Source organism: Oncorhynchus gorbuscha, linkage group LG08 (genome assembly GCF_021184085.1).
Source record: "Oncorhynchus gorbuscha isolate QuinsamMale2020 ecotype Even-year linkage group LG08, OgorEven_v1.0, whole genome shotgun sequence".
NCBI lineage: Eukaryota > Metazoa > Chordata > Actinopteri > Salmoniformes > Salmonidae > Oncorhynchus > Oncorhynchus gorbuscha.
Genome location: NC_060180.1, coordinates 30,371,308 through 30,488,700, shown reverse-complemented (window position 1 = coordinate 30,488,700; position 117,393 = coordinate 30,371,308). Strand labels below are relative to the sequence as shown.

The window sequence follows — 117,393 nt, the reverse complement described above, 5'->3', positions numbered from 1 at the left end:
ACAATAGAAGTGCCCAGCCAAGAAGGCTCAAGGTCATTGGCCACAGATAAAATGACGTCAAATCACATTATATGTACAGTAGCTTTGATTGGACTGATCGTGTAAACGTAATACTTTCACAATCTTAGCTAGCAGTCATCATCATGAATAAAGTCAACAATCTACTGGTAAATCCTTTTTAATCCATGTCATAATGAAGAGAAATTATAGATAAAATGTATCGATGCTCATCGGCCATTAGACATAAACACATTACACAACAATCTGGAAATCTTGCAACTTCAACAATGAGAGGTTTGGAAGGAATCAGTGACAGTGGCTGTGTGGTCCCAAATCTGGAATTAAGGGTCTATTTTACAAGTTTAAAATGCCATGCTGTCAATGAAGCTCAAAACTGTTAACTTGGAACTGTGAAAACTTGACTTCAGTGAGTTCAAGTGAACTGGGAAGTCAGAAATAAACAAGCTCCGACTGGGAAAATACGCTTTGGACGGTCATCCAACTCAGAATTTGTAAATCCGTCCTCTTTCTAGAGCTACGACCTGAAGACCAATGACGTAATCATGATTCAACCTTGCTTTTTTCCAGAGTTCCCGGTTGTTTTGAAAGTATCATAAATCCAGAGAATGCCAGACTTGATGACAACATTTTCCCACGAAGGACCACAGCACAAGGTGAGTCCAAAAATGTATTATATGCTGCTGCATAAATTATGTAATATGTCGGGAAATGTATATTCTGTAGCTAAGAATGTGATACTACGTGTATGTTGGGCAGTAAAATGTTAGTAGCCCATGTGCCTCACCCTAATGCTTTGGTCTATTTACCCCTATTATTTTGCCTACTGTTCTGACTTGGTGGTGCACATGTAGCCTATAACCAGTTTTAGAGAAATGTAATCATCGAATATTGTAAGAGATTTCATTGTCTGCTTATATGCCACTTTTATTTATCCTACGGTTCTGACTTGGTGTACAGGGAGAACACTGTAAAAACGTCCATGTCATGAATTCTGTCGCTGTGCATTTCAAAAGTGCTAAACAAATAGTTATATTGACTACGTCCGTCCTAGCTCGCTCATTAACGGTTTAATCAAAATGACAGATTGCCTCATATTTGCTTGTCGTCCCCTTTATGTCATAGTTTGTACATCTCAATTGGCATTAGAAACCACATTTGTTTAAGAAAGTCAGCCATACCAACTATGTTTTTTTTAAAGGCAGTAAATGAGGCTAAATGAACTGTTTTGCTGCCAGACAAGGCTCCACTGATAGCCAGATGTAGCAGTGGTAAGATGTTGGCACTGCTGTTGGGACAGCTTTATGTAGGCCCTAAAAGTTTGTGGGCACCGTTTGTCACCGTTACAGTGCAATTAATATACTGTTTAGTGTTGTGTTGTGTATGACATGCATCCCACATAATTGTTTTTTGTTGCCCCACCAGATTTACATGCTAAAATCGCCAATGGAAGGGAGAGACTCTTCATCAAAGAACAGTAGGATGGATGAAGTGAACTTCTTTTCTCCATCCACCATACAGGTCAATCGACGTGCACCAACCACTCCATCGATGTCTTCAGTTACATCCTCTACCTTTATTTATTGCGCCACCCCAGAAATAACATTCCACTCCGATATCTTTTTCAGTCTTAACACACAATTATTCTTCTCTGCAGACACAAAAACACATCTAAATAAGACCACTTTGTGACTCTCACCGACTCCACACTTTCTTCCAACACATTCCAGATTTTCATGGAGACATTAAACGGATTTCCCAAGTAGCATTTATCCAAAACCCTAACCTTCCTATTTTCCAACATAGCTTTACTTCTCGTTTCCCTTTTTCCTCGCCACTGTAACCCACTCATTCTCACATTCTGTATGATTAGCTTCACTCGACTCACTAGCAGTTTCAAACAAAACCTCAGTTTACGTCATCTTCCACATCCATTACAGCTACTCTCTACTCGATCTAGCAGTACAGCTATCTGGCAGAAGAGCTTCCTAAGAGGGTTGTTGCTTCTTCTTCGGTGGGGCTGTTGGCATCCAACGTTATGATACATTACCGCCATCTACTGTACTGGGGTGTGGGTCAGAGACAAGGAGAAACTAAATCCTACCTGCCAGCCCCTATTCTCTAAAAAAGACAACTAAATGTTTGAGGCTGTATCTAATTACGTTCTACTCAGTATACTCTTAAAACTCATTTCCTGTATCCCCTTCTCCCTCATACTGGATCTCAGCCTCTCTCCTTCCCTCTCATACTACCCACACTGTTTCAGTACATGCTCCACTGTCTCGGTTTCCTGACAATAATCCCCCTTTCCTGTTGGATGCTTTTCCTTTCACATTTAAAGTCTTATTCAACTGGCTGTGTCCCACCCTTAATCTTGTAAAAAAACAAAAAATAGCCTCCTCTCTTCTGTCTCTTCCTTCTGTCCTCCCTGTCCCAACTTTCCTCTTTACTTAGAATAAATGTCAGCCCTTTTTGTTTCTGTCAAATCAAATTTTATTTGTCACATGCGCCGAATACAACAGGTGCAGATCTTACCGTGAAATGCTTACTTACAAGCCCTTAACCAATAATGCAGTTCAATAAATTGAGTTAAGAAAATATTTACTCAATAAACTAAAGTAAAAAATAAAATAAAAAGTAACAATAAAATAACAATAATGAGGTGATATACAGGGGGTACCGGTACTGAGTCAATGTGTGGGGGTACAGGTTAGTAGAGGTAATTTGTACATGTAGGTAGGGGTAAAGTGACTATGCATAGATAATAAACGGGTGGCCATTTGATTAATTGTTCAGCAGTCTTATCGCTTGGGGGTAGAAGCTGTTAAAGAGGCTTTTGGACTTAGACTTGGCGCTCCGGTACTGCTTGCCGTGCGGTAGCAGAGAGAACAGTCTTTGACTTGGGTGACTGGAGTCTTTGACAGTTTTTTGGGCCATCCTCTGACACCGCCTAGTATATAGGTTCTGGATGGCAGGAAGCTTGGCCCCAGTGATGTACTGGGACATACGCACTACCCTCTGTAAGCGCATTACGGTCAGATGCAGAGAAGTTGCCATACCAGGCGGCGATGCAACCGGTCAGGATGTTCGATGGTGCAGCTGTTGAACTTCTTGAGGACCCATGCCAAATCTTTTCAGTCTCTCGAGGGGGAAAAGGTGTTGTCGTGCCCTCTTCACAACTGTCTTGGTGTGTTTGGACCATGATAGTTTGTTGGTAATGTGGACCCCAAGGAACTTGAAACTCTTGACCCGCTCCACTACAGCCCGGTCGACGTTAAAACCTGTTGCGACTCTTTGTCATAATCACGTTGGGGGAGAGGTTGTTGTCCTGGCACCACACGGCCAGGTCTCTGACCTCCTCCCTATAGGCTGTCTCATTGTTGTCAGTGATCAGGCCTATCACTGTTGTGTCTTCAGCAAACTTAATGATGGTTGTTGGGTCGTGCTTGGCCATGCAGTCATGGGTGAGCAGGGAGTACAGGACGGGACTAAGCACCCACCCCTGAGGGGCACCCGTGTTGAGGATCAGCGTGGCAGATGCATTGTTGCCTACCCTTACCACTTGGGGGCGGCCCGTCAGGAAGTCAAGGCACTATAGTGTTGAACGCTGGGCTGTAGTCAATGAACAGCATTCTCACATAGGTATTTCCCTTTGTCCAGATGGGAAAGGGCAGTGTGGAGTGCGAGTGAGATTGCATCATATGTGGATCTGTTGGGGCGGTATGATGATGATGATGATGATGATGTTGTTGATGTAAGTCATGACCAGCATTCCAAAGCACTTCATGGCTACCAACATGAGTGCTATTCTAGTCTGTGCTAACTGTGCTAGCAAAACAGTGCTGTAGCGTAGCATCTGCGTCGTCTGACCACTTCCGCATTGAGCGAGTCACTGGTATTTCTTGCTTTAGTTTTTGCTTGTAAGCAGGAATCAAGAGGGTAGAATTATGGTCAGATTTGCCAAATGGATGACGAGGGAGAGATTTGTATGCGTCTCTGTGTGGAGTAAAGGTGGTCTAGATTTTTTTCTTCCTCTGGTTGCACGTGGCATGCTGGTAGAAATGAGGTCAAAGTTTTTAAATTTGCCTGCATTTAAATTTACCTGCATTAAAGTCCACTAGGAGTGCCTCTTCTGGATGAGCATTTTCTTGTTTGCTTATGGCATTATAAAGCTTGTTGAGTGTGGTCTTAGTGCCAGCATCGGTTTGTGGTTGTAAAAACTTCAAATATAGATGAAAACTCTTGGTAGATAGTGTGGTCTACAGCTTATCATGACATACTCTACCTCAGGCGAGCAATACCTCGAGACTTCCTTAATATTAGACACGCACCAGCTGTTGTTGTGAAATATACACCCTCATCCCTCGACAGGAGATCAAATGTAAGTTAATCAATTCCTGGTGTTGTGAAACTGAAAGTCGCAAGGAGGTAGTGACATGAGTGACAAGTCCAGATCCCAAAGGGCTTCCATCCAATGTAGTAACCCTCATGGGGTCACTTAGAGGTTCAGAGGGAACGCCATTCTCCTTCGCCCAGACACCATCCATGAAGTTACCTGCGGCTCCAGAGTCTACCAAGGCTTGAACGTGAAGCTTGTGGTTGTCCCAGGAAAGGGTGACTGGAATGAGCAGACGGGAGTTGGATGGATGGGAGGAGGTTATGTTTCCCGTTACAGTTCCCCCCGGTCTGTACGGGACAGAGCGTTTCCCTGGAGCCCGGGACACATGGAACGGAAATGGCCCGGTTTGCCGCAATATAGACAGCGTCGCTCCCTCATCCGGCGGTCTCTCTCAGCCTGGGAGATGCGTCCAATCTGCATGGGTTCCGGTGGAGCCAGCGAGGATAAAGGTGGGGACTCGGAGCTGGGACTGATAGGGGCTAGAGGTCTACGGTTGAGCTCTCTCTCTCTCTCAGACGCTGGTCAATGCGTGAGGCCAACTTGATCAGGGACTCGAGATTGTCCGGTGGTTCCCGAGTGGCCAGTTCATCTTGGATAGTGTCGGAAAGGCCTTTCAGAAAGCACACCGTGAGCGCCTCGTTGTTCCAGCCACTCGCTGCTGCCACCAGGCGGAACTGGATGGCATAGTCCGTCACGCTGCGCCGACCTTGGTGGAGAGTCAGGAGCTGTTTGGCTGAGTCAGGACCACTGCTTGGGCCTTGAAACACTCGTTTGAATTCCTCAGCAAAGGCAGAGTAGCTGGCACAGCAGGAACTATGGGCATCCCACACAGCAGTAGCCCAGGCCAGGGCTTTTTCCGACAGCAGGGTGATGATATATGCGATCTTAGACCGGTCGGTGGGGAACGACGAGGGTTGCAGCTCGAAGGAGAGAGAACATTGGGTGAGAAACCCTTTACAAGCACTTGGATCACCTGAGAACCATTGGGGAGGTGGAAGACGAGGTTCAGCCAGAGGGTTAACTGCCATAGGTACGTGAATCTGAGGTACTGGGACGGGAACTGTTGCCGGGGTAAGTCGATCAGATATCTGCTTTATGGAAGTCAGCATCTCCGACAGAAGATGAGAATGTCTAGCCATTAAGGCCTCTTGCTGAACCAGGGCGGCTTCGTGGCGTTGGACAGTCTCCTGGTGGTGGGACAGCATGGCAACAAGGTCCTGGGAACTGGGAACTGGCTGCCTCTGGGTTCATTTTTGGCTCTGTGTTTCTGTCAGGACCCGGTTACGAACCCGGGTCTCCGGAGTGAGAAACAGTCACTTAACCAACTGAGCCACGAATAGTCGGCAGAACCCAGAAGATGAGGCAGACACAGCAGTACTTGAGACGGTGTATTTAATGAAGTAAAAAGTGAAGTTCTTCAGGAAAACATGTAACTCCACAACCTCAAAAGGAATCCTACAAGAACAAAGGTAATCCTCCAAGACAAAAAAGGTAAATCCACAAGGTGGAAGGTAAAGCACAAAAAGCCTCAAAAGATACTCAAAAAACAAACAAACAAGAACAAAAAACAGAATTCCACAAGAGAGTCCACCGGGATCAACAAGAGTTCTCAGAGTACTAGGGCTGGGTGTCATGTTTTGTCTTATTTTGTCTTGTCATTTTGCTTTTCCCTCTGTTCGTTTTCCCCCTGCTGGTCTTTTTAGGTTCGTTCCCCTCTTTCTCTCTTCCTCCCTCTCTCTCTTCTCTCTATCGCTCCGTTCCTGCTCCCAGCTGTTCCTATTCCCCTAATCAATCATTTAGTCTTCCCACACCTGTTCCCTATCTTTCCCCCTGATTAGAGTCCCTATTTCTCCCCTTGTTTTCCGTTTCTGCCCTGTCGGATCCTTGTCTATTGTTCACCGTGCTGTGTCTGTGTATCGCCCTGTCGTGTCGTGTTTCCCTCAGATGCTGCGTGGTGAGCAGGTGTCTGAGTCTGCTACGTTCAAGTGCCTTCCCGAGGCAACCTGCAGTTCTTGATCGAGTCTCCAGTCTGTTCTCGTCATTACGAGTGGAATTATGTCTTATGATTGTAGATTTACTTTACTGGATTAAAGACTCTGTTTTCGCCAAGTCGCTTTTGGGTCCTCATTCACCTGCATGACAGAAGGATCCGACCAAGAATGGACCCAGCGACTATGGATTCTCTCTACTCTACTCTCGAGTTCCAGGGAGCGATGCTCGGCAGACACGAGCAGGAATTGTCTGCTGCTCGGCATGCCGTTGAGACCCTGGCCGCTCAGGTCTCCGACCTCTCAGGACAGTATCAGAGTCTTCGTCTCGTGTCACCAGCTACTTCCGGTTCTTCCGAGCCTCCGGAACCTAGGGTTAATAACCCACCATGTTATTCTGGGCAGCCCACTGAGTGCCGCTCCTTTCTCACCCAGTGTGATATAGTGTTCTCTCTCCAACCCAACACATACTCAAGAGAGAGAGCTCGGATTGCCTACGTCATATCACTCCTTACTGGTCGGGCTCGGCAGTGGGGCACAGCTATCTGGGAGGCAAGCGCTGAGTGTACTAACAATTATCTGAGCTTTAAAGAGGAGATGATAAGGGTTTTTGATCGCTCAGTTTTTGGGAAAGAAGCTTCCTGGTCCCTGTCTTCCCTATGTCAAGGTAATCGATCCATAACGGATTACTCTATAGAGTTTCGCACTCTTGCTGCCTCCAGTAACTGGAACGAGCAGGCGTTGCTCGCTCGTTTTCTGGAGGGACTCCACGCTAAGGTTAAGGATGAGATTCTCTCTCGGGAGGTTCCATCCAGCGTGGATTCTTTGATTGAACTCGCTATTCGCATTGAACGACGGGTAGATCTTCGTCACCGAGCTCATAGAAGAGAGCTCGCGTTAACTGTGTCTCCCCTCTCTCCGACACTACCGTCTTTCCCCACTGACTCAGGTGTTGAGCCCATGCAGCTGGGGGTATTCGCATCTCGACTAAGGAGAGGGAACGGAGAATCACCAACCGCCTCTGTCTCTATTGCGGTTCCGCTGGTCATTTTGTCATTTCATGTCCAGTTAAAGGCCAGAGCTCATCAGTAAGCGGAGGGCGACTGATAAGCGCTACTAGACGGTCCTCTCCGTCAAGTACATGTACTACCTTACCGGTCCATCTACGCTGGACCGGATCGGCAGCTTCCTGCAGTGCATTAATAGACTCTGGGGCAGAGGGCTGTTTTATGGACGAAGCCTGGGCGCGGGAACATGACATTCCTCTCAGACAGTTAGGGAGCCCACGGTCATGTTTGCCTTGGATGGTAGTCCTCTCCCCAGTATATTATATGAAACACTACCTTTAACCCTCACTGTATCTGGTAACCATAGTGAGACCATTTCTTTTTGATTTTTTGTTCACCTTTTACACCTGTTGTTTTGGGTCATCCCTGGCTAGTGTGTCATAATCCTTCTTTTGATTGGTCTAGTAATTCTATCCTTTCCTGGAACGTTTCTTGTCATGTGACGTGTTTAATGTCTGCTATTTCTCCTGTTTGTTCTGTCCCCTCTTCTCAGGAGGAACCTGGTGATTTGACAGGAGTGCCGGAGGAATATCATGGTCTGCGCACGGTCTTCAGTCGGTCCAGAACCAACTCCCTTCCTCCTCACCGGTCGTATGATTGTTGTTCTGATCTCTTCAAGAAGCGTTTTGCATCCGCTTCTATCCTTGTTGCACCTGACGTCACTAAACAGTTTATTGTTGAGGTTGACCCGTCGGGGTGGGCGGGGGAGCCATTCTGTCCCAGCGCTCCGATACTGACGATGGGGTCCACCCTTGTGCATATTTTTCTCATCGCCTGTCACCGTCGGAACGTAACTATGATGTGGCTAACAGCGAACTGCTCGCCATCCGTTTAGCCCTAGGCAAATGGCGACAGTGGTTGGAGGGGGCGACCGTTCCTTTGTCGTTTGGACTGACCAAAAGAACCTTGAGTACATCCGTTATGCCAAACGACTGAATGCGCGTCATGCTCGTTGGGCGTTGTTTTTCGCTCGTTTCAGGAGTTCGTTATTTCTTATTGCCCGGGTACTAAGAACACCAAGCCTCATGCTTTATCCCGTCTCTTTAGTTCTTCTGTGGTTTCTACCGATCCCGAGGGGATCCTTCCTGTTGGGTGTGTTGTCGGGTTGACTGTCTGGGGAATTGAGAGACAGGTTAAGCAAGCACTCACGCACACTGCGTCGCCGCGCGCTTGTCCTAGTAACCTTCTTTTCGTTCCTGTTTCTACTCGTCTGGCTGTTCTTCAGTGGGCTCACTCTGCCAAGTTAGCTGGCCATCCCGGCGTTCGGGGTACGCTTGCTTCTATTCGCCAGCGGTTTTGGTGGCCTACTCAGGAGCGTGACACGCGCCTTTCGTGGCTGCGTGTTCAGACTGCGCGCAGAAGAAGTCTGGTAATTTTTTTTTCTGCTTCTGCTCCTGGTCTTGCTGGGTCTCAGTCTGTTCCCTGCCATCGCATCTCTCCTGTTCTTGTTCCTGCCCTTGCTGTGTCTCAGTCTGTCCCTAGTTGTTACTCTCCTGGCCTGTTTGGTCCTGTTTGCTCTAAAGCTTTCAGTTCTCTACCCGTGTCTCATTTTTTTTTTTTTAGAGTAGTACCCTAGTTTCCCTTTTTATCGTTTTTCGTTACGGTCCTGAGGAGAGGAGTTGGGTTCTTTCTCGGGACGTGCTGGACCGTTTGATCTATGATTTCCTCCGTTGCCGCCAGTGTTCCTCCTCGAGAGCGCCAGGAGGCGCTCGGTGAGTGGGGGGGTACTGTCATGTTTTGTCTTATTTTGTCTTGTCATTTTGCTTTTCCTCTGTTCGTTTTCCCCCTGCTGGTCTTTTTAGGTTCGTTCCCCTCTTTCTCTCTTCCTCCCTCTCTCTCTTCTCTCTATCACCCGTTCCTGCTCCCAGCTGTTCCTATTCCCTAATCAATCATTTAGTCTTCCCACACCTGTTCCCTATCTTTCCCCCTGATTAGAGTCCCTATTTCTCCCCTTGTTTTCCGTTTCTGCCCTGTCGGATCCTTGTCTATTGTTCACCGTGCTGTGTCTGTGTATCGCCCTGTCGTGTCGTGTTTCCCTCAGATGCTGCGTGGTGAGCAGGTGTCTGAGTCTGCTACGTTCAAGTGCCTTCCCGAGGCAACCTGCAGTTCTTGATCGAGTCTCCAGTCTGTTCTCGTCATTACGAGTGGAATTATGTCTTATGATTGTAGATTTACTTTACTGGATTAAAGACTCTGTTTTCGCCAAGTCGCTTTTGGGTCCTCATTCACCTGCATGACACTGGGTGCTAACATACAAACACAGAGCAAAGAACAGAGGAAAACAAAGGGTTTAAATACAATCAGGGGAAACGAGGTACAGGTGCAAATAATAATGGGGATCAAGGGAAAACAAAAGGTCAAAAGGCACAATAGGGGCATCTAGTGACCAAAAACCGGAACAACCCTGGCCAAATCCTGACAACATGTGTAGGTATTTGCTCTTAATCAAACAACGACAGGACCGACAGACTTTCTTATTTTTCTCCATTCACCCAGCGGGTCAGAGGCCGGGTACCAACTACACCAGGTATTCTCTTCAGGTATTTAACCTGAACATACGTCATCACCCTGAGATGACTCCTTTGACAGGTGCTCTATTCCGAAGTTCAAAACACAAAACTTCTGTTGTCCGGATTCTTTTGAGGCCCACTGAAATCTTCCTCTGTTCTTCAGAAATTAAGTTAATCAAATCGCTGCTTGATTCGAACTCAGCATCCACTTACACCATCTTATTGCTTTCTTCTTCGGTGGAGTTTAACACCGGTTAACATCCTATAAGGTTTCATTAACTCCTCAAACTGAACTATAGTATAAATACATTACAGTTTGTGATACAAAATTGGAAAATGGGCAACGGGAAAAATAAATTTAAATTATATTTTGAATTGCCCTATCAACTAACTCTAAACTCATTAAAACTCACCTTTTGTCAAATGTACATAAAAAGTATGTTTTGGGATTTTAGCAAACAGGGAAATGGTTACAACCCCTTTTCCACCATACATTTTTCCTATAGGGGATTTTATTAACACTTAAAATAAGGTCTGTGTTTCGTGTAGGCTTACCCTGGCATGACGTTTTGATAACTGTGTAAATCTCTCTAGGACAAGGCGACTTTTAGTCATCCTAATGGATCCGATAGCATTCTCTCAATCCTATAAAATTGTGTCACCTCTATCAGAATCCTATTTGACTACTTTTTTTTACTAATGGAATTCAAAAGTCATCCTATTGGATCCTATTCTTGTAGGATTTTGTCACCCCAATCAGAATCCTAATTTTTAGAAATGTATTCAGTTATAATTTGTTCTCATTTGTTTTAGTACAAACATTAATTATCACATTTTTGTTGATCGGAAATATTGATTTATGATTTTACCACTACCACAATATGGGAGTGATTCAAGTTTTTCCCCTTTATATTGCTTATATGCAAATACAAATTAGAAGGAATAGACATTTTTAGGTATAGTTTTACAAAGATATTAGTATTTCTTTAATTTCATATACACTGCTCAAAAAAATAAAGGGAACACTAAAATAACACATCCTAGATCTGAATGAATGAAATAACTTTTTCTTTACATAGTTGAATGTGCTGACAACAAAATCACACAAAAAGTATCAATGGAAATCAAATTTATCAACCCATGGAGGTCTGGATTTGGAGTCACACTCAAAATTAAAGTGGAAAACCACACTATAGGCTGATCCAACTTTGATGTAATGTCCTTAAAACAAGTCAAAATTAGGCTCAGTAGTGTGTGTGGCCTCCACGTGCCTGTATGACCTCCCTACAACGCCTGGGGATGCTCCTGATGAGGTGGCGGATGGTCTCCTGAGGGATCTCCTCCCAGACCTGGACTAAAGCATCCGCCAACTCCTGGACAGTCTGTGGTGCAATGTGGCGTTCGTGGATGGAGCGAGACATGATGTCCCAGATGTGCTCAATTGGATTCAGGTCTGGGGAATGGGTGGGCCAGTCCATAGCATCAATGCCTTCCTCTTGCAGGAACTGCTGACACACTCCAGCCACATGAGGTCTAGCATTGACTTGCATTAGGAGGAACCCAGGGCCAACCGCACCAGCATATGGTCTCACAAGGGGTCTGAGGATCTCATCTCGGTACCTAATGGCAGTCAGGCTACCTCTGGCGAGCACATGGAGGGCTGTAAGGCCCTCCAAAGAAATGCCACCCGACACCATGACTGACCCACCGCCAAACCGGTCATGCTGGAGGATGTTGCAGGCAGCAGAACGTTCTCCACGGCGTCTCCAGACTCTGTCACGTCTGTCACATGTGCTCAGTGTGAACCTGCTTTCATCTGTGAAGAGCACAGGGCGCCAGTTGCGAATTTGCCAATCTTGGTGTTCTCTGGCAAATGCCAAACGTCCTGCACGGTGTTGGGCTGTAAGCACAACCCCCACCTGTGGACGTCGGACCCTCATGGAGTCTGTTTCTGACCGTTTGAGCAGACACATGCACATTTGTGGCCTGCTGGAGGTCATTTTGCAGGGCTCTGGCAGTGCTCCTCCAGCTAATTCTTGCACAAAGGCGGAGGTAGCGGTCCTGCTGCTGGGTTGTTGCCCTCCTACGGCCTCCTCCACGTCTCCTGATGTACTGGCCTGTCTCCTGGTAGCCCCTCCATGCTCTGGACACTACGCTGACAGACACAGCAAACCTTCTTGCCACGGCTCGCATTGATGTGCCATCCTGGATGAGCTGCACTACCTGAGCCACTTGTGTGGGTTGTAGACTCCGTCTCATGCTACCACTAGAGTGAAAGAAACCGCCAGCTTTCAAAACTGACCAAAACATCAGCCAGGAAGCATAGGAACTGAGAAGTGGTCTGTGGTCATCACCTGCAGAACCACTCCTTTATTGGGGGTGTCTTGCTAATTGCCTATCATTTCCACCTGTTGTCTATTCCGTTTGCACAACAGCATGTGAAATGTATTGTCAATCAGTGTTGCTTCCTAAGTGGACAGTTTGATTTCACAGAAGTGTGATGGACTTGGAGTTACATTGTGTTGTTTCAGTCTTCCCTTTATTTATTTGAGCAGTGTATAATATTCAGCTATGCCTACAAAAAAATGGAATGTTCCCTTTACCCTCTTTATGTTGGGACAAGGTGAGGAAAATGTAACCCTGTACCACCCGTGTGTGCCGTTAACCACTTTCTGTACCCCTCTCTATATCGGTCTCCTGATCTGTACTTACATCTGCCCAGTCAAAACAACTCCAATCTCCATACTTTTAAATATTTTTTACCCTAGTCCAAAAATCCTATGGGATTCCAATTAAAACATCTTATTAGTATCCAAAAGAAATCAGATTTCGGAACCAGTCCTATTCTAGATACAATTGTATAGGGTAGGTTCTATCCTATAGGATAGGATCAAATCCTATAGGAAAGGTTCCAAAATCTGATAGGATTTTAAAAATTATAATCCTATAGGATTTTTTGACTATGTCATAGAGATAGATAGACTCATCTTTGTCGCTGTGCCATTATAGAACCTGTGACAGAATGGGAAGCGCCATTGAGGCTATCTGTCACGAGTCCGACCGAGGGTGGCTTCCCTTCCCGGTCGGGTGGCGCTCGGTGGTCGTCGTCACTGGCCTATTAGCTGCCACTGATTGTCTTTCCTCCCCTTCCTTGTATGTTTATTGGTAGCACCTGTTTGTAAATGATTAGTTGGGCTTTATTAGACAGCCGGCCAGCCTGTTTGTTGTGCGGGATTAATTATTGTGACCTTCGGCTCTGTAGTAGAGGAACGTGTTTGTTCGTGTGTTTCAGTTGTACATTTTTCATTCCCCGTGTATGGGGCCGTTATTATTGTGAGCACCCTGTGGTGCGTTGGTGCATTAAAGAGCACAGCATTGCACTCTCTGTCTCCTGCGTCTGACTCCACACCCACGACACCCGGAGCATTACACTATCTCCATTTTAAAGAAAGACTTAACTTCTTCTTCATTCTTCTTCTTCTTCTTCATTTACTGATTGCTCCCAACTCTTAGGAATCCCACCCAGTTGACAACTTTAAAATGGCGGAAGCCCTCAATGGCAATGTCCATGTTGAAACTGGTTAAATCCACGATGAGTCATCTATCTCTATGATAAACAGGCACAATTCCTGCATGTGGGAATTTCTGCATCTGCAGGAACACCTCTTTATACTTCTTTTGTTCCATTTTTAAGCTAGGAGTCGGGGGCCACTCCAGTACAGTAGGTTGCAGTAATGCACCATAACGTTGGATGTTAACCGCCGATAAATCCGACAGAAGAAGAAGAGGCGGTGGCAATGACAGTAACACAGATAGAACAAGGAGCAGTTAAGGTTAGTTATAAATATCTTTGATGGTAGCTAGGAGAGGAGCGAAGGTCCGATTTAGGGCCTAGTAAAACCTTGTGGACAGATTTATTCCTCTCTCAGACTGTCAATGGGGTCAGGATAATTCCAATATGTCAGACCTATCATGCAGTCATCAATAATTTAATGTGTCTGGTTGATTTCTGACTACTCTACTTTCCCCAAAACACTGAATATGGTGACTGTATGTGGATACTTCTATTCACTATATTCAATTATATTTTTCAAATACAACGTTAATTTGGCACCAAACCACAGTACTGTTTAATACTAAATGCAGAAAATTTGCATAATAACAATATGGAGCGTAATAATACATTACTGTCATTTTCAGTGAAGTGCTTTTTCACCAGATCCGCTATAACAGGGGGGCCGTGTGAAATCTGCAACAGAATGTGATCTCACAAGATAAGGATGGTTGAACATAGGTGCTGGTCATCTACACTGGAGTTAACCCTGCAGCTTCCTTGAGCTGCCGCTGCTAAATATGACAACACTTTTTTATTTTCTGTCTTTCACACCTGTCTCCATTGTGTGATGAACCATTGAAAAGGGAATCCAAACGGTCATATTTTTTCAACTGTATATAATTTCAAACTAAAACTCTGTCTTTTTTTTACATACAATGAAATGCTTTGTGTTTGTGTGTGTGGTAATATTTATTATCCCCACACCCCGGCTGTATAACCCTGATGGGCTAGCCAATACTTTCTCTCTAACACACACACACACACACACACACACACACACACACACACACACACACACACACACACACACACACACACACACACACACACACACACACACACACACACACACACACACACACACACACACACACACACACACAGGTTGGCAGGAGTCCAAGTCCTATTAGAGTTACAGTATTTATTAGAACAGAATGGAACAAAACCTCTAACCTCTCTGATGAGAGAGACATACATCCTGTAAACAGTCTGTTCTGATTCAACTACTGTAACAGAATAAAGGACTGGCGTGACCAACTCTCTCACACACACACACACACACACACACACACACACAGGTTGGCAGGAGTCCAAGTCCTATTAGAGTTACAGTATTTATTAGAACAGAATGGAACAAAACCTCTAACCTCTCTGATGAGAGAGACATACATCCTGTAAACAGTCTGTTCTGATTCAACTACTGTAACAGAATAAAGGACTGGCGTGACCAACTCTCTCACACACACACACACACGCACGCACGCACGCACGCACACACACACACACACACACACACACACACACACACACACACACACACACACACACACACACACACACACACACACACACACACACACACACACACACACACACACACACACACACACACACACACACACACACACACACACACAGGTGGAGAGGGTCACTCACTCTCTGAACAATACTAACTCTGCTTCAGTCACCCTGGAAACAACTCTACCCCTTTCTGTTGGAGAACAATGAGGTGTGTGTGTGTTTTATCTGTGTGGTAATCTGTGTGGGCCTTACAGGTCTGCTAACCCTGCAGAAACCTGTAGCATAGTTATGTGAACACAAGTTTAGGTCAGGGTTTCCAACTCTGGTGCTGGAGATGTGTGTTAGACGTGCAGAGCTGGGGAAAAAAGCCTGCAAGCCCTGTAGCTCTCTTATAATCTGTTACAGTGGCTAAATTAGAAATTTGGCCTTGACAGAAATGTTGCCTTTCCAGGAAAGCTCAGTTTTAGAAGACCTTGACATTTAAGACACACAGGAATCAGTATTTTACCAATGATAGTAAACAACAAGATTAATGGAAAGTATTCAATCAGACAATACAGTAGCAAAAAAGTTACAAATTCTATGAATACAGTTAATTTGCGAAGTGACAAACATTGATGCAAGATGTGGCAGTATTGCATTCTTATTGCTGTTTACATTACATTCACTACGGTAGAAAGCTTTCAACATGTCTGTAGTTTTCATTACTAGAAAAAGCTATACATGCTATGGTTCAACTGTAGTTGTACATGAAGAAAGGTCTCAGTGCTCAAACAATCTGCTTGACTTCCTCTCACTGTAACAGTGTAATGGTCCTTTGAACACGCACGCACACGCACGCACGCACACACACACACACACACACACACACACACACACACACACACACACACACACACACACACACACACACACACACACACACATACACACACACTCAGACAGTAGTGTCAGTGATGCCCTCCAGCTGCTGTAGAATCATGGACTTCAGTGCGCTGTACCTATGGACACACACACGGTATGGTGGTGAATGGTAGTGGCCTTATTACACATGGACAAAAACTGATTACATGTTTATATTCTCCTAAAGGCATCTACAAATAAAAGCTTATTGGTTGCGTACAGAGTTTAGCAGATGTCATAGCGGGTGCAGCGAAATGCATGTGTTACTAGTTCCTGTGTTACAGTTCAGTAAACATTTTTAAAAAGTACACAAATAATAATCAAAAACCTAGAATCAAGAAATAACAAATGTCAGGACAAATCCAGTTGAAAACCCAAATAACACTGTACCAGTTATCCAAAATGCAATCTATGCGAATATACACCAAAACTACCTACTAAGATTGATATGTACAGCAGTATAAATATTACAGTGAGCTATGTCAAGAATCCAGTATATAAATACACGGTGTGTATAAACAGTGTAACAAAAATGCAATTATGTACAGTGGTAGAATATTAGAATGAGCTACGTGAAGAATACAGTATATTAATAAGAATCCGGTATATAATCCAGTATATAATTAAGAATCCAGAATATAAATATGGGACTCTGAGTGGCACAGCGGTTAAAGGCACTGCATCTCAGTGCTCGTGGCGTCACTACAGACACCCTGGTTCAATTCCAGGCTGTATCACAACAGGCCGTGATTGGGAGTCCCATAGGGCGACAGACACTATTGGCCCAGCGTCACCCGGATTTGGCCGGTGTAGGCCGCCATTGTAAATAAGAATTTGTTCTTAACTGACTTGCTTCGTTAATAAATAAAGGTTCAATACATTTTTTATAATAATAATAATAATAAATATGCAGTGTGTATAAACAAACAAAAATGTAATTATGTAAAGTAGTGAAATATATTTGAATAATGTCTCATACATGGTACAGCAGCATTGGCTGTGTGTGTTTGTGTATTGGCGTAAGCGTGTGTGTCTTCGGAGACTGCATGTGTACAAGGTGTCTGTGTGTGTTTTGTGTAAGTGAGTCTATCTTTGTCTCATACTACTTACTACTCTCACTAACTACATGATGGCTGTTCAGCAGTCTGATGGCCGGACTCTCTCCCTCTTTGGCTCTCTTTACCACACCTGCTGTCTGAACCTCTGAATGCTCAGCTATGAAAAGCCAGCTGACATTTACTCCTGAGGTGCTGACCTGTTGCACCCTCAACAACCACTAATTATTAGTTGACCATGTTCGTCATCTATGAATGTTTGAACATCTTTTTTAAAATGTTTTATTGTATTTCTTTATTTCACCTTTATTTAACCAGGTAGGCCAGTTGAGAACAAGTTCTCATTTACAACTGCGACCTGGCCAAGATAAAGCAAAGCAGTGCGACAAAAACAACACAGAGTTACACATGGGATAAACAAACATACAGTCAATAACACAATAGAAAAATCTGTATACAGTGTGTGCAAATGAAGTAAGGAGGTAAGGCAATAAATAGTAATTACAATTTATCAATTTACACTGGAGTGATACGTATATGCGCAGATGAGGATGTGAAAGTAGAAATAATTGTGTGCAAAAGAGCAGAAAAACAAAAACAAATATGGGGATTAAGTAGGTAGTTGGTTGGATGGGCTATTTACAGATGGGCTGTGTACAGCTGCATCGATCGGTTTGCTTCTCTGACAGCTGATGCTTAAAGTTAGCGAAGGAGATATAAGTCAGCAACTTCAGTGATTTTTGCAATATGTTCCAGTCATTGGCAGCAGAGAACTGGAAGGAAAGGCAGCCAAAGAGGTGTTGGCTTTGGGGATGACCAGTGAAATATACCTGCTGTAGTGCGTGCTACGGGTGGGTGCTATGGTGACCAGTGAGCTGAGATAAGGCGGAGCTCTACCTAGCAAAGACTTATAAATGACCTGGAGCCAGTGGGTTTGGCGACGAATATGTAGCGAGTACCAGCCAACGAGAGCGTAGAGGTCACAGTGGTGGGTAGAATATGGGACTTTAGTAACTAAACGGACGGCACGGTGATAGACTGCATCCAATTTGATGAGTAGAGTGTTGGAGGCTATTTTGTAAATGACATCGCTGAAGTCAAGTAGGATAGTCAGTTTTACGAGGGTAAGTTTGGCAGCATGAGTGAAGGAGGCTGTGTTGTGAAATAGGAAGCCAATTCTAGATTGAACTTTGGATTGGAGATGCTTAATGTGAGTCTGGAAGGAGAGTTTACAGTCTCACCAGTCACCAAGGTATTTATAGTTGTCCACATATTCTAAGTCTGAACCGTCCAGAGTAGTCATACTAGTCGGGCGGGCAGGTGCGGGCAGCGATCGTTTGAAGAGCATGCATTTCCTTTTACTTGCATTTAAGAGCAGTTTGAGGCCAGGGAAGGAGTGTTGTATTATGCTTGTTTGGAGGTTTGTTAACACAGTGTGCAAAGAAGGGCCAGATGTATACAGAATGGTGTCGTCTGTGTAGAGGTGGATCATAGAATCATCAGCAGCAAGAGCGACATCATTGATATATACAGAAAAAGAGTCGTCCCGAGAATTGAACCCTGTGGCACCCCCATAGAGACTGCCAGAGGTCCGGACAACAGGCCCTCCGATTTGACACACTGAACTATCTGTGAAATAGTTAATGAACCAGGCGAGGCAGTCATTAGAGAAACCAAGGCTGTTGAGTCTGCCGATAAGAATACAGTGATTGACAGAGTCGAAAGCCTTGGCCAGGTCGATGAAGACGGCTCCACAGTACTGTCTTTTATCGATGGCGGTTATGATATTGTTTAGGACCTTGAGCGTGGCTGAGCTGCACCCATGACCAGCTCGGAAACCAGATTGCATAGCGGAGAAGGTATGGTGGGATTCGAAATGGTTGGTGATCTGTTTGTTCACTTGACTTTTGAAGATGTTAGAAAGGCAGGGCAGGATGGATATAGATCTGTAACAGTTTGGGTCTAGACTGTCTCCCCCTTTGAAGAGGGGGGTGACCGCGGCCACTTTCCAATCTTTAGGAACCTCAGACGATACGAAAGAGAGGTTAAACAGACTAGTAATAGGGGTTGCAACAATGGCAGCAGATCATTTTAGGAAGAGAGTGTCCAGATTGTCTTGCCCAGCTGATTTGAAGGGATCCAGATTTTGCAGCTCTTTCAGAACATCAGCTGTCTGGATTTGGGTGAAGGAGATGCCGGTGGGGCTTGGGCCAGTTGCTGTGGGGTGTGCAGAACTGTTGGCCGGGGTTGAGGTAGCCAGGTGGCAAGCATGGCCAGCCGTAGAGAAATGCTAATTGAAATATTGTGGATTAATCAGTGGTGACAGTGTTTCCTAGTGCTGAAGGGGATGCACATTTCTGTTTAAAAAAAGCTAGCCTTTGCTTTCCTGACTGTGTGTATTCGTTCCTGACTTTCTGTTAGTGCAGTTCGCCACAGGGTGTTTTTTTGCTGGTCAAGGGCAGTTAAGTCTGGAATGAAGGGCTATATCTGTTCTTAGTTCTACATTTTTTAAAAGGGGCATGCTTATTTAAATTGATGAGGAAAGCACTTTTAAAGAACAACCAGGCATCCTTCCAGGATACCCGGGCCAGGTCGATTAAAAAGGCCTGCCCGCAGAAGTGTCTTGAAGAACGATCTTGCCTTAATGGCTATGTACTCTTATAATCTCCACCGGCACAGTCAGAAGAAGACTGGCCACCCCTCAGAGCCGGGTTCCTCTCTAGGTTTCTTCCTATGTTCCAACCTAGCTTGCTCTTTGGGGTTTTAAGCTGGGTTTCTGTATAAGCACTTTGTGACATCTGCTGATTTTAAAAGGGCTTTATAAATAACTTGTATTGATTGGCTTTATAAATACATTTGATTGACTGAAGCTACAGACAGGATTACATAAGCATTTAAATAATTTAGCAGATGCTCTTCTCCAAAGCCACCTACATTAGTGAGTGGAGACATTTTTCATACTGGTCTCCCTCGGGAAACGAACCCACAACAACCCTGCATTGCAAGTGCCATGCCCTACCAACTGAACCACAGATATGGTGTGTGTGTGTGTGTGTGTGTGTGTGTGTGTGTGTGTGTGTGTGTGTGTGTGTGTGTGTGTGTGTGTGTGTGTGTGTGTGTGTGTGTGTGTGTGTGTGTGTGTGTGTGTGTGTGTGTGTGTGTGTGTGTGTGTGTGTGTGTGTTTTGTAGTTTATATCCTCCTTAAGGTGTCCTGTCAACACAGAGTAATGCTGTTCAGTAGGACATTACATTTTGTTGGTGGGTGAAAGTCATTCTATTCAGCACAATGTTTACAGAAATAACACACTAACAACACACTAAAAGACAAACCATAGACAGACCATAGAAACAATATACAGCAGTACAATAATGACAAGATGAACATTCAACTCTTACAAGACATCTTCCTCTCACCAAACTAACTGTATCAATGGCACAGCACATTATCCAAGGCAAGTTCTGAATACTGCAGCTAGCCATTTGTGTCACGTTCTGCAATGTTTACTTCCTTTGAATGAAAGTTAAAACATAAATTGAGCTGTACAGTACTTTTTGCACAGCTCAGAATTGTTTTGCGAGAGGAAATGTTGCTCAAGAACACTAAAAACACATAAAACACATAAAAACCACCCAAACCCTTAAGTAAATTTGTTTGTTGTGAAGAGTGACATACTTACTTTCTTGTCAGTTTCGAAATCTCTCTCTCCTCTTCCTCTTTCAGTTTCTCTACAAAGCTATCCAGGACTGGCATCTCAAAATTAATGTACTGAGCCACCTGGGGAGAAACAGAAGTATTGTCATATTACACCTGCAATATTTTCTCATAACATGAAGTAGGCCTATCATTTATTTTTACACGTGAGTAGAAGAAGCCAAAACGAGAGTAGAATGGTTGGACTCTTGCACACTATGTACTTGCAAATAAACATTTATCAAATATGTTTATATGACGACAGATCTGTCAGATATAGAGTTAAAATGTATTACATTGAGTTCGCATCCCAAAATTACACTTTATATAAACTAAGCAGGACCCTGTCTTTCAAAGATAATTAATAAAAATCCAAATAACTTCACAGATTTTCATTGTAAAGGGTTGAAACACTGTTTCCCATGCTTGTTCAATGACCCATAAATTAATTAACATGCACCTGTGGAACGGTCGTTAAGACACTAATAGCTTACAGACAGTAGGCAATTAAGGTCACAGTTATGAAAACTTAGGACACTAAAGAGGCCTTTCTACTGACTCTGAAAAACACCAAAATAAATTGCAATGTCCGTACTGTGAGACGCCTAAGACAGCGCTACTGGGAGACGGGACGGACAGCTGATAGTCCTCGCAGTGGCAGACCACATGTAACAACAGCTGCACAGGATCGGTACATCCGAACATCACACCTGAGGGACAGGTACAGGATGGTAACAACAACTGCCCGAGTTACACCGGGAATGCACAATCACTCCATCAGTGCTCAGACTGTCCGTAATAGGCTGAGAGAGGCTGGAAGAATCGTCAAAAGAATGAGCGTTACACCAAGGCCTGTACTCTGGAGCGGGATCGATTTGAAGGTGGAGGGTCCGTCATGGTCTGGGGCGGTGTGTCACAGCATCATCGGACTGAGTGTGTTGTCATTGCAGGCAATCTCAAAGCTGTGCGTTACAGGGAAGACATCCTCCTCTCTCATGTGGTACCCTTCCTGCAGGCTCATCCTGAAATGACCCTCAAGCATGACAATGCCATCAGTCATACTGCTCGTTCTGTGCGTGATTTCCTGCAAGACAGGAATGTCAGTGTTCCGCCATGGCCAGCGAAGAGCCCGGATCTCAATCTTATTGAGCACATCTGGGACCTGTTGGATCGGAGGGTGAGGGCTAAGGCCTTCCCCCCATAGAAATGTCAGGGTTGCAGGTGCCTTGGTGGAAGAGTGGGGTAACATCTCACAGCAAGAACTGTGAGATGTTAAAAATCTTGTGCAGTCCATGAGGAGGAGATGCACTGTAGTACTTAATGCAGCTGGTGGCCACACCAGATACTGACTACTACTTTTGATTTTGACCCCCCCCCCTTTGTTCAGGGACACATTAGTGACTGTTAGTCACATGTCTGTGGAACTTGTTCAGTTGTCGTCTCAGTTTTTGAATCTTGTTATGTTCATACAAATATTTACACATATTACGTTTGTTGAAAATAAATGCAGTTGACAGTGAGAAGACGCTTCTTTTTTTTGCTGAGTTTACATCACAGAAGACTGAAATATAACAAAACTGCTTGACATAGAAACACCAGAGTTTCTGAAATAATAACAACAGACTTTCTGGTTTTTGAAATAAGGTTGATTAATTATCAAATTATGAAAAATATGAATAACATTCCACCTATGAGGCCACTAGGGCATTTGATTGCAGGAAAGAGCTACTACATGTTTATTTGCAAGTCTACACAGTGCACCAGAGTCCCATTAAGCTGAAGATAAATACAACGCACCCACATAACTATGATGACACAGCTGTATTGGAAAAACAACAATAAAAGTATTTCAATTTGAGCCTAACATTACACTGAACAGAAGGATATATTCACTGTCAACAATAATGTAGCAGCTGCAATTACAGTCTGCAATTAAACAGCCACTGCCCCAATTGTTAATACAGTCCTAACAGGGAAGTCTATCATCAGCATTCCATTAGATCAAATACCACTGATTATGTCACTGGGATATCGCTAAGGGTCTGTATTTGGAGGGGCACCACAACATAGAGGTCCAACCTCTTAGAATACACATACAGTATGAAAGAAAGAAAGAAAGAAAGAAAGAGAGTGCAGGCTCACGTCATGTGTGACCTCCTCCCCAAGATCCGTCTCCATAATAAAGATTTTGGAGATCTTCTCACAGGGTCCATGAAGCACACGGTACACCAGAGGATACGCACTGTCCTTCAATGGGGTTCTTTCTGCAACACACACACACACACACACACACACACACACACACACACACACACACACACACACACACACACACACACACACACACACACACACACACACACACACACACACACACACACACACACACACACACACACACACACACACACACACACACACACACACACACACACACACATAAATATACTATTCCATACATACCCAAGCATAAACACACACACACGGCACAAAGGAAAGAGATGTGGTCACTTACCACCAGACTCATGGACCATGTAGAGAACAAACTCATCTGATTTATTCTCCACCTGGAGACACAGAGAGTCAGAAACATGACAATCACATCTGAGAAACTAGTGTGTGTGTATTGTGTGAGTGTGTGATAAAATGTGTGTGTATAACTCACTCTGAACTTTTGTAGCAGCAGGTTGAGGACCTGTAGTGTTGTCATGGAGCTGTTGACTCGGACGTTAGTGACTGACCCGAACGCTGGAGTAAATACTGATGTCTGGCGAGAACACATGCACGAGTACACACACACACACACACACACACACACACACACACACACACACACACACACACACACACACACACACACACACACACACACACACACACACACACACACACACACACACACACACACACACACACACACACACAGTGAAAAGGGCAGTGGGCCCAAAACGGATCTTTGAGGAACAATATAATTTACATTTACATTTCAGTAATTTAGCAGCCTCTTATCCAGAGAGAAGTGTGTGCAGTTAGTGCATTCATCTAAAGGCAACTAGGTGAGATCTCCACGTATCACAGTCATAGTAAGTTAAAAAAAATATGCATAAATAAAGCAAAGTAAAGTCAGTGCTATGTTAAGTAAAGACTAGTGCGAGTGTTAGTGGGATTAATCAAGATACTTTTTGAAGAGGTAGGTTTTCAGATATTTTCTGAAAAAGGGCATATAAAACTTTGGAGTCACCAGTAAGCACAGCTATGTGTGTGTCTGTGTGTGTGTGTGTGTGTGTACATACTGTATGCATGTGTTACCTTGTGGTTATAGAAGTGTCCATTGATGGAGAATCTGTGTGAGCGTAAGTGCTGCAGGTCGGAGTGTGCGTGTGTCTTTGACCTTCTGGTGACCCCCATGAAGGAGGCATCACTCCTGGTTCGCAGCAGCTGGGGGACCTCCTCATCATCCTCCTCCAGACCACCTGAGGGAGAGAACAAAGAATTAGAACTTCCTCTTCCTTCTGCTCCTCCTCCTTACCCTCATCACCCCCCCCTCATACTCCAACTCAAAAGTAATGCTTATACAGTGTCTGTACAGGCCATAATACTTTTAGTGTATTTATAGATATGTACAGGACCTTCGGAAAGTATCCCCGACCCCTTGACTATTTCCACATTTTGTTACGTTACAGCCTTATTCTAAAATTGATTAAATAAATGTTTTTCCACAACAATCTACACACAATACCCTATAATGACAAAGCAAAACAGGTTTTTAGAAATGTTTGCAACATTTTATTTTTTTAAATAACAGAAATACCGTATTTACATAAGTATTCAGACCCTTTGCTATGAGACTCCAAATTGAGATCAGGTGCTGCCTATTTACCTATACAGTATAAAGTCCCACAGTTGACAGCCCATGTCCGAGGAAAACCCAAGCCATGAGGTTGAAGGAATTGTCCGTAGAGCTCTGGGACAGAGCTGGGCAAGGGTAACAAAACGTCTCTGCAGGTCCCCAAGAACACAGTGGACGCCATCATTCTTAAATGGAAGAAGTTTGGAACCACCACGACTCTTCCTAGACCTGGCCGCCCGTCCAAACTGAGCAATTTGGGGAGAAGGGCCTTGGTTATGGAGGTGACCAAGAACCCAATGGTCACTCTGACAGAGCTCTAGAGTTCCTCTGTGGAGATGGGAGAAACTTTCAGAAGGACTATCATCTCTGCAGCCCTCCACCAATCATGCCTTTATGGTAGAGTGGTCAGACGGAAGCCACTCCTCAGTAAAAGGCACATGCCAGCACACTTGGAGTTTGCCAAAAGCCACCTATGACTCTCAGACCATGAGAAACAATATTCTCTGGTCTGATGAAACCAAGATTAAACTCTTTTGCCTGAATGCCAAGCGTCACGTCTGAAAGAAACCTGGCACCATCCCTACGGTGAAGCATGGTGGTGGCGGCACCATGCTTTGGGGATGTTTTTCAGCGGTAGGGACTGGGAGACTAGTCAGGATCGAGGGAAAGATGAACGGAGCAAAGTACAGAGAGTACAGAGAGATCCTTGAGGAAAGGCTACTCCAGATCTCTCAGGATCCCAGACTGGGGTGAAGTTTCACCATCCAACAGGACAATCACTAAGCACACAACCAAAATAATGCAGCAGTGGCTTCAGGACAAGTGTTCAACCTTCCAAAGTTCTCCCATGTCACACACACCTCCGCACATTCCACTGGCTTCCAGTCAAAGCTCGCATCCCCTACAAGACCATGATACTTGCCTATGGTGCGGCAAGAGGAGCTGTCCCTCCCTACCATCAGGCTATGCTTAAAACCTACACCCCAACCCGATCACTCTGTTCTGCCACCTCTGGTCTCTATGACTGTGATATGTGGACACCTGCTAGTCAAATTCTCATTCCAAAATCATGGGCATTAATATGGAGTTGGTCCTTCTTTGCTGCTATAACAGCCTCCACTCTTCTGGGAAGGCTTTCCACTAGATGTTGGAACATTGCTGCGGGGACTTGCTTCCATTCAGCCACAAGAGCACCACCAAGGCCGGGAACTGATGTTGGGCAATTAGGCCTGGCTCGCAGACAGTGTTCCAATTCATCCCAAAGGTGTTCCATGGGGTTGAAGTTAGGGCTCTGTGCAGGCCAGTCAAGTTCTTCAACACTGATCTCAACAAACCTTTTCTGTATGGACCTCACTTTGTGCATGGGGGCATTGTCATGCTGAAACAGGAAAGGGCCTTCTCCAAACTGTTGCCACAAAGTTGGAAGCACAGAAGCATCTAGAATGTAATTGTATGCTGTAGCATTGAGATTCCCCATCACTTGGAGGGGCCTAAGGGGCCTAGCCCGAACCATGAAAAACAGCCCCAGACCATTATTCGTCCTCCACCAAACTTTACAGTTGGCACTATGCATTTGGGCAGGTAGCATTCTCCTGGCATCCGCCAAACCCAGATTCGTTCGTTGGACTGCCAGATGGTGATGAGTGATTCATCACTCCAGAGCGGAATCCACTCATTTGAAGCGGTGTCCACATACTTTTGTATAAAGTGTATCTTAAGATGAATGCACTAACTGTAAGTCGCTCTGAATAAGAGTGTCTGCTAAATTACTAAAATGTAAATGTCTGTGTGTGTGTACTTACTGGTCAAGGCAGGGTCAGTAGTTCTGTCGAGTATGTTGTTGTTAGATTCTGTCTGCTTTTGAAGAACCTGGGTTCTCTCATTCCTACAAACACAAATTATTGACATAACTGATTGGCACTCACATAGGCTTAGTGCATTTGTGTGTGTGTGTGTACCTGTTGACTCCTCCATAGTGGAGTCTCTCGTTGTCGTCGTGCATCTGCAGTCTGATTGGTCGCCGCAGACCCCAGTAGATATTCAACAACCCCTCGACGACCAGTGCTTGCTCCTCCTACACACACACACACACACACACACACACACACACACACACACACACACACACACACACACACACACACACACACACACACACACACACACACACACACACACACACACACACACACACACACACACACACACACACACACACACACACACACACACACGGTGTGTCTGTATAAAACGTGCTGCCTTATGCTCTACTCATTCTCTCACTCAATCACACACGGTCGTGTGGCCGGTCACACACTTACTCTTCGGACCAGCTACAGGTCTGTCAGTCTCAGAGAAAATTCACCATAGAAAATTCCATAGATCCTACTATCCATGTAGGTTTTCCAACATACGTAGATGTTGGAATATAGAGTGATAATGGTAGTGGTAATAGTAAGGAAAAAGACACGTGAGTCCTCGCGACTCATTGATACTATCATTCCTCTAATTTAGTAATTGTCTTACAAACACAACACACAGATCTCTAACCCTCCTGTCTCTCCTCTCTCTCCTCTGTAATATGAAGCATAGATGGCTGCTTCTGCCCCTACCTCCCCACCATCACTGAGACCTTGGAGGTCCCGGCCCACCAAGCACAGTAATTCTCTCAGTCTCCATCCCAGTGCATCATTACTTTCAGACATGAAGGTCAGTCAACATGGACATTTTCAAGAACTTTGAAAGTTTCTTCAATTGCAGTTTCAAAAACCATCAAGCGCTATGATGAAACTGGCTCTCATGAGGACCGTGTTATGACTTTCCCTCTTGAGTGAGGATCATAGATGCCAGATCAGCTCCCCCATCTCTCCCACCAGAGTTTTATGACTTAACTGCCGGGTAGTTTAATACCTTGCAGGAACTCTCTCCCACTCTGCAGAAATGGAAGTTGAAAATCCCTTTGTTACAACAGAGAGATTTTGGAGTACAGTAACATCCAAGACTGGATAATGAAACAATATTTCTCTAATCTAAACATTTGGAATGGTTTGTGGCTATTTACAAAATAATCATGTCCAACATTTATTGTTTTGTGATATCATGAAAGACATTGTAATGTAAACATTGTAACTTTAAGAGCTTTCACAATATATATGTCAGAGTTATATCTAAATGTTGTAAAACTTATATGATTAAATATGAAACTATTTGTGAGAAGATAAAATGTGATTTTAGTATAAACCTGGGCCTAGTCAAGTAAAAAAAACCTTGTGATGAAATTCACATCAGACCAAGTAGGATGACGGTAAACCTGACGTCACGAATGGTTAGACAATAGAGACCATAAAAACGCGGAGTGTTAGCTGCACGTTGAAATGGTAGGAATTTAAAGCGGTGGCTACGCGGCTGAGAAATGGTTTACAGGTTTAAGTAGACAATAGACATGAACTTCACATTTACATTACATTTAAGTCATTTAGCAGACGCTCTTATCAGAGCGACTTACAAAGCGCGGCGTGGTGCATTCACCTTATGACATCCAGTGGAACAACCACTTTACAATAGTGCATCTAAATATTTTAAAGGGGGGGGTGAGAAATTACTTTATCCTATCCTAGGTATTCCTTAAAGAGGTGGGGTTTCAGGTGTCTCCGGAAGGTGGTGATTGACTCCGCTGTCCTGGCGTCGAGGCTGCAGTCTGTGGCCGCTTCTCCAGTGTTTCCCCTCTACAGAGCATTCCCTGTTTGGTGTTTCTGTTGTCTACTCACGGCATGACAGAAGGAACCGACCGGGTCTGTCGACCTGCAGTCTGTGGCCGCTTCTCCAGTTCCAGAGTTTGTTCCACCATTGGGGAGCCAGAGCAGCGAACAGTTTTGACTGAGCTGAGCGGGAACTGTACTTCCTCAGTGGTAGGGAGGCAGTTCCAGAGCAGGCCAGAGGTGGATGAGAACGCAGTGCCCTTGTTTGGGTGTAGGGCCTGATCAGAGCCTGGAGGTACTGAGGTGCCGTTCCCCTCACAGCTCCGTGGAGGGGCAAGCACCATGGTCTTGTAGAAGCGGATGCGCATCAAGCTTCAACTGGAAGCCAGTGGAGAGGATCACCAAGCGGAGGAGCGGGGTGGCTCATCGTGAGAGTCTCTCCATCAAACTTGGGAAGGTTGAACACTAGTTGTTTCGGGCTGCGGCGTTCTGGATGAGTTGTAGGGTATCTTTAATGGCACAGGCAGGGAGCCCAGCCAGTAATTCTATCCTATCCAGCGAGTTGCAGTAATCCAGACGGGAGATGACAAGTGCCTGGATTAGGACCTGCGCCGCTTCCTGTGTGAGGCAGGGTCGTACTCTGCGGAAGAGCATGAACCTACAGGAACGGGCCACCGCCTTGATGTTAGTTGACCAACCACGCCAGCTGCAGGCATTAGAGATGTTCTGAGGGACTGGAAAATCGGAAGGTTCTACAGCGCCTTTTAGCTACACAGTTTGTTGTCAGGATCACGCCAAGGTTCTTAGCGCTCTGGGAGGAGGACACAATGGAGTTGTCACTTCACATTTCATGTTTGCATATTTAATGCATCAAGATCTATATATAATATATTTTAGGAATACTTGTCACGGCCGTCGAAAGAAGTGGACCAAAGCGCGGCGTTGTGAGCGTACATTTCCCTTTTAATTTAAAATGTCGCCAACAAACAAAAACAACCATGAAGCGTACAGTGCTATAGTGCCACTAACAAAAATAACTACCCACACTGAAAGGAGGGGAAAAAAAGGGCTACCTAAGTATGATTCCCAATCAGAGACAACGATAGACAGCTGTCCCTGATTGAGAACCATACCCGGCCAAAAAATAGAAATAAAGAAACATAGAAAACAAAACATAGAATGCCCACCCAAATCACACCCTGACCAAACCAAAATAGAGACATAAAAAGGCTCTCTCAGGTCAGGGCATGACAATACTAAAGATACCAAACTGAGAGCAAGATAAATCTAAATGTGATACAAGTCCCTGATTTGGGCCGGAACACACCGGTACTGAGTACTGGCACCTTAAATTATCTACCGCTTGATTATCGGCAGATAAGAAATATTGGCACAGTACCGGCACCCAAAACCAGTGCCGGCATCCATTTCAGTCCACTTCAACCACTGTCTGAAATAAATTTTACTTCTGAGATTCTGTTCTCTGTGCCGCTGATAAATAGTGCTGAGCGACTAGTGCTCTTTGAGGCCTGTTCGCTGTCAGTTTGATTGAACTAAATTTAGACCGTTATCAACTTCAGTAAAAAACAACAACATTAAATACACTTTGCATTATGTGGGTTGAATGCTGTAACAACACAGAATAACACAATAAAGTCCCATGATTGTAGTAACTGCCCATTTTACTCCTTATCACTTATTAACCATCATTTATTCACATTTCTTTACTTCAATAAAATATGTGAGTTGTTGTATATTTAATTTGTTTTATTTGATGACTATTATTTCATTCCAAGTCATCATCTCATCTCTATAGAACTGCTGCCTATGCTGTCTGACAAAATCACTATTTTGTAGTTCTTCAAAGTAAATAATGCATACTTTTATGAACGCTAAATACCAACTATCAATCACTTAGATTGTGTATTTTCAGGTAGAGATACCTCGGGAAGCAACCGCTGCTTTCTGTATCACCTCACGATAGCGCATTCTTCTCTGTTCCATAGCAGTAATAAAAGAAACACATACAGGTAAAGTAGATGCGCAATGGATTATGCTCATTGTAGTTAATTACCACGTTTTATGAGCTAAACTATGTCGAATATTAGCCTGTTAGAAACTACAACTCCCTATAACATCGCACAGTTCAGGCTTGATCCGATTTATCTCTAGAGAAACTGTGCGATGTGCGCATTGAACTCACAGAAGAAAAAATAACAACATGGAAATCAAATGATTGAACTGAAGTTGGTAAAATAGTTGTATAAAAAGAGAAAAATTACAGAAATTTCAGTTAAATGTCTAAGCACTATTGATAAGTCATCCTGACAGAGTAGCCAGTGAATCTAAGTAGCTCTCTCTCCCCCTCTGGTGGTGGTCTATGGAAACTGCAATAACGTAGGGGACAACAATCGGATAAGAGGCAATCTGTAATTTCGATTAAGATATTAATGAGCGAGCTAGGACGGACGTTGTCAATATAACTATTTGTTTAGCACTTTTGAAATGTCCAGCGACAGAATTCAGAACATTGGCCATTCTTACAGTGTTCTCCCTGTACACCAAGTCAGGACCGTAGGATAAATAAAGGGGGCATTTAAGCAGACAATGAAAGCTCTTAAAATATTTGATGATTACATTTCTCTAAGGTTATAGGTTATAGGCTGCATGTGCACCACCAAATCAGAACAGTAAGCGAAATTGAGGAGTAAACAGACCAAATTATTAGGGTGAGGCACATGGGCTACTAACATCTTACTACACAACATACATTTAGTATTACTTTCTTAGCTACAGTATACATATCTCCCTGGGATATTACATCATTTATGCAGCAGCATAGAATACATTTTTGGACTCTATCTTGTTGTGCTGTGCTCACTTGAACAGGAAGGTGGCACGGCGGTCCTTCGTGGGGCAAATTCAAAGTCTGGAATTCTCTGGATTTATGGTGCTTTTAAAACAACCGAGAACTCAGAAAAAAAACGTCATTGGTCATTGGTCTTCAGGTCGTAGCTCTAAAAAGAGGCCAGATTTACAATTCCGAGTTGCATTATCGTTCAAAACGTACCTTGAACTCACTGAAGTCAAGTTTTCACGAGCGGGCACAAATCGTGCTCCATTGACAGCATGGCCAATGTTAAAATGTTTATAATTTTAAAATTGTAAAAGAGCCCCTTAATCCCAGATCTGGGACCACACAGCCATTCCACTGAATAGCAGGCTAGTGATTGTTTTGCAATGCTTGCAGTTAGCCACTGTCACAGATTCCTTCCAAACCACTCATTGTTGAATTTGCGATTTGTCGTGTAATGTTTAAGTCCAATTGCCGATGAGCACCTGTACATTTTATCTGTAATTTCTCTTCATTATTTCTCTTCATATGACAAGGATTAAAAATGATTTGCCAGTAGATTGTTGACTTGATTCATGATGACTGCTAGCTAAAATTGTGAAAGTATGATGTTTACATGATCAGTCCAATCAAAGCTACTGTACATATAACGTGATTTGACATAATTTTATCTGTGGCCAATGACCTTGAGCCTTCTTGGATGGGCACTTCTCGTGTAACTCTATGGCAGCACGCAAGGGGCAAGAATTTTCTAGCTCTAAACTTAGACTTGACAGTGACATAGTGTCCCCATGAGTGACAGAACACTGAGCCAATCACGGCGCAACGCTCCATATTTTCTGCTGGCAAGCCCCACCACCACAGAAAACACTGAGCTAGGCTGAAACACCTGCATTTTGGAGCTGCCTTACTCAAGAAAACAAAAAAGAGACCATGTTTGTACGTGGCTTTATTAAATCAATGATATATATACATATATATGGCCCTTAGCTGTGGTATATTGGCCATATGTAACAAACCCCCGAGGTGTCTTATTGATATTATAAACTGGTTACCAATGTAATTAGCAGTAAAAATAAATGTTTTGTCATACCCGTGGTATACGGTCTGATATTCCACAGTTGTCAGCCAATAATCATCCAAGCTGGAATCACCCAGTTTATAATTCCCATTATAACCTGGGTCGTTTGAGCCCTCAATTCTGATTGGCCGATAGCCGGGGTATATCACGGGTATGACAAAACATGTATTTTTATGTTGCATACCAGTTATATGACGCATTGCATCGTGCCTAAGAACAGCCCTTAACACACATGCACATGACGCATGCACACACACACACACACACACACACACACACACACACACACACACACACACACACACACACACACACACACACACACACACACACACACACACACACACACACACACACACACACACACACACACACACACACACACACACACACACACACACACACACACAACCGGTTTACCTGGCAAGGAATCCAACTACAGGTCCTTACAAAAATGATTTCAGTGTTTGAGACTGTGGCGAACCATGACTATTGGATGTACAGTGCCTTGAGAAAGTGTTCTTATACCCTTATTCCACTTTTTTGTTGTGTTACAGCCTGAATTCAAAGTTCTGGCTTCAGACCAAGAAGTCCTTGAGTGCCCCAGCCAAAGCCTAGACTCGAGTCCCATGGAAAATCTGTGGAAATACTTTCTGTTCACTGCCACTCCCTGGCGTGGCAGGTAGCCTAGTGGTTAGAGCATTGGGCCAGCAACCGATTGAATCCCTGAGCTGACAAGGTAAAAATCTGTCGTTCTGCCCCTGAACAAGGCAATTCACCCACTATTCCCTGGTAGGCTGTCAATGTAAATAATAATTTGTTCTTAACTGACTTGCCTAGTTAAATAAAGGTTAAATAAAAATATCAAACTCAACAGAGCTTGAAGAAATTTGCATGGGAGAAAATCCCCAAATCCAGACATGCAAAGAGGATACAGGCATACATAAAATGACTCAAAGCTGTAATCACTGCCAAAGGTGCAAAGTATTTCATTTTTAATACATTTGCAAAACTGTCTAAAAACATGTTTTCACTTTGTTATTAAGGGGTATTGCGTGTAGATGGGTGAGAAAAAAAATCAGTTTAATCAATTTTGAATTCAGGCTGTAACACAACAAAATTTGGAATAAGTCAAGAGGTACTTTCTGGTATATCCAATTTTTTAATCAAGAAAAAAACAAACAGAGCATCACTTAATGCACACAACATTATATTGTGTAGTTGGACCGTTCTAGTGTAGACTCTTTTGCAGGAGAAGCAATGCTTTTTGATGACAACATCAAACAGGCTTGAGCCGTGCTTCAGGCTGCAACTCACACAGAGACAGCACAGCTGCCCCCACCCCAGATATAATTTGTGCCCCCCCAGTTTTGCTTCTCCATAAACATAAGAAATAGTAGACAAATTAACTTGCCTGTTTTTTGCCAATGTAGCGCTGCCAGTCCTGCCAGGAGGCGCAGAATGGGACAGAGGCTATGTCTCTGCCTATCCCAGTCTGCTGTCCCCACATGCTTCAAGATGGCCACTATTGTTCCTGTACCCATGAAAGCAAAGGTAACTGAACTAAATTACTATCGCATGTAGCACTCCCTTTTGTCATCATGAAGGGCTCTGAGAGACTAGTCAAGGATCATATCACCTTTACCAGACCTGTCACCCTAGGCCCACTTCAATTTGCTTATCGCCCCAACAGATCCACAGATAATGCAAACACCATCGCTCTGCACACTGCCCTATCCAATCTGGAAAAGAGGAATACCCAGGTAAGAATGGTGTTCATTGACTATAGCGCAGTATTCAACACCATAGTACCCTCCAAGCTCATCATTAAGCTTGAGGTCCTGGGTCTGAACCCTGCCCTTTGCAACTGGGTCCTGGACTTCCTGACGGGCCGCCCCCAGGTGGTGAAGGTAGGAAACAACACCTCCACTTCGCTGATCCTCAACACTTGGGCCCCACAAGGGTGTGTGCTCAGCCCCCTCCTGTACTCCCTTTTTACCCATGACTGCGTGGCCATGCACGCCTCCAACTCAATCATCAAGTTTGCAGATGACACTAGAGTGGTAGGCTTGATTACCAACAACGACGAGACAACCTACAGGGAGGAGGTGAGGGCCCTCGGAGTGTGGTGTCAGGAAAATAACCTCACACTCAACGTCAATAAAACAAAGGAGATGATCGTGGACTTCAGGAAACAGCAGAGGGAGCAGCCCCCTATCCACATCGACGGGACATTAGTGGAGAAGGTGGAAAGTTTTAAGTTCATTGGCCTACACATCACAGACAAACTGAAATGGTCCACCCACACAGACAGCATGGTGAAGAAGGCGCAGCAGCGCCTCTTCAACCTCAGGAGGCTAAAGAAATTCATCTTGTCACCAAAAACACTCAAACTTGTACAGATGCACAATCGAGAGTATCCTGTCGGGCTGTATCACCGCCTGGTATGGCAACTGCTCCGCCCACAACCGTAAAGCTCTCCAGAGGGTAGTGAGGTCTCCACAACACATCACCGGGGGCAAACTACCTGCCCTCCAGGACACCTACACCACCCGATGTCACAGCAAGGTCAAAAAACGATCATCAAGGACAAAAGCCACCCGAGCCACTGCCTGTTCACCTCACTATCATCCAGAAGGCGAGGTCAGTACAGGTGCATCAAAGCGGGAACCGAGAGACTGAAAAACAGCTTCTATCTCAAGGCCATCAGACTGTTAAACAACCATCACTAACATTGAGTGGCTGCTGCCAACATACTGACTCATCTCTAGCCACTTTAATAATGGGAATTGATGGGAATTGATGTAAAATATTTAATCTACTGCATCTTTATGTAATACATGTATCACTAGCCACTTTAAACTATGCCACTCATCTCATATGTATATACTGTACTCGATACCATCTACTGCATCTTGCCTATGCCGCTCTGTACCATCACTCATTCATATATCTTTATGTACATATTCTTTATCCCTTTACACTTGTGTGTATAAGGTAGTAGTTTTGGAATTGTTAGTTAAATTATTCGTTGGTTATTACTGCATTGTCAGAACTAGAAGCACAAGCATTTCGCTACACTCGCATTAACATCTGCTAACCATGTGTATGTGACAAATACATTTGATTTGATTTGAATGTGTGAACGTTTCATCCCAAAATAAACTGGTCACATTATTGATCCTTTATTTAACTAAGTCAGTTAAGAACAAATTATTATTTTCAATGACGACCTAGGAACAGTGGATTACCTGCCTTGTTCAGGGGCAGAACAACAGATTTGTACCTTGACAGTTCAGGGATTTGAACGTGCAACCTTCTGGTGACTAGTCCAACGCTCTAACCACTAGGCTACCCTGCCACCCCAACATAACTTTCTAAGGACTGTTTGAGCAAAATGTTTCTGTGAAAAAACAGTGTGGCTAGCTCAAATGCTGACTGTTGCGTCAATCAAAACTGGACGTTCTAAATAACTGTTCTAATCACACGGATTTGAGCGTACTCTGCATAGATCACTGTAGAATGATCACACCCGTTTGTTGGTATGTGTGAAAAGGTTAATGGAAAATGTCTAATGTCAAACATGTAAAGTTTGGTGTACAGCAGGGGAGGTCTCTAGGCCCTCTACCCTTTTCTATTTTTCCCAATGACCTGCCACTGGTATTAAACAAAGCATGTGTGTCCATGTATGCTGATGATTCAACAATATACGCATCAGCCACCACAGCTAATGAAGTCACTGAAACCCTTAACAAAGAGTTGCAGTTTGTTTTGGATTAAGCGGGCAGTAATAAACTGATCCCGAATAGGGCTGTTGGGGTGACCATATTACCGTCACACCGGCGGTCATGAGTCATGAAGGCAGTCAAATTCCATATGACCATGTTGTCACGGGAATTAGGCTTCTCCAAGCTCTGATGCTGCTGGTCATTAGTAGCCTACCAAACATGCTAACTGCCTGGTACACAGCACTCTAGTGTCCATCTAATCACTCTGACATCAATGCAAATCTATTTAAAAATCTAATGAAACACTTCATGAGAGCCCATGAGCTCATGTTGTGCATTATTTCTATAGGCTATGCAATTGCAGGAGAAAACAGAGTGATGGTCGCTAATAAAAAGAGGAGGATCCCATCAGCTTTCTATCGGCTAGGCCTACTATATGTATTTCTCAACTTTCCTAGTATTAAGCACTTTGGTTATATTTACAACAGAAGTATAGCCTACTCGGCTGGCATCAAGAAAGGGAAAATGTCCTCCATTCGCTATTTAAATGCAAAGATACATTTTTTAGATGTCTTTTTTCCCGCTGTCCCTGTTTCGAGACAGGTGCATGATAATGGTCCATTCTAAATCAAAACACATGTCACACATATATTGTTCAGTATATGTAAAGACTAGATTAAATCAAGAATAGTCTGATGGGTGACAATATTAGCTTATCACTTGTGAATTATATGTTATCATGATTATCATGAATGATGCCCAGCATAAGAATCAATGCGACTTGTTCGAATCATAGTCCCACACATCATGTAGCCTAGCGCATAGGCTTATATGTTTTAATAAGATTCGTATCACTAAAGTGGCCAAATAACTTTTTAAAATTAATCACATTAATCCGCTTTACAAGGGGTGTAGAGCCTAACTGGCATATATAAGCAGCGCGTGAGTTTCAAGTTTGGGGAAGATCATTTTCACCATAAAAATGCATCTTTATGATAAAAGCATCACATGCATAATTGCATTTGCGGTCACTTTTGATCATGATGTTTTCCGCTAATGGAACATTTGCTCTTATAGCCTACTACCATGTGTGCATTGCTGCACTTATAATGTTAAGAAATAGCCTAATAATTTCTCAACATTTAAAAATAAAAATAAAAAAATAAATAAATAATAATAAATAAACACAGAATATCTAACTATAATGCAGGGTTAATAATACTACTAATAATAATCATTGGATAACAGATCTGCTCTCGGAACTCAATATAATAATTATTTCAGAATGTTAAACCCATAGGTTTTTAGGTCTGTAGTAGGTTATAATAAACTGAAAATTGCGTATCAATTCATAAACCATGTGCCATGAAATCGGGACATCGAAAATCTCTTCCCAACCTTTTTTCAATCCATATGGCAGCGCTGTCAATTTTTTGGTCCTCAAATGAAACTGGTATATATTTTTTATTTATCACAATTTTCTTTAACCAATTGTGTTCTTTATCGCAGGGCCGACAGACAAGTTCCTTACTTTTCCCCCCTTCCACTTGATAAAGGTTCCAATTGAGGAAGATTATTTTATTATTAATTACTATATTTAGTTTAACCACAGTATTTGAGGTATTATTTGTTTAGACTTTTCTGGTGGATTAAACTGAAATTGCAACCAACTTTCTATGGCTTGTTTAAAAACATTACGATATTTTTTTGGTCCTTCTGAGCTCAGTTTATTTTCAGTGGGTTTTCAAATGTATGCACACATGACTGTAAGTCGCTTTGGATAAAAGCGTCTGCTAAATGGCATATATTATATATATATATATATTTTCATTTTCAAATAACCGAAAGTGAGCGGTTGTAATCTGAATAATGGGAAAAAGGCCATTCTTGAACATGCGGTGAGACATTCTTACTAATTTGTAAATAAAGCCAGTTTGTTATCTAGAATTATTTATTTTCTGTGTTTATAGGCGGAGAAACCAAAAGCCCACCGTGGCTATTTTTAGAAAATTGTCAGTCCACATGTCAAGTGTAAATCCCCCATTGTATTTACCCATGTTCTCTCTTAACTCCAGGACCACTGACATTTTTTGTTTGTTGTTGCCTGATGCAGGACTCTAGTGCCAGAGAAGAGAGACTCTCAGACTGAAAACAGCTCCATTAATTTACGAAAAGATAGTCAATTTGTGCCACAGTTTAGACAACCCATAGATCAGCTTTCTAACTCCCCCTTGTGATCGTGTGGTGCAATGACAGAATGCCACCATCTACCACTAGCGGCCACGGCATAAGCTCGTAACTTTCAAAGGAAGAACCCCTGTACCTAGTCAGTTGCAAAACTGAATGCATTCAACCAAAATGTGTCTTTCGCATTTAACCCAGCCCCTCTGAATCAGAGACACTCATGGTTCATCCATCCATTGATCTATTAATTCACAGGAACTTCCTCCCGTCACTTCTCACACTACATACATGACTTTAGCACATAGCTTCACTGCATCAGTTGGCTACACCACAAAAACACAAACATTTACAGTATAACTGCTTTGCTAAGCACCTCATCAAGACGTAATTTGTAAAAACAAAAAAGCCTTTGTACATGTGTACTGCAAAGTTGTGGTGAATAGGTTTCTAACTATTGCATTGTACATCAGTACAGCTGGCAGTGAGTGTTTGTGTGTGTGGAGAAGCAATAGATAAACTGGTTCCAGTTCAGTTGGATGTCTTCATACATTAATCTGACCCCTTTAAGACGTTGTTATACCTGAACCGCCAAACTGACAGGCAGGCAGGCAGGCAGGCAGGCAGGCAGGCAGGCAGGCAGGCAGGCAGGCAGGCAGGCAGGCAGGCAGGCAGGCAGGCAGGCAGGCAGGCAGGCACAGGCAGGCAGGCAGGCAGGCAGGCAGGCAGGCAGGCAGGCAGGCAGGCAGGCAGGCAGGCAGGCAGGCAGGCAGGCAGGCAGGCAGGCAGGCAGGCAGGCAGGCAGGCAGGCAGGCAGGCAGGCAGGCAGGCAGGCAGGCAGGCAGGCAGGCAGGCAGGCAGGCAGGCAGGCAGGCAGGCAGGCAGGCACGCGCACACACACACGCACGCACACACACGCACACACACACACACACACACACACACACACACACACACACACACACACACACAGATCTACTGATTTACAATGCAATAGTTAGAAACCTATTCAGCATAACACATGAACAAAGTATTTTATTTGTTGCCTTTAGTCAGTCCTTATCAGCATGGGAGTGTAGATGAGACCTGCTGATTACCTACCGCAAGGTGAGTAAACTACTCCAGATACAAGTGAAAGAGTTCCCACGACTATAGGTGACTGATGGACAGAGTAATTTAATGTACCAGGCCAGTTTACGAAGGGCTCCTACCTCTCTGTGTCTGAGTTGGAAGCTCTTCCCCTCATGGTAACAGTTGTAGGTCCTGAGCATAGACAAGATGTCTGACCTGAATATCAACACAACACCAGAGAGACAGACAGGGTTAATGTAGGTATTGATGCATTCCACTCGTGGTACATTAACATTGGATAAGTAAGAAGCTCTGTATACGTTAGTTCATTAAAAAAAAAAAATTACACATGACTACATACATGTGGTACTACGTAATCTGAGGTCATATGCAGGACAGACACACAGCTGGACTCACTTTGGGATAAACTTCTCCTCATCCAGCTTCACATAGTCAGCCATTCTGAGATTCTCTCTCCTAGCTGTGAGAGAGAGAGAGAGATTTATGTTAACAAAACAACGCAATAATTTGTGTTGGGACGTAACCAGAGCTTTCTGTTCTATAGAGAGATGCTGTAGGGGGAAAAGTATACACGCTGTACAATATACACACTGTAATAACATGAATGAAGTTACTAACATTTTCAGAAACATAGACTCAATTTCAGAGCACATACAGTAGTAACGTGTTGAATATGAATTACACTAATACTTTCATCTGTACAATCTACAGACTAAAAGTGTATTACAGGAGACCGGAGGCAACACTCCTTCCACTTTTCGTGCTACATTTCAAGATGGTCATGGTATGGAATTTAGGAACTTATCTTTCTATTTTCCCAGGGAAGTACCTGGCTATCAATGGGGAAAAATAGGGAATAGTTGCATGTAAATACCTGTCTGGACTAAAGCATGTATGGTGTGGGGGTGTGTGTTTGTGTGCGTGTGTGCGTGAGCGAGAGCGAGAGCATGAGAAAGAGAGCCGAGCTAGCACATTTGGTTCCTTGGCAGTTGTTGAACTTTGGTAAAATGGAACGTTTTTTAAACGTTCTCAGAATGTAAATTTTTAGGTTGCAGGGAGTTTCTGAGAACGTGTTACTATGGTTTCCTGAACATATAGAAATGAATTTGCTTAGGCATTAGTCATGCAAACACATTTCCTTTTAATTGTGTGTCATGTCGTGTGTGTAGGTGGCAGAGAAGTCAGGTGCAGGAAAATCAAACTTGGTATAATGGAGTAGTTTAATAACGTAAAAACAAAACTCCAAAACCAAAGTACATAATAAAAATAGACGTGGGTACAAGAACCCGTCGCACACCAATCATTAAAACACGAGCATAACAATAAACATTCTCTGACAAGGACATGAGGGGAAACAGAGGGTTAAATACACAACATATAATGAATGGGATTGGAACCAGGTGTGTAGGAAGACAAGACAAAACCAACGGAAAATGAAACATGGATCAATGATGGCTAGAAGACCGGTGACGTCGACCGCCGAGCACTGCCCGAACAAGGAGAGGCTTAGACTTCAGCAGAAGTCATGACAGTACCCCCCCCCCCGACTCTAGCCGCGCGTCTGCACCGGCCTTTGGGACGACCCGGAGGACAAGGCGCAGGGTGATCCGAATGGAAACGGTGGAACTCTCGCAGCAGGGAAGGATCTAACATGTCTAACACGTCCTCCACCGGAACCCTGAATCTCTCCTCCGGACCGTATTCCTTCCAGTCCACGAGGTACTGAAGGCCCCTCGCCCGACGTCTTGAATTCAGGATGGATCGAACGGAGTACGCCGGGACCCCCTCGATGTCCAGAGGAACCTCCCGTACTTCAGCCTCCTGGAGCGGGCCAGCCACCACCGGCCTGAGGAGAGACACATGGAACGAAGGCTTAATACGGGAAACGGGGGGAAGCTGTAATCTATAACACTCTCCTCAGGACTTTAAATGGCCCCACAAACTGTGGACCCAGCTTCCGGAAGGGCAGGCGGAGGGGCAGGTTTAGGGTTGAGAGCCAGACACTATACCCCGGTGCGAACACCGGGGCCTCACTACGGTGACGGTCTGCGCCAACTTTCTGGCGCAGTACGACACGCTGAAAGTGGACGTGGGCGGCGTCCCATGTTTCCTCTGCACGACGGAACCAGTCGTCCACCGCAGGAGCCTCTGTCTGACACTGATGCCAAGGAGCCAGAACCGGCTGATACCCCGATACACACTGAAATGGAGAAAGGTTAGTGGAGGAGTGGCGTAGTGAGTTCTGGGCCATTTCTGCCCAGGGCCCACTCCCACGGCTGGTCCTGGCAATAAGACCTCAGAAACCTACCCACATCCTGGTTAACTCTCTCTACCTGCCAGTTACTCTCGGGGTGAAAACCTGCAGTAAGGCTGACCGAGGCCCCCAAACGTTCCATAAATGCCTTCCAAACCCTTGACGTGAATTGTAGCTTGTCGTCACCCCAATCAGACACTATATCCTCAGGCACCCTGTAGTGCTGGAAGACGTGTGTAAACAGGGCCTCCGAAGTTTGTAGGGCTGTAGGGAGACCGGGCAAAGGGAGGAGACGACAGGACTTAGAAAAACATTCCACAATGACCAGGATCGTGGTGTTACCCTGTGAAGGTGGAAGATCGGTTATAAAATCCACCGACAGGTGTGACCACGGCCGTTGTGGAACAGATAAGGGTTGTAACTTACCTCTGGGCAGGTATCTAGGAGCCTTGCACTGAGCGCACACTGAGCAGGAGGAAACATAAACCCTCACATCCTTAGCTAAAGTGGGCCACCAGTACCTCCCATTAAGACAGCGCACCGTCCGACCGATCCCAGGATGACCAGAGGAGGGTGACGTGTGGGCCCAATAGATCAGCCGATCGCGGACAGCAAACGAAACGTACAGACACCCAGCTGGACACTGAGGGGGAATGGGCTCTGTACGTGACACCCGCTCAATGTCCGCGTCCAGCTCCCACACTACCGGTGCCACCAAACAAGAGGCTGGGAGTATGGGAGTGGTATCCATGGACCGCTCCTCTATGTCATACAGCCGAGACAGTGCGTCTGCCTTAACGTTCTGGGAGCCTGCTCTGTAAGAGAGGGTAAACACAAAACGGGTGAAAAACATGGCCCACCTTGCCTGGCGAGGATTAATTCTCCTCGCCGCCCGGATGTACTCCAGATTGCGGTGGTCAGTCCAGATGAGAAAGGGGTGTTTAGCCCCCTCAAGCCAATGTCTCCACACCTTCAAAGCCTTAATGACAGCCAACAGCTCCCGGTCCCCCACATCATAGTTTTGCTCTGCTGGGCTGAGCTTCTTAGAGAAGGCACAGGGGCGGAGTTTCGGTGGCGAAGCCGAGCGCTGAGAGAGCACAGTTCCTATCCCAGCCTTGGAAGCATCCACCTCCACTATGAACGCCAAAGAGGGATCCGGATGGGCCAACACAGGAGCCGAGGTAAACAGAGCCTTCAGGTGCCTAAAAGCTCCGTCCGCCTCAGCTGACCACTGCAAGCGCACCGGCTCCCCCTTCAGCAGTGAGGTAATGGGAGCAGCTACCTGACCAAAACCCCGGATAAACCTCCAGTAGCAGTTGGCAAACCCTAAGAATCGCTGCACCTCCTTCACCATGGTGGGAGTCGGCCAATTACGCACGGCTGTAATGCGGTCACTCTCCATCTCTACTCCTGATGTGGAAATGCGATGCCCTAGGAAGGAGACGGACTGTTGGAAGAATAGGCATTTCTCAGCCTCAACGTGCAGGTCATGCTCCAACAGGCGACCAAGCACTTTGCGCACCAGGGACACATGCTCGGTGCGTGTAGCGGAGTATATCAGAATGTCATCAATATACACCACTCACCATGCAGGTCCCTGAAAATATTGTCTACAAAGGATTGGAAGACTGATGGAGCATTCATCAACCCATACGGCATGACTAGGTACTCATAATGCCCTGAGGTGATACTAAATGCCGTCTTCCACTCGTCTCCCTCTCAGATACGCAGCAGGTTGTACGCACTCCTGAGATCCAGTTTAGTGAAGAAGCGCGCCCGTGCATTGACTCAATTGCCGTGGCAATAAGAGGTAGCGGGGTAACTGTACCTCACCGTGATTTGATTTAGACCTCGATAATCAATGCACGGGCGCAGAGCTCCATCCCACTTTTTCACAAAAAAGACGAAGCCATTTGTGAAAATTCGAAAGCAATATAGAGTGGAAGAGCGACTGTGCGTTTGGACAATTAATAGACACTGCAGTAAATAAAACTGAATAAAAACATCTGTCTTGTACGAGACCGGAGTCTACACAGACCAGTGCACTATAGCCAATCAGAACTACAGTAGGCCTTTAGTCACGACTTCCGCCGAAGTTGGCGCCTCTCCTTGTTCGGGCAGCGTTCTGTGCTTGTTGTCACCGGCTTGCTAGCTGCCACCGATCCATGTTTCTGTTTTCCATTTGCTATATCTTGAGTGTACACACCTGGTTCCCATTTAGTTATTATTATTTCCCTATTTAACCCTCTGGTTCCCATGATGTGTTGTGCATGATTGTTCCTGTTATGTGTTAGTCTTGTGTGTTAGGGTTTGTATTTCCCTACGTGGATACTTTGTACTGTTTATTTTTTGCTGTTGAGCAAAGTACGTTATTTTCACTCAGTTCTGTTTCCTGCGCTTGACTCCGTCCTCACCTATACACCACTGACGCTGACAGAATCACGCACCTCATTATGGAGTCAGCAGGTACACCCAGTCCTCCAGTACCAGTGTAGGAACAAGTCCAGCAGCATGGAACGATGAGAAAGAGGGGGTTTTCCTATAACCTTATCAACTTCTCTCCAACTAATACCACAACCCACACCGCATGGTCACCCCATGGGATTCGGCTCTCGCTCCTGAGGGCATATGATGGGACAGCTGCCGGGTGCCAGGGTTTCCTTTGCCAGTTGGAACTCTACCTGGCGACCATTCACTCGGCTCCCTCGGGATACAAGAGTGTGTCCGCCCTCATCTCCTGTCTGTCTGGGAAGGAGCTTGAGTGGGACAACGCTGAATGGGGAAGTATCGATGCAGCGTCGTTCGGCTGAGGATGAGGATTTCAAGCTTGTTCCATATCAGACAAGGGATGGGGAGCGCACAGGAATTCTCACTGGACTTCAAGAGGGCCCTGATCGACCATTACAGATGTAGTCTACGTGTGGATGTTCGTGGGGAGCTGGCCTGCATGGATATCACCCTTACCCTCGACCAGCTGGTGGATTTATCCATCTGGCTGGATAACCTGTTGGCCACCCGCGGATGTCCATCCCACAACACCTCCGTAGATACACCCATGGAGCTCGGAGGTGCTGCTCTAAGGGTGACTGGAGGGGGGGCTGTCTCCTGCACTATCTGTGGCCGCAGAGGACACACTGCTGGTCGGTGCTGGAGAGGTTTCCCAGGAAGTCGAGACGGCAGGCAGGGCACTCTGTCATGTTTTGTCTTATATTGTCTTGTCATTTTGCTTTTCCCTCTGTTCGTTTTCCCCCTGCTGGTCTTTTTAGGTTCGTTCCCCTTTTTCTCTCTCCCTTCCTCTCTCTCTTCTCTCTATCGTTCCGTTCCTGCTCCCAGCTGTTCCTATTCCCCTAATCAATCATTTAGTCTTCCCACACCTGTTCCCTATCTTTTTCCCTGATTAGAGTCCCTATTTCTCCCCTTGTTTTCCGTTTCTGCCCTGTCGGATCCTTGTCTATTGTTCACCGTGCTGTGTCTGTGTATCGCCCTGTCGTGTCGTGTTTCCCTCAGATGCTGCGTGGTGAGCAGGTGTCTGAGTCTGCTACGTTCAAGTGCCTTCCCGAGGCAACCTGCAGTTCATGATCGAGTCTCCAGTCTGTTCTCGTCATTACGAGTGGAATTGTGCTTTATGATTGTATATTTACTTTACTGGATTAAAGACTCTGTTTTCGCCAAGTCGCTTTTGGGTCCTCACTCACCTGCATAACAGAAGGATCCGACCAAAGAATGGACCCAGCGACTACAGACGCTCGTAACACTGCCGTCGAGATCCAAGGAGCCATGCTCGGCAGACACGAGCAGGAATTGTCTGCTGCTCGCCATGCCGTGGAGAACCTGGCCGCTCAGGTTTCCGACCTCTCTGGACAGTTCCAGAGTCTTCGTCTCGTGCCACCTGTTACTTCCTGGCCTGCCGAGCCTCCGGAACCTAGGGTTAATAACCCACCTTGCTACTCCGGGCAGCCCACGGAGTGCCGCTCCTTTCTCACCCAGTGTGATATTGTGTTCTCTCTCCAACCCAACACATACTCTAGAGAGAGAGCTCGGGTTGCTTACGTCATTTCACTCCTTACTGGCCGGGCTCGAGAGTGGGGCACAGCTATCTGGGAGGCAAGGGCTGATTGCTCTAACAATTACCAGAACTTTAAAGAGGAGATGATTCGGGTTTTTGACCGTTCAGTTTTTGGTAGGGAGGCTTCTAGGGCCCTGGCTTCCCTATGCCAAGGTGATCGATCCATAACGGATTATTCTATTGAGTTTCGCACTCTTGCTGCCTCTAGTGAGTGGAACGAGCCGGCGCTGCTCGCTCGTTTTCTGGAGGGACTCCACGCAGTGGTTAAAGATGAGATTCTCTCCCGGGAGGTTCCTTCAAGTGTGGACTCTTTGATTGCTCTCGCCATCCGCATAGAACGACGGGTAGATCTTCGTCACCAGGCTCGTGGTAGAGAGCTCGCGTCAACGGTGTTTCCCTGCTCCGCATCGCAACCATCTCCCTCCTCTGGCTCAGAGACTGAGCCCATGCAGCTGGGAGGTATTCGCATCTCGACTAAGGAGAGGGAACGGAGGATCACCAACCGCCTGTGCCTCTATTGCGGACTTGCTGGACATTTTGTTAATTCATGTCCAGTAAAAGCCAGAGCTCATCAGTAAGCGGAGGGCTACTGGTGAGCGCTACTACTCAGGTCTCTCCATCTAGATCCTGTACTACTTTGTCGGTCCATCTACGCTGGACCGGTTCGGGTGCTACATGCAGTGCCTTGATAGACTCTGGGGCTGAGGGTTGTTTCATGGACGAAGCATGGGCTCGGAAACATGACATTCCTTTCAGAGAGTTAGACAAGCCTACGCCCATGTTCGCCTTAGATGGTAGTCATCTTCCCAGTATCAGATTTGAGACACTACCTTTAACCCTCACAGTATCTGGTAACCACAGTGAGACTATTTCTTTTTTGATTTTTCGTTCACCTTTTACACCTGTTGTTTTGGGTCATCCCTGGCTAGTATGTCATAATCCTTCTATTAATTGGTCTAGTAATTCTATCCTATCCTGGAACGTTTCTTGTCATGTGAAGTGTTTAATGTCTGCCATCCCTCCCGTTTCTTCTGTCCCCACTTCTCAGGAGGAACCTGGCGATTTGACAGGAGTGCCGGAGGAATATCATGATCTGCGCACGGTCTTCAGTCGGTCCCGAGCCAACTCCCTTCCTCCTCACCGGTCGTATGATTGTAGTATTGATCTCCTTCCGGGGACCACTCCTCCTCGGGGTAGACTATACTCTCTGTCGGCTCCCGAACGTAAGGCTCTCGAGGATTATTTGTCTGTGTCTCTTGACGCCGGTACCATAGTGCCTTCTTCCTCTCCGGCCGGGGCGGGTTTTTTTTTGTTAAGAAGAAGGACGGTACTCTGCGCCCCTGCGTGGATTATCGAGGGCTGAATGACATAACGGTTAAGAATCGTTATCCGCTTCCCCTTATGTCATCAGCCTTCGAGATTCTGCAGGGAGCCAGGTGCTTTACTAAGTTGGACCTTCGTAACGCTTACCATCTCGTGCGCATCAGAGAGGGAGACGAGTGGAAAACGGCGTTTAACACTCCGTTAGGGCATTTTGAGTACCGGGTTCTGCCGTTTGGTCTCGCCAATGCGCCAGCTGTTTTTCAGGCATTAGTTAATGATGTTCTGAGAGACATGCTGAACATCTTTGTTTTTGTCTATCTTGACGATATCCTGATTTTTTCACCGTCACTCGAGATTCATGTTCAGCACGTTCGACGTGTTCTACAGCGCCTTTTAGAGAATTGTCTCTACGTGAAGGCTGAGAAGTGTTCTTTTCATGTCTCCTCCGTTACTTTTCTCGGTTCCGTTATTTCCGCTGAAGGCATTCAGATGGATTCCGCTAAGGTCCAAGCTGTCACTGATTGGCCCGTTCCAAGGTCACGTGTCGAGTTGCAGCGCTTTCTAGGTTTCGCTAATTTCTATCGGCGTTTCATTCGTAAATTCGGTCAAGTTGCTGCCCCTCTCACAGCTCTTACTTCTGTCAAGACGTGTTTTAAGTGGTCCGGTTCCGCCCAGGGAGCTTTTGATCTTCTAAAAGAACGTTTTACGTCCGCTCCTATCCTCGTTACTCCTGACGTCACTAGACAATTCATTGTCGAGGTTGACGCTTCAGAGGTAGGTGTGGGAGCCATTCTATCCCAGCGCTTCCAGTCTGACGATAAAGTTCATCTTTGCGCTTATTTTTCTCATCGCCTGTCGCCATCTGAACGCAACTATGATGTGGGTAACCGCGAACTGCTCGCCATCCGCTTAGCCCTAGGCGAATGGCGACAGTGGTTGGAGGGGGCGACCGTTCCTTTTGTCGTTTGGACAGACCATAAGAACCTTGAGTACATCCGTTCTGCCAAACGACTTAATGCTCGTCAAGCTCGTTGGGCGTTGTTTTTCGCTCGTTTCGAGTTTGTGATTTCTTACCGTCCGGGTAGCAAGAACACCAAGCCTGATGCCTTATCCCGTCTTTTTAGTTCTTCTGTGGCTTCTACTGATCCCGAGGGGATTCTTCCTTATGGGCGTGTTGTCGGGTTGACAGTCTGGGGAATTGAAAGACAGGTTAAGCAAGCACTCACGCACACTGCGTCGCCGCGCGCTTGTCCTAGTAACCTTCTTTTCGTTCCTGTTTCCACTCGTTTGGCTGTTCTTCAGTGGGCTCACTCTGCCAAGTTAGCTGGTCATCCCGGTGTTCGAGGCACTCTTGCGTCTATTCGCCAGCGCTTTTGGTGGCCGACTCAGGAGTGTGACACGCGCCGTTTCGTGGCTGCTTGTTCGGACTGCGCGCAGACTAAGTCAGGTAACTCTCCTCCTGCCGGTCGTCTCAGACCGCTCCCCATTCCTTCTCGACCATGGTCTCACATCGCCCTAGACTTCATTACCGGTCTGCCTTTGTCTGCGGGGAAGACTGTGATTCTTACGGTTGTCGATAGGTTCTCTAAGGCGGCACATTTCATTCCCCTCGCTAAACTTCCTTCCGCTAAGGAGACGGCACAAATCATCATCGAGAATGTGTTCAGAATTCATGGCCTCCCGTTAGACGCCGTTTCAGACAGAGGCCCGCAATTCACGTCACAGTTTTGGAGGGAGTTCTGTCGTTTGATTGGTGCGTCCGTCAGTCTCTCTTCCGGGTTTCATCCCCAGTCTAACGGTCAAGCAGAGAGGGCCAATCAGACGATTGGTCGCATACTACGCAGCCTTTCTTTCAGAAACCCTGCGTCTTGGGCAGAACAGCTCCCCTGGGCAGAATACGCTCACAACTCGCTTCCTTCGTCTGCTACCGGGTTATCTCCGTTTCAGAGTAGTCTGGGTTACCAGCCTCCCCTGTTCTCATCCCAGCTTGCCGAGTCCAGCGTTCCCTCCGCTCAAGCGTTTGTCCAACGTTGTGAGCGCACCTGGAGGAGGGTGAGGTCTGCACTTTGCCGTTACAGGGCACAGACTGTGAGAGCCGCCAATAAACGTAGGATTAAGAGTCCAAGGTATTGTTGCGGCCAGAGAGTATGGCTTTCCACTCGCAACCTTCCTCTTACGACAGCTTCTCGTAAGTTGACTCCGCGGTTCATTGGTCCGTTCCGTGTCTCCCAGGTCGTCAATCCTGTCGCTGTGCGACTGCTTCTTCCGCGACATCTTCGTCGCGTCCATCCTGTCTTCCATGTCTCCTGTGTCAAGCCCTTTCTTCGCACCCCCGTTCGTCTTCCCTCCCCCCCTCCCGTCCTTGTCGAGAGCGCACCTATTTACAAGGTACGTAGGATCATGGACATGCGTTCTCGGGGACGGGGTCACCGATACTTAGTGGATTGGGAGGGTTACGGTCCTGAGGAGAGGAGTTGGGTTCCGTCTCGGGACGTGCTGGACCGTTCACTTATTGATGATTTCCTCCGTTGCCGCCAGGATTCCTCCTCGAGTGCGCCAGGAGGCGCTCGGTGAGTGGGGGGGTACTGTCATGTTTTGTCTTATATTGTCTTGTCATTTTGCTTTTCCCTCTGTTCGTTTTCCCCCTGCTGGTCTTTTTAGGTTCGTTCCCCTTTTTCTCTCTCCCTTCCTCTCTCTCTTCTCTCTATCGTTCCGTTCCTGCTCCCAGCTGTTCCTATTCCCCTAATCAATCATTTAGTCTTCCCACACCTGTTCCCTATCTTTTTCCCTGATTAGAGTCCCTATTTCTCCCCTTGTTTTCCGTTTCTGCCCTGTCGGATCCTTGTCTATTGTTCACCGTGCTGTGTCTGTGTATCGCCCTGTCGTGTCGTGTTTCCCTCAGATGCTGCGTGGTGAGCAGGTGTCTGAGTCTGCTACGTTCAAGTGCCTTCCCGAGGCAACCTGCAGTTCATGATCGAGTCTCCAGTCTGTTCTCGTCATTACGAGTGGAATTGTGCTTTATGATTGTATATTTACTTTACTGGATTAAAGACTCTGTTTTCGCCAAGTCGCTTTTGGGTCCTCATTCACCTGCATAACACACTCACCCAACCCACCCAGAGCCTCCTGTTGTGCACATGTTTATATCTATAGAATTTCCTGAGTGTTCCCCGCATTCCCAGCATAAGGCACTAGTAGATTCAGGTGCAGCTGGGAACTTTATTGACCATTCATTTGCACTTAGTTTAGTGATCCCTATTGTTCCTGTTGATGTACCTTTCCCTGTACATGCCTTAGATAGTCGTCATTTAGGGTTGGGTCTGATTAGGGAGGTCACGGCTCCACTATGTATGATAACACAGGGGGGGTCATGGGGAAGGGATTAGTCTATTCCTGATAGATTCTCCTGCGTTTCCTGTCATGTTGAGGTTTCCCTGGTTGGCCCACCATGACCCCACTATTTCGTGGCAACAGAGGGCTCTCAAGGGATGGTCACATCAGACTTCAGGGAGGTGTATAGGTGTTTCCATATTTGCAACTACGGTGGAAAGTCCAAACCAGGTCTCCACCATGCACATCCCCCCTGAATATGCCGATTTGGCTCTCACGACTCAACTACCACCAAAATCGACGGGGGGATTGTGCGATAAATCTCCAGGTAGACGCAGCACTTCCCAGGAGTCACGTGTATCGTGTGTCACAGGAGGACACGGCGGCTATGGAAACATATGTCACTGAATCTCTGGAACAGGGATACAATCAGGCCTTCCACTTCACCTGCCTCCTCGAGTCTCTTTTTTGTGAAGAAGAAGGATGGTGGTTTACGCCCGTGCATTGACTATAGGGGTTTAAATCAGATCACAGTGAAGTATAGTTAAAGTGAAGTAAATGTTTACTTGCACAGTGGAGTCTTTGTTTAGACATATAGTTAGCTTAACTTGAAGTGAAAATGACTTTCTGACAAAATTAGAAATGTGTAATATCTGTAAATATAGCTAGCTAGACTATCTTACATGGATGGACGCTTCTACTTCTGTCACGGATGCTATGGTTGCCCTTAGTTTGAAGATGTAATCCAGAGCCTTCTGTGTGTTCTCTTTTTGACTCCCTCTGCACATTTCCAATCAAAACGCCAGATTTTTCTCCATCTCCTTAATTATCATACTCTAATTCCATTTCGCATTCCACTGAATTCCAAACTCGGTCCTCCAGAAAGTGGAGAGCAACAGTTTTGCAGTTGAACTATGTGATATCTTTCAAAAAAGCTGCATTAGAAAGGATGATCTACACGTACTGACCAGCTCATGTTATAGAGTGCTACATGGCAGACCAATCCAAACTCATCTCTAGGCTTGTCCAGCCCATCCATTATCTCAGAAAATCATGGCTAGCGGGAAGGTTGCTGACTTTTTCCGTGGCTATACCAACTAGGCTCTTAAATTAACAATTGTATTTGTACTTACAGATGGTATACACGTTTGTTATGAAGGCACATGAACATTCACATGTTTCAGAAGACATTTCTGCAAATTGAGAAATCGAGAAATCATGTTACTAAACTGAATAAAAATAAGAAATTACACTATGAAACAAAGATAAATGACAAAGAATGACAGGCAAACTCAGATCCACCATTCAATGAATCAGATTGGATCATTCAGAGATCCTCACTGAATTTCTGGAGAGAGTTTGCTGCACTGAAAGTAAAGGGGCTGAATAATTTTGCACGCACAATTTTTCAGTTTTTGATTTGTTAAAAAAAGTTTGAAATATCCAATAAATGTCGTTCCACTTCACGATTGTGTCCCACTTTTTGTTGATTCTTAACAAAAAAATACAGTTTTATATCTTTATGTTTGAAGCCTGAAATGTGGCAAAAGGTCGCAAAGTTCAAGGGGGCCGAATACTTTCGCAAGGCACTGTATGAATACAATATTAGCTAAGATGGGGAGAAGTCTGCTCTGCCTTCTTAACAGCGCCATCAACAAGGCAGGTCCTACAGGCCATAGTTTTGTCGCACCCGGACTACTGTTCAGTCGTGGGGTCAGGTGCCACAAAGAGGGACTTAGGGAAATTGCAATTGGCTCAGAACAGGGCAACACGGCTAACCCTTGGATGTACACAGAGAGCTAACATTAATAATATGCATGTCAATCTCTCCTGGCTCAAAGTTGAGAAGAGATTGACTTCACCACAGAGGTATTGACATGTTGAATGCACCGAGCTGTCTCTTGCTACTGGCACACAGCTCGGATACCCATGCATGTCCCACAAGACATGCCACCAGAGGTGTCTTCACAGTCCCCAAGTCCAGAACAGACTCTGGGAGGTGCACAGTACTACTGCGAGCCATGACTACATGAAACTCTATTCCACATCAAGTAACTCATGCAAGCAGTGAAATTTGATCAAATAAACAGATTAAAAAATACACTTTATGGAACAGTGGGGACTGTGACGAGACACAAACACAGGCACAGACACATGCATCGTTGAGAAGCTAAGTTATTGAAATGACATGGAGCTGTAGGCCTAACAGTCCTGCTTGCTGTAGCTTTTTTAACAGAAGTTACTTATTAGCATAAAGGCTTACTTCAATATACAGTATATCAATCAATCATTCATTTGTGCATGTCATCACACAGCATACAAGTCATCCATGTCTTTAAATACAGTCAAGCATTTTAGTTATAAAACTAAATAACAAAGGGAGCCTTGAATAATTAAACAATGAATAAACCTAAATATGTCGGCTAAAGTGATTGAATTCACAAATGCATTTGACTGTTTTTAATATTGGCTGTACTTGAGACTTTAAAACCTTTTTTACATTTTTTATAACAGACTATATGGGATTGATTATAATTTGTTTGTAAATTATTATTGTATTTCTTGTGCTGTTTACACTGTTAGAAATGTAGCTTAATTCAAATGATTAATATTATGGTGTTTCTATTCCAAGGAAAACAAAAATGCATATTACAGTAGCCTATGTAGGCCCAAAGGTTTCCGTGAGGAAAATATTTGCACTGTACAACGTGACCGGTCGGGAGTAGGCCTAATCGACTGCGGGTGAAGAGCAAAATAATCCTAACATTTCCATATCCTAATTGTAGGCTAACCAATACCCAAACAGAGATTCAGTGAATATACAATCAGATTGATTTATGAAGACCAGTCAACATTGCTGGTCTCAAAGCAGAGCGAAACGGTGCTGAAATCATTAACCACACGTGGGTAGTCTATTGCTTCAAATCCTATTTCAACAATTGGATGACTTTGGGTGTTTTCAGTAAGCAACAATTGTCTTCAATTGCATTAGCCTACTTTTATTTCAAATGTTTCTGTCATTCAGTGATATTTATTCCCATAGTAATTTGTTATGGATCCATCAAGATGTGGTTAGACAACAGTGCATATGGTAGGCTATGCAAAGAGATGAGAGAAGTAGCATGCCTTGCAAACATCTGTTTTTCTTCATCCTCATCATTCAGTTCATTTAAATTCAATTGTAATACATTTTGACACTCCTGTTCAACAACTACAAATCCCTTTTGCATGTGCTCCAAAGGTATAACTTGAAATAACATGATATAGGTTAATTAAATAATCGAACGGACTATTTTCATTATTTACTAGTCTAGTGGACAATTATTTTTAGCATATAATGTGAATTAGGCCCCATGTACAATCATTGACAAAACCGCGAGAGATACTATTTTCATGACCAACAGGTGCTGTTAGATTACAATATAATTGATCTGCTAGTTTGGAAAAGTGTAAACAAAACTACAAAAGTAGAATTAATACCAGAAAGTCTGTTCTAATGAATAAAAATGATAAAGCCTTTAGTACAGCATAGGAAAGTTTAAAAACAGCTGGATTGCCGAATTTGCTTTGTCCAACATTTTGCGGTGGCATGAGGCTTGGTGATCATAGAATCAGTATGATATTATTAAACAAACAGTCAAATAGGCCACAGAAGCGGGAATAGCATAGGGCTGAGTGACTCACTCATTCCTGGCTTTCGTTCAAAGTTATAATGCAGGGTTCAAGACATATTCTGATAGTCTTTATGTAACAGTATAACTTTAGACTGTCCCCTCGCCCATACCCGGGCGCGTACCAGGGACCCTCTGCACACATCAACAACAGTCACCCCTCGAAGCATCGTTACCCATCGCTCTATAAAAGCCGCGGCCCTTGCAGAGCAAGGGGAACTACTACTTCAAGGTCTCAGAGCAAGTGACGTCACCGATTGAAACGCTATTTAGCGCGCGCCACCGCTAACTAAGCTAGCCGTTTCACATCCGTTACATTTAGCATGCAGTCTCTCCTCTCGCTACAGCCAATTTTGTTTGAATTATTATGTGGATTATAATACATTTTAGGGGTTGATGCATTTTTCGTCACAGCAAATATGGTCTGTGATATTGAGTTAGAAATGTAAAACTTTAGAGTAGTTAAGCATCGAATACATTGCAAGTTCACCCTTTTTTGGCTATTAGGCTACATTCCACAATATGACTGAACTCTGATTGACCGCAGCATCTATCCGTAGTCTAAACTGTGGCACAAATTGGGGGATTTTTCACACCTAGCCGAGCTATTAGACTATCATCTTGTAAATGAATGGAGGTTTGAATGTTTCAGTCAGTCTCTCTCCTATCGCAGTAGAGTCCTGCATCAGGCAAAATAAATCAGCTGGTCGTCCCGGAGTTGAGAAAGAACTTGGGTAAATACAAACACCCATCCTCAACCCAAATGAGATGGTTTGGGATGAGTTGGACCACAGAGTGAAGGAAAAGCAGCCAACAAGTGCTCAACATTTGTGGGAATTCCTTCAAGTCTGTTGGAAAAGCATTCCAGGTGAAACTGGTTGAGAGAATGCCAAGAGTGTGCAACGCTGTCATCAAGGCAAAGGGTGGCTACTTTGAAGAATCTAAAATCTAAAATCTATTTGGATTTGTTTAACTCTTTTTTGCTTCCTACATGAGTCCATAAAATGTACAAAAAATATTTATATATATTTTCCTTCAATATTTTCCCCTAACCCTACTACCCCTCCCCTCATTGGAGTTAACCATTGGACAACAACACTTAGGATTCATCTTTCAGCTTATACATACTCATATTTACTTTCGCTGAAAGGGAGAAAGGGAAATTCCCAGTAAGGGGGTGGAGTGTGTGGATACATAACAGAGGCTCAGGCAGCTCTACTGTTCACTTCAGTTCTCAGTTGAAATATGAACTCTGTCCTGTCTGTCTACCTGCTGGCGAGTCTGTCACTTTACTGCCTACTGCTTACAGGTAATAACCATACACACACAGGTTGGGTTAAAGTTTGTATAAGCAACGTTGTGATTGTGAGTCAGTCTGTCGGTCTGTTTTTCTGGAATATTATTTTCCCACGTGGTGTAATGAGAGTTAAACTGTGTGTGACATGATGACATGAGGAATTTCACCTGAATCACCATTTGCTGTTTCCGTGCCCGTCTCTACAGTGGGTAAAGGTGAGGGGCAGTTTGTTCCAGGGAGGTGTGAGTGTTATGACACAAAGATAACTGTCAGCGGACCACTGTCTGACCTCAAAGTCACATTCAAAGGTCTCACCTGCAACACTGACCAAATCATGTAAGTATCAGACCACACATGCACACAGAACGGCCCACACCCAGACATGTGCACACACACAGACAAGCTATAGCATAATAAAATGTTTAACTTCAAAGCTATTTTATTTATTTATTTTACCTGTATTTAACCAGGCAAGTCAGTTAAGAACAAATTCTTATTTTCAATGACGGCCTAGGAACAGTGGGTTAACTGCCTGTTCAGGGGCAGAACGACAGATTTGTACCTTGTCAGCTCGGGGGTTTGAACTTGCAACCTTCCAGTTACTAGTCCAACGCTCTAGCCACTAGGCTACACTGCCGTAACTACCTACTAGGCACACACTGGTTGAATCAACATTGTCAACATTGTTTCCACAGTATTTCATTGAAATTACCTTGAACGAACGTGGAATAGATGTTGAATTGATGTCTGTACCCAGTGGGTATGAGTGTATGTGTGTGATAAAGCATGTGTTTCCTCCTCGTGTTGTGTCATGTCAGTGTGTGTGTAATGATTATGTGTAATGATTATCTGTGTCCCTGTGTTTGTGTGTGTGTTCACTGCGTCTCTCTCTGTGTGTTGTAGAGTGGTAATGAAGAGGACCAGTGAGCCTGTGTGTGTGAATCCAATGGGACAACTGGGAAAACAGCTACTGCGCTGCTGGAAGAAGTAAGAGGCATTTTAACATCCAGTACTTAATTTACTTCACTTTACTTCCCAGTTAGCACATTTGGTTCCTTGGAAGTTGTGGGAACGTAAGCTTTTGGTTTCCCATTGTTTCTGGGAAAAAAAGCCATACAGTACGTTTCCTGACCGGTAAAACTGAAACGTTCTGAGAACGTAACAGAAAATGTTACCTGTTCTGGTAACTTACATTTTAAGGTTGCAGGAAGGTTCTGAGAACGTTTTACTATGTTTCCCTGGCCGTTTTCCTGAGAGGTTTTATTAACATTCAGAGAACATAAATGATAGGTTATTTGAAGGATTTTGAATAACTTCCTTAACATTTTTATTGAATGTTTCAATAAGACTTTTACTAACACTTGACAGTTTTGTTGACGCTGAGAAAAGAATGGATATGTTTTTAAATAACATTCTTTGAACGCTACTAATGCGTTCTTGTGTTTTTTTTTACGGAAAGTTTTCTTAATGTTCTGAGAACATGACTTTAAATAGAACAGTGAGGAAACCCTGCAGAAAACATCATGCTGAACTACTGAAATTCCCACAGAAGCACGTAGTCTCTTAACATTCTCTGAACTATGAGAACATTCCATATGTCAAACCAGTTGGAGATCCTAGAACATTACCCAAAATTGTAAATGTAACCATGTTTGAACTTTTTGTTCTGTTAAAGTAATGAAATGCCAATAAAATAATGTGCTGAGAATGTTACAAAGCCAAGCAAGTATCCTGCACCATTCCCAGAAAGGTGTGGGAAGTATGTATGGAAAATAACCACAGGCAACAACGCGCTCAGTCTCACCAAGACCTAAGAAACATATGGTTTTCAGAACGTTATGTGCTAGCTGGGTTCACTTCAGCATTTGTTACTATTCTTTTCAGTACTTTACTGTAAGTGGGTAGTTATATGGCATACTTCCGAAAGACAATCTAGAATGTCTAACCAATTTGGCAACACAATGTAGCAAAGGTTGTTGAACGCAAGGCTGGTTTGCGATTTTAGTTGACTGTAGACGAAAATATGCATGTATGCAGTATGCTGCAGAGTAAATACTGACATGTGGGTTTGATAAAATTGAGTCGTTAGTTTCAGTTTGACTGTGATTCAGATCATAAAATCCTGTCAACATGTTGTGATACAAAGAGCCGTTCAGCTAGTTTCTCTCTCTCTCTATCATTTATCTGTCTTCATTTACCCTCTCTTTTTCGCTCTCTACCTTCCTCTACCTCCCAACAGCTGTACTAAACATATCCACGTACTCTCTCTCTCTCTCTCTCTCTCTCTCTCTCTCTCTCTCTCTCTCTCTCTCTCTCTCTCTCTCTCTCTCTCTCTCTCTCTCTCTCTCTCTCTCTCTCTCTCTCTCTCTCTCTCTCTCTCTCTCTCTCTCTCTCTCTCTCTCTCTCCCAGAACCAGCGGATTGGATAAGAAGAGGTGTCTGAGAAGGAGGAGAGGGCAGGGGAAACGAGGACAGAAACAGAGGAAACTCAGGGGACAATCTAAAGAGAGCAAAAGAAGGGCAACACCAATCCCTAACTTAGGGTGACCACAGAGCCAGTACCCGTCCATTCTCCTGACCAGTACTGTAGTGTTCTAGCTAGTTTACACTGTAACCCCAGACCAGACCAATACACTAGAGGCACTACCGACACCAGAGGCACCGATACCAGAGGTACTACCAATTATAGACACCAGATGACAACTACAGACACCAGAGGCACTACAGACACCGAACCAAAATGTGGGTTTACAGGAGATGTTGAATATGGCGATTGTCCTTTAAGCCTAGGAAGTAGCCATTCAACTTGCCATTCACCAGCTTTTCAAGCTTAATAATGACAAAATACATACTTACCAAAAAAATGGAGTTTCGCTGAGCAACTATCACCATTACTGCCGTTATGGACTAACTAGACGATAGGCTATAAAGGCCTGGGGAAAGATGTACTGTACATCAAACATACCCTATAAGGTCTACATAATTGACTTGCATGAAATATTATTGCATTCTGTGTAGCGCGGGTGAAACAACAGATTGTTATGACGTTCTTACAATGTTGTCAATCAATTACCTTTCCTGTTTCTGGATCAGCCGACCTGTGCGTGGCAGTAATGGGGGATTTTATTGAAGGTGCAGGAGAAGTGGATTTAGCGCATGCACGCTTGGTCAAAAACAATACTTAGATTCAGACAACACATTTTTGGGGGTTGCATGTAACTTTCTATTTAGACTTTTTTTGGAAGTACATACCGACCATGAGCCCCGATTCTTGTTCATTCAGACACCAGAGAAACTATGGACAGAGGTTCTACAGACACCACATACAAATGTGTTGTGTTGAATGGCTATCATTAATGTATCATTATGTTCGGTTACAGACATTGTCGTTTCTAACTGTTTATCGTAAACACTGTTGGTATCTATGTTGCTATTTGTAATACTTTTATACTTTTTCAAGGTGTTTTGTAATAAATATTAAAACTGATTCAGTGACTGACTGTTGTTCAATATGTTCTTGTTTTCTACAGCCATTATAACATTCTGTTATTATCAGTCCCTCTCTTTTTCTCTCACTCCAAAAACTCCCTCTCTTTCTCCAACCCCCCTCTCTTTCTCTCAGTGTCACACCCTGATCTGTTTCACCTGTCTAGAGCTTGTCTCCACCCCCCACCAGGTGTCTCCCATTTTCCACTGTGTATTTACACCTGCGTTTTCTGTTTGTCTGTTCCCAGTTCGTCTTCTATTGTAAGGTCGTCCCAGCATGTTTCCTGGTTTTCCCTGCGCTCTATCTTTTTGGTTTTGTACTTTTCCGGTTCAAAACTTTCTGCCTGCCCTGAGCCTGCCTGATTCTGAACTGGTTTATGAACTGCTGCCTGCCCTGCCCCTGTCTGCCGTCCAGTACCTGTCGGACTCTGGTCTGGTTACAAACCTCTGCCTGTCCTCGACCTGCCCTTTGCCTGCTCCTCGTATTATAATAAATTATCTGAGAACTGAACCATCCGCCTCCTGTGTCGGCATCTGGGTCATATCCTGAGTCTGGATACAATGAAGAATTATGTAATAGACTATCTGTTTCCATGAAGGAACCGACTTCTTTTGTTAATCAACTATAATCTCATATCAGCTACAGCAGGAAAGTAAATACTACACATCAAACATCATTACTAATGCTAAATATTTTACAACACACATATCCACAACCAAACATCTTCTATAAATGATTCTGGTTTTATTGTCCTGAATAAGTGAATGTCACGCGCATATATGATTAGACCTGTTATCTCCCCAAGCTAATGCCCAAACTTGACTTTTTGTGAGGTGCTGAAGACCTTGGTTCAAACCCAGTTGGTCACATCCACACCATGGCACATGACAGCAGGTGTTTTAGTGTTTCTATCTGTCTCTGAAAGAGTTAACATAGAATCAAGGCAGAACAGATAAAGTTACACTGGCTGAGCTATGGAAAAACACAGGAGACTTTTTATTGAGCCTTTATTTCGACAGGGAGTTATGCTGAGACCTAGCTCTCTTCCACAGGTGAACCTTGTAAACACACAAATACACTACACACATCACTGTTCACACAACTATTCACATCAATACACGAAAAGAAAAACACAATTATAGAAACCAACATTTTTCAGGAAAAAGGTCCTCAAATCAGCCTTTTGATTTGCCCTAGAGGCACCAATTCCTTCAACTTTAGAGAGCCTGGAGACCATTACACAAGCAAGGTGCAAAACAAACTAAAATATAAGTAAACCTTACTTAACTCAGTGGAGATTGAATTAGCCATCCCTGCGACCTGGTCTGGTGTCTAATACATCTATAAGGTAGCCCTTTACACAAGTTGAAAATGACTGATTTAGACCTAAGTGCCTAAATATGGAACGCGGTGGCTGTACAGTGTCATGCTATACATGAGGTCAGAGGTCAGGGTCTCTGCATCACAGCTCTGTATGAGTATTAACTGAGAGGCGTTCTGAACTTGAGCACTGCGTGTGACAAGAAGTTGCCCCCATCCCTCCTGCTAAATGGGCAACTATTGCCAAACAAACTGGTTGTCTGAGTGAGGGAAATGCTGTCAATTATGAGGACTCAATGTATTTTGAAAAATTAGATATTGAGGATTATAATAAATACAGCTTTGATGTCATACAAGCAGGCTAAACACTTGTGAGTCCAAATGTGCACTTCACATTTCCATGTCATAAAACTCATGTGTTAATGTTTATCATCACTATGTTTGATGTACAGTTACAAGATGACATGGCGTTATACCCTGGGGTGTCCTGAACAGAATGAGCCTGTTTGTTGTATTGTGAATAACATTTGCTGTGGACCACGCCTCTGAATGCACTCATGACCCCCTTCTACGCACACCAACATTACGATCTGCTTCTCTGAATTGCCTTGTGAAAGCCTAACAGTGTAGGACCGTATTTGATCATTTAACTAGTCATGTTGGCCACAGAACAAGCTTTGAAACGATACCCATCTGACTCAGATTGCGATTTGGATTGTGCAAACAACAATAGTAAGTGTGATAGCAGGGATGCAGGACTGTGTTCAAAACAACTACAACTGAACTTGCTGTAGTTCCTCAATGGCAAAGTTAGGAGAGCTCAAAAAAAAGTACCTTATAGTTGAAGACTCTTCTTTGAGTCATAAAAGTACATTGAAATTACTTAGGAACTGTGCATGCTTTGGAGAGGTATGTAGCCACTTGAAGACACCAGGTAGACCTTTCACTTAAACCCGTTTTTTTTTGTTGTCTTATCAGTGCATTCAGAAAGTATTCAGACCCCTTCCCCTTTTCCCAATTTTGTTTCGTTACAGCCTCATTCAAAAATCTATTAAATATGTTTTTTTTGTCAATCTACAAAGCGAAAACAAGTTATTAGACATTTTTGGAAATGTATACAAAATAAAAACTGAAATACCTTATTTACAAAAGTATTCAGACCCTTTGCTATGAGACTCGAAATTGAGCTCAGGTGCATCCTGTTTCCATTGATCATCCTTGAGATGTTTCTACAACTTGATTGGAGTCCACCTGTGATAAGTTCAATTGACTGGACATGATTTGGAAAGGCACACACGTCTATCGATATAAGGTCCCACAGTTGACAGTGCATGTCAGAGCAAAAACCAAGCCATGAGGTTGAAGGAATTGTTCGTAGAGCTCCGAGACAGGATTGTGTTGAGGCACAGATCTGAGCAAGGGTGCAAAAACATTTCTGCAGCATTGACGGTCCCCAAGAACACAGTGGTCTCCATCATTCTTAAATGGAAGATGTTTAGAACCACCAAGACACTTCCTAGACCTGGCCGCCCGGCCAAGCTGAGCAATCAGAGAAGGGCCTTGGTCAGGGAGGTGACCAAGAACCCGATGGTCACTGTTACGGATACAGTTATCCTGTGTGTGTGTGTATCCTGTGTGTGTTTCTTTTCTCTCCTTCTCCCCTCACAGGTGAAAACCATCACTCCCCAATCAGTCAACAATCAATCATCAATCAGAAGACACACCTCCTCCTATTTCCTGACCTATCACAGTTCCTTCCCCATGGTTTAAAAACCCCATCATTTGTTTGTTCTAAAGCTCAGCTCAGCTCAGCTCAATCTCTCTGTAAATGTCATGTCTGTAGGTCTCTGTGTTTCACTCTCGCTTTATGTCTTAACTTCTCTTTTGTTTAAAGCACCTCCATAGCACTTTGTCATCACCTGTGAGTATTGTTTTTGGTTATGGTGTTTGTTTGTTTGCTGGTGGGAAAAGGGGAAACCAAGACAAGTCGCCCATGGGCATACACTACCCGTAGGTGAACTTTTAAATACACTAGGTAGAACTGGGCGGACCACCCACTGTATTTTTTTGTTAGTTAGTTAGTTGTTGTTAAAGTAGGCTAGTCTAGCTTAGGGGTGTGTTTTTGTATATGTATTGTTTCTTTCCTTGGGTCCAGCTCAGCCCCTTTTCCTGCTCCCCCCATTACCGTGTGTTTATAAATAAACCTAGAGTTTGACGGTAGATTTCTGTTGTCGTAGTTATTTCGTGCACACTTTTACTTTGTCACAATAATAATTTGCATGAGTTATGTTACGGGTCTCATTACCATCCTCCCTAGACTGTCGGGCCAAAAGGGATTCGTAACATAAGTGGGGGCTCATCCGGGATCTGTCATAACTGACACCCATGCCGCTCATGTAGATTGTTGTAGTGGTATAGTTCAGTGTTGAGCGTCATAGCTGAAGTAGCATTAGTGTTTGCTATTTTCTTTGGCACTTGTGAAGTAGTGTAAAATGAATACTTTTGATTTGAGATCCTTTTTGGATAACCCTTCGTGGGAGGTTTTTGACAAATGTCGTAGAGTTGATTTAATGACCTTGGCTGACCATTATTCAGTATCGATTCCGCAGAGTTTAGTTAAGGCGGAGGTTAAACGGCTAGTATTAAATGTATTGTTGGAAGAGCAGGTGCTTGTGTTACCGCTGCCTGAGCCTACTACCCCTGTAGGGGATGTTGCTGCTCCTGTGAGCCCATTGGTGTCTGACAATGAGGGAGAGGCTAAAACACCAGCCACATTGTCCCATTTTGATCCACTCTCCCCACTGTCAAATGGTGATGCCAGGAGGGATGTCCGTTTAGCACAGTTCCAACTGGAGGTGGAAGAGAGAGCCCAAATTAGGCGAGAGACTCTCCAGTTGGAGATGTGTAAAATAGAGGCAGAAAAAGAACGAGAACAACGGCATTTGGAGATGTGTAAAATTGAGGCAGACAGAGAACAAAGGCAGTTGGAGTTCAAAATGCGCCAGATGGAACTGGAGGCAGAGACAGCGAGGCTAGCCTCCGGTCCTACTGTGCCTGTTTGTGAGCCGTCCTCACCTACTGTGTCCTCAAACACGTTTGACATTAGTAGGCAGATTGCCTTAGTACCTTTGTTCAGAGAGTCAGAGGTTGACTCCTATTTTTGTGTATTTGAGCGTATAGCCATAGCATTGAAATGGCCTGAAGAGGTATGGTGCCTATTACTTCAGTGTAAATTAACTGGTAAAGCCCAAGAGGTTTTGTCAGCGTTACCTCTGGAGGACAGTTTGAATTACATTTACATTTACATTTAAGTCATTTAGCAGACGCTCTTATCCAGAGCGACTTACAAATTACGAAGTGGTCAAAGCTACTGTTCTTCGTGCCTATGAGCTTGTGCCTGAGGCATACCGACAGAGATTTAGGTCTCATAGAAAGTCTTCTAGTAAGACTTATGTGGAATTTGCTAGAGACAAGGGAAATCTGTTTGATAAATGGCATGCTGCTAGTAAGGTAATTGATTTCAACTCTCTCCGGGAGTTAATCTTGTTGGAAGAGTTTAAAAATTGCTTACCCGAACGCATTGTAGTTTACCTAAACGAACAGAAAGTATCCTGTCTGGCAGAAGCGTCTGAGTTTGTGTTGACGCACAAGAGTGTGTTTTCGGCTCAAACCGAGAGTAGAGCCACTGAGTTTCCTACCTTTAGCCCTAGTCGGCCAGCAGTAGTATATCAAGCACGCCAGAAGAATGAGCGTCCCTGTTTCTATTGTCATAAAGTAGGACATATGATTAATGATTGCTTCCTGCTTAAACGCAAACAAGGGATGCCTCTTCGTGCCAAGCCACCAACAGGTGTTGCTCTAATTCGTACGGTTAAGAGGTCGGCAACAAAACAGGTGCCTCAGGGTAACTGTAGTTTGAAAGTCTCAGTCCCCGACCGCCGTTATGAACCATTCATTTTCGAGGGGTTTGTGTCCCTAACGAATGACGAAGCGTCTCAACGACCGGTTAAAATCCTTAGAGATACTGGTGCGGCGCAGTCGTTTATATTGTCTGATGTGTTGCCCTTATCTGACGATACATACTGTGGTTCCAGTGTGTTAGTGCAGGGTATTGAAATGGGTTTTGTCCCAGTACCATTGCACTTTGTAAATGTACACTCTGAGTTAATCAGTGGAATATTCAGAGTGGGGGTACGTCCTATGTTGCCAGTGAAAGGTGTGACCTTTATAATGGGTAACAATATTGCCGGAGGAAAGGTAGTACCCGTATTGGAAGTATTGGATAAAAGTGACCACTCTCTCTCGAATGAGCTGGCACAGAGTTATCCACATGTGTTCCCCGCTTGTGCTGTCACTCGTGCCCAGGCACGACAAGAGGGTGACGAGATAGATTTGTCGAACTCTGTTCTGTTCAAAGAGGTTGATCAAGAGGATGGATTGTGTGATATCTCTGAGAAGCTGATCACCTCTGACAAACAGCCCAGGAAAGAATCAAAGAACGTTGAACTTATTGCTGATGCAATACAGTTACCAGTCACTCGTGAGCAGCTGATTGCTAACCAAAAGGTTGACAACAAGCTTGCTAAATGTTTTTCTAGTGTTGTCTCATTGGAAGATGTGAAGAAGAAGAAGAACGTGGCTTACTTCATTGATGGTAATCTCCTCATGCGTAAATGGAAATCCCATGTTGACGCGGATGGAGATTGGAATGCTGTTTACCAAATAGTGATTCCTACAGCCTTTCGACAAAATGTGTTATCCCTTGCTCATGATCACCAGTGGTCTGGTCATTTAGGAATCACAAAAACTTATGATCGGATCCTTCGACATTTCTTTTGGCCGGGTTTAAAACAAGATGTGGCTCAGTTCTGTCGGACATGCCACACATGTCAGATAACAGGAAAACCAAATCAGGTTATTCCTCCCGCTCCTTTTTGTCCCATACCTGTCATAGGTGAACCATTCGAGCATGTGGTGGTTGATTGTGTCGGACCGTTACCGAAGACAAAATCGGGTAACCAGTTTTTGTTCTGATAATGTGTTGGCAGATGCATTGTCTCGTGTGTGAAAATGATTTCTGAATGTTTTGCAAGGTTGTTGCTTTGTTGTAAGTATTCATTGAAATACTGTAGTCGCAACCCCTAGGGTTGCTCTTTTAAGGGTGGGAGTGTTACGGATACAGTTATCCTGTGTGTGTGTGTATCCTGTGTGTGTTTCTTTTCTCTCCTTCTCCCCTCACAGGTGAAAACCATCACTCCCCAATCAGTCAACAATCAATCATCAATCAGAAGACACACCTCCTCCTATTTCCTGACCTATCACAGTTCCTTCCCCATGGTTTAAAAACCCCATCATTTGTTTGTTCTAAAGCTCAGTTCAGCTCAGCTCAATCTCTCTGTAAATGCCATGTCTGTAGGTCTCTGTGTTTCACTCTCGCTTTATGTCTTAACCTCTCTTTTGTTTAAAGCACCTCCATAGCACTTTGTCATCACCTGTGAGTATTGTTTTTGGTTATGGTGTTTGTTTGTTTGCTGGTGGGAAAAGGGGAAACCAAGACAAGTCGCCCATGGGCATACACTACCCGTAGGTGAACTTTGTTAAATACACTAGGTAGAACCGGGCGGACCACCCACTGTATTTTTTTGTTAGTTAGTTAGTTGTTGTTAAAGTAGGCTAGTCTAGCTTAGGGGTGTGTTTTTGTATATTTATTGTTTCTTTCCTTGGGTCCAGCTCAGCCCCTTTTCCTGCTCCCCCCATTACCGTGTGTTTATAAATAAACCTAGAGTTTGACGGTAGATTTCTGTTGTCGTAGTTATTTCGTGCACACTTTTACTTTGTCACAATAATAATTTGCATGAGTTATGTTACGGGTCTTATTACCATCCCCCCTAGACTGTCGGGCCAAAAGGGATTCGTAACAGTCACTCTGACAGAGCTCAAGCGTTCCTCTGTGTGGGAGAACCTTCCAGAAGGACAACCATCTCTGCAGCACTCCACCAATCAGGACTTTATCGTAGAGTGGCCGAGAGACAGAAGCCACTCCTCAGTAAAAGGAACATGACAGCCCGCTTGGAGTTTGCCAAAAGGCACCTAAAGACTGTCAGACCAAGATAAACAAGATTCTCTGGTCTGATGAAACCAAGATTGAACTATTTGGCCTGAATGCCAAGCATCCCATCTGGAGGAAACCTGGCACCATGCCTATGGTGAAGCATGGTGGTGACAGCATTCTGCTGTGGGGATGTTTTTCAGCAGTAGGGACTGGGAGATGCAAAGGATCATTAGGGATCATTCAATATTCCACTTATTTTGTTGTTCAGTGAAATCATCCCATGTGAAGAGTCAACTCATTTAATTCAAGTTCAATTCGTAAATAAATTGTTTAAAAAAATGTATATTGGAAAGACTTAATAATTTGTAATTATGTCTACTTATGATAAGGTAAAAGGTTTATGTGTCTGTCTCCATACAATATGGTAAATTTATCCAACTAAAAAAACTCTACAAATCTATATTTAAATGGTAACAATATTAATTTGCATATATTTCTGGTAATTCCCATATACTCCCTTTAATTGCCACAGAAAGGTCTCTGAATATTCCCCAAAATGTGCAACCCTACATCAAACACATATCTTACAAGTAATTCTATTTTTGTTTGGTTAGCCATATAACTTTCCCTGACATCACATTGTAATTTTCAATTGACCTGATATCGTCGGATGGCTAGTATTCAATGTCTGCGGATGCGTTGTCTTCTACCCAAGATATAAAATGCTATCATAATTGACCGTAGTGCATATAAAGCACACACAACACCTCCTGGTGGTTTCATGATGACTGAAAACATAACTTTATGACGAACGAGTGACAAATTTCTGGGCAAGGGTGGTCCATTTAAAATTAACACATTCTCTCGCCCATTGCCCAGCAAGTCTCAACTCCTCATACGTCATCAGAAGTGTCCACTTAATTTCAGGACTGAGGGGAGAGGGTGTGTCTTTTGCGTGTTTGGAATGCAGAGAGAGTGAGCTAGCCATATTTAGTATTATTTTCACTTTCAGTTACTTAGCTAGCAAATACAGCCGACTCAAACACCCAGCTCAAACAGAGAGATGCTATCTTAGCTAGCTGGCTATGGCTATCCATCACTGGAACTCTTCCAAGTCAAGGTAAGCTTTTGATTTTATAAATGTTTTGCCACTGATGCCCCTCAGGGGTGCATGCTTAGTCCCCTTCTGTACTCTCTGTTCACCCACGACCGATTGGCCAAACACGACTCCAACACCATCATTAAGTTTGCTGATGACACAACAGTGGTAGCCCTGATTAACGACAAAGATGAGACAGTCTATAGGGAGGAAGTCAGAGACCTGGCAGTGTGGTGCCAGGACAACAACCTCTCCCTCAATGTGAGCAAGACAAAGGAGCTGATTGTGGAAAACAGGAAAAGGCGGACCGAACAGACCCCCATTGACATCGACAGGAGCGGGTTGAGAGTTTCAAGTTCCTTGGTGTCCACATTACCAACAAACTATTATAGTCCAAACACACCAAGGCAGTCGTGAAGAGGGCACGACAACACATTTTCCCCCTCAGGAGACTGAAAAGATTTGGCATGGGTCCCCAGATCCCCAAGAAGTTCTACAGCTGCACTATTGAGAGCATCCTGGCCGGTTGCATCACCTGGTATGGCAACTGCTTGGCATCTGACCATAGGGCACTACAGAGGGTAGTGTGAACTGCCCAGTACATCACTGGGGTCAAGCTTCCTGCCATCCAGGACCTACAGTTGAAGTCAGAAGATTACATACACCTTAGCAAAGTACATTTAAACCCAGTTTTTCCACAATTCCTGACATTTAATCCTAGTAAATATTCTCTGTCTTAGATCAGTTAGGATCACCACTTCATTTTAAGAATGTGAAATGAGGGTGACCAATCTGGGGCCCGCAACGAGTTTGCCCAGTCCGGGGCCCGCCGCGAGGGAAATTTGCCGAAAGTTTCCGACCCTTTGCAACCCCATTGCGACGTCATATGCACTGGCAGTTAAATTTCTAACTTATTTCAATTTGTTTTTATTTACACTTGTATATTGACTTTTCCATATTGAATTGATGTTGGTGTATTTCAGGCCCCGGAGTGAATAGAATTGTATACTCACACACTCGATCAGAAACGAGGGCTGAGGGGCTTACTTTGCCAACTTCCCTTGCTTGGCTAATTGTTTGGACCGACAGTAAAGATGGCCATCAGGGATTCCCCCAAGGCATATAAGTGTAAGTGGAGGAGTGTGTGTCTTTTACGTCTTTGAAACGCAGCCTCTCTTTCTTTCGGGCTTCTTCCCTCATTTTTGAAGGAATTCATTTATTTAAAACTGTCCAACTATTGTCTTTCTCTCTCTTTGCGTCAACTATTCACTATATTTTATGTACTGCAGTGCTAGCTAGCAGTACAGGTCAGCTTAACAGGTCAGCTTACGCTTTCAGTACTAGATTCATTTTCTGGTGCTTTGATTGGGTGGATAACATGTCAGTTCCCGCTGCAGGAGCACTGATAGGTTGGAGGGCGTTGTCATAATTACTGTGTAAGTCTATGGTTGTCATAATTACTGTGTAAGTCTATGGAAGGGGGTGAGCCTCCAAGGTTTTGTATTGAAGTCAATGTACCCAGAGGAGGATAGAAACTAGCTGTCCTCTGGCTATGCCATGGTGCTACCCTACAAAGTGCTGTTGAGGCTACTGTAGACCATCATTGCAAAAGTGTCTCATCAATTATTTGGTGACGTGAATATATTTAGTATAGTTATCTAAAATTTGATGGTTAATGGTTCAGTATTTACATTTCTCTGAAATTCACTGAGGAGGATGGTCCCCCCTGAGGAGCCTCCACTGGTACATATGCATAAATCATCAGATACATGTTTTTATTATTTGGAGAGCGTGTGTGTGTTATAGATCTATTGCAGTTCATAGGAGCCCTGTGATTTACTAGAAACCATGTGACTGGGAGCTGACTGGATGTGGGAATGCAGGAAACAGTGCCTTTGTCCCTCTCACCGCTTGTTTCCGGCATGCCCATATCCAGTCAGCTCCCAGTCACATGGTTTCTAGTAAACCACAGGGCTCCTGTGAAACCTACTTTACCAGGCCATCTGGACACACACACACACACACACACACACACACACACACACACACACACACACACACACACACACACACACACACACACACACACACACACACACACACACACACACACACACACACACACACACACACACACACACACACACACACACACACACACACGACAAGGCTGCAACATGGAATAAAGCATCATTAGATACTAAAGGAAAACTAAAAGAATATGGTCTCTCAATAATTACTAATCCACATCCTGTCCCGGCCCACTGTGTGAGGTATTACGTAATCTACCCTGACCTGGAGTAACACTAACCTATGACACCAGTAAAGCCTCTGTGTCCTGGAGTCGGCTAAACTGATTTATTTTAAACACTTGTTTCCTGTAGAATGTGTTTTGTGACAGAGGGCAGAGAAGAGGAGACAAAGATGGAGGAGAAAACAGAGAAGAGAGGGAAGAGAGATAAGTGGAGAGCTGAGAGAGAGGGGGAGAGATGAGAGTGATAAGTGGAGAGCTGAGAGAGAGGGGGAGAGCTAAGAGAGATAAGTGGAGAGCTGAGAGAAAGGGGGAGAGAGAAAGAGGAAGAGAGAGTTAGGCAGGACAGAGAGCAGAGTGCACAGAGGGACAAGAGGCTGACCAATTCGTAAGGTCAAATCTATGTTTGTCTTTCTGAGAGTGACAACCTGGGTAATAGACAGAGCTTTATAGAGTTAATGAGTTATATTGTTGCACATTAACACCATTGCTGACATAGACAACATCATTTTCTTCTCAGCCTGTTCTCTGACAGGTGAACACAAACGAATGCCTGAAGCACACGCACTCACATGCGAGCACACACACAGTGTGTAGAGCAGGTATGGGCAACTTTGATGGGAGTCACAAAAAAGTGTCACGTGCAACTAGAGGAAGGACATTTTTTTTTATAAAAAAAAAACTCTAGACCACCTTTACTCCACACACAGAGACGTGCACAAAGCTCTTTCTCGCCCTCTATTTGGCAAATCTGACCATAATTATGTCCTCCTGATACCGGTTTACAAGCAAAAACTAAAGCAAGAAGTACCAATGACTCGCTCAATACAGAAGTGGTCAGATGATGCGGATGCTACACTACAGGCCTATTCTGCTAGCACAGACTGGAATATGTTCCGGTATTCATCCAATGGCATCGAGGAGAATACCACCTCAGTTACCAGCTTCATCAATGCATTCATGCATTCACCCGCAGTGAGAGTACATACAGTGGAAGACGGAAGTTTACATACACCTTAGCGAAGTACATTTAAACTCAGTTTCTCAGTTTTTAAAAAATTCCCTGTTTTAGGTCAGTTAGGGTCACCACTTTATTTTAAGAATGTGAAATGTCAGAATAATAATAGAGAATGACTTATTTCAGCTTTTATTTCTTCCATCACATTCCCAGTGGGACAGAAGTTTACATACACTCAATTAGTATTCGGTAGCATTGCCTTTAAATTGTTTAACTTGGGTCAAATGTTTTGGGTAGCCTTCCACAAGCTTCCCACAATAAGTTGGGTGACTTTTGTCCCATTCCTCCTGACAGAGCTGGTGTAACTGGGTCAGGTTTGTAGGCCTCCTTGCTCGCACACACTTATTAAATTCTGCCCACACATTTTCTATTGGATTGGGGTCAGGGCTTTGTGATGGCCACCCCAATACCTGACTTCAGTGTCCTTAAGCCATTTAACCACAACTTTGGAAGTATGCATGGGGCCATTGTCCATTTGGAAGACCCATATGCGACCAAGCTTTAACTTCCTGACAAATTCTTGAGATGTTGCTTCAATATATCCACATCATTTTCCTACCTCATGATGCCATCTATTTTGTGAAGTGCCCCAGTCCCTCCTGCAGCAAAGCAGCCCCACAACATGATGCTGCCACCCCCATGCTTCATGGTTGGGATGGTGTTCTTCGGCTTGCAAGCATCCTCCTTTTTCCTCCAAACATAATGATGGTCATTATAGCCAAACAGTTCTAGTTTTGTTTCATCAGACAAGAAGACATTTCTCCAAAAAGTATGATCTTTTCCCCCATGTGCAGTTGCAAACCGTAGTCTGGCTTTTTTTATGGCGGTTTTGGAGCAGTGGCTTCTTCCTTTCTGAGAGGCCTTTCAGGATATGTCGATATAGGGACTCGTTTTACTGTGGATATTGATACTTTTGTACCCGTTTCCTCCAGCATCTTCACATGGTCCTTTGTTGTGGTTCTCGGATTGATTTGCACTTTTCGCACCAAAGTATGTTCATCTCTAGGAGACAGAACACGTCTCCTTCCTGAGCGGTATGATGGCTACGTGGTCCCATGGTGTTTATACTTGCATACTATGGTTTGTACAGATGAACGTGGTACCTTCAGGCGTTTGGAAATTGCTCCCAAGAATGAACCAGACTTGTGGAGTTAAAAAAAAAAATTCTGAGGTCTTGGCTGATTTCTTTGGATTTCCCCATGATGTCAAGCAAAGAGGCACTGAGTTTGAAGGTAGGCCTTGAAATACATCTACAGGTACACCTCCAATTGACCCAAATTATGTCAATTGTTCTATTAGAAGCTTCTAAAGCCATTACATAATTTTCTGGAATTTTCCAAGCTGTTTAAAGGGACAGTCAACTTAGTGTATGTAAACTTCTATCCCACTGGAATTGTGATACAGTGAATTATAAGAGAAATCATCTGTCTGTAAACATTATTTGTTTCATGCACCAAGGTAGATGTCCTATCCGACTTGCCAAAACTACAGTTTGTTAACAAGAGATTTGTGAAGTGGTTGAAAAACAAGTTTTAATGACTCAAACCTAAGTGTTTGTAAACTTCTGCCTCCAACTGTACATATCCCAACCAGTAGCCATGTACTGTATTAAAGGCAACATCAACAACCGATCCAAAGGCTAGAGCTGCCACTTTCAAAGAGCGGGACACTAATTCGGATACATAAGAAATCCCGCTATGTCCTCAAATGCCACCTGCACAGTGACATAACACGCTAAATACCTTTTATGCTCACTTTGAGGCAAGCAAACCTGAAGCATGCATGAGAGCACCAGCTGTTCCGGACGACTGTGCGATCACGCTCTCCATAGCCGATGTGAGCAAGACCTTTAAACGGGTCAACATTCACAAGGTTGCTGGGCCAGACGGATATCCAGGATGGGTACTCAGAGCATGCACGGACCAACTGGCAAGTGTCTTCACTGACATTTTCAACCTCTCCCTGATCGATTCTGTAATACCTATATGTATCAGGCAGACCACCATAGTCCCTGTGCCCAAGAAAGCGAAGATATCCTGCTTAAATTACTTGGCCCCCCATAGCACTCACGTCGGTAGCCATGAAGTGCTTTGAAAGGCTGGTCATGGCTCACATCAAAACCATCATCCCGCAAACCCTAGACCCATCCAATTCGCATACTGCCCCAACAGATGCACAAACGACAGTTTGTTAAGTGTAATGGGATTATTGCAGTAATCTTTTACTGATTTGAAGCTTCTGAAAAATAAAAGATCCTGCAAGGGGTATTTTAAAAAAGAAGTCTCAATGTCTAACCAAATTGAGGAGTCAACATTTCTGATCCAGTCAGAAATGTAATGTAAGTGGGCACACCACCACCACAACCTAATATTGGGTATCAAATCCCCCCATAGAACCTGGCAGCTGCAATATCAAAACATCTTCAGCATACAAACTTATTTTATGATGAACGTCACCAATGAGTAGACCCTGTATGGCAGGCATTACTCTGATGGCATCGGCCAATGGTTCCATAGCGAGCCCAAATAGGAGAGGGGACAAAAGACAACCCTGTCTGATACCTCTGTGTGTGGAGAAGCTATTTGACCTTAGCCCCTTAGTAAGGCCAGCAGCCTGAGGGTCATGAAATAAAACCATAACACATTTTATAAAGTTGTCATCTAGAGTAAATTTAGTCAGAGCTAAGAATAGGTAGGACCATTCCACACGGTCAAATGCTTTTTCAGCATCTAGGGAGACAATCCACAGCACTTCGTTGGTAGGCTTGAATAACATTAAGAAGACGCCTGTCATTATTATGTGAGTTGTGGACCTTAATCAAGTCAGTTTGGTCCCCTTTCACAATTAGTGGCAATAACTCTTCTAGTCTTGTGGCTAAGATTTTAGAAAGCAATTTTCTATCCACGTTCATAAGGGCAATAGGTCTGTATGAGGAACAAGACTCTGGGCATTTCCCTTTTTGAGAATAAGTGAAATGTTAGCTTCCCTCAGTGTTTGAGGGAGACTTTCATTTGAAAATGATTGGTTAAACATATCAAGCAATGGCTCAAGGATCAGGCCATGGAACTCATTATAGAACTCACTACAAAACCTGTCTGATCCTGGGTCCCTACCATTTTGCAAATTCTCAATTCCAAACATTATCTCTTCCTTGGTAATAGGGACATTAAGGAGAGACCTCTGTTCTTCGGAAATAGTAAGGATCTTAATCTTACTTTGGGTGCATCATTTGTCAGTTCTGAGGCATAAATATTTGCATAAAATGTCTTCAATTACTAATTTAGCCATTTATTTGTATATAATAATAGCAATTGACTGGGAGTCTGCTGTCTTTTTAGCTAGGTAAGACAAATATTTTCCTGGTTTATAGCCATGTTCACAAAGCTTTCCAAAGACAAATCTAATTTTATTTTCAGCGTCCTGTTTTAGGAGAGAGTCCAACGTTGATCTAAGGACTGATATTTTTTTAATAGTTCAGGAGTGGACATTTTTATGTAGTCTTCTTCAGCTGCCAATTCACCCTCTAATGTTTTTGATTTTCATGTTATTTTTCCATCTCTTAGTGGCTGAGTATGACATAATCTGGGAGACTAGTCAGGATCGAGGGAAAGATAAACAGAGGAAAGTACTGAGAGATCCTTTATGAAAAACTGCTCCAGAGTACTCAGTACTCTGAATGTCCTTGAGTGGCCCAGCCAGAGCTCGGACCTGAACCCGATCAAACATTTCTGGAGAGACCTGAAAATCGTGCAGCAATGCTCCCCATCCAACCTGACAGAGCTTGAGCGGATCTGCAGAAAAGAATGGGAGAAACTCCCCAAACACAGGTGTGCCAAGCTTGTAGCATCATACCCAAGAATACTGTAATCACTGCCAAAGGTGCTTCAACCTTGTACTGAGTAAAGGGTCTGAATACTTACAGTGGCCTGCGAAAGTATTCACCCCCTTGGCATTTTTCTTATTTTGTTGCCTTACAACCTGGAATTAAAATATATTTTGGGGGGGTTTGTATAATTTGATTTACACAACATGCCTACCACTTTGAAGATGCAAAATATTTTATATTGTGAAACAAAAAATAAATAAGACAAAAAAACAGAACTTGAGTGTGCAGAACAAAGTCAATACTTTGTAGAGCCACCTTTTTTGCAGCAATTACAGCTGCAAGTCTATTGGGGTATGTCTCTATAAGCTTGGCACATCTAGCCACTGGGATTTTTGCCCATTCTTCAAGGCAAAAATGCTCCAGCTCCTTCAAGTTGAATGGGTTCCGCTGGTGTACAGCAATCTTTAAGTCATACCACAGATTCCCATTTGGATTGAGGTCTGGTACTTTGACTAGGCCATTCCAAGAAATGTAAATGTTTCCCCTTAAACCACTTGTGTTGCTTTAGCAGTATGCTTAGGGTCATTGTCCTGCTGCAAGGTGAACCTCTGTTCCAGTCTCAAATCTCTGGAAGAGATGTCCCTCAAGAATTTCCCTGTATTTAGTGCCATCCATCATTCCTTCAATTCTGACCAGTTTCCCAGTCCCTGCCGATGAAAAACTTCCCCACAGCATGATGCTGCCACCATGCTTCACTGTGGGGATTGTGGTTTCGGGGTGATTAGAGGTGTTGGGTTTGCACCAGACATAGTGTTTTCCTTGATGGACAAAAAGCTACATTTTAGTCTCATCTGACAGAGTACCTTCTTCCATATGTTTGGGGAGTCTCCCACATGGCTTTTGGCGAACACCAAACGTGTTTGCTTATTTAAGCGATGTATTTTTTCTGGCCACTCTTCCGTAATGCCCAGCTCTATGGAGTGTACGGCTTAAAGTGGTCCTATGGACAGCTACGCCATTCTCCGCCGTGGAGCTCCTTCAGGGTTATCTTTGGTCTCTTTGTTGCCTCTCTGATGAATTGCCCATTCTTGCCTGGTCCATGAGTTTTGGTGGGTGGCCAACTCTTGGCAGGTTTGTTGTGGTTTGTTGTGGTGCCATATTATTTCCATTTTTTAAATAATGGATTTTAAAACTGGTTCTCTGTGGCATGTTCAAAGTTTTGGATATTTTTTAAAACTCAACCCTGATCTGTACTTTGTCCCTGACCTGTTTGGAGAGCTCCTTGGTCTTCATGGTGCTGCTTGCTTGGTGGTGCCCCTTGCTTAGTGGTGTTGCAGACTCCTGGGTTTTTCAGAACAGGTGTATATATACACACTGAGATCATGTGACACGTAAATAAAGTCCAGCTGTGTGCAATCTAACTAATTATGTGACTTCTGAAGGTATTTGGTTGTACCAGATCTTATTTGGGGGCTTTGTAGCAAAGGGGGGTGAATACATATGCATGCACCACTTTACAGTTGTTGGTTTTATAGAAAAAAAATTATTTTTTTTTCATTTCACTTCACCAATTTGGAATATTTTGTGTATGTCCATTACATGAAATCCAAATAAAAATATATTTAAATTACAGGTAAAATAGGAAAAACACCAAGGGGGATGAATACTTTTGCAAGACACTGTTTCTAAATGTGATATTTCCGTTTTATTATTATTTTTCAGAAATTAGCAAACATTTCTAAAAAACATTTGTTCTTTTCCATTATGGGGTATTGTGTGCAGATTGATGAGGGGAAAAAATTAGTTAATCAATTTTAGAATAAAGCTGTAACGTAACAAAAATGTGAAAAAGTCAAGGCACTAAATGATGGTCTTTAAGAATGGTTGTATTCAATCTCCAATGTCTTGATGGATTGGGTGACTGTCACGACTCCTCCCGAAGGTGGCACCCCTTCCTGTTCGGGTGGTGCTCGGCAGTCGTCGTCACCGGCCTACTAGCTGCTACCGATCCCTTTTTCCCTTTTCTGTTGGTTTGGTGTGATTTGTTTCACCTGTTTCTTGTTTAAATTGTTAGTTTGGCTATTTAAGTCGGTAGGCCCGCCTGCTCTTCATATGTTTGGCTAGTTAAGTCGGTAGACCCACCTGCTCTTCGTGTGGGCTTGTTTATTCCAACTTTGTATGTGTGGTAGTGCGATCTTGGTTTGGTTCCTGTTTTGGGCATTTGTTTTATGACGCTCAGTTTAGTTGTATAGACTATTTTGTCCGGTGCTGAATAAAGCGCTATTCAGAACTTTCTGCCTCCTGCACCTGACTCTGCAACCACTACACCTAATATTGTTACAGAAGCCCGCACCACCGATGGAGTCAGCAGGAGCAGCGGCCACCCCCCTTCCATCGATGGAGGAACGCGTTCTTCATCACACCACCATCCTCCATCGGATAGGGTCAGCGATGGACAAGATGATGGAAAGAATGGACTGATGGGAGAGGAGTGGTCTCCCCACTTCACCTCCGGCTCCTCCAACGAGTCCACCTACTCCACCCCCAGTGTCCTGCTCCAGCGCACTTCGTATTGCACCTCCGAGGGAGTACGATGGAACGGCGACTGGGTGCCAGGGGTTTCTCCTCCAACTTGAGTTGTACCTGGCTACCGTGAGGCCGACTCCCTCCAGGGAGGAGAGTGTGAGCGTCCTCGTCTCCTGCCTGACGGGCCGAGCTCTGGAGTGGGCCAATGCTGTCTGGAATGGCCCAGACGAGGGAGCATTATCCGGAGCTCACCCGCCGTTTCCGGGCTGTATTCGACCACCCTCCGGAGGGCCGAGCGTTGGGAGAGCGACTATTTCACCTTAGGCAGGAGACGAGGAGCGCGCAGGACTTTGCATTGGAGTTCCGGACCTTGGCCGCTGGGGCCGGATGGAACAACAGGGCCCTGATGGACCACTACCGTAGCAGCCTTCGGGATGAAGTCCAAAGGGAGCTAGCTTGTCGGGACACCACTCTCTCCCTAGCAAACTTATAGACATGTCTATTCGGCTAAACAATCTGCTAACTGCCCGCGGGCGTTCAGAAAAGGTCCTGTCAGTTCCCCCTCCGAGCCCTCAAACTCACCCAGAGCCCCCTGTTCGTCACATGTTTGTATACATTTTTTTCCCTTGATTTTTCTCCCTCTTCCCAGCATAAGGCGCTAGTCGATTCAGATGCAGCTGGGAACTTTATGGATTGCGGACTCGCCCTCAAGCTGGGAATTCTGCTGGTGCCGATAAATCCCCCCTTCCCCGTGCACTCTTTAGATAGCCGGCCATTAGGGTCAGGGCTGGTCAGGGAGGCCACGGTTCCACTGGACATGGTGACGCAGGGGGATCATAGGGAGCGGATTAGTCTCTTCCTTATCAATTCACCTGCGTTTCCAGTGGCACTGGGGGTTCCTTGGCTGGCCAGTCACAATCCCAGGATTTCGTGGAGACAGGGCGTTCTTCAGGGGTTGTCAGAGGAGTATTCAGGTAGGTTTATGGGAGTTTCCATTGGTGCCACGTCGGTGGAGAGTCCAGACCAGGTCTCCACTGTGCGCATACCCCCTGAATATGCCGATTTGGCTATCGCTTTCTGTAAGAAGAAGGCGACTAAATTACCACCTCATCGACAGGGGGATTGTGCGATAAACCTCCAGGTAAACGCTGCGCTTCCCAACAGTCACATGTACCCATTGTCACAGGAGGAGACGTTGGCTATGGAGACATGACACGGAATCTCTGAGACAGGGGTACATTCGGCCCTGCATTTCACCAGTCTTCTCGAGTTTCTTTTTTGTGAAAAAAAGGGAGGAAGGTTTGCGTCCGTGTATTGATTATAGAGGTCTCAATTCCATCACCGTGGAGTTTAGTTACCCACTACCTCTCATCGCTACGGCGGTGGAATCATTTCACGGGGCGCAGTTTTTCATGAAACTGGACCTCAGGAGCGCGTATAATCTTGTGCGTATTCGGGAGGGAGACGAGTGTAAAAACGCGTTTAGTACCACATCGGGCAATTAGGAGTACCTCGACATGCCGTATGGATTAAAGAATGCTCCAACCGTCTTTCCAGCCTTTGTAGACGAGATTCTCAGGGACCTGCACGGGCAGAGCGTGGTTGTATATATCGATGATACCCTGATCTATTCCTCCACACGCGCTGCGCATGTGTCCCTGGTGCGCAAAGTGCTCGGGAGACTGCTGGAGCATGACCTATATGTCAAGGCTGAGAAGTGTGTGTTCTCCAAACGAGCCGTCTCCTTCCTGGGTTATCGCATTTCCACCTCGGGGCTGGGGATGGAGTGTGACCCCGTTAAGGCCGTGCGTAATTGGCCGACTCCAACCATGGTGAAGGAGGTACAGCGGTTTTTAGGGTTTGACAATTACTCCTGGAGGTTTATCCGGGGTTTTGGTCAGGTAGCGGCCTCCATTAGCTCACTGCTGAAGGGGGGGGCAAGTGCGTTTGCGGTGGTCGGCAGAGGCTGACAGAGCCTTCAATCGGTTGAAGGCGCTGTTCACAGATGTGCCCGTGCTGGCGCACCCGGACCCTTCTTTAGCGTTCATGGTGGAGGTGGACGCGTCCGAGGCTGGGGTGGGTGCAGTGCTATCACAGCGTTCGGGTACACCACCGAAACTCCGCCCATGCGCTTTCCTTTCGAAGAAGCTCGGTCCGGCGGAGCGTAACTATGATGTGGGGGACCGGGAGTTGTTAGCTGTAGTAAAGGCTCTGAAGGTGTGGAGACACTGGCTTGAGGGGGCTAAGCACCGTTTTCTAATCTGGACTGACCACCGGAATCTGGAGTATTTCCGGGCAGCTAGGAGAATGAATCTGCGTCAGGCAAGGTGGGCCATGTTCTTCACCCGATTTAGGTTTACCATCTCGTATAGACCAGGCTCCCTGAATACTAAGGCCGACGCGCTGTCCCGTCACTATGACATGGAAGATCGGCCCATCGATCCTACTCCCATTCTTCCAGCCTCTAGGCTGGTGGCACCGGTGATATGGGAGGTGGACACGGACATTGAGCGGGCGTTACAGGTGGAACCTGCACCTCCACAATGTCCTACAGGTCGTAAGTACGTGTCACTTGGTGTTCGTGATGAATTGATTCGGTGGGCTCACACACTACCTTCTTCGAGTCATCCTGGTGTGGCAAGGACAGTGCGGCATCTTAGGGGGAAGTACTGGTGGCCCACCTTGGCCAAGGACGTTAGGATCTATGTCTCTTCCTGTTCGGTGTGCATCGGTCAGCTTGACTTCTGGTTATCACCCGAGAGTAATGGACACGTGGAGAGAGTGAACCAGGAGGTGGGTAGGTTTCTGCCAGGACCGGCCAGGGGAGTGGTCAAGGTACATACCAAGGGCGGAGTTAGCCCAGAACTCACTCCGCCACTCCTCCACGGACATGTCACCATTCCAATGAGTGTTGTGCTACCAGCCGGTCGTGGCGGGTGGCATCAGAGTCAGGCCGAAGCTCCTGCGGTGGAGGAGTGGGTGCAGCGCTCCAAGGAGACCTGGAGGGCCGTCCAGGAATCCCTCAAGCAAGCAGGTGGATGGCAGAAGAGGAGCGCTGACTGCCACCGCAGTGAGGCCCCCGTATTTGTACCGGGGCACAGGGTCTGGCTCTCGACCCGAAACCTACCCCTCCGCTTGCCCTGTCGGAAGCTGGGGCCGCAGTGTGTGGGGCCCTTCAAAGTCCTGGGGAGGGGGATAAAACAAGGTGTGTTATAGATTACAACTCCCTTCCTATTATCGTATTAACCCCTCGTTTCATGTGTCTCTCAGGCCGGTGGTAGCTGGTACCCTGCAAGAAGGTGAGGTGCCGGAGGTCCCTCCGCCCCCTCTGGACATCGAGGGGTCCCCGGCGTACACAGTACATGCTATTCTGGACTCGAGACGGCGGGTGGGTACCGGTGGGGGACATCTTGGATTCGTCAATGTTGAGGGATCTTCATCGCCTCCATCCGGATCGCCCTGCGCCTCACGCTCCGGGTGGTCCTCGAGGCCAGTGTCGGCGCGCTGCCGGAGCCGCGTCACCTTTTTCCCCTTCTCTGTTGGTTTGGTCTGATTTGTTTCACCGGTTTCTTGTTTAGACTTTTAGTTTGGCTATTTAAGTCGGTAGGCCCGTCTGCTCTTCGGGCGGGCTTGTTTATTATCACTTTGTATGTGTGGTAGTGCGATCTTGGTTTGGTTCCTGTTTTGGGCATTTGTTTTATGACGCTCAGTTTCGTTGTATATACTATTTTGCCCGGTGCTGAATAAAGTGCTATTCAGAACTTTCTGCCTCCTGCACCTGACTCCGCACCCACTACACCTAATATTGTCACTGTGACCCTTTGAGTTTTGTGTCCAGGATCACCTCAGCATGATCCGATAATATAGGAAGCCTAGTCCTAGTGGATAAAACAGACTATAAAGCCACCAATTGTGCAAGTTCTCCCACTTAAAAAGATGAGGCCTGTAATTTTCATCATAGGTACACTTCAACTATGACAGACAAAATGAGAAAAGAAAATCCAGAATATCACATTGTAGGATTTTTAATGAATTTATTTGCAAATTATGGTGGAAAATAAGTATTTGGTCACCTACAAACAAGCAAGATTTCTGGCTCTCACAGACCTGTAACTTCTTCTTTAAGAGGCACCTCTGTCCTCCACTCGTTACCTGTATTAATGGCACCTGTTTGAACTTGTTATCAGTATAAAAGACACCTGTCCACAACCTCAAACAGTCACACTCCAAACTCCACTATGGCCAAGACCAAAGAGCTGTCAAAGGACACCAGAAACAAAATTGTAGACCTGCACCAGGCTGGGAAGACTGAATCTGCAATAGGTAAGCAGCTTGGTTTGAAGAAATCAACTGTGGGAAATCAACTCAACTCGTCGTGTTTGGAGGACAAAGAATGCTGAGTTGCATCCAAAGAACACCATACCTACTGTGAAGCATGGGGGTCGAAACATCATGCTTTGGGGCTGTTTTTCTGCAAAGGGATCAGGACGACTGATCCGTGTAAAGGAAAGAATGAATGGGGCCATGTATCGTGAGATTTCCATCAGCAAGGGCATTGAAGATGAAACGTGGCTGGGTCTTTCAGCATGACAATGATCCCAAACACACCGCTCGGGCAACGAAGGAGTGGCTTCGTAAGAAGCATTTCAAGGTCCTGGAGTGGCCTTGCCAGTCTCCAGATCTCAACCCCATAGAAAATCTTTGGAGGGAGTTGAAAGTCCGTGTTGCCCAGCAACAGCCCCAAAATATCACTGCTCTAGAGGAGATCTGCATGGAGGAATGGGCCAAAATACCAGCAACACTGTGTGAAAACCTTGTGAACACTTACAAAAACGTTTCACCTCTGTCATTGCCAACAAATGGTATATAACAAAGTATTGAGAAACTTTTGTTAATGACCAAATACTTATTATCCACCATAATTTGCAAATAAATTCATAAAAAATCCTACAATGTGATTCTCTGGATTTGTTTTTCTTATTTTGACTGTCATAGTTGAAGTTTACCTATGATGAAAATTACAGGCCTCTCATCTTTTTAAGTAGGAGAACTTGCACAATTGGTGGCTGACTAAATACTTTTTTGCCCCACTGTATAAAGCAACCACAAGCTATCGGTGGCTGAAAACACAATCGTCGCGGGATGAACAAGTGATGAATTTCCGGGCAATTTAAAATAAATTCCTTCCTCCCTCCACCCTTGTCCTGCAAGTGTATACTCGTCAGATGTCATGATACGTCATCAGAAGTGTCCACTTAATTTCAGGGCTGAGGGGGAGACTGTGTCTTTTAATTGTTTGGAATGCAGCCACTGTTTTTTCTACAGCACCATTTTGTCCGAATACATTTGCTATTTAACACAACCGTTAGTGTGACAAAACTATCTGTAGAGTTGAAAATGCGATGGAAACACATTGAGCTTGAGATTTTATTTGATACATGAAAACTTCAGCGAAAAAGTTCATTTTGTGTTCACTACATCATCACACACTGATTTTTACCCGCAACAAGTCAGTTTGGTGGAAATGTTTTTTAGCTGATGTTTTTATATTCACGTTAAAATCTGTTGCCAATTGGACTGAATGACATAACAAGAGAAAAAAAACATTTTTGAAATTGCACCTTTGTATTCTACTATTCTAACTCTCAACATTAAGTTGAGACTCCGATTGAGTTCTACAAAGGTTTGCCCATCCCTGGTGTAGAGTACTTAAACAATTAGTCCATATTAAACGCACAACACTGGTGTTCCCATGTCGTTGAGTGGTTCTCATTGGGGTTAGTGGGAGGACACTGGCACCTAGTGGTTAAATCACAAACTGCATTGGCACTAATGATCAGTCTAACCATCTGTAAAGTCACCTGTCATCAGCTCATATCATTAGACTCGACCACAGCAGGACGAACAACACTAACCTATTATCTAACTCATATAGAGAAGAGGTCATGTTGGAGACTGCACTACAATGTCCTATTTAAAAATGTTTCAATTTACAATTTACATAATCAAATTACTTGTCCCATTTGTATCAATAATCATCCTCGATTCAATGTATTGTCACAGCCCTGTAGGTGCTGGTTTGTAAGAGGATCTCTTGCTCTCTCATTGAGGTTTAGTTAGCTCCACAGGTTGATGGGAGTGAAAGATTTTACAGGACACTACAGGTGGGGTTAATCCATTAACCCTGGTCTGGGACCTTTAACTCTGTGACCACAGAATCAGCAGTGTGTGTGTGTGTGTGTGTGTGTGTGTGTGTGTGTGTGTGTGTGTGTGTGTGTGTGTGTGTGTGTGTGTGTGTGTGTGTGTGTGTGTGTGTGTGTGTGTGTGTGTGTGTGTGTGTGTGTGTGTGTGTGTGTGTGTGTGTGTGTGTGTGAGAGAGAGAGAGAGATAGGGGCCCAGTTCTCCTCTGGATTCACTGACAGAGATGACTGGATAACTGGATCATCCAGCATGGTCATACATATTCATAAACTCAAATAGATGTATAAATATTCCATAACGTTAAAGCATCGAAGTCTGTCACCATTTACATGACTTATTAAACCCCAGCACATGGACCTTCAGAGACAGACCGGGCATATGATCCTCACAACTTCAAAAAAAAAAAATGATTGTAGGGGAAGACAGGGAAACAAACCTGGGTAGCTGGCGTGAAAGCCAAAACACCATATGCACCAATAGGGTTACCCACTTGATGAGAATTGTAACGTGGCTCAGATAGCAAGGATCACTAAAATGAACAGGAAGGCACACCCCTGTGCCCTCACACATCCAGCCAGGCGTTCCGAAGGCCTCACGGCCACCATCTCACTTCTGACACCAGTGTAGGGGAAGGTGGGGCAAGGAAGCAAACCCAGGTTACTGCTATGAAAGGTACCCTAAACGCCCCAATAGTGTTAACCCACTTGCTGGGAATTGCAAAGTGACTCATATAGCAAGGATTGCTAGTATGTGTTCTGTGGTTATCCATCCAGTGTTAATAACTTTGAGGTGATGCCAAAGGCAAATGTCCACCAGTGCTTGAACAATATAACTCATAGTCTATTATATTGATGCTCCCTCCTATTATTCTCTGCTGATGTTTCCTATTCTCTTCTATTGATGTCTCTTATTTTATATTCTATATATGTTTCCTCTTCTATTCTAGTTTAGTCTGTTGTAGGCTATAGATGTCTGCCATGTGGAGCCATACAGGCTCAGGAGTCTTTGAGGACAGTATCCCCGTGGACAAAGGCTCCTCAGACAGCAGAGCACTAACTAATTGATTGGATCAGGCAGAGCGAGACCCTGTCCATCTAATTGCTGCTCCCCTTCCCAGCTGGGACCAGCTGGTAACTGTCTATTGTTTGTGTAAAAGGATTTTCTCCAAAAACACAAGTAGGTAAAGAGGCACAGAAAATCTGCTGAAAATGCGATTATGCTTCTAAATCAAATCAAAAAGTAAATACAGTATTTTTTTTTATCTCAGTCTTTTGTTTTACTGTTCAGTGCCTCAAAGAGTTTTCCATAATAGCCAATGGCAACTATGATATATGTTTTAAATTATCCAATCATTTATGAATGACACACTTTATTAACTACCTCTGTTTTATAGCATCATGAATCCGTGCGCTTTTTCCGAAACTCTTTTCTTCACCCAGTTGCCGACCGTGTATAACATATGACAGATCAAGCAACAAAAAAACAAAACAACGAGAAGATTGTCGACAGTAGGCTGGCCATATGAACCACAAAAGAACGATGACTGACATATTAAGGAACCGATGAGCATACATTTAACACAGCGGCTGTCATTAGCATGCTTTGGAATTATCTAATATAATATATCCCAACAATAACTGCAGATCTCTTACCATCACAGTGTGCAAAAGGAGGGTAGCGTTTTTAAAATTATTATTCCAAAACCAGGCGGTCTCAGTCTGGTATTCGCTGTATCTCCCTTATCTCGTATCTCCCTTAAAACCTCCTTGACCCTGCGCTATTCTGGTGTTGGATTGAAACCGGGTTGAGAGATTGACAGAAATATTATCCAGTAACGGGGCTGATTGATAAGACAAAACCAATAAGATTCATCTGTGGGCGAGTTTACGTTGCCTGAGGATCCAGCGCTGAGTACCTCTTATATGAATATACAGTTGAAGTCGGAGGTTTACATACACCTCAGCCAAATACATTTAAACTCAGTTTTTCACAATTCCTGACATTTAATCCTTTAAAAAAATCAATGTTTTAGGACAGATAGGATCTCCACTTTATTTTAAGAACGTGAAATGTCAGAATAATAGTAGTGAGAATGACTTATTTCAGCTTTTATTTCTTTCATCACATTCCCAGTGAGACAGAAGTTTACATGCACTCAATTAGTATTTGGTAGCATTGCCTTTAAATTGTTTAAACTTGGGTCAAACGTTTCAGGTAGCCTTCCACAAGCTTCCCACAATAGGTTGGGTGATTTTTGTCCCATTCCTCCTGACAGAGCTGGTGTAACTGAGTCAGGTTTGCAGGCCTCCTTGCTCACACTTTTTCAATTCTGCCCACACATTTTCTATAGGATTGAGGTCAGGGCTTTGTGATGGCCACTCCAATACCTTGACTTCGTTGTCCTTAAGCCATTTTGTCACAACTTTGGATGTATGCTTGGGGTCATTGTCTATGTTATGCAGGTGAATGAGGACCCAAAAGCGACTTGGCGAAAACAGAGTTTTTAATCCAGTAAGAAACTTTACAAAACAAAAAGCATAATACTACTCGTAAAGACGAGAACAGACTGGAGACTTGATCGAGAACTGCAGGTTGCCTCGGGAAGGCACTTGAACCTAGCAGACTCAGACACCTGCTCACCACGCAGCATCTGAGGGAAACACGACACGACAGGGCAAAACATAGACACAGCACGGTGAATTATAGATGAGGATCCGACAGGGCAGGTACGGAAAACAAGGAGAGAAATAGGGACTCTAATCAGGGAAAAGGATCGGGAACAGGTGTGGGAAGACTAAATGATGATTAGGGGAATAGGAACAGCTGGGAGCAGGAACGGAACGATAGAGAGAAGAGAGAGCGAGAGAGTGAGAGAGGGAGGGGGAGAGAGAGGGATAGAAAGAGGGAAAGAACCTAATAAGACCAGCAGAGGGAAACGAATAGAAGGGGAAGCACAGGGATAAGACATGATAATTAATGACAAAACATGACAGTACCCCCCACTCACCGAGCGCCTCCTGGCGCACTCGAGGAGGAATCCTGGCGGCAACGGAGGAAATCATCAATGAGTGAACGGTCCAGCACGTCCCGAGACGGAACCCAACTCCTCTCCTCAGGACCGTAACCCTCCCAATCCACTAAGTATTGGTGACCCCGTCCCCGAGAACGCATGTCCATGATCTTATGTACCTTGTAAATAGGTGCGCTCTCGACAAGGACGGGAGGGGGGAGGGAAGACGAACGGGGTGCGAAGAAAGGGCTTGACACAGGAGACATGGAAGACAGGATGGACGCGACGAAGATGTCGTGGAAGAAGCAGTCGCACAGCGACAGGATTGACGACCTGGGAGACACGGAACGGACCAATGAACCGCGGAGTCAACTTACGAGAAGCTGTCGTAAGAGGAAGGTTGCGAGTGGAAAGCCACACTCTCTGGCCGCAACAATACCTTGGACTCTTAATCCTGCGTTTATTGGCGGCTCTCACAGTCTGTGCCCTGTAGCGGCAAAGTGCAGACCTCACCCTCCTCCAGGTGCGCTCACAACGTTGGACAAACGCTTGAGCGGAGGGAACGCTGGACTCGGCAAGCTGGGATGAGAACAGAGGAGGCTGGTAACCCAGACTACTCTGAAACGGAGATAACCCGGTAGAAGACGAAGGAAGCGAGTTGTGAGCGTATTCTGCCCAGGGAAGCTGTTCTGCCCAAGACGCAGGGTTTCTGAAAGAAAGGCTGCGTAGTATGCGACCAATCGTCTGATTGGCCCTCTCTGCTTGACCGTTAGACTGGGGATGAAACCCGGAAGAGAGACTGACGGACGCACCAATCAAACGACAGAACTCCCTCCAAAACTGTGACGTGAATTGCGGGCCTCTGTCTGAAACGGCGTCTAACGGGAGGCCATGAATTCTGAACACATTCTCGATAATGATTTGTGCCGTCTCCTTAGCGGAAGGAAGTTTAGCGAGGGGAATGAAATGTGCCGCCTTAGAGAACCTATCGACAACCGTAAGAATCACAGTCTTCCCCGCAGACAAAGGCAGACCGGTAATGAAGTCTAGGGCGATGTGAGACCATGGTCGAGAAGGAATGGGGAGCGGTCTGAGACGACCGGCAGGAGGAGAGTTACCCGACTTAGTCTGCGCGCAGTCCGAACAAGCAGCCACGAAACGGCGCGTGTCACGCTCCTGAGTCGGCCACCAAAAGCGCTGGCGAATAGACGCAAGAGTGCCTCGAACACCGGGATGACCAGCTAACTTGGCAGAGTGAGCCCACTGAAGAACAGCCAGACGAGTGGAAACAGGAACGAAAAGGAGGTTACTAGGACAGCGCGCGGCGACGCAGTGTGCGTGAGTGCTTGCTTAACCTGTCTTTCAATTCCCCAGACTGTCAACCCGACAACACGCCCATAAGGAAGAATCCCTCGGGATCAGTAGAAGCCACAGAAGAACTAAACAGACGGGATAAGGCATCAGGCTTGGTGTTCTTGCTACCCGGACGGTAAGAAATCACAAACTCGAAACGAGCGAAAAACAACGCCCAACGAGCTTGACGGGCATTAAGTCGTTTGGCAGAACGGATGTACTCAAGGTTCTTATGGTCTGTCCAAACGACAAAAGGAACGGTCGCCCTCCAACCACTGTCGCCATTCGCCTAGGGCTAAGCGGATGGCGAGCAGTTCACGGTTACCCACATCATAGTTGCGCTCAGATGGCGACAGGCGATGAGAAAAATAAGCGCAAGGATGAACCTTATCGTCAGACTGGAAGCGCTGGGATAGAATGGCTCCCACGCCTACCTCTGAAGCGTCAACCTCGACAATGAATTGTCTAGTGACGTCAGGAGTAACGAGGATAGGAGCGGACGAAACGTTCTTTTAGAAGATCAAAAGCTCCCTGGGCGGAACCGGACCACTTAAAACACGTCTTGACAGAAGTAAGAGCTGTGAGAGGGGCAGCAACTTGACCGAAATTACGAATGAAACGCCGATAGAAATTAGCGAAACCTAAAAAGCGCTGCAACTCGACACGTGACCTTGGAACGGGCCAATCACTGACAGCTAGGACCTTAGCGGAATCCATCTGAATGCCTTCAGCGGAAATAACGGAACCGAGAAAAGTAACGGAGGAGACATGAAAAGAGCACTTCTCAGCCTTTACGTAGAGACAATTCTCTAAAAGGCGCTGTAGAACACGTCGAACGTGCTGAACATGAATCTCGAGTGACGGTGAAAAAATCAGGATATCGTCAAGATAGACAAAAACAAAGATGTTCAGCATGTCTCTCAGAACATCATTAACTAATGCCTGAAAAACAGCTGGCGCATTGGCGAGACCAAACGGCAGAACCCGGTACTCAAAATGCCCTAACGGAGTGTTAAACGCCGTTTTCCACTCGTCCCCCTCTCTGATGCGCACGAGATGGTAAGCGTTACGAAGGTCCAACTTAGTAAAGCACCTGGCTCCCTGCAGAATCTCGAAGGCTGATGACATAAGGGGAAGCGGATAACGATTCTTAACCGTTATGTCATTCAGCCCTCGATAATCCACGCAGGGGCGCAGAGTACCGTCCTTCTTCTTAACAAAAAGAACCCCGCCCCGGCCGGAGAGGAAGAAGGCACTATGGTACCGGCGTCAAGAGACACAGATAAATAATCCTCGAGAGCCTTACGTTCGGGAGCCGACAGAGAGTATAGTCTACCCCGAGGAGGAGTGGTCCCCGGAAGGAGATCAATACTACAATCATACGACCGGTGAGGAGGAAGGGAGTTGGCTCGGGACCGACTGAAGACCGTGCGCAGATCATGATATTCCTCCGGCACTCCTGTCAAATCGCCAGGTTCCTCCTGAGAAGTGGGGACAGAAGAAATGGGAGGGATGGCAGACATTAAGCACTTCACATGACAAGATACGTTCCAGGATAGGATAGAATTACAAGACCAATTAATAGAAGGATTATGACATACTAGCCAGGGATGACCCAAAACAACAGGTGTGAAAGGTGAACGAAAAATCAAAAAAGAAATAGTCTCACTGTGGTTACCAGATACTGTGAGAGTTAAAGGTAGTGTCTCAAATCTGATACTGGGAAGATGACTACCATCTAAGGCAAACATGGGCGTAGGCTTGTCTAACTGTCTGAAAGGAATGTTATGTTTCCGAACCCATGCTTCGTCCATGAAACAACCCTCAGCCCCAGAGTCAATCAAGGCACTGCATGTAGCACCCGAACCGGTCCAGCGTAGATGGACCGACATAGTAGTACAGGATCTAGATGAAGAGACCTGAGTAGTAGCGCTCACCAGTAGCCCTCCGCTTACTGATGGGCTCTGGCCTCTTACTGGACATGAATTAACAACATGTCCATCAAATCCGCAATAGAGGCACAGGCGGTTGGTGATCCTCCGTTCCCTCTCCTTAGTCGATGGTCTAATGTTGTTATGGTCTAATGTTGTTATGGTCTAATGGTCTAATGTTGTTATCGTAGAATGTATGCACACATGACTGTAAGTCGCTTTGGATAAAAGCGTCTGCTAAATGGCATATATTATATTATTATTATTATATTAGTCGAGATGCGAATCCCTCCCAGCTGCATGGGCTCAGTCTCAGAGCCAGAGGAGGGAGATGGTTGCGATGCGGAGCAGGGAAACACCGTTGATGCGAACTCTCTTCCACGAGCCTGGTGACGAAGATCTACCCGTCGTTCTATGTGGATGGCGAGAGCAATCAAAGAGTCCACACTGGAAGGAACCTCCCGAGAGAGAATCTCATCTTTGACCACTGTGTGGAGTCCCTCCAGAAAACGAGCGAGCAGCGTCGGCTCGTTCCAGTCACTAGAGGCAGCAAGAGTACGAAACTCTATAGAGTAATCCGTTATGGATCGATCACCTTGGCATAGGGAAGCCAGGGCCCTAGAAGCCTCCCCACCAAAAACTGAACGGTCAAAAACCCGAATCATCTCCTCTTTAAAGTTCTGTAATTGTTAGAACAATCAGCCCTTGCCTCCCAGATAGCTGTGCCCCACTCTCGGGCCCGGCCAGTAAGGAGTGAAATGACGTAAGCAACCCGAGCTCTCTCTCTAGAGTATGTGTTGGGTTGAGAGAGAACACAATCTCACACTGGGTGAGAAAGGAGCGGCACTCAGTGGGCTGCCCGGAGTAGCAAGGTGGGTTATTAACCCTAGGTTCTGGAGGCTCGGCAGGCCAGGAAGTAACAGGTGGCACGAGACGAAGACTCTGGAACTGTCCAGAGAGGTCGGAAACCTGAGCGGCCAGGTTCTCCACGGCATGGCGAGCAGCAGACAATTCCTGCTCGTGTCTGCCGAGCATGGCTCCTTGGATCTCGACGGCAGTGTTACGAGCCTCTGTAGTCGCTGGGTCCATTCCTTGGTCGGATCCTTCTGTTATGCAGGTGAATGAGGACCCAAAAGCGACTTGGCGAAAACAGAGTTTTTAATCCAGTAAGAAACTTTACAAAACAAAAAGCATAATACTACTCGTAAAGACGAGAACAGACTGGAGACTTGATCGAGAACTGCAGGTTGCCTCGGGAAGGCACTTGAACCTAGCAGACTCAGACACCTGCTCACCACGCAGCATCTGAGGGAAACACGACACGACAGGGCAAAACATAGACACAGCACGGTGAATTATAGATGAGGATCCGACAGGGCAGGTACAGAAAACAAGGAGAGAAATAGGGACTCTAATCAGGGAAAAGGATCGGGAACAGGTGTGGGAAGACTAAATGATGATTAGGGGAATAGGAACAGCTGGGAGCAGGAACGGAACGATAGAGAGAAGAGAGAGCGAGAGAGTGAGAGAGGGAGGGGGAGAGAGAGGGATAGAAAGAGGGAAAGAACCTAATAAGACCAGCAGAGGGAAACGAATAGAAGGGGAAGCACAGGGACAAGACATGATAATTAATGACAAAACATGACAGTCTATTTGGAAGACCCATTTGCCACCAAGCTTTAACTTCCTGACTGACGTCTTGAGATGTTGCTTCAATATATCCACATCATTTTCCTTCCTCATGAAGCCATCTATTTTGTGAAGTGCACCAGTCCCTCCTGCAGCAAAGCACCCCCACAACATGATGCTGCCACCCTCGTGCTACATGGTTTGGATGGTGTTCTTCGGCTTGCAAGCATCCCCCTTTTTCCTCCAAACACAACGCTGGTCATTATGGGATGGTGTCTTCGGCTTGCAAGCCTCCCACTTTTTCCTCCAAACACAACGCTGGTCATTATGGCCAAACAGTTCTATTTTTGTTTCATCAAACCAGAGGACGTTTCACCAAAAAAGTACGATCTTTGTCCCCATGTGCATTTGCAAACCGTAGTCTGGCTTTTTTATGGCGGTTTTGGAGCAGTGGCTTCTTCCTTGCTGAGTGGCCTTTCAGGTTATGTCGATATAGGACTCGTTTTACTGTGGATATTGATTATTTTGTACCTGTTTCCTCCAGCATCTTCACAAGGTCATTTGCTGTGGTTCTGGGATTGATTTGCACTTTTCGCACCAAAGTACGTTCATCTCTAGGAGACAGAACACGTCTCCTTCCTGAGCAGTATGACAGCTGAGTGGTCCCATGGTGTTTATACTTGCGTACTATTATTTGTACAAATGAACGTGGTATCTTCAGGCGTTTTGAAATTTCTCCCAAGGATGAACCAGACTTGTGGCGGTCTACAATTTTTTTCTTCACAGATTTCTTTTGATTTTCCCATGATGTCAAGCAAAGAGGCACTGAGTTTGAAGGTAAGGCCATGAAATATATCCACAGGTACAACTCCAATTGACTCAAATGATGTCAATTAGCCTATCAGAAGCTTCTAAAGCAATGACATACTTTTCTGGAATTTTCCAAGCTCTTTAAAGGCACAGTCAATTTAGTGTATGTAAACTTCTGACCCACTGGAATTGTGATACAGTGAATTATAAGTGAAATCATCTGTTTGTAAACAATTGTTGGAGAAATTACTTGTGTCATGCACAAAGTAGATGTCCTAACTCACTTGCCAAAACTATAGTTTGTTAATTAACAAGAAATTTGCAGAGTGGTTGAAAACCGAGTTTTAATGACTCCAACCTAAGTGTATGTAAACTCCCGACTTCAACTTTAAATCACAAAGCAGTATAACAACGTGCCTGAAGAGATTGATTATTATGAATTAATTGGTTAATTATAGCCTAGTGGTAAGATAATTTCCTTCTGCACTGATGTGAGAGACAGCTAGACAGGTGAAAGCAGGCTTCCAGAGAGCCACTTTATCCCTTCTTACATGTCCTGTATTTTCAGATCAGGACAGATGAAGGACAAGAAAGGTGGAAAGGAAGCCACAGTTGACTGTTGAGAAGCAGCCCTCACATCCTGTCTTTGAGACTGGATTTGGCATCTAGGAAACTATCACAGGGCAGGAGCTGGTATAAGAGAATCCGAGGAAGTGTGTGTGTGTGTGTGTGTGTGTGTGTGTGTGTGTGTGTGTGTGTGTGTGTGTGTGTGTGTGTGTGTGTGTGTGTGTGTGTGTGTGTGTGTGTGTGTGTGTGTGTGTGTGTGTGTGTGTAGGTGCATTTGTGTCTATATGTGTGTGTGTACCAGAGGGTAGGTCAGTTATTCCAGCAACCAAGACACTTCTACCAGGGGAAACTCTTTGTTTTAGAGGATGTGATTATGACAAAACACATTCCAAATAAGGAACGTGTTTTTGAATGTTTTTAAAGGATGAGGAAGTTTGAGGAAGCAGACTGGAAATATTGAGGCTGCGTGTTAACACCTCTTTCCTGCCTAACTGTTCTCATTCTTTCTCTAAATATCTCCTGAGGTTACTCTGGCAAAAAGCAAGTTCTGTTTTTTTGAAAACAGTAACAAAATGTATTGTATCACAGTGCCTTTCTACTTTCTAAATATTTGTAACTGATTTAACTGTACTGTATATAAGAACAGGAATACAGTATGTGTATATGAATAGTGTATAATAATGATTTTTGTTGTCTCTTGGTGTCTGGACAATATATGACCCTCTTATCTTGTGTTTTATGTAATTTAATATTAGCTCTTCTGTTCTTGTATCTAGCTGTTCTGCACTGCTGAATGTACAACAGCTAATGTGGATCCTAGCTCTCTTCTCCTCTCACCCCAGCTCCCCAGGACACAGAGCTGAATTTGGGACAGTTCAGTCACTACCCCCTTTCAAGGGGACAATACAGAGCAAGGTTACGAACCATTCAGCTTCCTCAGGACAAAGAGTCCCTGTAACCCACCCTTAATAGCCCCTGGACAATAGCCAGAGAGACCCTGTAGAGGAGTTGTAGTGTATACTGAATTCAGAACTCTGATGAGTGGAGCAGCCTGCTTGCTAGTGTCTGAAAGAGAAAGGGAGGATGACAGGAGGATAGAAGACAACCATGAGGGGATACCACAAGTCTGGGTTGTGTGTGTGTGTGTGTGTGTGTGTGTGTGTGTGTGTGTGTGTGTGTGTGTGTGTGTGTGTGTGTGTGTGTGTGTGTGTGTGTGTGTGTGTGTGTGTGTGTGTGTGTGTGTGTGTGTGTATGTTTTTTTGTGTGTGTGTGTGTGAGAGAGAGTCTACCTAGAGTTCCAGCGCTCTAGGTGTTGTCTGATGAATGAGTATCTGCTTCTATTGATTCTCTCCAGAGTCTGGGTTCTGTCTGATAAAGGGTGTGTGTGTGTGTGTGTGTGTGTGTGTGTGTGTGTGTGTGTGTGTGTGTGTGTGTGTGTGTGTGTGTGTGTGTGTGTGTGTGTGTGTGTGTGTGTGTGTGTGTGTGTGTGTATGTTTTTTGTGTGTGTGTGTGTGAGAGAGAGTCTACCTAGAGTTCCAGCGCTCTAGGTGTTGTCTGATGAATGAGTATCTGCTTCTATTGATTCTCTCCAGAGTCTGGGTTCTGTCTGATAAAGGGTGTGTGTGTGTGTGTGTGTGTGTGTGTGTGTGTGTGTGTGTGTGTGTGTGTGTGTGTGTGTGTGTGTGTGTGTGTGTGTGTGTGTGTGTGTGTGTGAGAGAGAGAGAGAGAGAGAGAGAGAGAGAGAGAGAGAGAGAGAGAGAGAGAGAGAGAGAGAGAGAGAGAGAGAGAGAGAGAGAGAGAGAGAGAGAGAGAGAGAGAGAGAGAGAGAGAGAGAGTCTACCTAGAGTTCCAGCGCTCTAGGTGTTGTCTGATGAATGAGTATCTGCTTCTATTGATTCTCTCCAGAGTCTGGGTTCTGTCTGATAAAGGGTGTGTTTGTGTGTGCGTGCATGCTTTTGTGTGTGTATGCGTATTGATTAATAGCTAGAGTAGAAGAGATATGTCTGCAAGCATGGATTTCTAATGCCATAATTCATTTTGAGGTGAGTTCTACAGGGTATATTAACAGGATTTATCTCGTGACTGTTTGATAGCTAATTGAGAAGACACCTTTGTTGTTGACACCTGTGTTCCTCCCAGAGGAATTGTGTCTACCAGACCTGGGTTCAAATATTATTTGAAATCTTTCAAATACTTTGATAATTTGCTTTTACCTGCGTATAGTGCCAGATGGGATGGATTATACATTTTGGGACTGTTTTCAGTGGCACAACTGGCTAAGGTGTTTCAAGAGGGCGGTCACCTGTGTTTGCAAGACAGAAGACACTAGATTGAGGCTGAGTACCAGCTTGTGATAGAGGAAGCTTAATGAAGAGCCGGGCTGGAGCAGAGCCTGTACACCCTGTAGCTACACCTACCTGTGTCTGATGTTGTTTCTACTGAGAACTCTCCCAGGAGATAGAAGAGCCAATTGTTTGTCAGGATCCCACTGGGCAAAAACTGGTTGAATCAAAGTTGTTTACACATAATTTCAACCTCCCCCCAAAAAATCTGTGATGTGTTGGAAAACTGATGGTCATCAACGTAACGGCAATTCATTTTTTTTTACCCAACTTTTAACCTACTGTAAATCCGACGACATGGTGACTTATTTGTGGATTTCACGTTGAATTCACGTTAGTTGACAACTCTACTAAGTCAATCCAAACTAGACGTTGAACTGACTTCTTGTTCCCAGTGGGTGGCTAGGACAATCCAGGAGTAACCTCTTCCTGTGCTCCATCAGCATGGTCACCCCACCTAGGTGGTCCGTTACGACATGCACGCACGCACACAACACGCACACCCAAACAGGGAGTGTAATAAATAACCATACACACAATCCTTCACACACAACACAGAAGTAAGCACATATACACACACACACACACACACTCACTCACTCTCACATAGGGGACCAGGGTCAGAAGTTCAGGGACACAGAAAGGGTTCTTGCTGTATATGAATAATGCATGGGGGATGTAAGTGACCATCTGCCCAAACAGACAAGCGCACACACACACACACACACACACACACACACACACACACACACACACACACACACACACACACACACACACACACACACACACACACACACACACACACACACACACACACACACTGCCCTGACCCTTAATGCTTCCCCCACACTTCTCCAGATATGTACAGTAAATCATCCATAGCACCTGAGAAAGAGGATTTGGTGAAATTACATTGTAGAACAACACCATAAAGCCTCACAATCCGTCGGTACAAAGGGGTTTTATTACTATAGAAATCATTCTACATGTGCAAAACATTATACACATGTTCTGTGTGCAGCTAAAACAGATTCCATACAGCACATACATTCACTTTAGTGGACTGCCTCGCTTAAAATCAGACCCTTACTTTAAATGATCACCATCGCCATCGTCATTATGATCACTATTAAAATCATTAAAATCATTATCATCTTCATCATATGCAATAGATTAAGTCAAACTTAAGACTGTGCAGTCAGCAGTTAGTAACAGCAGCCTTTCCCAAACGTCTGTGTAGTGTGTGACCCTCCTACAGCTCGTGGAATGTGGGGCCCACACCTGTTTCATACAAAGCCAGTGTTTCTGGTCTTTATATTACCATTAGCTAACAGAAATGTGTTCAATCTAAGAAAGAAGGGGGCAAGCAAACACGTTCGTCTGTTTTCAATGAGTTAACTCTCCTATAGTATATAGACCATTGATTATATGCATTATTTGGCATTGGGTCATTGACTGATGAGCATCAGCATCCAAACGTTTAGTCACCACCACCACCACAATTCACCTTTAACCTCAAGGCCCGTGGTTCAAACCTCACCTCAACTGTCCCCCTGCATTACTATAGTAGTGTATGTGCGGTGTCTGAGGAGTTCCCTGGTTCAAGCCCCGCTCCAGCTGACCCCCAACTGTATTGCTTCTGTAGTGTCACACACTCACTCGTCCACTCCTCCGCACCGACAAGGTTCTCCACTTCTGGCAGTCTTTGGCCATCTTCTCCACTGTGCCTCAGCTCTGCTGATGTTAATGGAGCTCAGTCTCTCTTCTCCACCATATTGTCCTGGGCCTTCAATGAATAACAGTAGTGTAATGTTCAGTTCGTGATCATAAGTGCGGTGTCCGAGGTGGTCTCTGGTTCAAAGTCACGGTACTCCTCCATTTCGGTCTCCTCTGTAGCACTGTTCTGGAAATGCACATGTCTATTCTTCTCTTTCCTCACTCGCTCTAGTTCTGACCCTGGCTGCTCCATCTCTACCTCCAGCATGGCCCGGCTGCTCTCTCCTCTCTCCCCCACTCCCAAGCCACTCTCCCTGGGTACGAAGGCCAGCCCTGCCCCTCTCTTGCCCATCGCCATGTGGAGGAAAGAGAAGGTATGTTCTGTCCCGCCTCTCTCAGACACACACACAGATGTTATCCCTACATTGTCCTCCAGGTCTTTAGGGGACACTGTTTCGGTATTTTTGCTGAGGATGAAGTTGAAGAAGGCTGTGACCAGGAGCATGATGCCTGGAATCATAGGAGAGAACTTTTCAAACTGAAGAAATACAATACATTTAAACATCAGATGTTGTTTTGAATTTAAAGAGAATCTAAAAGACATGTTGGGTGAGTATCAATGTTTGAGAATTACATCAACCTTATTTAATGTAATAATAGTGTGTAGTAGTACCTGGTAATGATGGTTAGGTAAGGATAATGCCATGGTTAGGTAATGTTGTTACCTGGTAGAGTGGTGTTACCTGGTATAACAGCATGCCACACTAACACAGGGTGAAGGAAACACACCACTGACATCATGGAGTAGTAGAGGAACTTCTGAAAGCCTCCAAGACGAGCCATCTTTCCCCACAACACAAACACACGCCACCCTGGGGGGGAAACTAGAGAGAGGAGGGGGAAAAGCAGGGGACAGTATTATGTTTGAGTTTTTTTTGTTCACTTCACTTATGAAAGAAATAGCCACACATTTGCTATGATGACAAAGGACAAATTGCATCCTATTCCCTATACAACACTCTCGCCCTTTGGCTCCCATAGTAGTGCACCATACAGAGAATAATGTACAATTTTGGATGCACACTTAGACAAAGCCTTAGTTGGAGATTGTGGGTAGTGTACTCACGGCAGACACATCTGCAGGAGGGTATCTAGGAAGTAGGCTACCTCAAACACCATCATACCTGCCCCAGACACCCTAAGGGTTTCAACACACAAACAGATCAAAGAACAGACCAAGAACCAAACAGATGCTAGTGATCAGACAACTACGGACCAGAATAAGGGACAATGTCATACAGAGTACAACCCATGACATTTCCTATCAGAAGACTCGGTCTCCACTGTTGATAAATGTAATAAACAGTCTTGCATTTCTCTACTCCTCAGGGAGATGTTTTCCTGTGCTGTGCAGTGCGTGTTGCTTCATGGGAGTTTAGCCATGGGTCACAGACATAATGTAAAGTAGGACAGTGACCCAGGTCACTTGCCTCTCCTCCTGCTTGCCCCGCTCTTCCTGTACTGCCTCCCCCACCATAGACCACCCCTCCCCTAGCCACCCTCCTTTTTTTCCATTATGAGTGCAGATTGACCTGAAACACACATTCTTTCTTTTATTAAAGTAGTGTGTGTGTGTGTGTGTTGTTGTGTGTGTGTGTGTGTATGTGTGTGTGTAGGGGGGGGGGGGTCTAGAGGGACTCCTGTGTGACTTATTGGGAACTGTATGTACCAACAGTAACCTATCCAAGTGAAGCAGGAAGTTTTTATATAGCCTATCAGAGTTTAGCAGTGATCATTTCTATCCAATGAGAGTACTCACAGCAGGTAGATGGCCAGACTGTGGAACTTCCCCTGTCGTAACGTCTCCACTCCTACAACACAAAGCACTGGAGACAGCAGAAGGGCAGGTTACACATGAACACACACACACACACACACACACACACACACACACACACACACACACACACACACACACACACACACACACACACACACACACACACACACACACACACACACACACACACACACACACACACACACACACACACACACACACACACACACACACACACTTCACATTTAGCATTTAAACAAAATAGTGATGATGATTTAGATGAAATTGATAGTAAATTAACTACTGAATTAAGTCCTTTATTCCAAACTAACTCTCGGCCTAATTGTCCGACAGGTTATTCGTACATGTAGTGGCCACTAGATGTCAGAATTACCACATGGCTGTCTTTCCTAAGTACACTATATATACAAAAGTATGTGGACACCCCTTCAAATTAGTGGATCTGGCTAGTTCAGCCACACCTGTTGCTGACAGGTGTATAAATTCGAGCTCACAGCCATGGAATCATTGGCAAACATTGGCAGTAGAATGGCCTTGCTGAAGAGCTCAGTGACTTTCAACGTGGCACTGTCATAGGATGCCACCTTTCCAATAAGTCAGTTCGTCAAATGTCTGCCCTGTTAGACCACTTAATTGTTAGTGCTGTTGTTGTGAAGTGGAAATGTCTAGTAGCAACAACAGCTCAGCCATGAAGTGATTGGCCACACGTTTGAAGCGCATAGCACTTAAAAATAATCGATTGCAACACTCACTACCAAGTTCCAAACTGCCTCTGGAAGCAACGTCAGCACAAGAACTGTTTGTCTGGAGCTTCATGAAATGGGCTTCCGTGGTCGAGCAGCCGCACACAAGCCTAGGATCACCATGTGCAATGCAAAGCGTCGGCTGGATTGGTGTAAAGCTTGCCGTTATTCGATTCTGGAGCCAGGAGAACGCGCCCATGCCCCAATGCATAATGCCAAATGTAAAGTTTGGAGGAATAATGGTCTGGGTCGGTTTTTCATGGTTTGGGCTTGGCCCCTTAGTTCCAGTGAAGGGAAATGTTAATGCTACAGCATACAATGACATTCTAGATGGCTCTGTGCTTCCAAATTTGTGGCAACAGTTTGGGAAGGCCCTTACCTGTTTCAGCATGACAATGCCCCCGTGCACAAAGAGGGGTCCATGAGGCTTCCCAAGTGGCACAGTGATCTAAGGCCACTAGAGATCCTGGTTGGAGTCCAGGCTCTGTCGCAGTTGACCGGGAGACCCATGGGGCGGCACACCATTGCCTCAGTCTCCCCCTCATCTTTCCAACACTGTACTATCTCTTCAGTAAGGCTTTCACAAAATACAAAAGGAGTGGTACAGCCCAACTCCTTGAAAAATGTATTCAAATAAATAAATATCTGCAGTGAAGTGGGTACCACTGCAGTATGTCTACATTACATTCAAGAAAGTGAAGCGAGAGTGAGTCAACTGTTTGTGGGTTGCTTGTTAAGGATAGACTCAATTTCTTTAAATGGTTTACATTTTAAATAGGGATTGTGTGTGTGTGACTTTAAAACGGTTTAAATTTGTGTGTGTGTGCGTGCATACATGTATGTGCGTGTGTGTGTGTGTGTGTGTGTGTGTGTGTGTGTGTGTGTGTGTGTGTGTGTGTGTGTGTGTGTGTGTGTGTGTGTGTGTGTGTGTGTGTGTGTGTGTGTGTGTGTGTGTGTGTGTGTGTGTGTGTGTGTGTGTGTGTGTGTGAGTAAGGTGACAGGGTTGAAACGGTGGTCACTACTGACATGTGGAAGTCATTGGTCAAATCTGTTCACCAGAAATGCGGTGCTGGAATCTGCACCAAGGGAATATGTCTCGATCAGGGGACCGAGGCTAAATGGTTAGTAAGGACTTTATGGAGTGTTTGGAGAATTAACGCTGCCTGTAGACTAGACCTAGTGGAAAATGACATGCTTCTCAAAGGGACGGTGTAGATCTAAAAAGTAAGTGTGTGTGTGTCAGCATATGGTCAAATTAGCCAATAAGACAGTAAGAGATGAGTTCTGTGTGATGTGAGACTAGACACATACCACTCAGACATATAGATGTCCCATGTATATTACACTGTAAATACCAGACCTTTAAATGGATATAGCAGGAGGTAGAGAGTGTACTGTAGCTGAAACAAAGCAGTATGTGATTCATGCTATGATATAGTATGAGAGTAGACTGAGGGAGCTCTGTGTCTCCGTAGCCCTCTAGGAGCACTAAAACACAGTTATATATCATACAATACAGTACGTATTAGTCTAGACTATTTAGCCTGCTGTTCTCACTAGAGAACAAGAGGAAATAAGCCTTAAGGTTCATGATTAATCCTATACACTCACTCACTCACTCACTCACTCACTCACTCACTCACTCACTCACTCACTCACTCACTCACTCACTCACTCACTCACTCACTCACTCACTCACTCACTCACTCACTCACTCACTCACTCACTCACTCACTCACTCACTCTGCGATAGATGACAAAATTAGTCTCACAGCTCCATTTTAAAGTCCAGGCCTACAGTCTGTCTCCTACCTGATGTTGTGTGAATGAGAAAGAGATAGTGTGTGTGTCCAGTCAATTACAGTCCTGCGGTCTCCTACCTGCTGACGTAGAAATACCCAGAATCCTGCAGGCAACCTCTACCACGACCCACCAGGCTGTCACCACGCTGCCCATCGCGCAAACACTTCTCTCCTCTTTTACAACTCTTCTTTCGTCCTTCTCTAATCCACCTCTCTCCAGTTCAAACGTCAGTCTGTGGGTTCTATTGGAGACTATATTAATGTGACATTTTGCAGTACAATCTCACAGGTGAGCTTCAGTAGCTACAGATGCACTATGCAATTTCAGCTCCAGGGGTTACAGTGGCAACAGAGGCAGCATCCACACAGCTCCATGGGGCTCAGTCTGTCTGAGCCGCTCAGTGAGTGGCTGGGTACTAATCGGTCTAAAGCAGCGTTGAAACACACACACACACACACACACACACACACACACACACACACACACACACACACACACACACACACACACACACACACACACACACACACACACACACACACACACACACACACACACACACACACACACACACACACACACACACACACACACACACACACACACACTTAGTCGGTTTATACAGCATTCCACACACACAAGGTGAGTGTGGCCGGTCGGATCATGGTTGTGTGTGTATCGGGTGTTTGTGTGTGAGCGCTACAGGTTGGTGAAGGGTGTTTGTACAGAGTGTTCTTTCTGATGGCTGGTTAAAGATTACCTGGTTTGTGAATGACATTAAAAATAATGCTGTGGCTGGATTGCCCTTCCCAGAGGTGGTCATAAACACAGACACACACACACACGCACGTACGTACGTAAACGCCACACATGCAGGCAAAGACACTCACACACTGAGGTCAACGACCTTCAGAAGATAAGCATCCTAGCTCCCTTCACCAGCAGCATACCACTCTGCAGCCCACTGATGGCTTGCCTTGGGAGCTCGGCAGGGTTGGTCCTGATCAGTCCCTGGATGGGAGACCAAATGCTGCTGGATGTGGTGTTGGTGGGCCAGTAGGGGGCACTCTTTCCCCTGGTCTAAAGTGATGCCCCAGGGCAGTGAAGTGCACATACGTAGCTGATGTTACTGGAATTATTTTACCGCACTTTGCATCCGCACATCTCTCCCAGTAAATGTTTTTTTTGTAAAATATTCAGTGTAAATTGTTAAAAGCAGTCCTTATGCATAGAGTTGTATGGTTTGTTTAACTTTGAAATAAATGGTTTTTGTATGGCATACGTTTTCGTGAAAGGGAAAGGGGGATGGATACCTTCCGCATTTAAGTCTTCGGCGTCCGGGGGAACAGTGGGTCTTGCTCGGTGACAGAACTTAAGTGGAATTGCCCCTTGTCTCTTTTTCTATCCATGGGAATACTTGGGGACATATTTTCTAAATAACATTTTAGCTGAATTCCTGGTTACTTTAGTATTTTTTTTTTTAAACAAAAAAAAATCAATAGTGGCACGGTTTTGGCCCACAGGCTGCCTGCTGCCGACTCCTGCCCTAGATGTTTAGAACATACCCGAGATGCCTAGCTGTTTAAGCCCTGAGGAACTTTAAGAGTGTGGAAATGCTGTGAAGAGTGGAAAACATGCTGCCGCCGCCAACAAAGACCCCTTGATCAGCGGTGACACACACACAGGCGCACACACACACACACACACACACACACACACACACACACACACACACACACACACACACACACACACACACACACACACACACACACACACACACACACACACACACACAGACACACACACACACACACACACACACACACTGTAAGCTGGCACACACACTGAGTACCGGACCTGTGGTAGTCCTATTGGCAGAAACACAGACAGAGCTGGACCTCAGATTGACTCCTGTTGTGGGTTCAAGTATGTAAATCTCATTATACACACACACACACACACACACACACACACACACACACACACACACACACACACACACACACACACACACACACACACACACACACACACACACACACACACACACACACACACACACACACACACACACACACACACACACACACACACACACACACACATACACACACACTCAAGCAAGCAAATGCACTCATACACAAACTCACTCACAAGGGCACCTTTGTTTCCCAATCCAAGTCCACTTGTTTCCAGCTTAACAGCCAGGTTATTTGTGTGTGTTTAACCTACTGTGATGCAAGCTTCTAGCAATAATCAACTGTTTCAATCCAAATCAAACACAACACTCTGTGAATCCGGGAAACTATGGAGGCTAACTGCTGCTGGAGAGACTAAGTTTGTCCAGAAATGTTAATCGGAAAGAACACAAAATGTGTAGAATAATATGTAGGACTATTAAAGGGAGCCGTTTGAGTGGAGCATGAAGACCTGGGGTTAAATAGCATAATTTATGAGAGTGTTTTTCTCTGTTTAAGAGTTTTATATTTGTTTTGTCTCGTGGGTTTCATAACCACGTCTTTATAACAATTCAATATTGATGAGACTCTGCGGCACAACCCCAATACATTGCAAAAGTATTCTCTGTGACCTAGGATCCAGATGACCATGGTCTGCAGCTGCAACTAGAAGATACTGAACTGAACCACAGCAAATGTTGTAGTAACGGCCACAATCATATGTCCTAGAAACAATGTCGTTGTCCTATAGCTCTATTAAGTAGAGTTAGGTCATTGAAGTGCACGTTATGCTGCAAAACATGAACAATTGTCAGCTTGATATTTTTTATCGTTGCTGCATCTACCCAATAGGCTGTGGAGGCAAAGGTGGAGTCATGCGTCCTTTGAAACATGACATGCCAAACCTCGCTTCTTAACACCCGCCCGCTTAACCCGGAAGCCAGCGCACCAATGTGTCTGAGGAAACACTGTTCACCTGACAACTAAGGTCAGCCTGCAGGCACCCGGCCCAATGAGTCACTAGAGCGCAATGAGCCAAGTAAAGCCCCTCTGGCCAAACTCTCCCTTAACCCGGACGACGTTGGGCCAATTGTGCTCCGCCTTATGGGACTTCCGATCACAGCCAATTGTCATAAAGCCCGGGATCAAACCCGGGTCTGTAGTGAGACCTCTAGCACTGCGATGCAGTGCCTTAGATCACTGCGCCACTCGGGAGGCCCAGCTCTGTATGTTTTATCATAACCTTAGACCACAACCACCCACACTAGCCTGTAAGGAGGTCTGGTCTGGGACGTGATGCTCTAAAACCTCTAGTCTCTCGTCTGCCTCGCCACCCTCCTCAGATGAGAGTGATATAGGGCATACATGTTTACATCCCCATGTACAGGACATCACAGAAAAGACCACCCACTTATAATGCCCACATTTGACTGAAATGGCCTTACCACCATTAACAAACAATGAACACCACAACAACAAACAGTAAACATCACATTGCAGATACCGCATAACAAGAATATCAATGTGTGCCTTCTACTCCGACGTAGCAGTATACCAACAAGACTGGCTGGTGTAATCACTGCACATTTGTTTGGTCTGTCAGTCTCCGATCTCTCCGACACAACAAACTAGGCATAAATAATAAAACACACACACAAAGACACTTTTTTGTGAAACTAAACCTAGCCTGACCTAGCCTGACCAAAATGGGAGGTGTTGTGTGTGCGTGCGTGCGTGCGTGCATGCTTGTGTATGTGTGTGTGCGTGTATGCCTGAGTTTGTGTGCGTATGTAATAAAACATGTCAGACACTAACCCAGTTGCAGTCCGTTGTTGGGGTGATTAGTGGTCGTTACTCTGAGAACAGAATATTGCATTACAGTCTACAGGTGGTGGAACAGACAGACTGTCAACTGTTCCCGTCACATCCTCTAATCCTCCCTCTGCAATAACAAACGGGGTACTTTTCACTCCACACACTCTCAGGGAATTGGGCAGAGAACACAGTCTAGTAATGGGAACACAAGACAGGTGTAGATAGAGTTTGGTGTGGGTGAAAATAACTTAAGCAAGCTGACAGATATCCAGTATACGTGTGAATATAGTGTCACAGTGTAATTACAGTTCAATGTTTTGATTTGGTGAATTGAGCTGTAGACAGAGGATCTGACACATCGACAGGCCCCCCTCACACAATCATGCTTGTATGCGACACATACACATACAAACACTGACACACACACTCTTCCCATATTAGCCAGCGCTGAGACATGAGTCCTGGGCCTGTAGTCTACCCACGTGGGCATCTGTTACTCATGAAGAGTTACCCACATGGGCATCTGTTACTCATCTTCCTACAGGGAATACAGCTCTAATGGCGATTACAGTGGCAGTTTTATCTGGTGGTTAAACAATTTTCAGACATGCTCAGTAATTACCCTTGTACAGAAACAGTCAGAGACAAATATAGCAGTGTACTTTTCGAAAGGCTTCACTGAGTGTAAATAGTGGGTTTTGTTTCTGAAAAAAGACAAAGTCACAATGATGAATTACATATGAAATATAGCACAAGCTGGTTAAGCTGATTGTATCATATTCCAATATGTCATTAGCTACACCCGATTGTCATACTGATAGCGGTGGTACAGTGTAGTGGAGTATTCACTACTCTAGAGTGCCACCTTGTGGTGGTAGTACTTCACTACACAACACTGCTTTTACATCCGTTTGCATCAGTCTGTTACACACTGCCTTACTGTAGTGTTACAACACTTTAGTGTTGTATTCATGGATGCCAAAGGAAGCCAGGATTCTCCAAAAGAATGAACAGCAAAAAATATTTATGTATCTTTCGTCTCTCTGTGTTTCAATTCGCAAGAGGCGAACAAAACAGCGCCCCTCTGTCTCTGTATGTATAGCCCAATCTATCTGATGCTGTCTGGTCAAAAAGAGTACGACATTGTTGCCACCTGTAGCATTGAATGAAAGGAATGTCAGAGAGTGTTTGGCCTCCCTTTAAAAAAAGTATCAAACAATAGCCAATCCGCATTGAGATAAACTGAGTGAGCCAAACATGAATGGTCCTGGCAGACCAAAAAAAAGGGGGAAGCCACCAAACACATCACATTAGAAATCAAACGTCATTGACAGAAAACTTTAATTGTTGCATCTCATGTGTCGTTGTCCTCCGGTGGCTAGCAAGCTAGCTAGATAAAATGGTCCCTTTCCTAAATTAGCTATGGATAGCAAAATTAACTGAAGCTGGAGACTCATATCTCCCTCACTAACTTTAAGCACCAGCTGTCAGAGCAGCTCACAGATCAATGCACTTGTACATAGCCCAGCTGTAAATACCCCATCCAACTACCTCATCCCCATACTGTTATTTATTTATTTTATTTTTGCTCCTTTGCACCCCAGTATCTCTACTTGCGCACTCATCTTCTGCACATCTATCATTCCAGTGTTTAGTAGCTATATTGTAATTATTTTGCCTCATTTGCACACACTGTATATAGACTTTTTCTATTGTATTATCGTTCTCAACTAGCCTACCTGGTTAAATAAAGGTGAAATGAAAAAAATAAAAAATAAATAGAGATAGGAATTTGGACTTGTGGTTTTACTTCATTCTGGCCAATGATTTTAACGTTGATTCTGATCCAACCATAAACTCATACATTGTGCCTCTTGCCTGAGATATTGCATTAATCAGATTAAGATTACGTTGATTGGACTAAATACATTTTTTTGGTATATTTTAGTTGTCACTGTATTAGATTAAGCATAGGTGATTAGATGCTGTTGAAATTGTCCTGGAATATAGTGGAGGCAGTGCCTGTTTTCTTTGCAACTCACTGTAATTCTCCATGGTTCTAAATCAATAGTTGTTCAGTAGTCAGAAACATTCACTTTCTTGACCATGCTGTCGGTCATTTAACTGTTTGTTACATTGCAACATGTTTTGTGGACAGATGTTGCTCTCCGATTTTATGACGGAACAAAGGTGTGGTTGAATTGATTCTGCCACTGTGTCCTATTGTCTCAGTCTTAGGCCGAGATATCACGGCCACAAGGCATATGAACTAACATGTCATAGAGCAAACAACGCAATCACAACAACACGTAGGCTGTAATATGGCATTCCTTTTCTTGGCTTCCACAGACATTTTACTCACGCATGTTCTTTGTCTCCTTTCCCTGTCTTTGTATGTCTGTCTCTGTCTCAGACCCAGTCTGCTTTCTTTACCACAGTCTCTGATGCTAAACATGACCAGGACATTGACCAGACTGTAACATCTGTTAGATAACTCAGACGGGAAGAATTGTGCTTTCTCATTTCTTTAACGTGACGAGACCGGTAGCGTCACCAGATGAGGAGGGCCGAGGAGGGCCCAGGAGGGCCGAGGAGGGGCGAGGAGGGCCCAGGAGGGCCGGGGAGGGCCGAGGAGGGGCGAGGAGGGCCCAGGAGGGCCGGGGAGGGCCGAGGAGGGGCGAGGAGGGGCGAGGAGGGCCCAGGTGGGCCCAGGAGGGGCGAGGAGGGCCCAGGAGGGCCGGGGAGGGCCCAGGAGGACCGAGGAGGGGCGAGGAGGGCCCAGGAGGGCCGGGGAGGGGCGAGGAGGGGCGAGGAGGGGCGAGGAGGGCCCAGGTGGGCCCAGGAGGGCCGAGGAGGGCCCAGGAGGGCCGGGGAGGGCCGGGGAGGGCCGAGGAGGGCCGAGGAGAAGAGGACATTATACATGTCTGTGTAGAGTGACAGTGGCCAGAGAGTAGGAGAGAAGGAGAGAGGAAGAGAGGGTAACACTTGATTTGGGTAGTCCATCTGTAGATGCTCGACAAAAAAATCTACAGACTATCAGTAAAATGTCGACAGCATGTTGGTTGACTTTCAACAACAAAGTGTTTGTCGTCCATCTGCAGATGTTCCACCAACTTTCTGTAGACTATCAGCAGCATTTCAACAGCATATCTTAAGCCTTTCAGGAGTGTCTCAACAGTATATCTCATCATTTTCAACAAAGTCATCTATAGTCCATGTATACAAGCCATCTGTAGACTATCAGCAGCATCTCAACTGCATGTCAGTTACAATTGAACAGAATATTTGTTATCATTCTAGTAACTAACTGTAGATATGCTTCGGGACTATCCAAATAAAGTTTAAAAAACAAACATGTTAAGCTTAGCTGATGGACTACAGACTATCTACTTCACATTCGAATACGTGTCAACTGAGGAGCGTGTTTAGTGCATTCATTAACACTGTAATAAACCACGGTAGATGTGCATTGGGACTGAATAAACCACGGTAGATGTGCATTGGGACTGAATAAACCACGGTAGATGTGCATTGGGACTGAATAAACCACGGTAGATGTGCATTGGGACTGAATAAACCACGGTAGATGTGCATTGGGACTGAATAAACCACAGTAGATGTGCATTGGGACTGAATAAACCACGGTAGATGTGCATTGGGACTGAATAAACCACGGTAGATGTGCATTAGGACTGAATAAACCATGGTAGATGTGCATTGGGACTGAATAAACCACGGTAGATGTGCATTGGAACTGAATAAACCACGGTAGATGTGCATTGGGACTGAATAAACCACGGTAGATGTGCATTGGGACTGAATAAACCACGGTAGATGTGCATTGGGACTGAATAAACCACGGTAGATGTGCATTGGGACTGAATAAACCACGGTAGATGTGCATTGGGACTGAATAAAGTGAACGTTTAATTAGGTAAATATGCAATAAACACTCAACAGATCCAAATGTGCGGCAGTTGTTAGGATGACTGAAATGACCTTTTGACACTGGAGCACCTGGATAAATAAATGACGTTGGAAACAAACAAACAAACAATGACGCTGATTCAAATCAAATCAAATCCAATTGTATTTGTCACGTACACATGTTTAGCAGATGTTATTGCAAGTGTAGCTAAATGCTTGCTCCAACAGTACAGTGATATCTAATCATTCACAACAATACACACAATACACACAACATAAAAGTAAAATAATGGAATAAGGGAATATATAAAGATGAAACATATCAGAGTGGCATAGACTAAAATACAGTAGAATAGAATACAGTATATACACTACCGTTCAAAAGTTTGGGGTCACTTAGAAATGTCCTTGTTTTTGACAGAAAAGCAACAAAAATATTCCATGAAATTAACATCAAATTGATCAGAAATACAGTGTAGAAATTGTTAGTGTTGTAAATTACTTGTCATGACTTCCGCCGAAGTTGGTCCCTCTCCGTGTTCGGGCAGCGTTCGGCGGTCGAAGTCACCGACCTTCTAACCATCGCTGATCCTCTTTTCATTTTCCATTGGTTTTGTCTTGTCTTCCATCACACCTGGTTCCAATCCCATCAATTACATGTTGTGTATTTAACCCTCTGTTCCCCCTCATGTCCTTGTCGGTGATTGTTTGTTGTAAGTGCTTGTGCTCATCTGTCCTGGTGTGCGTTGGGTTATGGACCCATTTATTTTATTAGTCTGTTTTCCAGGGTTTTTGTTTGTTAACGAACTGCACAGTTGGAAACACAGTTATTTCTCTCCTGCGTCTCACTTCTCTGCCGCCAGTTCGCACCCCTATTGTAGCTGGATACAGCTGATTTTTAATGGAATATCTACAGAGGCGTATAGAGGCCCATTATCAGCAAGCATCACTCCTATGTTCCAATGGCACGTTGTGTTAGCTAATCCAAGTTGATCATTTTAAAAGGCTAATTGATCATTTCTAAGTGACCCCAAACTTTTTAACGGTAGTGTACATATGAGATGAGTAATGAAAACATATGTAAACATTATTAAAGTGACTAGTGTTCCATTATTAAAAAGTGGCCTGTGATTTCAAGTCTATGTATATGGGCCAGCAGCTTCTAAGGTGCAGGGTTACGTAACCGGGGTGGAAGCCGCCTAGTGATGGCTATTTAAAACCTCTACATTATTGGTGTCCCACCTGCGGGATGGTTGAGCTAATGTAGCCTAATGTGATTAGCATGAGGTCGTAATTAGCAAGAACATTTCCTAGGACATAGACATACAGTGGGGCAAAAAAGTATTTAGTCAGCCACCAATTGTGCAAGTTCTCCCACTTAAAAAGAGGAGAGAGGCCTGTAAATTGCATCATAGGTACACTTCAACTATGACAGACAACATGAGACAAAAAAATCCAGAAAATCACATTGTAGGATTTTTAATGAATTTATTTGCAAATTATGGTGGAAAATAAGTATTTGGTCACCTACAAACAAGCTAGATTTCTGGCTCTTACAGACCTGTAACTTCTTCTTTAAGAGGCTCCTCTGTCCTCCACTCGTTAGCTGTATTAATGGCACCTGTTTTAACTTGTTATCAGTATAAAAGACACCTGTCCACAACCTCAAACAGTCACATTCCAAACTCCACTATGGCCAAGACCAAAGAGCTGTCAAAGGACACCAGAAACAAAATTGTAGACCTGCACCAGGCTGGGAAGACTGCATCTGCAATAGGTAAGCAGCTTGGTTTGAAGAAATCAACTGTGGGAGCAATTTTTAGGAAATGGAAGACATACAAGACCACTGATAATCTCCCTCGATCTGGGGCTCCACGCAAGATCTCACCCCGTGGGGTCAAAATGATCACAAGAACGGTGAGCAAAAAGTGTGAATGACCTGCAGAGAGCTGGGACCAAAGTAACAAAGCCTACCATCAGTAACACACTACGCCGCCAGGGACTCAAATCCTGCAGTGCCAGACGTGTCCCCCTGCTTAAGCCAGTACATGTCCAGGCCCGTCTGAAGTTTGCTAGAGAGCATTTGGATGATCCAGAAGAAGTTTGGGAGAATGTCATATGGTCAGATGAAACCAAAATATAACTTTGTGGTAAAAACTCAACTCGTCGTGTTTGGAGGACAAAGAATGCTGAGTTGCATCCAAAGAACACCATACCTACTGTGAAGCATGGGGGTGGAAACAACATGCTTTGGGGCTGTTTTTCTGCAAAGGGACCAGGACGACTGATCTGTGTAAAGGAAAGAATGAATGGGGCCATGTATCGTGAGATTTTGAGTGAAAACCTCATTCCATCAGCAAGGGCATTGAAGATGAAACGTGGCTGGGTCTTTCAGCATGACAATGATCCCAAACACACCGCCCGGGCAACGAAGGAGTTGCTTCGTAAGAAGCATTTCAAGGTCCTGGAGTGGCCCAGCTAGTCTCCAGATCTCAACCCCATAGAAAATCTTTAGAGGGAGTTGAAAGTCCGTGTTGCCCAGCAACAGCCCCAAAACATCACTGCTCTAGAGGAGATCTGCATGGAGGAATGGGCCAAAATACCAGCAACAGTGTGTGAAAACCTTGTGAAGAATTACAGAAAACGTTTGACCTCTGTCATTGCCAACAAAGGGAATATAACAAAGTATTGAGGTAAACTTTTGTTATTGACCAAATACTTATTTTCCACCATAATTTGCAAATAAATTCATTAAAAATCCTACAATGTGATTTTCTGGATTCTTTTTCTAAATGTGTTTGTCATAGTTGAAGTGTACCTATGATGAAAATGACAGGCCTCTCTCATCTTTGTAAGTTGGAGAACTTGCACAATTGGTGGCTGACAATACTTTTTTGCCCCACTGTATTCTAGCTTCTGGGCCTGAGAAATAGGCAGTTTCATTTGGGTATGTTTTTCATCAAAATACTGCCCCCTAGTCTCAAGAGGTTCATCCCGGCCATCCTACAATCTAAGCTTGATGCCCTCAACCTCACACAAATTATCAATGAACCTACCAGGTACAACCCCAAATCCGTAAACACGAAAACCCTCATAGATATAATCCTAATTAACTCTTCATCATACAGTGCCTTGCGAAAGTATTCGGCCCCCTTGAACTTTGCGACCTTTTGCCACATTTCAGGCTTCAAACATAAAGATATAAAACTTTTTTTTTGTGAAGAATCAACAACAAGTGGGACACAATCATGAAGTGGAACGACATTTATTGGATATTTCAAACTTTTTTAACAGATCAAAAACTGAATTTGGGCGTGCAAAATTATTCAGCCCCCTTAAGTTAATACTTTGTAGCGCCACCTTTTGCTGCGATTACGGCTGTAAGTCGCTTGGGGTCTCTATCAGTTTTGCACATCGAGAGACTGAAATTTTTTCCCATTCCTCCTTGCAAAACAGGTCGAGCTCAGTGAGATTGGATGGAGAGCATTTGTGAACAGCAGTTTTCAGTTCTTTTGGATTCAGGTCTGGACTTTGACTTGGCCATTCTAACACCTGGATATGTTTATTTTTGAACCATTCCATTGTAGATTTTGCTTTATGTTTTGGATCATTGTCTTGTTGGAAGACAAATCACCGTCCCAGTCTCAGGTCTTTTGCAGACTCCATCAGGTTTTCTTCCAGAATGGTCCTGTATTTGGCTCCATCCATCTTCCCATCAATTTTAACCATCTTCCCTGTCCCTGCTGAAGAAAAGCAGGCCCAAACCATGATGCTGCCACCAGCATGTTTGACAGTGGGGTGGTGTGTTCAGGTTGATGAGCTGTGTTGCTTTTACGCCAAACATAACGTTTTGCATTGTTGCCAAAATATTCAATTTTGGTTTCATCTGACCAGAGCACCTTCTTCCACATGTTTGGTGTGTCTCCCAGGTGGCTTGTGGCAAACTTTAAACAACACTTTTTATGGATATCTTTAAGAAATGGCTTTCTTCTTGCCACTCTTCCATAAATGCCAGATTTGTGCAATATACGACTGATTGTTGTCCTATGGACAGAGTGTCCCACCTCAGCTGTAGATCTCTGCAGTTCATCCAGAGTGATCATGGGCCTCTTGGCTGCATCTCTGATCAGTCTTCTCCTTGTATGGGCTGAAAGTTTAGAGGGACGGCCAGGTCTTGGTAGATTTGCAGTGGTCTGACTCCTTCCATTTCAATATTATCGCTTGCACAGTGCTCCTTGGGATGTTTAAAGCTTGGGAAATCTTTTTGTATCCAAATCCGGCTTTAAACTTCTTCACAACAGTATCTCGGACCTGCCTGGTGTGTTCCTTGTTCTTCATGATGCTCTCTGCGCTTTTAACGGACCTCTGAGACTATCACAGTGCAGGTGCATTTATACGGAGACTTGATTACACACAGGTGGATTGTATTTATCATCATTAGTCATTTAGGTCAACATTGGATCATTCAGAGATCCTCACTGAACTTCTGGAGAGAGTTTGCTGCACTGAAGGTAAAGGGGCTGAATAATTTTGCACGCCCAGTTTTTCAGTTTTTGATTTGTTAAAAAAGTTTGAAATATCCAATAAATGTCGTTCCACTTCAAGATTGTGTCCCACTTGTTGTTGATTCTTCACAAAAAAATACAGTTTTATATCTTTATGTTTGAAGCCTGAAATGTGGCAAAAGGTCGCAAAGTTCAAGGGGGCTGAATACTTTCGCAAAGCACTTTTGATATGCATAGTCACTTTAACCATATCTACATGTACATACTACCTCAATCAGCCTGACTAACCGGTGTCTGTATGTAGCCTCGCTACTGTATATAGCCTGTCTTTTTACTGTTGTTTTATTTCTTTACCTACCTATTGTTCACCTATACCTTTTTTGCATTAGTTAGAGCCTGTAAGTAAGCATTTCACTGTAAGGTTGTATCCAGGTTGAATTCAGCGCACATGACAAATAAACTTTGATTTGATTTATCTTCAGAGCTCGAGCTGCTAGGTGACTTAAACTGGGACATGCTTAATACCTCGGGCCATCCTACAATCTAAGCTTGATGCCCTCAATCTCACACAAATGATCAATGAACCTACCAGGTACGACCCCAAATCCGTAAACACAGGGATTTTCATAGATATCATCCTAACCAACTTGCCCTCCAAATACACCTCTGCTGTCTTTAACCTCTTAGCGATCACTGCCTCATTGCCTGCCTTTCCTGGATAGATTGTAAACTCTCCTTCCAGACTCACATTAAGCATCTCCAATCCAAAATTAAATCTAGAATCGGCTTTCTGTTTTGCAACAAAGCATCCTTCAATCATGCTGCCAAACATACCCTCGTAAAACTGACTATCCTACCAATCCTCGACTTCGGCGATGTCATTTACAAAATAGCCTCCAACACTCTACTCAACAAATTGGATGCAGTCTATCACAGTGCCATCCGTTTTGTCACCAAAGCCCCATATACTACACAACCACTGCGACCTGTATGCTCTCGTTGGCTGGCCCTTGCTTCATACTCGTCGCCAAACCTACTGGCTCCAGGTCATTTACAAGTCTTTGCTACGTAAAACCCTGCCTTATCTCAGTTCGCTGGTCACCATAGCAGCACCCACCTGCAGCACACGCTCCAGCAGGTACATTTCACTGGTCACCCCCAAAGCCAATTCCTACTTTGGCCGCCTCTCCTTCCAGTTCTCTGCTGCCAATGACTGGAACGAACTGCAAAAATTGCTGAAGCTGGAGACTCTTATCTCCCTCACTAACTTGAAGCATCAGCTGTCAGAGCAGCTCACAGATCATTGCAGCTGTTCATAGTCCATCTGTAAATAGCCCATCCAACTACCTCATCCCAATACTGTATTTATTTTATTCATTTATTTATTTTGCTCCTTTGCACCCCATTATTTATATTTCTACTTTGCACATTCTTCCACTGCAAATCTACCATTCCAGTGTTTTACTTGCTATATTGTATTTACTTTGCCACCATAGCCTTTTTTTGCCTTTGCCTCTCTTATCTCACCTCATTTGCTCACATCGTATATAGACTTGTTTATACTATATTATTGACTGTATGTTTGTTTTACTCCATGTGTAACTCTGTGTCGTTGTATCTGTCGAACTGCTTTTGTAAATGAGAACTTGTTCTCAACTTGCCTACCTGGTTAAATAAAGGTGAAAAAATACATACTATGTACACACTCTGTACACTGACATTCTCACACAAAACCGACACACATTCACACTACATACGCACACATACACACATGCATACTGACACAACACAAATACACTTACACACGCACACACTCTATAACAATCATCACATGCTGCTCTGTTTTTCATTTGTATTATTATCTATCCTTATGCCTATTCGCTTTACCCTGCTTTCATGTACATACACTGTTGTAACTTTAATGTGTTACAGAGTTAATGTTAAAGTTAACTCATTGAGCTGTATCTAAACATATTTCTTTACAGTTATTTACATATGTAATTGTGTTGGTTTGAATTGAATTACGCTTTTTGACTGCAAGTTCCAGAATGCCTTGCGACAGGAATGAGAGAGATAACGAGCCAATTATGTGCAGGTGCTAGTGATTGTGGCTGACTTTCCGACAGCATCTTACCTGCATTGCTCTGTACCAAAACAAAGTTGTTAAATGTAACGTGAACAAGTATTATTACTAAAAAGAAGCTTTCGTATCAAACAGGACGTCCCGAGTCATTACTTTGAAGTTAGTTCATCTAAATACACCGAACAAAAATATAAACGCAACATTCAACAATTTCAAAGATTTTACAGAGTTACAGTTCCTATGAAGAAATCAGTCAATTGAAGTAAATTCACGAGGCCCTAATCTATGGATGTCCCATGACTGTGAATACTGATATGCATCTGTTGTGCACAGATACCCTAAAAGAAAAGGCAGGGGCGTGGATCAGAAAACCAGTCAGTATCTGGTGTGACCACCATTTGCCTCATGCAGCGCGGCATCTCTTTCACAAAGAGTTGATCCGGGCTGTTGATAGTGGATTGTGGAATGTTGTCCCGCTCCTCTTCAATGGCTGTGCGAAGTTGCTGGATATTGGCGGGTACTGGAACACGTTGTCGTACACGTCGATCCAGAGCATCCAAACTTGCTCAATGCGTGACATGTCTGGTGAGTATGCAGGCCATGGACGAACTGGGACATTTTCAGTATCCAGAAGTTGTGTAGAGGTCCTTGTAACATGGTACCGGGCATTATCATGCTGAAACATGAGGTGATGGCGGTGGATTAATGGCACGAAAATGGGCCCCATCACAATATCACTGCACATTCAAATTGCCATCGTTAAAATGCAATTGTTTTCATTGTCCGTAGCTTATGCCTGCACATACCATAACCCCAAACACGCTGTCTGCCATCAGCCCGGTGCAGTTGAAACTGCGATTCATCATAAAGAGCACACTTCTCCAGCATGCTAGTGGCCATTGAAGGTGATCATTTGCCCACTGAAGTTGGTTACGTCGCCAAACTGCAGTAAGGTAAATAGTCTGGTCAGGATAACGAGCATGCAGATGAGCTTCCCTGAGACGGTTTCTGACAGTTTCTGCAGAAATGCGTCGGTTGTGCAAAACTAACAAGTTTCATCAGAAGTCCAGGTGGCTGGTCTCAGACGATCCCGCAGGTGAAGAAGCCGGATGTGAAGATCCTGGGCTGGCGTGGTTACACGTGATCTGCGGATGTGAGGCCGGATGGACGTACTGCCAAATTCTCTAAAACAACATTGGTGGCGGCTTATGGTAGAGAAATGATGTGCACCTGTGTAATAATCATGCTGTTTAATCAGCTTCTTGATATGCCACATCTGTCAGTCAGGTGGATAGATTATCTTGGCAAAGGATAAATACTCACTACCAGGGATGTAAACAAATTTGTGCACAACATTTTAGAGAAATAAGCTTTTTGTGCGTAAGGAACATTTCTGGGATCTTTTATTTCAGCTCATGAAACATGGGACCAACACTTTACGTGGTGTGTTTGTATTTTTGTTAAGTATATACCTCAAATACCTCACACCCCTGCACATTGATCTGGTATTGGTACTACCTGTATATAGCTCCATTCATGTGTATTTTATTCATGGTAAAGTCTACACTTGTTGTATTAAGCGCGTATGACAAATAGTTTGATTTTATTTATATAATTTGTTTGTCCCCTGAAAACACATGACACCTGGTCCTTTGTAGCTCAGTTGGTAGAGCATGGTGCTTGAACCCACTATGCCAGGGTAGTGGGTTCAATTCCTGAGACCACCCATATGTAGAAGGTATGCATGCATGACTGTAAGTTGCATTGCATAAAAACATCTGCTAAATGGCATATATTATTATGAGACTAAGGATTTGTATCCATTAGTGATGTCAAGCAGTTCAAATTGATTTTTTATTTATTTTTTATTTCACCTTTATTTAACCAGGTAGGCAAGTTGAGAACAAGTTCTCATTTACAATTGCGACCTGGCCAAGATAAAGCAAAGCAGTTCGACAGATACAACGACACAGAGTTACACATGGAGTAAAACAAACATACAGTCAATAATACAGTATAAACAAGTCTATATACAATGTGAGCAAATGAGGTGAGAAGGGAGGTAAAGGCAAAAAAGGCCATGGTGGCAGAGTAAATACAATATAGCAAGTAAAACACTGGAATGGTAGTTTTGCAATGGAAGAATGTGCAAAGTAGACATAAAAATAATGGGGTGCAAAGGAGCAAAATAAATAAATCAATTAAATACAGTTGGGAAAGAGGTAGTTGTTTGCGCTAAATTATAGGTGGGCTATGTACAGGTGCAGTAATCTGTAAGATGCTCTGACAGTTGGTGCTTAAAGCTAGTGAGGGAGATAAGTGTTTCCAGTTTCAGAGATTTTTGCAGTTCGTTCCAGTCACT

The 117,393-nt window shown here is 44.5% G+C and overlaps 3 protein-coding genes across 3 annotated transcripts; 1 reads left to right on the top strand and 2 right to left on the bottom strand.

Moving 5' to 3' along the window:
* Window positions 1-15,332: 15,332 nt before the first annotated feature.
* rassf4a (Ras association domain family member 4a) lies at window positions 15,333-84,749 on the bottom strand. Its single transcript, XM_046359107.1, has 11 exons — window positions 84,625-84,749; window positions 39,649-39,712; window positions 39,372-39,447; window positions 26,577-26,692; window positions 26,421-26,503; window positions 24,078-24,241; window positions 23,434-23,535; window positions 23,284-23,335; window positions 22,911-23,032; window positions 20,755-20,852; window positions 15,333-16,120 (listed from the first exon to the last, which is right to left on the bottom strand). Exons 2-11 carry the CDS (start codon window positions 39,690-39,692, stop codon window positions 16,057-16,059), a joined length of 921 nt encoding a protein of 306 aa, XP_046215063.1. The 5' UTR covers window positions 39,693-39,712; window positions 84,625-84,749; the 3' UTR covers window positions 15,333-16,056.
* Window positions 55,062-58,679, top strand: LOC124041479 (C-X-C motif chemokine 9-like). Its single transcript, XM_046359108.1, has 4 exons — window positions 55,062-55,205; window positions 55,400-55,529; window positions 56,097-56,180; window positions 57,604-58,679. Exons 1-4 carry the CDS (start codon window positions 55,142-55,144, stop codon window positions 57,737-57,739), a joined length of 414 nt encoding a protein of 137 aa, XP_046215064.1. The 5' UTR covers window positions 55,062-55,141; the 3' UTR covers window positions 57,740-58,679.
* Window positions 84,750-95,570: 10,821 nt separating the features above from the next.
* On the bottom strand, window positions 95,571-101,127 carry tmem72 (transmembrane protein 72). Its single transcript, XM_046357932.1, has 5 exons — window positions 100,818-101,127; window positions 98,153-98,219; window positions 97,457-97,531; window positions 97,077-97,213; window positions 95,571-96,843 (listed from the first exon to the last, which is right to left on the bottom strand). Exons 1-5 carry the CDS (start codon window positions 100,891-100,893, stop codon window positions 96,431-96,433), a joined length of 768 nt encoding a protein of 255 aa, XP_046213888.1. The 5' UTR covers window positions 100,894-101,127; the 3' UTR covers window positions 95,571-96,430.
* Window positions 101,128-117,393: the final 16,266 nt, after the last annotated feature.

Coding starts and splice junctions, on each gene's coding strand:
- tmem72 (XM_046357932.1), bottom strand. CDS start 100,893: ATGGGCAGCGTGGTGACAGCCTGGTGGGTCGTGGTAGAGGTTGCCTGC. Junction 97,532..98,152: donor AGTCTGGCCATCTACCTGCT/GTGAGTACTCTC, acceptor TGAAACCCTTAG/GGTGTCTGGGGCAGGTATGA. Junction 97,214..97,456: donor CTGCAGATGTGTCTGCCGTG/AGTACACTACCC, acceptor CTCTCTAGTTTC/CCCCCCAGGGTGGCGTGTGT.
- rassf4a (XM_046359107.1), bottom strand. CDS start 39,692: ATGGCTGACTATGTGAAGCTGGATGAGGAGAAGTTTATCCCAAA. Junction 23,033..23,283: donor CATGGTCCATGAGTCTGGTG/GTAAGTGACCAC, acceptor TGTGTGTTGCAG/AAAGAACCCCATTGAAGGAC. Junction 20,853..22,910: donor GGGAGGAGGTCACACATGAC/GTGAGCCTGCAC, acceptor GTTTCTCCCCAG/GTGGCTCAGTACATTAATTT.
- LOC124041479 (XM_046359108.1), top strand. CDS start 55,142: ATGAACTCTGTCCTGTCTGTCTACCTGCTGGCGAGTCTGTCACTTTAC. Junction 55,206..55,399: donor TTACTGCCTACTGCTTACAG/GTAATAACCATA, acceptor CCGTCTCTACAG/TGGGTAAAGGTGAGGGGCAG. Junction 55,530..56,096: donor TGCAACACTGACCAAATCAT/GTAAGTATCAGA, acceptor TGTGTGTTGTAG/AGTGGTAATGAAGAGGACCA.